This window comes from Ovis aries, chromosome 17, assembly GCF_016772045.2.
Source record: "Ovis aries strain OAR_USU_Benz2616 breed Rambouillet chromosome 17, ARS-UI_Ramb_v3.0, whole genome shotgun sequence".
NCBI lineage: Eukaryota > Metazoa > Chordata > Mammalia > Artiodactyla > Bovidae > Ovis > Ovis aries.
This window is the reverse complement of record NC_056070.1, coordinates 45,319,099-45,463,277: the sequence shown is the minus strand read 5'-3', so window position 1 is coordinate 45,463,277 and position 144,179 is coordinate 45,319,099. Positions and strand designations below refer to the sequence as shown.

The following is a 144,179-nucleotide window of genomic DNA, read 5'->3' as shown; positions in this document are numbered from 1 at the left end:
AACTTTACCTGCCCAGAGTCAGGAACCTGGCTGGGATTCTTGGGCAGCAGTTGGTTTTATTCTTACATGCTTTTCACCTGCCCAGGATTTGGGTGCATGGGCTTTTGAAACATTTTTGGAGATTAAGCAGGAGTACTATACAGGACACTGTACATGTGCAAAGTTCCAAGAACTGAGAGAAACCCATTTACTGTCATGTTTCATGGTGAAACTGAAGTCAGGAAAACATATTAAAGGTGCCTAATGTCCCTGACATGAACAACTTTTGTTGGAGGATCTGGGTAATGAGTGGCGCAAGAAAAAAAGTGGTAGAATACTGCAAAGGAAGAGATGCAATCATTCACATGTGCAGAATAGATCACTGTCTACATGCATGCATGCTAAGACACTTCAGTTATGTCTGACTCTGTGCGACCCTATGGACTGTAGCCTGCCAGGCCTCTCTCTGTCCATGGGATTCTCCAAGCAAGAATACTGGAGTGGATTGTTGTGCCCGCCTCCAGGGGATCTTCCCAACTCGGGGATTAAACCTATGTCTCTTACTTGTCCTAGCATTGGCAGGCATGTTCTTTACCACTAGTGCCAACTGGGAAGCCCAATTGCCTATACAGAAAATCCAATAACGAATATCACAAATCATAAGGACATAAAGAAAAACTCAATATAAAAAAATCAAGATTGTCCTCATTATTAGCAGTAATCAGTTAGAAGATTCAATGCAAAAGTAATCTTCCATTTACAGTAGCAGTGAGATTTTAACATACATGAGTGAGCCTAACTAATGTGCAAGATCTTTACAAAGATGATGGCACATGCCTGCAAGACACCGAAACTCCCTGATAGGAAGGAGAAGCAATTTGCTGCATCCCTAAATAGGAAGCCTCAACATTATGTGGCTGACTTTCTTCCATTTTCATCTACATGTTCAGTATAGTACCAAGCAAAATCTCAACATAGATTTTTAGAGATATTGACAAAATTCATCTTGAAGAGAAATGGCAAGAACAGTAAAGATAAGAAGTGTTAGTCGCTCAGTTGTGTCTGACCCTTTGCGACCCCATGGACTGTAGCTCGCCAGGCTCCTCTATCCATGGAATTCTCCAGACAGGAATACTGGAGTGGGTAGCCACTGCCTTCTCCAGAGGATCTTCTGACCCAGGGATTGAACCCAGGTCCCTGCATTGCAGGGTTTTCCTGGTAGCTCACCTAGTAAAGAATCCACCTGCAGTGCAGGAGACCCCGATTCAATTCCTGAGCTGGGAAGTTCCCCTGGAGAGGGGATAGGCTATGGACTCCAGTATTCTTGGGCTTCCCTGGTAGCTCAGCTGGTAAAGAATCCACGTGCAATGTGGGAGACCCCAGGTTGATTCCCGGGTCAGGAAGATCCCCTGGAGGAGGAACAGTCTACCCACTCCAGTATTCTTGCGTGGAGAATCCCCATGGACAGAGGAGCCTGGCGGAGTACAGTCCATAGGGTTGCAAAGAGTCAGACACGACTGAATGACTAAGCACAGCACAGCACTCCTGCATTACAGGTGGATTCTTTACCATCTGAGCCACCAGACAGAAGCCCCGCAAAGAAAGGAAGAAGAAAAAGAAGAAGGTGGGGGAGAGGGAAAAGGGGGACGATGGGGAGGGAGGGGATGGGGAGGAAGAGGGGCGAAGTGGTGATTCTCTCTCCAGGTTGGGCACGTAACATAAGCACGTAAAAAGGAGTGGCGGACCTGACTGAGTAGAGCAAACAGATCAAGCAGGCATAATGAAAAGTCCAGAAACAGATTCATTAACACACATGATATTAACATACAAAAAAAGATTTGTGTCGAATCCTCAGGGATCAATGGCATTAAATGGTGTTAAGACACTTGTCTACTATTATGAAAGAAAAATAAAATTAATCTTCAGCCTCACACCGTTTCCCAAAGTGATTTCAGGTGAATGGCAGACCTAAATGTAAAACGAAACTATAAAAGCATTGGACAAAGTATAAGAAAGAATAACGTGGAGAGACAAAAGACCTCAAACAAGACACTGAAAATGCAAAGGCTAAAATAAAGAACACATAAGCCTGACTACCTCAAAATTTAAAATCCCTATACAACTCAAGATACAGTTTAGAATTACCCCCAGATTTGGGGAAAACACTCACACAATACAAAACAAAGGGTCACAGATAGAATATGTCATCCCTTCCAAATAGTAATATGAAAAAGATAAGATAAGCAACTGGTAGAAATTCAGGCAAAAGATATAAACACACAATTCATGAGAGAGAAATTACAAATGACCAACAGACATGAAAAATTCTCAGCTCAGTAGGAATGAGGGGAAAACACGTTAAAACAAGATACCATTTCTCACCTATTTGATTGGCAAACCTGTGCAGGACTGACAGTGTGTGAAACAGGATTCCTACATGCTGCTGGTGAGAATGTAATTTGAATGGGTTTTTGTGGAGAGGAATCTGGGCACATCTATTGGCTCAAAGACCTCACATGCCCTGGCTTCTCCACCTCCCAGATCTAACCTGGAGAAATGCCCGTACGTGTGCAAAGAGGGTGAGAGACAGAGCATTCCCCACAATGTTCCCTGAAGGAGTGAGAGCTCGGAGGAAAAATTAAATGTTTTGTGGCAGATTCAATGCAGAGGAATCTGGTGGTTATAGTTCACAGAACCTTGGAAGCCTGGGGGAGGGAGTGCTGTAAAAGGATGTGTGGGGTAGTGTGGTTGTCAGGGAGGGGCGTGCAGCTGCCCACCCCTCAACTATGATGCAGTGAGGCTGGTCAGGGGGTCTGTAAGTCTCACAAGGCAGGCATCACTGCAGGATGGACAGCGAATCTCAGGGAAGTAGTGCCTGTCCTTCCCTGGCTCGGCCAGACCAGCCCAGTGGGCAGCGCCCTGACTTGTCAGTGCTTGCACCATACCGATCCTTGTGGTATTAGGTTTATGGGGCTCTCTCACTTTTCGCGAGGATTAGCTGATGTTGGACTTCAGAGACACAGGATGGAGGCTGTGGAGACATGGCTACAGGTCCATAATGAGAGTGTATCCTGCCCCTGGGGCACTGCAGCCTGGTTCAGTGTAGCCCCCATTCCTCCCTTATCACCAGCACATTGAAACACACCTCCTGACCCAGGAGCTGCAGGGATCCTCTCCCCTTGCTGGTCCTGGGCCTCAAACACATCAACCTCTGAAGTTTGCAACCGAGAGAGATTGTTGAGTATATTTAGATTCCTCTCTCTGAATGCAGGTGAAATTTTAATGAGCAAGATTGGTGATGCATGGGGTATTGTGTGATGCGTACAGAAGAAATTACCCCTCTGCTAAGCCAGCTCTGTGCTTTCATACACACATTGGATCGATGCTGGGAAAACAAACACAGGCACCAGGCATCCTGGGGACCCATTCTGGGGGAGAATCCATGGCAGGAAATGCTGCACTAATTAGCAGAGGAAACCACGATGGTCTGTCCTCAGGAGTCCCTCAGGAGGCTTTGTGGAAAGGACCTGGGACATGATGGGTTACATGACTGAGTGGGAAGCCCCCAGGGTTCTGAGCATGGGCCCCCCTACAGGGGAAGACACAGGGGTTGCTGAGCCCCTAAAGTTTTGCTACTCAGACTGGGGTCTGTGGACCAGCAGCATCTGTATCACCAGCAGCTCATTATAAATGCAGATTCTCAGGCTCTCCCCTCCACATCTGCCCTATGGTTGGGAAAGAACCCTGAGCATGCTCAGGACACATGGCTGCCCAGATTAAAGACCACACTTCCCAGCCTCCGTGGCAGCCTCAGAGGCCATCTGACCGATGGATTTGAGTTCCGACCAATGCACTATGAGCAGAGGTCGCAGGAGCAACTTGTGGGATACCCTGAGAGGATGCAGGGGAGCCCTCCTCTCGCCCATTTAACACATCAGTGACTGAATAAGGCCCGGTCAGCTTGGGTCAGCTTCTTTCCAGGCCCAAGAGGACCCAGGGGAAAAGGAGATTTTGTGAACTTTGGAGAAATGTAACCTGCTTCACGTGGTGATCAATTAGATCCCTGTGGCTGGGCTTCCAAAGCTGTGACATAAGGGTGGTGATAGTGATAATGGTGGTGATGATGGTGATGGTGATGAAGATGGTGCCTTTTGCCAGGGAGATGAGGAGCTGTGATGAGGGAATGGCATGGCTTGGAGCACACTTTGTGCTACTATTTTCATTATTATTTTCTCCCATTCTTGGTGGAGCTTTTCCCCTCCTCTCCTGGGCCCCTCTTTGTAAGGCAGGAAATGAGCTCCCTTTCAGAAACCTCCCTTCCCAGCTTGTCCTCAGCAGGAGACCTCTACAGAAGACATGAATGTCCCCCAGGCAAGAAGACACAGGTGGGTCCGCCAAGGGCATCACTGAGCCTGGGGTCCTGGAAGGCTCACTCACACAGCAAACCCTGTTTCCTGCACAAGCACCAAGATCAGTGGTTCCCGTCATGCTTGGCTGAGGGGAATCAGGAATGGACATCAGCGGCAGGTGCTGGGACACTGTGTTAATGGGGTTGATGTGCCCACCTCCTGGGGAGTTTCCAGGGGAGGCATCAGAGCCGCCCCTGCAAGGAGGTGGGGTGGGGGTCCCCCGGCGGCTGTCTACACTCCAAAGCACATCAGCCTGGACCTGGAGGCAGAAATGTCGCAGACCTGCCTGAGCATCTCTCCTCGTGTTTAGCTGCACTCTCCCGTCCTTCTCTGTGAATGTCTATTCCTAGCGTCTGCCCACTTCTTTGTCAGGTTTTCTCTGCTTATTATTGAGTGGTGGAAGCCCCTGAGATGGTTCTGTGCCACACCTTTGTCTGTTAAACATGACAAACGTCCTTCCGCGTCTGCCCTGTGTCTTTGCCCTTGTGCAGGGGGTGGCGTTCTTCCTCGGGGGTCTACAGTTGATCACGAGCTCTGTGAAATGAGTTTTCTCACCTGCCCCTCCACTCTGCTCTCTCTGGCAACCAGTGGACGTTTCTCAACTAAATTGAATTCAGGGCAAGGCTTTGGAGAACTGGAGAGCCATCAGGAGAAAGAAAGTCTAATAAAACAATTTTCCTGGCAGTTTCTGTTTTGACACATTTCCCCAGGAGACGGATTCAAGCTGGAAGCATTTGTAACCAGGCTGATCTTTGCCTGGAGACTGGGAGGCACTTGTCCCTTCAGGGATCCCTGGAGCCCCTTCCAGGGGAGGTGAAAGGCCGGAGGTGGAGCTTGGGGGAATCTTTGAAGACCCCCAGGCACACAGGCTCTGGAGTCAGAGCTGTGGCATTTAGGGGGAGCCCGCAGACCCCAGCTGTTTTCTGGGCCATGACCTCCCTGCTCCGGGCTGCCCCTCACTGAACATCCTGCTGTTGGGGTCCAGGTCTGGAGAAGCAGCCCCTGGACATGTCTGAATCTTGGGGTGTCTTAGCATTCAGGTTTCTCCTAAGGAACTGGGGGAGCAGCCGTCCTTCCCCTCCTGCCTGGACCCCGTCTCTGTGGGGTGAATAATGCATTTCTCTGAAGCCTGTGATGAATGGTGAGGGCAGAGCGTTTGCCCTGTGCTATGAGCGGATTTACTCCCCTACGTGCTCATGAGGGAACCTGACTGAGAGCTGCGAGCTGGGCCTCCTGTGGGAGCTTGGAAGTGGGGTGGGGCGGGGAAAACCAGGAGCCCCCAGGGGTCCACACAGAGTAGGGGGGCTGGTGGCCATCGGAGCCAATGTGCGTGTCCCCTGAAGGCTGCCCTTGTCCCCTGGGGTCCCTGTGCCCCCGCACCTCCTGATCCCATGCCTGGGGGCCGCTCTCCACCTCATCTGGGCTGGCTCCCTGAAGTCAGCTTCCAGGGGAGCCTCAGATATGACCGTCCTCATTCAGGTGGTTTCCCTTATGATTCAAATGTTCATATTTGCATCTAAACTTTTGTTGGAAATATAAAAACGAGTGGTAAAATTTATGCTAGCAACCTAAAATTTTAATTTTATTAACATATATAAAATAGCAGATGAAAAAGCCCATGGCAAGTCTAGAGCGACCATGGAAGAAAGAAAGAGCTCATCTCAGTCCCAGTAACAGCGATTTTTCCTGATTTTGGAACAACGGGCTCTGCAGTTCATTTTGCTCTTGGCCCACAAATCTTGCCCCTGACTCCCCTCTTGCCCACAAGAACCCCTGGGGGTTGCCGTGTCCCCAGGCTCACCCTCACCCCCTGGCCTGCACCAGGCTCTCTGAGGGGGAGGGGGGCGCCAGTCCATGCCTGAACTGTGTCCCTGGAGACCCCACTTCTCTGAGGTCAGCTCTGCTGGCTCTGGGGCTTGTGGGATTGTCTAGGCTGCTGGGGAAAAGCTCTGCTGTTTGGGGCACGTGTGACCCTCAGAGGGGGCTGGGGGACTGAGGACGAGGGGTGTTGGTGGGTCTTGGAACAGGAAGCCCAGGGGCAACTTGGAGGCCCCTCCAGCCCCCACCCCTTGTGCTGAGGCCTCTGTGGGGCCCCAGGATTGCAGGTCCCTAGAAGACAAGGTGGTCCTGCAGGAAATGTGGGGAGGCCCTTGCAGAGCCCTGACAGGCTGCCCCTCCCCCTGCTGAGGACACCCCCATTCCCAAGGGCTGTTTGAGCCAAGGGCAGCACTTAGCCCAGGTCTATGGACATAGGTGAGCCGAGAAGCTGGGAGTATCCCTCCTGGGGTTTGTGCTGTCCTGTCCCCGGGATGGATGCTCAAGGACAAATTGGAATTATCACCCAGAGTTGTTCTCAGCAGGGAACACCCTCCCAAGCTCTTGCCAATCATACACAGTTTAGAAAGAAATTCATGAATTAAAATGTTCGACAAGCTGTGAGTCATGCGCATGGTGCCCAATGAATTGAAAAGAAAATCTTGAAAAAATGCAAGCCTTACTTCATTCTGAGCCACAAAAACAAATGTGCTGCTCAGGCTCATAAATTTTTGGAAAGGCATTTTTGTCAAAGAATCAGAAACATTCTCTGCTCTCACAGCTATGATATAAGATCACAGCATCCTCCAACCAGGAGAACTCCCCTCAGTCCCTGGAGATGCCCAGGGACCTTCACCCGTGGGACCACATGGGACCCTCAGCATTGAGGGCTTGGATGGTCCCAGAACTAGGATGGATTGAATTTAAGAGGATACCTGGAATGCCAGGGATTGAGAAACCTCTTGAGAAACCTATATGCAGGTCAGGAAGCAATAGTTAGAACTGGACATGGAACAACAGACCGGTTCCAAATAGGAAAAGGAGTACGTCAAGGTTGTATATTGTCACCCTGCTTATTTAACTTATATGCAGAGTACAACATGAGAAACGCTGGGCTGGAAGAAGCACAAGCTGGAATCAAGATTGCCGGGAGAAATATCAATAACCTCAGATATGCAGATGACACCACCCTTATGGCATAAAGTGAAGAGGAACTAAAAAGCCTCTTGAGGAAAGTGAAAGTGGAGAGTAAAAAAGTTGGCTTAAAGCTCAACATTCAGAAAACTAAGATCACGGCATCTGGTCCCATCACTTCATGGGAAATAGATGGGGAAACAGTGGAAACGGTGTCAGACTTTATTTTGGGGGGCTCCAAAATCACTACAGATGGTGACTGCAGCCATGAAATTAAAAGACACTTACTCCTTGGAAGAAAAGTTATGACCAACCTAGATAGTATATTCAAAAGCAGAAACATTACTTTACCAACAAGGGTCCATCTAGTCAAGGCTATGTTTTTTCCAGTGGTCATGTATGGATGTGAGAGTTGGACTGTAAAGAAAGCTGAGCGCCAAAGAATTGCTGCTTTTGAACTGTGGTGTTGGAGAAGACTCTTGAGAGTCCCTTGGACTGCAAGGAGATCCAACCAGTCCATTCTGAAGATCAGCCCTGGTATTTTTTTTGGAAGGAATGATGCTAAAGCTGAAACTCCAGTACTTTGGCCACCTGATGAGAAGAGCTGACTCATTGGGAAAGACTCTGATGCTGGGAGGGATTGAGGGCAGGAGGAGAAGGGGACAGCCGAGGATGAGATGGCTGGATGGCATCACTGACTCGATGGACGAGAGTCTGAGTGAACTCAGGGAGTTGGTGATGGACAGGGAGGCCTGGCGTGCTGCGATTCATGGGGTTGCAAAGAGTTGGACACAACTGAGTGACTGAACTGAACTAAACTGAACTGGAATGCCAGAATTCATAGACAAGCTTATTGATCGTGGAGAAGCCAGAGCTTAAACAGCAGGGAAATGGGGTGCCGACAGGTGACAGAGGGTGTCACACCCTGGAGCATCAGGAAGATGGGTCTTGCCCAGCCTTCCCTCCATGAGTTCTTCCCACCCCCATGTACATGCCAGCTCTCCTGTGTGTCTGTAGAAAGATTTATTGTAAGGAGTTGGAGCAGATACTTGTGGAGATCTGTGCATCCAAAATCTGCAGGATGGGCTGGAGACCCAGGAGAGCTGATGGTGAAGTGCCAGTCCAAAAGCCATCTGCTGCAGAATTCCCCCTTGACCTTGGGGCGGTCACTCTTTTGTTGTATTCAGGCCATCACCTGATTGGATGAGGCCCACCCACACTAGGGAGAGCAATCTGCTTTACTCAGCATCCACTGATTCAAATGTCAATCTCATTTAGAAACACCCTCACAGAACATCGACCAACTACCTGGGCACCGTAGCCCTGCCAGGTTGATACATAAAACCACACCTCACAGCCCCTCTCTCACTTGTGCCCAGGCCATCCGTGTCTGATGTCTCTACTGGGGAAGCTGTCCTGATGTGAACTCAGGAAGGGTAGGAAGGATGCAAGTGTGCAGAGGGTGGAGGGTAGAGTTGTTCCTGGCCTCAAGGTGTGAGCAAAGCAGCATTACAGCAGAGCAGTGTTTTGCTGGGGGTCCACAGGAAGGTCTGTGGTGAACCAGGCCAGTGAAGAGGTCAGGGGCAGACATGGGGCGGAGCTCATGGATGGGGAGTCCTAGTGGGCATTGGCTCCTTCGGACCCAGCCGAGGGGCCCCTTCCCAGGTGCAACTCTCTACCCTCCCCTTGGTTCATGGGGGTGTGATTCTTTGTGTCCACTCAACCCCTGAGTGGTGAGGGCTCATCTTCCTACTATGAGGAAAGCTTGTGGAGCAGGCGGGTGACCCATAGGAGCCTATTAGAGTCAGGCCATATATGAGTTAGAACCTGGGGAACCCAGGGAGCTCTCATCTCACCACCCAGGACCCTAGAAGGTTGTGGCTGGAGCTGCTGCCACCACCTCATCACCTCGGGGATTTTTCAAACTCATTAGCAAGCTTTGGACAAGTAAATTGTATGTTCTTTTATAATGACAACAAACATTAAGGCCCATTATAAAAGTGGAGTAGAGTCAATGTCCCATTGTGGAGGAGAAAAGATGACGGTTTAGACTTTCTGTAATAACCAAGACTGTATAAACAAATATCATAATGATCTGAGAATTGCATTGTGCCGAGAGCATCGCTTATTTCCAGCTGCGGCCATCCCCGCTCCAGAGAGAACACCCCCTGACTGGTAACTGGCTGCTGAGGAGACCTCTGTGGTCCCTGCCTGAGAATTTACAAGGTCACTGTCACAAGCCGCTCGTCCACCTCCTGGTGTAGACAGGGTGAGCATAGAAGTGTTTATGCTGCTCTCAGAGCGACCTGCTAAGTGTCCATTAAATAGCATCAGCTCTCTCTGCATCACTTGCCTTGGAGTAATTTTAATAACGTGCTAAGTAGGTAAAACAAGTGGAGAAATGAGCTACTTCCTGCTCCCCTCCCATCAGCTGCCCCCACAGCAGCACTGAAGTCTTCATTAAATCCATAGCTCTGGAATGCACTGAGAATAAAATCCACACTCCTCCCCGTGACTGAGTCAGGACACACTGCCTTCCCCACTTCCCACATCTTCCTCTTCCCACCCCTTCCCAGCCACACTGGCCTTCTGTCCCTGAACCTCTGGGTCCTCGGCCTCAGGGCCTTTGCACACGCTCTTCCCTCTGCCTGGAGCACTCTTCCTGCCAATGGTCAGCTGGCTCCTCCTCGCAGTGCAGGTCTCCCTCAGAGCAGCCTCAGACCAGCCAGGACAGAGACCCCGCCCTGCCCCTGCCCAGCTCCCTAGAGCATTGTCGTCTTTCATTTTTCAGCCTAGCACTGTGGATTTATCTGATGTCTGCGTGCATGCTCAGCTGCTTCAGTCATATCCAGCTTTTTGTGAACCTATGAACTATAGCCTGACAGGTTCCTCTGTCCATAGGAATTCCCAGGCAAGAATACTGGAATGGATTGCATGCTGTCCTCCAGGGAATCTTCCTGACCCAGATATTGAACCCACGTCTGCTGTGTCTCCTGCATTGCGACAATTCTTTACCCACTAAGCCACCTGGAAACCCTGTCTAATGTCTCCATGTATTCCTTTACACAGTGTCTCTCTACCTGTCCTGGAGTAAAACAGCACCCGGCACGCAGCAGGTGCTACAACCAGTGTTTGCTGAGCAAATGAACTTGGGCCTCGTTCAAGGTGATGGTGGGTTGTGGAGAGTTACCAGGTCCAACTTAGATACCAAGGCAAGCAGAGAAGGAGAGTCTAAGGTCATAGATTCACAGGTGGACCCAGAAAGACTGTTTCCACTGACGTTTACGGCATATCACAGAAAGCAGGATATTAATTATTAAACTGTATCAAACTCATTTTACCGTTAGGCAAAGCCAGAAATCAGGCTTTGCAGTCACCTGTCCTTCTGTAAACCGCATTCTCAAGACAGCTCCCGAGAGCAAGTGAAAGCTCTGTCCCCCATCACGTTCCTGTCGCTCTGACTCCACCCCCAGTTCTGAGCTCGGGATCTGAGCACTGCACACGGGACAACAGGTGGGACCAGGACCTCTCAGACACAGATGTGCGCCCGCGCTCCTGGACTCATGAGAACCATTCCTGCCTCATCGTGATCACCACCCCAGAGCCGTGGTGTGAAAACCCTGCAGGAACCGCACAGCCCAGCTGTGCCCACGTGCACCTGTCCTTCGGGCTCCCCTTTGGGTGGCGCTAGTGATAAAGAATCCACCTGACAGAGCAGGACACAAGAGACGCAGGTTGGAAATGGCAACCTGCTCCAGTATTCTTGCCTGGAAAATTCCATGGACAGAGAAGCCTGACGGGCTACAGTCTGTAGGGTCACAAAGAGTCAGACACGACTGAGTGAGCACACACCTGTCCTTCTTTGACCCTCTTTTCTTGACACAGCCTCCTTGCCTCGAATGAGCCCACGTCTGGCACCGACAGCCCTTCCTTCCAGGCAGGTGAGCTCCACTCCAGCATCAGACCCAACTTCCTGCTGTGCCTCTTGACCGAAAGGGACCCTCCACCCACCAGCTGCCAGAAGAGCCATTATTTCCTCAAATAAATACCCTGCGCCTGGAATCACCCTGCACCCTTACTTTTCTCAGCAGGAATGTTGAAGCCAAGACCCCCTCCCTCCAGAGCAGCTGTGCGGGCTCTGGGATCCTGCACCTCTGAGCCACCTTGCCTCTCCCAGGGGTGCACTCAGGGCCAGGACTGGGTAGCCCCAGGGCAGGTGAGTGCGGCTGGTGCAGGTTTGTCTTTGGAACAAGAAGCACTGCCTTTAGGAGGGGCGGATGCTCTTCTGTTCTCCATAGTCTCCACCCACTCCCATGACTCACCTCCAGGCACCTGCACTCCTCACATTCCTGTCTGTGTCCCAAGGGCATGTGAGTTCATGGCCTTGCCCTCAATCATTGTGGGGAGCTGTGGGTTGGAGCTGGACGTGAGGGGCTGAGCTGCCTGGAAGTGAGGGTCCCACACTTTGTGTCATCCTGGCAAGACCCCCCTCTTTCCAGGGCTCTGAGCCTCCTAGATGGTTATGGGTAAATTAGAAATGGACCCTTCCTCAGACTTGTTACTGCCATCTGCTGGGAAACCATCCCAGTGTGTGTGACTCCTACATGACCGTGGTGCGAGCTGTGCTGCTTGAGTGACGCAGTGCGCAACCTGAACAACAGTGCCTGGCAGCCCCGCCTCCTCTGCCATGCCCCTGCTCCTTCATGCTTCCACAGAGTGCCAATCACCAGCTGACATTGTATATTTTATCTAATAAATGTCTGTTTCACCTTTGGAATATATTCTCCATGAGGGCTGAGAGTTTGGTCTGTTTTATTCAAGATTGTGTTTCCAGAGAATAAAACTGTCTGACATAGAGTAGGGACTCAACAAATATGTGTTGAATAAACGAATGAATGCCGGAATGAGTTCTCCTTCCTTCTTTCCCCTCTGCATCTTCCGGTGTCACCAGCAGAGACAGTAAGCAGAGGTCACTGAGTTATGTGCTGCCCTGACCAGCCTCAGGGATCTCGGGCTTGGTCCAGAGGAGATGCTCAGAGCAAATTTGGGGCAAATTCCTCTGTTTGTAGAAGCTGCATCTGGGCACAGCTGCCAGGGACTCAATTATGCCGTTAAGTGAAGACAGAAAACGAACCGAGTTAGTTTATCAGGTTTGAATGACTGCACAGCTGCCGAGGAGCCGGTAATGAAAAGTCAAGCTTTGACAAAAGTTTTGACTTCTGTAGAATTAAATGTTCACATTTAATATTAAATTCCTGAGCAGTGGAGGTGGGCTGGGAGTGGTGGTGCCTGAGGGAGGAGATCACTTCCTAATTAGATGGTAATTATGATAACCATATTATGATAACATAACCTCCACCCCATGACCTGGCGACTCTGTGAACCTCCAGAGAAAGCAGCAGTTTATCTTCATTGCTTTAAACATGATAAAATGTATAAAGCTCCCCACTTCTGCTCCAATGAAGGGTCAGTGAGCTCAGGAGTCTGTCACCTCTTCCCAGGTTTATCCTGAAGCTTTTGCACACACAGGATAGGGGTGTTAACCCAACAGTTGTCTGCGCTCAGACAGTCGTTGAGGGACAATCACACCCAAACTGACTTTAACCCCAGGAGCTCTGCTCACATGACTGAACTGCGGGGGCAGGTGGGGGCCAGATTCCAGTCGGCAGGTCCTGGGGTTCAAGGGGCATTGTTACCAGGTCTCCCTGAATCAGACACTGTCTCTGTCTCCAGTGAGTCCTCTTCCAGGGAGCCTCTCCCCTCCTGGAGTACACCGTCCACTCCCAGCTTAGGACTCACATGCTCTCTGCTGACCCTCCTTCCCATTGTTCCAGACCCTGGGGTCCCACATCACATGCCCAGGTTCCTCATCCTGAGCCCCTCCCTGCGACCTGGGCCCTGGGGCCACTCTGGAGCCTAGCAGCAGACACAGGGGTAACAGTGCCACCCTAGGTCCACATGCCAGACAGGAGGGGGACTGCCTCCAGGGATGGTGGGACTGTACGGTGCTCACAAACCAGGAGACGCCAGCACCCAGCACCCAGGTGAGCAAACAGGGCTCTTAACAGGTGACTGAGCTGCTGGGCCACACGGCTTGAAGGAAGCAAAACTGGGGTCCCAGGGGCTTCCATCTGTCTGTCTGCCTGCCTGCGGGGCCCTGTCCTCACGGATCCCCCCAGGCTGTGTGTGCAGTGGCCACTCCCACTTGAGCATCTCTCCTGCTCCCTGAGTTGCAGGTAAGATGTCATGTGGATGTTCTGTGTATGTGAAGGGAAATGATGACAGGGACTCAGGAGGAGCCGGGCAGTCTGCTCCTCAGAGATGATGGAACATGTGGCCACAGAGTGAAACAGATACATAGCTCCTGGGTCAGTGCAGGGACCTGCTGACCTGAAGCCCTCTGTCCCAGATGGACTCGCCCCCGTCTCCTGGGTGCAAGTCTCTGATGGGTACATCTTACCAGTAGAGAAATGGCAGCTCCTGATTGACTGCTGTGCAGGCAGAGAGGGAAGTGGAAGGCACAGCAGGGACTTGGAAACAGAAATTCAATAAGCACACTGATTATAAAGGTGAGAGACAGCTGAGAGTGGAGGGGAGGGACACCCTGAGTTTGGCCACAGAGGAAACTATTGCCACAAGGGGGCTGGAGAATGGTTGTTGGGAGGGGTGGGCAGACCAGGGGCTAGGTCTCCATCAAGTCCAGAGGGTCAGGCACAGGCGTCCAGAGTCCTCTCCCTGAGAAGCCACCCAGGAGGTCATGCCAGCAGGTCAGGCCAGCATCTGTGACACGGTGTCACCATGGAAGCTCATCAGAGACTCAGTGCCCAGAGCTGCACTGGGGGCTGGCCGAGTAGCCACCCTCTGCCTGGCATGTCCTCAAATCCCAGACCTGGGAGGGAAGCAGGTGCCCAGCATCAACCATGCTGACTTCACAATTGTTTAGATGGGGGGATGGGCATGGGGGAAGTCCTCTTTAGCACTGAGAAAAAATTCCCATCCATATCAGGAACTCTCCACGGTCCTGCTCCCAGGCCCTCACCCAAGACAACTTTGCCAGCAGCCTTTCTAAGAATCGTGGTTCACATGCCAGGTTAACTCTTTTCTATACATTTTCTCAACAGGGTGTTCAGGGAGCAAGATGGAGGTACAGAGAGTTCACAGGCCATTCCCACAAGGGGACCCTGCTGAGAGTTAGCACATCCAGAGATGAGGACAGGAGGGAGAAAGAGGAAGATCCCATCTGACTCCCCACAGAAAAGTCAGCTTGAAAACAACACACGGTCCACAACCTTTATGAGATGGTTACAACTGGGTGAACAGACACAAACCATATGGAGATGTCATTGTGACATGGGTGAGATAAAGCAGCAAGGGGGTTTGTAAAGAAGTAGGGGTTTTGTAGGTGACTGGAGGCAAGGTGTTATCAGCTTAAAATACACAGTTATGTCTATAAGATGTCTTCTGTAATCCCACTGGTAACCACTCAGAAAATACCTATGGAGGACGTACCCAAAAAATGAGAAAGAAATCAAACATATCACTATATGAAAAACAAAACACAATGGAAAACAGTATGAGAGGAAAGTCACTAAAGACATACAGAAAACAATGTATAATGGCAATAGAAAGCCCTTCCCCATCAGTAATTTACATGTAATTTAATTACATGTAAATGGATTAAAGCCCAACATCCAGACAACAAAGACCATGGCATCTGGTCCCATCACTTCATGGGAAATAGATGAGGAAACAGTGGAAACAGTGTCAGACTTTATGGTGACTGCAGCAATGAAATTAAAAGACACTTACACCTTGGAGGGAAAGTTATGACCAACCTAGAAAGTATATTGAAAAGCAGAGATATTACTTAGCCAACAAAGGTCCATCTAGTCAAGGCTATGGTTTTTCCAGTGGTCATATATGGATGTGAGAGTTGGACTGTGAAGAAAGCTGAGCGCCGAAGAATTGATGCTTTTGAACTGTGGTGTTGGAGAAGAACTCTTGCAAATCCCTTGGACTGAAAGAAGATCCAACCACTCCATTCTAAAGGAGATCATTCCTGGGTGTTCATCGGAAGGACTGATGCTGAAGCTGAAACTCCAATATTTTGGCCACCCTCATGAGAAAAGTTGACTCATTGGAAAAGACCCTGATGCTGGGAGGGATTGGGGGCAGGAGGAAAAGGGGACGACAGAGGATGAGATGGCTGGATGGCATCACCAACTCGACGGACATGAGTTTGAGTGAACTCCGGGAGTTGGTGATGGACAGGGAGGCCTGGCATGCTGCGATTCATGGGGTTGCAAAGAGTTGGACACAAATGAGTGACTGAACTGAACTGAATTGAAATGGGTTAAACTCCCCAGTCAAAACATATTGAGTGGCTGATGAATAAACAAACAAGATCCAAGTATATGCTGCCTACAAGAGTCTCACTTAATACACAAGGATGAGGAATTCCCTAGTGGTCCAGCGGATAAGACTCTGAGCTTCCAGTGCAGGGGACACAGGTTTGATCCCTAGTCAGAAAACTGAGTTCACATGTGTCATGTGATGTAGCCAAAAAAATTAGACTCAGGGAGAGACACAGGCTTAAAGTAAAAAGATGGAAACAGATCCTCCACCAAACAGTGACCAGAAGTGAGCAGGGGGAGCTATACTTATACCTGATCTCAACATTGTAGACTTTAAGTAAATACAGTCACAAGAAACAAAGAACATTGTATGATGATGAAACGGTCAATTCAGGAAGACAGAACAATTGTAAATATATATCCATGCAACACATAGTTCCTAATCACAGGAAGCAGCATTGGTAGAACTGAGGGGAGGCAGTGACATCAGGAGATGCAGCTCACTTCCAGTAAGTGATGGATCAGCTGGACAGAAGTTCAATAGAGAGACATGGGGCTAAAGCAACAGGGCAGGCACACGCAGAACATCACACCCAACGGTGGCAGATACACACCCTCCCCCAGTTCACACGGCACATCCCCCCGCAGAGACCACATGTTAGGGCACAAAACAAGCCTTATCCACTTTAAGAAAATTCAGAGCATACAAGTATCTTTCCTGACCAAAGTGGAATGAAACTAGAAATTGGCAACAAAGAAAAGCCAGGAACTCACAAACACAAGGAAATTAAGACACAATCTTTTCAACAATCCATGGGGAAAGAGGGAATCACAAGGGAAATTAGAAAATATCTTGAGATGAATGAAAATGGAACTCCTCATACCAAAACTTATTTGATCCATCAAAAGCAGTGCTAAGAAGGAAGGTTATAGCAGTAAATGCCTACACTTAAGGAGAAGAAAGCTCTCAAATGAGCAACCTAACATTATACCTCAGGGAACTAGAAAAAGGAGAGAAAATTAAACTAAAAGTTGGCAGATGAAATGTTTAAGATTACTCCAGAAATAAAATAAGAATAGAAAAAAATCAATGAAAGTAAATTTGTTTTTTAAGGATCAGTAAAATTGGCAAATGCTTACCTAAAAGAAAAACAGAGACAAGACATAAAACTCAGAAATGAAACAGAGACATCATAACTTATGCCATGGAAATACACATGATCACGAGACTTCCTTAAACAATCACACTCACAAATTGGACAACTGGGAAGAAATGGATAAGTGACTAGAAACATACAGCCTACCAAGACTGAATCAGGAAGAAATAGAAAATCAGACTTCCAATGAATAAGGAAGTTGAATCATGAATCCAACATCCCCACAGAGAAAAACCCAGGACCAGGTGGCTTCACTGGTGAATTCCACCAAACATCTCAGAATTAACACCAATCTTTCTCAGACCCTTCCAGAGAGTTCAGGGGGAGAGGACACTTCCAAACCCATTCCACGAGGTCCATGTTATGCTGTTAAATCCAAATCAGACAGAGATAGTATAGAAAACTTAACCAATATCCCTGGTAAATATTGATGCAGAAATCCCAGCAGGCCCTAAGATCTTCCAGAACCCTTGGAGAGAGGCTAGAAATGAGATGGCTGGGACCTACCTCCTTCCCATCCACCGCCCTTCCCTGGCCTCATGGGACTCCGAGGGCCCTCTTGTTTGGACAAGAAGCCAGCAGCATCTGAGGCTGGTCAGGCAATCATGCTGCAACGAAGACCAATGGAGCTGATGAGGGGCCAGGTTGGAGGGGCATCTCCCTTCTCATTAGCTGGCCTAAAGGGCCTGCACCCCATGGATCCCATCTCAATGAATTATCAGCTGCTAATCAAAGGGACAATTGCCAAAACCACCCCCACTACATAGTGGGAGGGAGCGAGTGGGAGACTCCACCCCACCCCAGCCTCCAGGGACACCTCAGATGTGATTAAGTAAACATCCTGAGACAGACAGAGGTGAGCGTCCTCTTCCCATTCCGACTCCCAGAGCCGAAAGGCCAGCAGAAGTGCCAAAGTCCATTGGTGCTGGATTTGGTATGAAAAGGTGTGGGCTGGGGGAGAGGTGGATTTAAAGACAAACAGATCATGTAGCTTCCCTGCTCCACACCCTCCAGTGGTTTCTCAACATCCTGAAACAACCCAGTTTCAAGCTTGATCTTCAAGGCCCCTCTGATGCCCTCAGTTTACTTCCCCACTCCCTTCCCTTCTCTCTGTGCAGCTCCCGCTTCAGGACTTTGCACCTGCCATGCCCACTCCCAGGACAGCCCTTCTCCCATTCTTACCTGACTCTCTTCCTATCTTCTCCCAGGCATCTGCCAAGCGCCACCCCTCAGGAGCTCTGTCCTGACCCAGGCCCTGCCCTGCACACCCACCGCCTAGTCACCTTGCTCCCCTTCCCCATGTATTTCTGTTCACTCCCCTATACATGTATTGCTCTGTCTGCTCACGGATCTGGGCAGCTCCATCTCTGAGGCTCCTGGGATTTCTCAGGGTCATCCTTGGAAGTTCCCTTCCTGAGCTCTGACCCAGAAGCCTTCCCTCCATTTCCCTTGCCTCCTGCCCCAGTCCTTTCCCATCCGCCTTTCAGGAACCTGGCCCACCTGCAAGAGCTCCTTAGCCTCCCTTGTTCCTCTGGTCTGAACTGCTAGCTCTCCCTTCACTTGCTGGGCCCTCAGCCCAGGGCAGCAGAGCTAGTGGACATATCCTCTGTCCATTGTCACTTGGAGACAGGCAAGCCCTCACACCTGGCGGGGGCTTTGTTCTTCCATTGCCAGGAGGTCACGCAGTGATGCTAAAAGGTCAACAGCATGGAACTGGCCTGACCATTTAGACTAAGGTACTGAGGCCAGTGGTGGTGTTGATGGAGTTTGATGTCCCTAAATAGCTTTTTTAGCACAAGGGTCTGGGCAGGGCCATGTCCCCTCACAGCCAGGTCCTGGGTGGTCCAGTTGCACTAAGAGCCCAGATGGAGTCTGCCGTCCCAGGAGGGCTGTCACCAGGACCTTAAAGAGCTGGAATCCTGCCCATCCCTCCCCAGGGGCAGCACAGCCACTGCGCCCTGCACACCTGTAGGGGGCGCCATTCATACATGCACCCCTCTCCCCTTCAGATTCTCCCTCTCTGATGGAGAAACTACCAGGTTGCAAGATCCCATTAGCACCTGCCTCTGCTGCTTGTTCTCACACTCACTTTGAAATTAGAACAGGTATTTGTCTTATGACCTGTCCATTCTTGGTTTGCAAATCACTGCAGAAACTCCCCATCTGGTAATTTCCCTGCCCTGCTTTTCCCTGGTAATGATCACCCACAATTAAGGAGCTATGTTGGATTAAAGTTATAAAAAGCAGAGCTCGTGTGAGCAGGTCCTGGAGGAGTCGTTCCGTGAGTGGACGGAGCAGCCTCAGGGAAGGGCCCTCCATGCCTGGGCTCCCTCCATGGGGAGGCTCACCCCCTGGAGGATGTGCCATTTCTGGAACTTAAAATCCCCACGTGGGTACCCAGGGGGCTGCTTCAAAGGTGGTTCTAGATGCTGGGACCTCCCTACCCCCTCTGCCCAGCTGCCCCACCTCCTCTCTGCCTCTGCCCTGTAGACCATGACTCAAGGACCAAGGTCTGTGCCACAGGTGACCCCACAGCTCCTGACACCCAGCCAGCTCATGGGAGCCGAGAGAGCCCATAGGAAGGCTGGGCTCCAAGGCTGCTCCTGGCTGCACTCGCTCCCCGGGCTGACCTCCAGGAGACTCCTCGTACACCCCGTGACCCTCATCCGCTCTCAGGGGCCCAGGCCTGGTCACGTGCACATCTCATACCCTGGCCGCCACCTTCGATTCAGGGCTGGACACAGGCCCTGAGTCAGAGAGGTGAGACGCTGTCCGCGGACATCTGCTGGGACTCTCTGGTCACATGGAGGGCCTGCTTTCTCCGGGGCTGGAAGCTGCCGGGATGCCTGCCCACTCTCAGTGACCGCACCCGCTCAGGTCCGGGGAGACGGCCTGTGTGCAGAGACGGGAGAGGTGGCCTCAGGCTGCTGTCAGAGGACGCTCTGCCCGGGACCTTGTCAGTTACAGGAGACAGCGCTCGCTCTCTGCACTCAGACAGTGTGGGATGCGATCCTGTGACTTGTGACCTCTGAAACCTCTGGACACTTGACCATTGTTATCATTGAACAATAACACAGTTTTATCTGAGCCGGGAAGGAGGAGCTGAGGCCAAAGCAAGGAGGAAAAACCCTCCCTGTCCCCGCACCCCCGCGGGCCCTTCCCCTCTGATGTCACTCTTCCTGCAGAGACAGCGGGGACAAGAGACACCTCTTCCTCTAGATCCTGTTCCTGTCACCCCTCAGCTGGCCCTGGAGTCAGGCCCTCCCCACCCCCTGGACACAGCAAGTCAGCGTTCTCACAGGTTTGCAAGTTCAGAGGAGGGACAGGCTCCCAGGGGGACCAACTGTGGCCCCACCTGAGAGAGAGGCTACAAACAAAGTGCCATTTGGGATGGGGTGGGGGTGTGTTCCCTGCAGGGGCTTCTATAGACTGGTTATTAGTGTTATTGCTCAGACCCGGGTCCTGCATCCTTGGTGAGAAAACCATGTGTGTCCTTAAAAAAGACAACAGAAAGGTCAGGAAATCAGAGGGGACCCCAGGAAAGGGGCATCTGACTCAGGAGGACTTGGTTGAAGCCAGTTCTGGTCCTTCCCGGTCAGAGCTGGTAGCTTTGGGAGAGTCAGGAAAATGAGATGGAATCTGGGGCACAGAATAGGAGGTGGGATGGGGCGGAGGAGAAGAAGGCTTTTCCTGTTTACATCACCTAAGCCAGAGCCGCTTATGTGAGAACAAGATTCACTCACTAGTCTCTCATGAGGTTAATCTGATACCGCTTGGAGGTGTTTGAGTAACAACTTCACTAAGTATTAAAAAAGAGGAATCAAGGACTTTCCTGACGATGCAGTGGTTAAGACTCCACCCTTCCACTGAAGGAGACAAGAGTCTGATCCTGGTTTGGGAACTGAGATCCCACATGCCATGCAAGGTAGCAAAAAAAAAAAATTTTTATAAAGGGGGAAGGGCAAAGGAATTTGTTGGCTTATGTATAAGGACAATTCATGGGATGAAGGCTCTGGGCACAGCTGGACCTTGAGTTTGCTCCTGCTGTCTGTCTTTGTGTCTCTCCTGACATTACCAGGCAGTTGTCTCCCTGTGGTCACACCGGGGGGCACCTAGCACCTTCAGGCTTATCCTTCCCAGATCTCTCTCTCCTGAGGGCAGAGAAGGGGACACCACGGTCCAGCTTCCCTGTGGACCACGGAGTGCCCCCTGTGCCCAAGAAATGGACTGTCCCCAGTCGTCAGACTTGAATGACATGCCTCCTGCTGAGCATATAGCTGGGTCCTGCCCCCTCGAGTGAGGGACTGAGAACACGGCTGTGGTTCCCAAGGAGATGCTGGGCGGGGTGCACGTGTACACAAGCTCATCTGTACTCACAAATGCGTGCACACATATGTACACACACACCTGCGGGTCCTGCCCCCTCGAGTGAGGGACTGAGCACACGGTTGTGGTTCCCGAGGAGATGCCAGGTGGGTGCACGTATACACACATGTACACACGCTCATCTGTACTCACAAATGCCATGCACACATATGTACACACACACCTGCTCCAGAAGGAACAGAGAGAACCCTGGACTGGGAACCGAGAGCTCCCTTTCTGATGGGGAACCTCAGGACGGCACTTTCTAGGGGATGCTCACAGCCCACCTGCTTATCAGGGTGTGGTGAGTGTGGACCAGGTGGGCTCTAACCAGGTGGGACCAAGATCAGGACAGGACAGGTCAGACAGAGGGTGAAGGGCAAGTGGATGGTCCATTCTAGTTAAGCAGGTGGGGAGCAGGGCGCGGGAAAGTGACCACATGGCTTCTAGGTCAGCATCCACCCACCCTTCCCCATCCTCCCCCTAGTGAAGAGCCACACCAGCTTCCTGTCCAGGGAGGACTTGGAGGGAGGGGGCAGAGCCTCAGGGGGACAGAGGGAAGGGCTGTGGACACCGAGTGGACCAGGCTGACCTCAGGCGAGTGAGGCTCAGGAGGACTGGCGGGAAGCCATATGAGGTTTCCTCTGCTCTCTGCTCCCCCAGGGAAGCTCTCTGGGGTACTGGGGGCACACACAGCTTTCCTGTGTGGACAGACAGAGATGGGAGCCCCCCAGGTAGGGTCCATGGAGAGGAGATGAGTGAGACCCTGCAGTGCACACCTGGCTGCATGGCCCTGGGCACAGGTAGAGAAGAGCTCAGGGCCCTGGGTGTCCCCAGGAAGGGACATCAGGGGACAGAGGTGAGGCAGAGGGTCACATTCCTCGGGCATTCTGCACAGCTGACTGATGCTGGGTACTCCCCTCCACAGACACACAGTTGATGTAGGTCTCTGGCGCCTGGGTACCATGGTGATGGTGCCATAGCAACCCCCACCCCTGCAGTCTCCACGCCAGTGCAAGTGGAATTAATGAGTTTAGGTTCATTTAGTAACGTAATTGCCCCAGGGAGTCAGAGTCTAAAGCCACTTTGAATGCAGGGCTCTGGCCATCCAGGACCCGTCATGAGAGGACAGAGAGGAGATGAGGTCACAGGTGGGATCAGGAAGGAGCCGGAGCTCCAGGACTCCTGTCTGCCATCACTGCTGCCTCTGTGGCTGTGGGCAGGGGAAGAGGAAGGAAGGGCCAGGGCTGAAGGTGTGGGCTACGTTTACATGGTCCCTGTGGTTGGCAGCTTGCATGTTGGGTGGTTCACACTTGGGATATCAGCAGAACCATAGCAGCCCCGAGTCCCTCCCAGGCTCCCTCCCCCCTCCTCCCAGGTACCATCTCCTCAATCCTGCCTCCCCCCTTACCTTGTATTTGTTTCTGTTTTAACCCCCTTCATGCATCCTCCATGGACTTCCCTGGTGGCTCAGAGGTTAAAGCGTCTGCCTCCAATGCAGGAGACCCGGATTCGATCCCTGGGTCGGGAAGATCCCCTGGAGAAGGAAATGATAACCCACTCCAGTATTCTTGCCTGGAGAATCCCATGGACGGAGAAGCCTGATAGGCTACAGTCACGGGGTCACAAAGAGTCAGACATGACTGAGCGACTTCACTCACTATACTATGCATCCTTCACACACAGAAGTGACTGTGGTCACTCTGCACATTTATAGGATGTAATCATCCAGCCCCAATCCCCTGTGACTTGCTTATTGCGTTCAACTTGAGTTTCTGAGCATCTCTGTGTTAAAGGGTCTGTTGAACGTGCATTTTCAAAGCTGTATACAATTATTTGTACCACAATTTATTATCCATTCAATGGCTATTCATCCCACATATTTATTGCTTTGTTCTGTGAACAATGCTTCCATGTAGCTTTTTGAGAAGATTAAATTCATTTATCTTATGCATCCATCCATCTTTCAATCTACCTACACTGAGTGCCATGCCTGGCAGACAGAAGGAGCCACAGGTGTGTCATTATTATCCCTCTCTGTAGGATCAGAGACAGTGCCTGAATTGGGCATTGTGAATACACAGGTACACACTCACACTCACCCTCACACAAGCATACACTCCATGGCTGGATGTTATCAAAAGACACCATGGATTGATGTGGAGAGTGTGGCCCCACACCCCATCAGCCTCATCTCTGACCTGTGATGGCTACACAAGGAAATAGACCCCAAGCAAGTCCAGCCAGGCCCTCTGGGCAGACAGAGGTACAAGGCTCTGGCCAAGGGGAAGGGGTGGGAAGGAGAGGCTGGGAGAGGTGTTCTAGGGCTAGAGGGAGGTGAGCTTTCCCCAGACCAGAGAGCTGGGATCCACGGGCATGAGGTGTCAGAGGTTTACCAGCTGTGCCCCACTAGGGGAATCTGAGGGCTCCATGGAGACACACCAGCGCCCCTCATCCCACGGGGAATCAGTAGTGAGATGGCTTGCTGACCTCAGCATGGGGCCACAGACTCATTCCCACAAGTCTGGGGGCCGCAGCCAGGTGGTCCAATGACCTCCGAGAACTTAAAGATCCAAACACACTGCTCCAGAAGCTGATCCGAGGCAGTATCTCCTGACCTCCATCATGCTTCGGTCTCCTCTCCAGGAGCCAGAGCCCCTGCCCAAGTTCCCGAGAAGGTCTGGGGGAGGGGAGGAGTTTGAGGATGAGTGATTTGTCTATGAGTGAGCTCATTGCAGGATATTCTCCACAAAGTGGTCTTTTCCTGTTTTCCCCACGGATGTAATCCCACTGCTCAGGGCACCGTGGACACATGGTATGTAGTCAACATACCAGCAGGATGTGGCAGGACTTACAGGTCTCCCCTGGGAGGTGGGGCCCTGCTGGGATGGGGTCCAAGGGCCTGCCTCTGGGTTGACCAGATGACTCATAGAAGGAAGGTCTTCAGTTCTGTTCTAGAATGAGCAGGCAGGAGAAGCCAGTGCTGAGATGAACCCAGAAAGAGGAGCTCTCACTGTAACCAAAAGTGGGGTCCAGCTGCTCACTGCATGAAAGCTAATCAAGAGGCCAGGTTGGTGGAAAGGAAAATTTGCTTTATTTTGGATGCTAAGGATGAGGGCAGGCTCCTGTCCAAAGGACTTCCACTGACCACCAGCGGCCAAGAGCTTTTCTAGGCTGGGGAGGGGGCTACGCGCAGAAGCAGCATGGTCAGCTCTGCCAGTCGTCTTGAAATTGGTCATCAGTGGTCTGACCAGCATTGATTGTCTTAAGTGGTTAATCTTCAGTTTCAGCGTCAGTTCGTTCCCATTTCTTGGAGGCCAGTTCCCAGAACTGTGGCAGCTTACGTCATGGCTAAGATCTGGTCATCGTGTAATTAACTTCTCCCACCTGGTAGAGGTTTCAGAGTCTATAAGACAGCTCACAGGAGATGGCTCAGAATACTGTCTACAGCCCTTGAGAGGGAACTGAAAGTCCTCTGTGTTGCTTAATAGCTACAGTGCTATTACCTGGTCTCCTTTGACTGTTTTCCTTTGTTTCTGTATTTTCTCACTTCTCCGGCTAAACTTATACTTTAGCTAAAGTTTTCCACAGACAAAAGGCAGGCAGAGGGCATGGAGGGTGTTAGGAGGAGAAGGACCTCAGAGTCCTGCTCTGCTGCACCGGGAGCAGCAGGACTCGAGATGAGAGAGGGAATGAGCACTCCTGCTGAAGGAGGCTGGCGTTGTGTCTGCGCTGCTTTAACGAGGTCATCTGTCTACTCCCCACAACTCAGTCATGCCAACACGATGGCTGTCCCCATTTCACAGATGGGCAAACTGAGAGTCTGGGCAGTGCCGTCATTGTCTCATGTCTCAAGGCTGTGAGGGAGATTCTAGCTCAGGTTTGCCCAGCCTCTCCGCCTGTGCTCTTCACGTCCTTCTGCCCCAGAGGTGAGTGTTCTGCCGGCACCTGCTGGAGTCCTTGGCATGCAGAGACCATGGGGCCTCCTATCCTGAATCCCAGGTTCTTCCCCACCCACTACAGCTGAGGTTCTGGCTTTTCTTTCCTCCCCCTCTCCCACCAGCACAGATGCAGATGTGGGGGCAGCAGTTCACGATGTCGGGAGAAAGCTGCCTTGGATGGCGCCTGGTCAGGACCTTTCTGAGTCAGTCTCCGCAGACTCTACATCACCAGCAGATCAGCTTCGGCGGGAATCCTGGGGCAGTAAACTGCAGTGAGCTCAACATCAGGAAGTAAAGGCACAGCTACAGCTCCAGGGATGTGGTCCTGAGTGACAGAGCAGATGAAGCTTTATCAGGAGCCCAGCATCCCAAGTCATCAGTCCACAATCCAGTTCTCATGGGCTGAAGACTTAATTTTTCACTCAGGTGTGAAATAGGCAGGGCTTTCAGCCCTTTTTCCATGGCGTGGGCATGATGGATGATGTTTGAATGCACATCACTTTCCCCAGGGCTTAACTAAAGTCTGACAAGCCCAGAGAGCTTGTGCAGAGGGTGAGTGGACACAGCAGTTTTTGAACCCCACATGACGACCTTCAGTGAAAGTCATTCTCATAGAAACAAACAATATTGTAAAGCAATTATACTTTAAAAAAAAAACCCTACAAACCACATTTAATGTTTGCTTAATTGAATCGAAATTCTAAAAGTCAAACATTATTACAGAGTTAAACTTTTTGCCTTCAAATTATCCATATATTGTTTTCAAAAGTCAAATAAGTTACTTTTAAAAGGCCTACAAATTTGAAAACATTATTTTCCTTAGTTTGGGGAACTCACAGTACCACTGCTAGTTTTGAAGTTAGTCTGTGTCTGTTTGTGCAATGTATGCGCCAAACACAAGATCCTATGTGTGCTGTGCTCAGGCACTTCAGTCATGTCTGACTCTCTGCGACCCCATGGACTGTAGCCCACCAGGCTCCTCTGTCCATGGGATTCTCCAGGCAAGAATACTGGAGTGGGTTGCCATGCCCTCCTCCAGGGGATCTTCCCAACTGAGGGATCGAACCTGTGTCTCTTGCATCTTGGGCACTGTAGGCAAATTCTTTACCACTGAGCCACTGGGGAAGCCCATGCAAGAGCCTATAAGCAACTCTTGAGTTAAAATCTAGAAGGAAAAAAAAAAAAGGTTACTCTCCACCATTGGCTCTGAGCTTTTCCTCCCACCACTGCTCCTCCTCTTTTGTGAATGGCTTTCCTTTAGGGGTTGACCCCCATATACCCCCCATACTGAACCGTGTGTCAGTGCCTGTGGTCTAGGGAGGGCCTTTATGTTTTCCTACCTGTGAATCGTATGACTTGAGTCCAGGTAATAAATTAACAGCATCCCTCTCACAGCACTATTTGGGGTTTGGGCGTGTGACCCAATCTGGGCCAGAGTCTTATAAGGGCTGTTGCAGGAGCTATTGGAGGAAGTCTTTCTCTGGAGAGCAGGTGAGGTTGGAGGTCCTGCAGCATTGATGAGGTCACAGCCAGAGGGGGTCTAGGGGCCATCAGGGGACACTGGGGGACCTGAGGTTGAAACCCACACAGAGGGCAGATCTCAAAGGATAGACAGGTGCCTTCCAGATGGTATCTTCAGAGACGCCAATGCAGTCACACCCAGGTCCAGGTAAAATACAAAGATTCCTCTATTACATGAGCCAACATGTTCCCTCTAGGTATTGACTAGAGTCAGGGTTTCTGGTGCTTTCCACAGAAAGTGTCCTCTCCACAGCCATGGACAACTAACCTCAGGGTGGTGAGTAGATGTCACACTGGCTGGACCTTAACCTTCCCCCACCCCACAAGACTGCAGATGAGTGTGCGGCTAGTGAGAGCCAAGTGACCAAAAGTCAGTTACTCTAGTAAATCCTTTTAGTTGCTAAACACTAAAAAAATTCCCAATCTTGACCCTTTGCTATATATAAAAAATTGCTTGTAAGACTGCACAAAAAAGATAGTGACACAACGGTGTGTTTTAGAGGTGGGATAAGAACAACTGAACGTGGGACTTGCCTAGTGGTCCGGTGGTTAAAATCCACCTGCCAATGCAGGAGACATGGGTTCAATCACTAGTCCGGGAAGATTGCACATGCCGAGAGGCAACTAAGCCCATGCGCCACAGCTACTGAATCAGCGTTCCAGGGCCCCAGGGGCCACAGCTAATGAGCCCTTGAGCTGCAACTACTAAGGTCTGTGTGCCCTAGAACCTGTGCTCTGCAACAAGAAGCCACCACAGTGAGAAGCCCGTGCACCACACGAGGAGTAGTCCCCTCTCACTGAAACTAGAGGAAGCCTGAGCAAAGCAATAAAGACCCAGTGCAGCCACATAAATAAATAAACAATTTTTGAAAATGAACAGAACCAGTTCTACTAGTAGAGCCTGACGCTGCTGAGAGCTGTGTCCTCCTACTTCAACCATCCTTGTCCCCCACTTCCCTGCGGGAGAACCCTGGCTTGATTACTATGTGTCTCAGTGTGTTCCTACTTGGGTTTATCCTTGGATTTATTTCTGTGCTTTCTGGACTTGGTTGACTCTTTCCTTTCCCATGTTAGGAAAGTTTTCAACTATTATCTCTTCAAATATTTTCTCGGGTCCTTTCTCTCTCTTCTCCTTCTGGGACCCCTATAATGCCTTTAATGCCAATGGTGTGTTTCATATTGTCCCAGAGATCTCTTAGGCTGTCTTCTTTTTTTTTTTTTTCATTCTTTTCTATATTCTGTTCTGAGGCAGTGATTTCTGCTATTCTGTCCTCCAGATCATTGATCCATTCTTCTGCCTCAGTTATTCTGCTATCGGTTCCTTCTAGTGTATTATTCATCTTTGTTTGTTCTTTAGTTCTTGCAGGTCTTTGGTAAACATTTCTTGCATCTTCTCCATTGTTTTCCCGAAATCCTGGATCATCTTCACTATCATTATTCTGATTTCTTTTTCTGGAAGGTTGCCTGTCTCCACTTCATTTATTTGTTTTTCTGGGGTTTTCTCCTGTCCCTTTATCTGGGGCATAACTTTCTACTTTTGCATCCTGATTAACTCTCATCATGATTAATTTAGCCTCCTTCTTAGATGCTAAGAGGCTTGTATAAGCTTCCTGATGGGAGCTACTGGCAATGGGAAACACTGGCTTTTTCTCTGGTGGGCAGGGCCTTGCTCAGTAAAACTTTAATCCAATTATCTGCTGATTGATGGGGTTGTTCAGTTCAGTTCAGTCACTCAGTCCTGTCTGACTCTCTGCGACCCCATGGACTGCAGCAGGCTTCCCAGTCCATCACCAACTCTCAAGAGCTTGCTCAAACTCATGTCCATAGAGTCAGCGATGTCATCCATCTCATCCTCTGTCCTCCCCTTCTCCTCCCCACTTCAATCTTTCCCAGCATCAGGGTCTTTTCCAATGAGTCAGTTCTTTGCATCAAGTGGCCAAAGTATTTGAGCTTTGGCTTCAGCATCAGTCCTTCCAATCAATATTCAGGACTGATTTCCTTTAGGATGGACTGGGTTGATCTCCTTGCAGTCCAAGGGACTCTCAAGAACACCACAGTTCAAAAGCATCAATTCTTCGGCGCTCAGCTTTCTTTATGGTCCAACTCTCACATCTGTACATGACTACTGGAAAAACCATAGATTTGACTATATGGACCCTTGTTGGCAAAGTAATGTCTCTGGCTTTTTAATATGCTGTCTAGGTTAATCATAGCTTTTCTTCCAAGAAGCAAAGCATCTTTTAATTTCATGGCTGCAGTAGCCCACACCCATTTGTGGTGCTTCCCACCAAAGTGTCTAAACCAGCACACCTGGGTTTAATCACGTGGGAGATGAGCCCTGTGGTGCCTTCAGGGGCTTCTTGAGTGGAAAGCAGGAGGGTCGTTGGGTGAGCACATGAAACTGCAGGAACAGCAATTGTTACATCCTCTTGAAACCTTTGGGTTGCGTCTGGGGGGCTCTGAAGAGCTCCAGTACCACAGTCCTTAATGTCTCAGCACAGAAAAGATTTCAGCCAGAGGCAAAGTGACAGATAAGAAGTGATTTACTAGAATAGGACACTTGTGAGGCTTACAAGTGGGCAGGTGAGGAGGTGCCTTGACCCAAGAACTTACTGGGCTACAGTTTTATGATCATAGGAAAAGTGGGGAGGAGGAGAACTTCGTTGTCTTTCTTGTGTAGACATCATCCTTCCAACATCAGCTCCTCCTCCAGGTTGAACAGAGTTTTCTTTTCCCTGCATGGTCATGCTAGGTCTGTGTGCAAACAACATGTCCTAGGGATCATTAACCTACTGTGCAGGATGTGGGTCTCCTGCCACCATTGTTTTACTGTTTGGGGGGCACGTCTCATGCTTCTGTTGCATGGTTTTGTTGCTAGGCAAGCCTGCTTGCTTGGTTTTGTGTTTAAGCAAACATGCTTTTGGAGTAATCATTAACTTACAAGGGTCTCCCATATTTTTTCTACTTACAATCCCTTAATGAGACTAACTATTTAATCATCTACTTTATCCCTTTTTGTCCCTATCATTCTGGCTTAATCAACACCATGAGCTACATCATCTAAGGGTCATTCAGACGGGTGTCTCCTCCCCTCCCCGGACAGGGGAGCATGGAGTTCACTCCCAGTGGGTGCATCCTTGTGCTTGTTTCTGCCCTGTGAACATAGAAGTTATATTCACCTATATTACGCTTTAAATAGAGCTTTAAATGTACCCAATTGAGGAAATATTTACACATGATCAAGGAAATGTGACAGAAAAAAAGGTTCAACGGCAGAAAATGGCCCTGTTCTTGGAAGGAATCCAGATGGGAGTGCAGGCCCTGTGCGATGAGGCCATCGCAGAGACTTCATCCTGCACCTTTCCCTTCCCTGCCTCTGGAGCCGTGTCCTCAGGATGTGCTTCCTTCCTCTGTGTGGAATACCTGCTGAGCCATCAAAGGGAGAAAGGGTTGTGGGAGACATGGCCACAGGTCCTTCCTGAAATGCCCCCCATCCCCCTGAATGCCAAGAAGGTGTGCAGTGACCCTGAGGACTGAACAAAGGCTGGGCAGGTGTCCTCTCAGGTGCCCCACAGGTGAGGGCAAGGGGCGATGATGGGGATGGGCACAGAGGCTGCTCCTCGTCCTGTTCCTTCTCAAGGAAGCAGCTTTCCCCTCTGCCTGTGCCCAGTAATGGAGTCTGCACACACAAACACTCTACATCCTCTCCAAGATATGTCAGGTGTCATGGAACCATAGCTTCCCACTGCACTTTCTCATGACACCAAACACCTAGTTTATGCCCATGGAACTGTCCACTTCTGGTAGTAAGCTGGCCAGCACATCCCCTCTGTGTCTAAAGGACATGGGGCAGCTCTTGTTGGTATTGAAACTGATTGGTGTCATTTCTAGGGGCTCCAAAGAGCTCCGGTACCACAGTCCTTTATGTCTCAGCACAGGAAAGAATTCAGCAAGAGGCAAAATGATAGACAAGAAGTGATTTATTGGAATAGGATGATCGTGAGGCTTACAAGTGGGTGGGCGAGAGAAGTCATGCCCAAGAACTTACTGGGTTATAGTTTTAGAATCAAAGGAAAAGTGAGAAGGGGGGAAATTTTTCTTTGTCTCTCTTGAGATGTCATGCTTCCATCATCAGCTCCTCTTCCAGTCTGGGCATGGGAGTTTTCTTCTCCCTACATAGTCAAGTTAGGTCCACAAACCACTGGTTTTCATGTGTGCAGAGAGCATGTCTTAGGGATGGGATCATCAACTTATTGAGCTTCCTGGGCAGGATGTGGGTTTCATACCACCAGTTTTATTGTTTTGGGGTATAGCTCATGCTTCTACTGGAGAAGACAATGGCACCCCACTCCAGTACTCTTGCCTGGAAAATCCCATGGACAGAGGAGCCAGGTAGGCTGCAGTCCATGAGGTCACTAAGAGTCGGACACAACTGAGCGACTTCACTTCCACTTTTCACTTTCATGCACTGGAGAAGGAAATGGCAACCCACTCCAGTGTTCTTGCCTGGAGAATCCCAGGGACGGGGGAGCCTGGTGGGCTGCCATCTATGGGGTCACACAGAGCCGGACACGACTGAAGCAACTTAGCAGCAGCAGCAGCATGCTTCTACTGCATGATTTTATTGCTAATCAAGCCTGCCTGGTTTTGTGTTTAAGTAAACCTGCTTTCTCAAGTAATTATTAACTTAACAGGGATCTCCCACATTTTTTCTACTTACAATCCCCTAGGGGGTTAACTATTTAATCACCTACTTTGTCCCTTTACTCTGTCCCTATCAGTACACAGTCAGAAGAGATGTAAAGGTGAATGAGACCTGAGATGCCTCCAGTAGGGACGCAGGCAGGACCAAGATTGTGTGCAGATCTCCCAGGACCCCAGGGGCAGCTGCTGTGGATTGACCTGGCTAGAGAGGGTTACCAAGTCTAAGCTCATACTCCTTGCCACACAACAGGCCAATAATTGAGAGACCAGTTATTGGCATAAGGAATAGTGACTTTATCGGGAAAGCCAGCTAACGGACGGAGAAGATGGTGGGCTCATGCCCCAAAGAACCATCTTGCCTGAGTTAGAATTCAGGCTCCTTTTATACTAAAAGTGGAGGAAGTAAGGTCAAACACTTCATGGTTCCCATCAGCCTCCAGACGGGCTGTATTAACTACATCCTCCCTGCAGTCATTCACAGGTGGACCTGATCAGGCTATTTCTTATGAGCCAAACATAAGTATTTTAGCTTAATGTTCATTGCCTGGGAAGTGGGGTGCCCAGAGATGGGCCATTACGTAAAATTTAAGCTTATTGGCAACATCCCTTTAGTGATTATCCTGTAATAGAATACAAAGCATTCTTCCCTATTACAACAGGACAGAAGGAGAGGGAGGTGGTAGTGAGCCTGGACCCCCAGGAGGTGACTGGTAGCAGGGACAAGGAAGTGGAGTCATGGAGGGAACTCCTGGGAGGGTGAGCTCCCCACTCCAAGCTCAGGGGGTGGGGTGAGATCTAATGCACATTTTATTTTCTATCAACTGATTAAATTTCTTTCTTAGCTTCAAGCAGCAAGGGACACTCACTGGTCCAGCGTCCTCTGCGTCCTGCTTCTCCTGCATCATGTGACCTCACATGCCACAAACTGAAGCCCACAGCTCACAGGGGATGGAGCAGGCATGGTTTCAGCCTCTCTGACCCTAAAGTCACTGATGCACCACTTCCCTCCCCAGGTGGGGAAGGAGGGACTGGACATTGTGGGTCCATTGGTCTATGAGGACAAGGGGCCAGGGCTCCTGGAGAGATAGCTAACTCTGGGGCTGGAGCAGGAAACACACAGGTGAGCGGGGAGCCCCTGGTGGTGTCAGAGATGAAGGAAGTGCAAGATACATGCACACACACACAGGCCCATGTACATAATCACAGGACAGCACAAATGGTCCACTGGAAAGAGCTCCCATGGCCAAACTGGCAGAATCTGAACAAGGAACGTAAACTCGTATTGTCTTGTAACTCAAAGTTTGAAATAAACACCCATGAATTTATACTGATATTGAATAAATAAATGGTGAAGGATATTCAAATCTCCAGTGCAGAAAAATCTCCAATAAAGTACATCTCCCTCCTCAAGCAGGTAGACTTTTAAGTGTGAGCTGAGTCAGTGACTTCCTTCCAAGGAGGACAGTGTGGAAAGGGGGGAATGGTAACTGTACAGGAGAAACCCTCAGACACTGCCTGGCCAGGCAATCAAGGTCAACATCAAGTGATGAGTCACGCTGATGGGAGGTGTTCTGGCTGATGGGATGGGAGGGCACTTCACCTCTGTACACCCATCACCCCAGGGTAATCATGAGAAAAACACCAGACAAATCCCAGCATGAGATGTCCCACAAAGCACCTGACCAGCGCTCCTCGAAACTATCCAGGTCATCAAAACTGTCCAGGTAATCAAAACAAGGAAAGGGAGAAACTCTGAGCCAAAACAAACCTAGGAGACACGACATTTAAATGTAGTGTGGTCCCTGGAAGGGATCTGGGAACAGAAAAGGGACAGTTGGGGCAAGTGAGGAAATCTGATGAAGTGTGGAATTCAGTTTAAAATGTATCCATGTGAAGTCAATTATACTCCAATAAAAAACTATTTTAGAAATTAATAACAATATCAGTTGCACCAAAAAATGCATCAATGTTCATTCATTGATAGTGACAAATGTACAGTGCCAGTCATTGCAGAAGCTGGCTTGCAGTAGATGGAAACCATCTGCACCATCTTTGCAATAATTCTGTAAATCCAAAAGTGTTCTAAAATGTAAAGTGTATTAAAATTATATGAATAGATACAGTGGGCACTGGGGTTGTGGAAAAAAGGGTGCAGATCCATGACCCTTGAAGTTCATTTCCAGCGTGAAGTTGGATGTTGCCATGAGAACCCCAGTCCTGAAAGATCTGCTCATCTCCCCAAGGCAACCAAAGTGCTCTCAGCCCTTTATACTTGTTTGTGTGGTTACGCTTTGTTTACTTCCACCCCAAATCAAGTATGTGATGCTTGAAAGCATGGAGTATAAAAAGGGATTCAGTAGGGGGGCTCTCTTCTTTGTTATTTTGGCCACAAAGCCTCCTGATGGCCTCACTGGAGACAGTCAGGATGTAAACAAGTTTATACATATATGTGGATGTACATCTATAGGGCTTTCCTGCTGGCTCAGATGGTAAAGAACCCACTTGCAATGCAGGAGACCCAGGTTCAATCCCCGAGCCATGAAGATCCCCTGGAGAAGAGAATGGCAACTCACTCCAGTATCCTTGCCAGGAGGATCCCAAGGACAGAAAAGCCTGGTGGGCTACATTCCATGGGGTCACAAAGATTCAGACATGATTTGAGCAACTAACACACATACATGTATATCTACACATATGGTCTGTCCACAAATGGTAACACACACATATTTGTATACTATACAACCTTCCTTTCCTCAATGAACGAAAATCTCAAAGATTCTTCTGCATTAGAACTACCTGGCCATCACTGTGGTCCAAGCCTGCAGGGCGTCCATGGTTCAGATGCCCACGATTCACTGAAGTGGTTTCTTCTCTGCAGACATTTATCTCAGTCTTTTGTTACAACAGACAAGCCTGCAGTGAACATCCTGGCACGGACGTCCTTGTGTGCATCACAGCACTATTTTTAACGCCTGCTCGGAGAGCTGCGAGAATATTGCATGATCATTTATATAATGGATCCCTGTTTTTAAACATTTAGATTGTCTCCAATTTTTCCACCATTATAAATAGCATTGCTATGATCATAAATCTTCATACACACGCCAGAATATTTCCCTGGGATGAATTTCTAGAAGGAGGTGCTGAGTAAACAGGTTTTAACCTTAAAGCTGCTTCAAGTTCATTTCACAAGAGCTGAGTCAGGCCTGCCTTGTCTGGTGGTGCAGGCTGCACACTGCTAGGAGGTCTGAGGAGCAGGAAGGAGCCCCTGGTCCACTCCTCAGGTATCCAGGTGTCCCCTGGAAAAGAGCTTTTTCTCATCTGCACAAAGCCACTGCAGATGCTAGCAGGGCTCTAGCTGAATTGTCAGAGGCAGAGTCTGAGGTCAGAGGAGCCCTCTGATTGGAAGCACCCGCCTGGTCGCCAGAGCCCCAGGGAGTGGGGTCGGTGCCAGAAGCTGGTCTCATTCAGGTGGCCCTGCACATCACCTGGGGTGAGGGGCAGTGCGATCTCCCTTCTATCAACAGCCCTGGGCCTGTTACCAGCAGCAGGCACCGAGTCCCCCACCGGTCCCCAGCTGAGTGATGCTTCTCTAGGTGCTGAGGCTTGCCCAGTCCCCATAAATCACCCCACGTGGACTGTCCATGTCCTGTGGACCCCAGAATGGAGGGCAGGACCTGGGCAGCAGAGGGATGGTGCTGGGGGCAATAGGGAAGGCCCTGCCCCCTGACAAGGGGTTTGGATGAATGGGGCTGGGGGTGCCACTGAGCTGTGGGGCCCCTGATCATGCCCAGCACAGGGTGAGGTGTCAGGGTCCGAACAGCAAGCTATAGAAGGGAAATCAGGGTAGTGAGGGAGATGCAGACAGACACTGTCCTTGTGAAAACCCAGTCCCCAGGCTGGGGAGCCACCTCTGTCTCCAGGGGCCTGCCGAGGGTCACCCAGCACCTCTGCCATGAGGGTGAGTGTCTCAGCTAAATTCTCCCAAGGTTGTCACAATTACACTTTCTGGTAAAATCCTGGCAGAGAGGCAGCCTCCATCCACAGCAAATAACAGCAGTCACCTAGAAGCAAGAGAGTGGATCTAAGTGGATGAAAATACACTTAGAGTAACCTCTTCTATGACGATGTTCCAGACAGGTTTGCAGGATCTGAATGGAAGCAGGCCCTTCAGGCGACCCTGTGATAGGAGAGTCAAGACCATCTTCACCGTAGAGGCAGCAGCAAGAGTCTGGGAGCTTCCAGCCACCTTTGATTGCAGTTAATGCACTGACCTTGTTCGATTTCAAACCCCTGCTTGGTGCAAAAGCGGCTCTTCTGAGACGATGGGCTTTTAATGATCACCCTTGACCTTGTCAGCTCTGTGACTAAATGTACGAGAGAGAGAGAAACAGAGACAGGGACAGAGAGAGGGAGAGAGGAGAAATGGCATCAGGACTGTCTTCTGGGAGGTGCAGGGCAGCCCTGCTAGGACCCTAGTCTCCAGTCCTGTGAGGTGGGGTCTGGGCAGGGGGGAAATTTGGCATTCTCCTTTTTCCTTCCTTTGCAAAGAGAGGAGGAACCAGAGCCAGAGGATGGGGGCAGAGAGAGGAAGAGAAGCATCTTATGTCTGCTCCGGGGTTGGGAAGCACTGATCCCAAAGGGCACGTCCACGGGTACCCGTGATGGTGTCAGACCCGATCAGGGAAAGAGCAGGGCAGCAGGGCAGCTGGAAGGGTGGTGCTCGTGACACAGTCAGCTGCCACAACCTCCCAACCCTCCCCGCCCTGTGGCTTTGAGCTCACCCGGCCCCTGACAATTGTTAGTATTGAAATAACATGAATGAGTCTCTAAATGCGGTGAACAGGTACTGCCCCAAGTCCCCTAAGTGCCCAGCCTTCTGCCAGGCTCCCCCATAGATCCCTCAGGACCTGGTGACTAATGGGTTAATGCCTGGCAAGACTGAGTCAGGGAGGGATGGGGGAGGGATATACTGAGTCCCCAGGGAAAGCTACTCCCCAGCCCCAGAACAGTGTTTCCACACCAGAATCACCAGAACATGGCCAAACATTCCAGTTCTTTGAGAGTAGTTTCCAAATATGTAAATATTGCTTCCGATTTTTATATACTTTTTTTTTTTTTGGCCACACTATAAGGCAAGCAGAATCTTAGCTCCCCGACCGGGGTGAAACCCACACCCCACCCCATCTGCTGGCCCCCAGCAGTGGAAGGCAGAGTTGTAACCACTGGACCATCAGGAAATCCCCAGATTTAAAAAGAAAAAAAACAAAACCTCCATGGATCAAACTTGACCCATTCCAGACTGAACACAGACCATAGGCAGCAAGGAGAGGTTTTTGGTCCAAAACCCACATATGTCTTCAGTTCAGTTGCTCAGTCGTGTCTGACTCTTTGTGAGCCCATGAACCGCAGCACACCAGGCCTCCTTATCCATCACCAATTCCCGGAGTCCACCCAAACCCATGTCCATTGAGTTGGTGATGCCATTCAACTGTCTCATCCTCTGTTGTCCCCTTCTCCTCCTGCCCTTAATCTTTCCCAGCATCAGGGTCTTTTCCAATGAGTCAACTCTTCACATCAGGTGGGCAAAGTATTGGAGTTTCAGCTTCAACATTAGTCCTTCCAATGAACACCCAGGACTGACCTCCTTTAGGATGGACTGGTTGGATCTCCTTGCAGTCCAAGGGACTCTCAAGAGTCTTCTCAATACCACAGTTTAAAAGCATCAATTCTTCTGCACTCAGCTTTCTTCACAGTCCAACTCTCACATCCATACATGACCACTGGAAAAACCATAGCCTTGACTAGACGGACCTTTGTTGGCCAAGTAACGTCTCTGCTTTTTCATATGCTGGTTGGTGTAGGTTGGTCATAACTTTCCTTCCAAGGAGTAAGCGTCTTTTAATTTCATGGCTGCAATCACCATCTGCAGTAATTTTTGGAGCCCAAAAAAATAAAGTCAGCCAGTTTCCACTGTTTCCCCATCTATTTCCCATGAAGTGATGGGACCAGATGCCATGATCTAAGTTTTCTGAATGTTGAGCTGTCTGCTGCTGCTCCTCCTAAGTCGCTTCAGTTGTGTCCAACTCTGTGTGACCCCGTAGACAGCAGCCTACCAGGCTCCCCCGTCCCTGGGATTCTCCAGGCAAGAACACTGAGTGGGTTGCATTTCCTTCTCCAATGCATGAAAGTGAAAAGTGAAAGTGAAGTCACTCAGTTGTGTTGGACTCTCAGCGACCCCATGGACTGCAGCCCACCAGGTTCCAGGCAAGGGGTTGAGCCGTCTATACCCCCTAAATTCTGCAAAGCTTCAGGTCCCCTAAACCCACCAATTTTCATTTACATGGGGATTCAGACTTGAAACCCAGTGGAGCCAGGGTTTTGGGGGACATTGCCCAGGGGGTGCTCAGGTGGGTTTTCTCCCTTTGACAATCCCCTCCCCGACTCATTCAGAAGACCCTGGTTGTGTTCCCAGGGCCATGGGCAGGGCTGTGAAAAACCCAGACAGGTTTACTCAGCACCTTGACAGAGTGAATGTGATCCCTGAGATTTAGCTCTGGGAACACAACAGTGCCCCAGATACAGGAAACACTGTTTGTCACCATCATTTCTATGCTACTCACTCACCAGCCATCATTTATATGCTAATCAGCCTCTCCAGTCTGTTGGACACCAGGTATTGCTTGCCTCCACTTCTGTGTCTGGTCCCAGCACTGAAGTCACGCCCCTGGGCTTCTTAAATCAAACTTCTGGGTTTAGCACACACCCCACTGCTCTTTACCACCTCAGAGTCTCAGGCTGGGTGTCCCAGCTGCCAGCCTCTTAGGTAGATGGTTCCCACTGAACCCCCCTGACCCCAGGCCCTGGGAATCAGAAGGCAGAGGCCAGCTCTCTGTGGACTGGGCTCAGATTACGGAGACTGTCTGTGCACATGCTGGCCTCACTGGCCTTTACTGGGTGAATACCTCCCTAACAGATCCTCCTAATGGCAAAACTACACAGCCCTGGTAGTGCGGTGGCAACCAATCCACCTGCCAATGCAGGAGACGCAGGTTTGAATCCTAGGCAGGGAACTAAGATCTCCCTTCAAATCACGCCCACTGCTGTCTCTCTCAGATCAGATGCATCATCCACCAAGGAGGCCCACATGGGAGGACATTTCTCTTCTTGGAGCCCCCAGAGGCAGCCATGGTGGGGGTGAAACAGTCCCACTCCCTGAGGAAGCACATCCTTACCGGGCACATCCAAGGGGACAGTTATGGGGCAGACGCTCGGGCTGTTCCAGGGGTCTGGGAAGCACTGACACCCTCAGGGTCCCCCTGCCAGAGCCCCTTCATTAAAGCATGATTTGGCTGGCTCAAATCACATTTAAAAGCATGTAAATCAGAGATTGCAAAGTGGTGACCTGAAGGAGAGATGTTTTGTTTGGCCAGCTTCTTCTGACTTTAAAAAGCAGCGGAAGAGGTTCCCATAACATCCCAGACTTTTCACCAGCTGCTCAGCAGCCCTGGGCTGAGGTCCTCTTCAGCACTGTGGCATCTTCACTGGCGTCATATGCCTGACACGTTTCATATTCCAGATGCAGAGGCCAAGACTACTTGGAGATTGCTTTTTTAAATAAAAATTTTATTGGAGTATAATTGCTTTCCAACGTTTCTGCTGTATAACAGTGTGAATCAGCTCTATGTATACACCTATCCCCTCCCTCTTGGACCTCCCTCCCACCCTGCCATCCCACACCCCTGGGTCACTGCAGAGCACTGAGCCAAGCTCCCCGTGCTCTACAGCAGCTTCCCCCAGCTGTCTCTCACACATGGCAGTGTATATGTCAATCCTAACCTCCAACTCGTCCCATCCTCCCATTCTTCCCACATCCACGTGTCCATTCTCTGCCTGCTTCTCTATTTCTGTTTTGCAAATAGGCTCATCTGTACCTCTTTTCTAGAGTTCACATATATCTGTTAATATATGATTATTTGTCTTTCTGTTTCTGACTTAATTTCGCTCTGAATCATAGACTGTAGGTCTATCTACATCATTACAAATGACCCAATTTTGTCCCTTGTTATGGCTGAGTAATATTCTGTTGTATATATATATACCTAATCTTCTTTACCACTTCATCTGTCAATGGACACTTGGGGGACTCTTAAAGAACCAGGTTGTTTGGGGGGTTGTAAGAATGTTGAGGCTTAGAAAAGATTTAATATGGGATAGATCAATGAGTGGATAGCTGATTTGCCAAGACCACCTGCTCCTTATGGAAGGAAATCCACTAAGAATTGGTCTCAGTGTCTCAGGGGAAAAAACATTTTCCCACTTTGCTTCCGCCACTGATTTGAAGCAGAGTCCTGAGTGAAAGACAGGGTCATTCTTGAATGACCTGCAAGAGGGCAGTTTGGCGCCACCATTTTCATTCTTTTGGGGCTCATTTGACAGATGGCAAAGAATGCAACTTGACAACAGCATACTGACTGTTCTCACACCTGTTTCACAAATCACCAGTGAACCTGCACACACTTTATACATTATGTCATGCCATGCTCTGCTGTGCTAAGTTGCTTCATGTCTGACTCTGCGACCCTGTGGACTGTAGCCCACCAGGCTCCTCTGTCCATGAGATTCTCCAGGCGAGAATACTGGAGTGAATTGCTATGCCCTCCTCCAGGGGATCTTCCCGACCCAGGGATCAAACCCCATCTCCTGCAGCTCCCACACTGTAGGCGAATACTTTACCAGTGAGCCACAGGGGAAGCCAGGTTGTACATTATTCACGTCCCAAAATTAACCCCACCACCACCACCAATGTGAGAGGCTGAATGCTTCCTGCAGTGGTCCTGGGCTCAGAGTGCCATGGAGCAACTAAGCCCAAGGGCTACAACTACTGAGCCTGTGCTCTAGAGCCCATGCTCCGCAACAAAACAAGCTTCCGCAATAAGAAGCCTGAGCACCACAGCTAGAGAGTAGCCCCCAATCTCTGCAACCAGAGAGAAGCCTGTGCAGCCAGGGAGATCCAGCACAGTCAAAAATAAATACATAAATAAAAATTTTTTTAAAAAAGGAAACATGTCAGTATATGATAATATATGTAAAAGACCATGATTTTTATATGAGGAAAAGATTTTAATAGGCACTTCACCAAAGAATATATCTGAATGGCTAAGTACATGAAAAGACACTTGATATTATTCATCATTAGGGAAAAGCAAACTAAAGCCATAATGAGGTACACACCCCTAGAATGGCTGTGAAATCAAAACAATGGACTATGGAAAATGATGCAGCTATTTGGAAAACAGTTTGGCAGTTCCCCAAAAGTTAAACACAGAGTTACACGTGTCTTCATTTCCCACTGCTGCTGTAACAAATGACCACAAATTCAGTGGCTTGAAACAACACACATGTATCGTCTTACACCTCTGGAGGACAGGAGTCGTAAAGAGGCTGAAGCCCAGGTGCCAGCAGGGCTGGTTCCACCTGAAGTCTCCAGGGGAGACTCTGTTTCTTGCCTTCTTCTCTTCTAGAGGCGCCGGCATCACTTCCAATCTGCTTCCATGTTCAAGGCTGGCGCCCCTGACTCCCAGCTCCCTCTTATGAGGACCCTTGTGACCACACTGAGCCCAAGCGGATGATCCGGGATAATCTCCTATCTCAAGATCCTTAACTTAAGCCCATTTGCAAAGCCTCTCTGGCCATACTAGGCCACATTCACAGTGAATGTGTGGGTACTGACGCTGAGACGCATCTAACAGGAAAGGTGAGATGGGTGTTCCAGATGACGGGGGTGGGGGCTGGGAGGCACAAGACAGCTCAGGGTCAACTGCCAACGGATTTCACACAGGAAACAACTTCCCTTCTTCCTGACTCTCACAGAGCACCTCAAGCTCTGACCCCAAATTTATCCCAATGTCTCGAATCAGATGAAACAGTCCATGAATGATACCAAACAGTGAAACTGGAATACAACTTCAGTGGATGAAATGATGACAGGTAGCAATTTGGTCGAGGGGAAAATGGATATCCTCATTTTCTTTAAGGTTTTTAACCTTAAACATTTCTTTCTTAAAAGCTAATATGTGCATAACAGGAAACCAAAAAACAAAGTCATTCATACCACAGGCAGTTGACCGTCTGATGTATCCTTCTAGGTGTCATTTGTGTATTTTCGAAACTAAGCATCCATTTTTATGCAATTAAGATCACACGGTTATGTATCATGCTGTTCCACACATCATGAATATTTACCATTTCAAAGTCCCAAAGCTATGAATATTCTGATAACCAAGAATATACTATATCAACTCAATCTGGAAGGGAAAAAAAAGTAATCCTGCCTTTCTTGGTGACAAAAATTTCAGAAAACACAAAAATGGCAATAGGCCTCTAGATAAAGATCCTAGCAGAGTAATGACTAAAATCCTACATCCCCTTAACGTTCAATGAAAAATGAGACATAAAGCAACACAGTACAAAAAGAATAATGCCTCCAAGAGGATTCATTATCTGATCTAAATTATTAAAATGTTAGCAAAGAGGTATGTTTCCATTGAATTACTGAACAACAAACTCCATAGCACAGCCAAGAGATGTGCACACATCCATAAAGTGAAGTCACTCAGTCGTGTCCGACTCTTTGCTACCCCGTGGACTGTAGCCTACCAGGTTCCTCCATCCATGGGATTTTCCAGGCAAGAATACTGGAGTGGGTGGCCATTTGGTCATCATCAAAATATAAACATGAACACATCCACACACACCCCTCCCTTATACTTCCTTCTGCCCTCTGCCACTAACCTAATGAACAAGTCCTGACATACATTTCTCAGAGACGGTTTAAGAATTCCCTGTCCAAGATGTTTGTTTGTTTTTTTTTTAATTAATTATAACAGAAATAGTTGGGCTTTCAGGTGGCTCTAGTGGTAAAGAACCTGCCTGCCATAAGAGAGACATGAGATGCAAGTTCAATCCCTGGGCCGGGAAAATCCCCTGGAGGAGGGCATGGCAACAACCCACTCTAATATTCTTGCCTGGAGAATCCCATGGTCAGAGGAGCCTGGTGGGTTATAGTCCATAGGGTCGCAAATGGTCGGACACATCTGAGGCAACGTAGCACTCATGCACAACAAAGACATTTACAAACTGGTTAATTTACTAGCTCAACTTATCATACATTGTCACCTCAGGACTTCTAAAAAGCCAAGATGTTGCAAAATAAAGAATGAGCCTTGTCCACAATAAACTAGGTACTTTACAAAAATGCACGTACAACCTAAAACTGTCTTCTAGACATGGAGATATTAGGCAAGAGCCCTTTCCCTCAGCATTCCTCTTACTCCTTCTCCAGCATTTCAGCGATGTACCAGACTAATCCAGCTCCAAGACACTCCCAGGAGACACAGCCCTTCCTAACAACAAAAGGACATCTCTTAAGGGGTTATTTTACTACCTCTACTTTTAATGCACTTTGGGCATTGAAAAGAAAAGTGGGAAAGGGCTTCTCTGGTGGCTCAGGCGGTAAAGAATCCGCCTGCAATACAGGAGACCAAACTTTGAACCCTAGGTTGGGAAGATCCCCTGGAGAAGGGAATGGAACCCACTCCAGTGTTCTTGCCTGGAGAATTCCACTGACAGAGGAGCCCGGCAGGCTACAGTCCATGGGGTTGCAAAGAATCGGCAACAGGCCTCTAGATAAAGATACTGGCAAGAGTTATGATTAAAATACATTTCCTTAATGTTCAACTTTGGGCATTAGGACTTGCTTATTCTTTAATACACAGAAATATCAACTAAAATGTACAGACAGAACAATGGCTAGACACTCTGAACTTGTCTAAAGGCTGATGGGCACTGAGAGCTTCTCTCTGCACTTCCTTCCCTGCCCCCACTCCCACCCTCACCCCCAGTGAACAGCCGGCTTACTCTTCAAGACTCGCTTAACAAGTCCACTCCCCAAACACAACCATTCCTGTGAATTAACAGAATACATACTTAAAAGATGCTACTTTAACTCTCTACTTTCAAAATAGGCTGTGTACTTTTACACATCTAGAAAGGCTGCTGCTCCTGCTGCTGCTAAGTCACTTCAGTTGTGTCCGACTCTGTGTGACCCCATAGACGGCAGCCCACCGGGCTCCTCCATCCCTGGGATTCTCCAGACAAGAACACTGAAGTGGGTTGCCATTTCCTTCTCCAATGCATGAAAGTGAAAAGTGAAATTAAAGTCTCTCAGTAATGTCTGACTCTTAGCGACCCCATGAACTGCAGCCTACCAGGCTCCTCCGTTCATGGGATTTTCCAGGCAAGAGTACTGGAGTGGGGTGCCATTGCCTTCTCCAACTAGAAAGGCTAGATGTTTCAAATAAAGATTAAAGTTTGGCCAGTATACATACACGTAGCAGCAATGAGTACACTGCACACAAAGGCTATCTACTCCAAAGTGTCATCTAAATAGAACCACTCTAGCCAAGAACCACACCCCTGCTCATCTCTAGCAACCCAGTGGACAAAACTCATCAAAGGTCCATCTAGTCAAGGCAATGGTTTTTCCAGTGGTCATGTATGGATGTGAGAGTTGGACTGTGAAGAAAGCTGAGCACCAAAGAATTGATGCTTTTGAACTGTGGTGTTGGAGAAGACTCTTGAGAGTCCCTTGGACTGCAAGGAGATCCAACCAGTCCATTCTGAAGGAGATCAGCCCTGGGATTTCTTTGGAAGGAATGATGCTAAAGCTGAAACTCCAGTACTTTGGCCACCTCATGTGAAGAGTTGACTCATTGGAAAAGACTCTGATGCTGGGAGGGGTTGGGGGCAGGAGGAGAAGGGGACAACAGAGGATGAGATGGCTGGATGGCATCACCGACTCGATGGACGTGAGTTTGAGTGAACTTCGGGAGTTAGTGATGGACAGGGAAGCCTGGCATGCTGCAATTCATGGGGTCGCAAAGAGTCGGACATGACTGAGCAACTGAACTGAACTGAACTGAACTGAATGCTTAGATGGGATTTTAACAATTTCACTTCCACCAGTTGTTTTCAGAATCTTTCCTATGAATTTTAATATGAAATGTACCCAATGTATTTATTTGTTATTTTTGTCACACACTGGCAACCTCTTTAACATCTAGGAAGACTAGATGTTGTAAACTTGGACATTTATGCCTTATGTACAGCAATGAGATCAAACTAGTCAATCCTAAAGGAAATCAACCCTTGGAAGGACTGATGAGGAAGCTGAAGCTCCAGTACTTTGGCTACCTGATGCAAAAAGCTGACTCACTGGAAAAGACCCTGATGTTAGGAAAGACTGAAGGCAGGAGAAGGGGATGACAGAGGATGAGACAGTTGGACGGCACCGATTCAATGGACATGAGTTTGAGCAAGCTCCAGGAGATGGTGAAGGACAGGGAAGCCTGGTGTGCTACAGTCAATGGGGTTGCAAAGAGTTGGACATGACTGAGTGACTGAACAACAATTCTTATGTATACTATATACACAGGTATGTAAAACAAAATGCAGAGACACATAAGGGACAATGGTTAATCTTGTTTCACTATAAACACACTAGTATAAATGCCCTGGTACTTTCTTTTTCCCTCAGTATATCAGTTCAGTCACTCAGTCATGTCTGACTCTTTGCAACCCCATGAATTGCAGCACGCCAGGCCTCCCTGTCCATCACCAACTCAGACATGAGTTCACTCAGACTCTCGTCCGTCGAGTCAGTGATGCCATCCAGCCATCTCATCCTCTGTTGTCCCCTTCTCCTCCTGCCCCCAATCCCTCCCAGCATCAGAGGCTTTTCCAATGAGTCAACTCTTCACATGAGGTGGCCAAAGTACTGGAGTTTCAGCTTTAGCATCATTCCTTCCAAAGAAATCCCAGGGCTGATCTCCTTCAGAATGGACTGGTTGGATCTCCTTGCAGTCCAAGGGACTCTCAAGAGTCTTCTCCAACACCACAGTTCAAAAGCATCAATTCTTTGGTGCTCAGCTTTCTTCACAGTCCAACTCTCACATCCATACATGACCACTGGAAAAACCATAGCCTTGACTAGTTGGACCTTAGTCGGTAAAGTAATGTCTCTGCCTTTGAATATGCTATCTAGGTTGGTCATAACTTTTCTTCCAAGGAGTAAGTGTCTTTTAATTTCATGGCTGCAGTAACCATCTGCAGTGATTTTGGAGCCCAAAAAAATAAAGTCTGACAGTGTTTCCACTGTTTCTCCATCTATTTCCCATGAAGTGATAGGACCGGATGCCATGATCTTCGTTTTCTGAATGTTGAGCTTTAAGCCAACTTTTTCACTCTCCACTTTCACTTTCCCCTGAATGAGCACAAATAAAATAATGCGTACTGCTCAGAGAGGTGGTTAAATTACTCCTTTTTTTTTTTGGTAAGAAAAATATTTCTTTTTAATTTTTATTTTTATTTTACTTTACAATACTGTATTGGTTTTGCCATACATTGACATGAATCCATCACAGGTGTACATGCGTTCCCAAACATGAACCCCCTCCCACCTCCCCTCCCCATAACATCTCTGTGGGTCATCACCGTGCACCAGCCCCAAGCATGCTGTATCCTGCATCGGACATAGACTGGTGATTCAATTCTTCCATGATAGTATACATGTTACAATGCCATTCTCCCAAATCATCCCACCCTCTCCCTCTCCCTCTGAGTCCAAAAGTCCACTATACACATCTGTGTCTTTTTTGCTGTCTTGCATACAGGGTCGTCATTGCCATCTTTCTAAATTCCATATATGTGTGTTAGTATACTGTATTGGTGTTTTTCTTTCTGGCTTACTTCACTCTGTATAATCGGCTCCAGTTTCATCCATCTCATCAGAACTGATTCAAATGTATTCTTTTTAACGGCTGAGTAATACTCCATTGTGTATATGTACCACTGCTTTCTTATCCATTCATCTGCTGATGGACATCTAGGTTGTTTCCATGTCCTGGCTATTATAAACAGTGCTGCGATGAACATTGGGGTACATGTGTCTCTTTCAATTCTGGTTTCCTCGGTGTGTATGCCCAGAAGTGGGATTGCTGGCTCATAAGGTAGTTCTATTTGCAATTTTTTAAGGAATCTCCACACTGTTCTCCAAAGTGGCTGTACTAGTTTGCATTCCCACCAACAGTGTAGGAGGGTTCCCTTTTCTCCACACCCTCTCCAGCATTTATTGCTTGCAGATTTTTGGATCGCAGACATTCTGACTGGTGTGAAGTGGTACCTCATTGTGGTTTTGATTTGCATTTCTCTAATAATGAGTGATGTTGAGCATCTTTTCATGTGTTTGTTAGCCATCCATATGTCTTCTTTGGAGAAATGTCTATTTAGTTCTTTGGCCCATTTTTTGATTGGGTCGTTTATTTTTCTGGAATTCAGTTGCATAAGTTGCTTGTATATTTTTGAGATTGGTTGTTTGTCAGTTGCTTCATTTGCTATTATTTTCTCCCATTCAGAAGGCTGTCTTTTCACCTTGCTTATATTTTCCTTTGTTGTGCAGAAGCTTTTAACTTTAATTAGATCCCATTTGTTTATTTTTGCTTTTATTTCCAGTATTCTGGGAGTTGGATCATAGAGGATCCTGCTGTGATTTATGTCAGAGAGTGTTTTGCCTATATTCTCCTCTAGGAGTTTTATAGTGTCTGGTCTTACATTTAGATCTTTAATCCATTTTGAGTTTATTTTTGTGTGCGGTGTTAGAAAGTGATCTAGTTTCATTCTTTTACAAGTGGTTGACCAGTTTTCCCAGCACCACTTGTTAAAGAGATTGTCTTTACTCCATTGTATATTCTTGCCTCCTTTGTCAAAGATAAGGTGTCCATATGTGTGTGGATTTATCTCTGGGCTTTCTATTTTGTTCCATTGATCTATATTTCTGTCTTTGTGCCAGTACCATACTGTCTTGATGACTGTGGCTTTGTAGTAGAGCCTGAAGTCAGGCAAGTTGATTCCTCCAGTTCCATTCTTCTTTCTCAAGATTGCTTTGGCTATTCAAGGTTTTTGTATTTCCATACAAATCTTGAAATTATTTGTTCTAGTTCTGTGAAAAATATCGCTGGTAGCTTGATAGGGATTGCATTGAATTTGTAAATTGCTTTGGGTAGTATACTCATTTTCACTATATTGATTCTTCCGATCCATGAACATGGTATATTTCTCCATCTATTAGTGTCCTCTTTGATTTCTTTCATCAGTGTTTTATAGTTTTCTATATATAGGTCTTTAGTTTCTTTAGGTAGATATATTCCTAACTATTTTATTCTTTTCATTGCAATGGTGAATGGAATTGTTTCCTTAATTTCTTTTTCTACTTTGTCATTATTAGTGTATAGGAATGCAAGGGATTTCTGTGTGTTGATTTTATATCCTGCAACTTTAAAAGGACAGTAATTCATATGAATTTTTAAAAAGGATATATCTACAAAATATATTATTTCATGAAATCTATTTTTAACATAACTTGTGCACTTCTAAACATCTAGAAAGACTAGATGTTTGAAATACGGACTTAAGTTTATCCACTATACACACAGTAGTGTTGAATAAACTAGACACAGGTAACAATGGATATATTCAAAAGTGTCCTCTACAAAGGAATATTCTAGTCTAGAATCTTTCATTTCTCCCAGTTCCTCCTTTCCACCATCCAGCCAACAGTGGGCGGTAAGTACAGGCACATATGTCGCTTAGATGTGATTTGCAATTTCACTTCCAAAGGTCATTTTCAGAGGACAGCCTTTCAATGAATTTTAACACAAAGTGTAAAAAATGTGTTAGTTTACTAACACTATTTTTGTTATTCACTGGAAATTTCTTTAATATCTATAAACTAGATATTATAAAATTGGGACCCATTTGTCCAGTTAAACGAAATACATTAACATAAATGTTAAACTGAAATGTTCTAGTACACACCTTTTGCAACCTTCCCTCCCACCTCCCTCAACCCAATGAAAAAGAACAGAGTATACTGTTCAGACATGACGTTTAACAATTCCATTTCCAGTAAGTGGTGGATCTGTGCTGTTCATAAATGAAGGTGACCACAGCCTCAGGTGTGACATGGCCAAGCTACACAGCAAGGATCAAAGACCTATCCGTCCAGAGTGTTGACAGCAGGAATGGAGATCTCCCCTTACACTCTGAGCCAAGCAGCGGCCCAAGTAGGAAAGAAATATGAAGCTGTTTACGAAAGTGCTTCACTGTAACTGTGTAGAGGCTTTCACTCTGAAAATTAGATTTCAAAGAAATTTAGGAGAAAGGCTAAATCAAGAAATATTCTAGGGAGTTCCAGTTCAAGATGGTGGAGTAGAAGCACATGAGCTCATCTCCTGTGAAAGCACCAAATCACAACTAGCTGTTGAACAACCATCAACAGGAAGACACTGGGACCACACACAAAAAAAGAGATACCACACCTTCAAAGACAAAAAAGAAGCTGCAGCGAGACAGCAGGAGGGGAACAATCATGATAAAATCAAATCACATACCTGCCGGGTGGGTGGCCCACAAACTGGAGAATAATAATACCAAAGAAGTTCTCCCACTGTTGTGAAGGTTCTGAACCCCATGTCAGGCCTCCCAGGCCGGGGATCCGACAAAAGGACTGGGCATCCCCAGGGAATCTGACCTTGAAGGCCAGTGGGATTTCATTACAGGACTTTCATAGGACTGGAGGAAACAGATTCCAGCCTTGGAGGGCACAAACAAAATCTTGTGCCCATCAAGACTGAAAAGGAGCAGCCACTCGACAGGAGACTGAACCAAACCTACCTGCTACTATAGGAGGGCTCCCATGGAGGCGTGGGTCAGCAGGGGCTCGCCACAGGGCTGGCGGCACTGGAGCAGCTGTCCTGGAAAGTCCCCATTGGCTTAAGCCCTCTTGGAGGTCACCATTAACCCTATCATAGAGCCCTGAATCAGCAAACTAAAATGGACTGGAAAGGGTGAATTTAACTCAGATGACCATTATATTTACTACTGAGGGCAGGAATCCCTTAGGAGAAATGGAGTAGCCATCATGGTCAACAAAAGAGTCCAAAATGCAGTACTTGGATGCAATCTGAAAATGACAGAATGATCTCTGTTTGTTCCCAAGGCAAAGCATTCAATATCACAGTAATCCAAGTCTATGCCTCAACCAGTAATGCTGAAGAAGTTGAAGTTAAACGGTTCTATGAAGACCTACAAGACCTTTTAGAACTAACACCCAAAAAAGATGTCCTTTACATTATAGGGGACTGGAATGCAAAAGTAGGAAGTCAAGAAACACCTGGAGTTAACAGGCAAATTTGGCCTTGGAGTACAGAATGAAGCAAGGCAAAGGCTAATAGAGTTTTGCCATGAGAACACACTGTGTCATAGCAAACACCCTCTTCCAACAACACAAGAGAAGATTCTACACATGGACAGCACCAGATGGTCAACACCGAAATCAGATTGATTATATTCTTTGCAGCCAAAGATGGAGAAGCTCTATACAGTCAGCAAAAACAAGCCCGGGAGCTGACTGTGGCTCAGAACATGAACTCCTTATTGCCAAACTCAGACTTAAATTGAATAAAGTAGGGAAAACCACTAGACCATTCAGGTATGACCTAAATCAAATTCCTTATGATTATACAGTGGAAGTGAGAAATAGATTTAAGGGCCTAGATCTGGATAGATAGAGTGCCTGATGAACTATGGACTGAGGTTCGTGACATTATACAAGAGACAGGGATCAAGACCATCCCCATGGAAAAGAAATGCAAAAAAGCAAAATGGCTGTCTGGGGAGGCCTTACAAATAGCTGTGAAAAGAAGAGAAGCGAAAAGCAAAGGAGAAAAGGAAAGATATAAGCATCTGAATGCAGAGTTCCAAAGAATAGCAAGGAGAGATAAGAAAGCCTTTTTCAGTGATCAATGCAAAGAAATAGAGGAAAACAACAGAATGGGAAAGACTAGAGATCTCTTCAAGAAAATCAGAGATACCAAGGGAACATTTCATGCAAAGACGGGCCCAATAAAGGACAGAAGTGGTATGGACCTAACAGAAGCAGAAGATATTAAGAAGAGGTGGCAAGAATACACAGAAGAACTGTACATAAAAGATCTTCATGACCAAGATAATCACGATGGTGTGATTACTCACCTAGAGCCAGACACCCTGGAATGTGAAGTCAAGTGGGCCTTAGAAAGCATCACTATGAACAAAGCTAGTGGAGGTGATGGAATTCCAGTTGAGCTGTTTCAAATCCTGGAAGATGATGCTGTGAAAGTGCTGCACTCAATATGCCAGCAAATTTGGAAAATTCAGCAGTGGCCACAGGACTGGAAAAGGTAAGATTTCATTCCAATGCCAAAGAAAGGCAATGCCAAAGAATGCTCAAACTACCGCACAATTGCACTCATCTCACACACTAGTAAAGCAATGCTCAAAATTCTCCAATCTAGGCTTCAGCAATACGTGAACAGTGAACTCCCTGATGTTCAAGCTAGTTTTAGAAAAGGCAGAGGAACCAGAGTTCAAGTTGCCAGCATCCACTGGATCATGGAAAAAGCAAGAGAGTTCCAGAAAACATCTATTTCTGCTTTATTGACTATGCCCAAGCCTTTGACTGTGTGGATCACAATAAACTGGAAAATTCTGAAAGAGATGAGAATCCCAGACCACCTGACCTGCCTCTTGAGAAACCCATATGCAGGTCAGGAAGCAACAGTTAGAATGGACATGGAACAACAGACTGGTTCTAAACAGGAAAAGGAATATGTCAAGGCTGTATATTGTCACCCTGCTTATTTAACTTCTATGCAGAGTACATCATGAGAAACGCTGGGCTGGAAGAAGCACAAGCTGGAATCAAGATTGCTGGGAGAAATATCAATAACCTCAGATATGCAGATGACACCATCCTTATGGCAGAAAGTGAAGAGGAACTAAAAAGCCTCTTGAGGAAAGCGAAAGTGGAGTAAAAAAGTTGGCTTAAAGCTCAACATTCAGAAAACGAAGATCATAGCATCTGGTCCCATCACTTCATGGGATACAGATGGGGAAACAGTGGAAACAGTGTCAGACTATTTTTTGGGGCTCCAAAATCACTGCAGATGGTGACTGCAGCCATGAAATTAAAAGCACTTACTCCTGGAAAGGAAAGTTATGACCAACCTAGATAGCATATTCAAAGACAGAGACATTACTCTGCCAACAAAGGTCCATCTAGTCAAGGCTATGGTTTTTCCAGTGGTCATGTATGGATGTGAGAGTTGGACTGAGAAGAAAGCTGAGTGCCAAAGAATTGATGCTTTTGAACTGTGGTGTTGGAGAAGACTCTTGAGAGTCCCTTGGACTGCAAGGAGATCCAACCAGTCCATTCTGAAGATCAGTCCTTGGTGTTCTTTGGAAGAACTGATTTTGAAGCTGAAACTCCAGTACTTTGGCGACCTCATGCGAAGAGCTGACTTATTGGAAAAGACTCTGATACTGGCAGAGATTGGGGGCAGGAGGAGAAGGGGACGACGACAGAGGATGAGATGGCTGGATGGCATCACCAACTCGATAGACCATGAGTTTGGGTGAACTTTGGGAGTTGGTGACAGAGAGGTCTGGCATGCTGCAGTTCACGGGGTCGCAAAGAGTCAGACATGCCTGAACAACTGAACTGAACTGAGAGCCCTTAAACCCAGGGCTGGGTCACCTCAGGCCAAACAACTACCAGGGAGGGGGCACACAACTACCAGGGAGGGGGCACACCACCACCAATCAGCAGATAATTGGATTAAAGCTTTAGTGAGCAAAATCCAATTTTTCCCATCACCAGTCCCTTCCATCAGAAAGCCTATACCAGCCTCTTAGCCTCCTCTATCAGACAGCAGACAAAAGCAAGAAGGATCATAATCCCACAGTGGCTGAACATTACAGAAAGTTAATCACAAGGAAAAAGTAGAAAGTTATGTCCCAGATAAAGGGACAAGATAAATCCTCAGGGGGGGGGGGGGAACCTAAATGGAGAGAAGCAATCTTTCAGAAAAAGAATTCAGAATAATGATAGTGATGATCCAGGATCTTGGGAAAACAATGGAGAAGATGTAAGAAATGTTTACCAAAGACCTATAAGAACTAAAGAACAAACTAACAGAAATAAATACACTAGAAGGAATCAATAGCATGTATGAACTTCCACTTACAGCATCACTCTGCTTAAGCCCCCAAATTGTATGTAGTTATTTTATATTGTTAGATTAATCATATTCCCATTATGGCTGGCAACTGTAATCATCTTTTTGTCTATTGATTGTGAAATTTGATAACCACCTTTTGCTACTGTGATTATGTTAACTATTACCTAATCATATCATGATTGGTCAACAGAAAAACAATAGAATTCTATATCACCAAACTATCATAGTTTAGTTTGTAATCACTTTTTAAAATCCAGATGCATATCAGAATTATCTTGGAATTTTTTGAAAAATACAAATGCCCAGGTATTGCTTTTTTTCTCCAAAGCTCCAGATATGTTCCTAATGAGCAGCCATGTTTAAAAACAACTGGACTATATGAGAATCTTTTACTTTTACCTAGCTTGTTTAACTTTTTCTACTTCATATTCAGTGCTCCCACTTCATTTAGTTTGTTTTCCAGTGTCTCTCTCTCTTCTATGTTCTTTCTCAAGTTTTTATCAATTGTAGCAGAAAATCTTTTGAATACATATATATAAATAGCATGTATAACATATATATCTTAGAAAACTTTTGAATTTTTGCCTAACTAAAAAATAGAGAACTCTTTACATTAAAAAAAATTTTTAATAGTACTGGTGAAGAGAGATAAAAAAATAAGAGATGTTTGTTTGTAGTCCAAGTTTTTGTTACTATTTTTTGCTAAGAAATGCTTCTCTTCCTGAGATTCCAAAGCTTCTGAAAATAACAAAATGGACGGGACGGGGAAGAAATTCACTTGTGAATGGTTAAATATACGGTACCTTTAGTCTTTAAATAAAAGCAAGATTCTGTCACCAACACACACACTACTGTACTGGCACAACACTATATTTTTTTTTCCATCTTCAAACTAGATTATTAAAATATCCAGTTGAAGGAGACAAGCCCAGTTAACACTGCAGACAAGATGCTTTCATGTTGAGAACTTAATAGCAGAGGTGGGCTGGAAGGGCATTCTGACATTCAGTGCATAGCATGAGAAAGCATCCCCGTAAGAAATACCCACTTACAAAATATTCCAACAGAACAGATTTATCTTCACATGTCTGTCTCCCCACCTTGAACATGACCCTTTCAAAGACAGGGAACATCAACTCTCTTATTTCCAGTGCTGAGCACATTCGGCCTGGCAAGACAGTTGCCTTGATGGGTAGGAGCACAGGCCCTGGGGGCATTCAGCCAGGGATGTGTGACCTTGAACATCTCCAGGTAAGACTGAGATCACAGGACAACTTCGATCAAAGAATAGAATTCAATTGAGCAAACCTTAAAGATCTTACTGGTTTATTCAATGACTCATAAATCAGGTAGCATACAAATTAACATACAGAAAGAAGCACCAAGAAGCTGTACAAAACAACTTTTATAGGGGACTTCCTTGGTGGTCCACTGGTTAAGACTCCACGCTCCCAATGCAGGGGACCCGGATTCAATCCCTTGTCAGGGAACTAGATCCCTGCATGCCACAACTTAAGACCCAGCACAGCCAAATATATATAAAACCTCTCATAGGTAGAAGGGAGCAAGAACAAGAAGTCATACTAGCCCCAAAACAGGTTGGTTATTGCAAGATTACTCTCCTGGAGGAGGTGGCAGGGGTCTAAAAAGCAAGTGACCTAACTAGTGCTAACTAGTGCTTATCAGGTGATTCCTGATTTGCTGATTTAAGATTCCATTTCTAGGAGAGCCAAAACCATAATTAAATCAGGTCTTAGTTTGATGACATGAGGCTTAGTATCATCAACTCCATTTGAGGACTGTTGTCTTATTTCTCATCAGGCCTCATGAGGACCAAATGGGTCCTACACGTGCTCGGGAAGGCATCTATCTGCCCTCATGACCACTGATGCCCTTCTATCCAGTGTCACAAGAGGCTTGGCCTACAGGCTGAGCATACAGGCTTCCTAGCCCACTGGCTTCACCTCCGGACAAATGCTGTTTGGGTGCTGGAGGGCAGAGGCTGGTGTGTTTGTCTACTTCTCTGTTTTGAATGGCATCTCCTGTTTTATCTGTATCTTCTTCTTGATTCTAGGTCTCCACACAGCCCTTCCTTCACAACCAAGGCAGATACCCCACCCCAGCTCTGAGGAAGCAATCAACTCCAGCCTCCACGGTAGTGGGGGTGCTGGCTCGTTGGGCTCAGGGTTACCCCATCTACCTGTTTTCATCTCTTTCTAGACCTTTACTGGAGAAGGAAATGGCAATCCACTCCAGTATTCTTGCCTAGGGAATCCTGTGGACCGAGGAGCGTGGTGGGCTGCTGTCTATGGGGTCGCACAAAGTCGGACTCGACTGAAGCGACTTAGCATGCATGCACACATTGGAGAAAGAAATGGCAACCCACTCCAGTATTCTTGCCTGGAGAATCTCAGGGACAGAGAAGCCTGGTGGGCTGCCATCTATGGGGTTGCACAAAGTCAGACACGACTGAAGCGCCTTAGCAGCAACAGCAGCGGACCTTTATTACCAGCTCAGGGTATTAATTTCCCTCTGTAGAACCACCTTTATTTTCTTAACTGAACCCGGATTCTTAACCACTGGACCACCAGGGTGCTCCATTTTAGCCTAATTTTGACTGAATTTTAGGACTGGAATCACAAAGGTACAATTTGCACTTTTCTGTCTTGCTTCCTTTGCTCAAAACTGTTTCCAATTCATCCAGTCTCTTGCTTATAACTGCAGCTCATTCAGCTTCACTGTATATTCCACTGTGTATATAACTACACTACAGTTGATTTGAGCACTCTGTTGTTGATGGTCACTTGGGCTGCTTCCAGTCTGGGGCCATTCAAGAAGGATGCTATAAACACTTGGGTCCAGACCTCCTACAGCATTCCGGGTATCACATGAGGGTACCCATTAGGGTATCCACGGACAAATGGAACTGCGGGGTACAGGTAAATACGTTGAACTTCATCGGAGTGACAGTCTCCAAAAGTAGTTGAACCAGTAAACTAAACAAATAAGAGTAAGAGACGAAACAAACCAAAGCAAAACCACCCCGCAGTCAATTGACAGGTCTCCACAAACGGAGTTCCCACCACTCTCCTCCCACTCGGGTCCCCAGGACCACAAAATCCGTCAAGGCAAGAGGCTTCGCATCTTACTACGATCTCTGACAATCGCTGAGGAAACCTTATGAGGTAGGCGAGACCAGGGTCATGATCCCCAGGACCTAGAAAAAACCAGGGCTTCAGAAAAGCCATGCGACCGGCTCCCGAGGCACACCCCTGTCAACCTCCCGGGCCCCAGAATCCGCGGCCCAAAGCACTCGATGCAACGACCCACGGGCCCCCTGCCTCACGACCCCACGGCCCCCAAGCACTCGACTCCACAGTCCCCGAGCCCAGAGCACCCGACCCACGGCCCCCAAACACCCGACTCCACAACCCACGCCCCCGAGTAACCGACTCCACGGTGCCTCGGTCCCAGAGCTCCCGACCCCAGAACCCCACGACCTCATGGCCCCATGGCCCCCAAGCACCCGACCCGACGGTCCCTGGCCGCAGAGTGCATGGTCCAGGGCCCGGCTGACAGAAAAGCCTCTCCCAGGAACCAAGAGCACCCGCCCCAAGCCGCGTACGCAGCCCACGAAGCACCCGCCCTCCTTCCGCCCAGGGCCGGGACGCGCCCGGGTGTAGGTAACGCACGATCCGAAGCCGCGCTTTCGCCACTTCTCTGGACTGCCGCTGCAGAAAATCCACACCAAAAACGCGCTTTCCTCTGATAACGGAAGTTCCTAACGTGGAGGCACCTCCGAATGCGAAAAGCTGGAGTCAAATATTTTCTAGAGGCTCAAACGACGCGAGTGGATTAACTAATCAGTGGAATCTGCTCGCCGGAAGTAGGGCTGCACCTCGCCGGAAGTTGCGCTCCTCCATTTTATTGCCCGCAATGGCGGCAGTGTCTAGTTTGGGGCCGGGATGCGGAGCTCTTGACTGAGCGGGTAGGCCAAGCGGAGGCTTCAGGGACATCGGCCGCGGCGCAGAAGAAAACCAGCCTGGACGCTGAGGACGCTGTCATGTACGGCGCGAGCGGAGGCCGCACCAAAACCGAGAGGAAAAGCGGCGCGAAGGAGGAGACCGGGCCCGGCGGTGCCGGCGGTGGGGGGAACCGAGTGGAGCTGCTGGTCTTCGGCTATGCCTGCAAGCTGTTCCGAGACGATGAGAGGGCCCTGGCCCAGGAACAGGGACAACACCTCATCCCCTGGATGGGGGACCACAAGATCCTCATCGACAGGTCGGTTCCTCCCCCCACCCGCCGGTCCTCCCCTTCCCTCGCCCGCTTGATTTCGTCTGATGTTGACTTGATGGCCGGGACTGAAAGGGGTTTTCTGGAGTCATCGGGGATCTGGGGGACACCCCTCCCCTGTCCTCACATCCCCCTGGTTTTGGGGGGGAGGGGATGGTGAAACCTGCCCTAAGGCACTGGCTGGAGCTGCGTGCCGCGTCTGTCGCCGGAGGGATCGTCTCTGCTCCCGCAGCCCCTCACGACCCCTCACTCTTGTCGCTGGGTTGCAGTTGCCACTCCGGGCAGTGGAAGCTGCCCGGGCCCTGGGCCTCTCCTGACCGGCGCTCTGGGGCCCTCGGCGCTCCCACAGCTCCGTGTGGTGGGAGGGCAACCCGAAACGCCGCAAGCTGATGTCGCGATTAGAGACCTCTTGGACCCCAAGAGTTGGCTTTGAATCTCTCTTATCCCCAAGGCTCTCTGTGGAGCGCCCGTATTTTGCCGTCATGACATTTGATTACCCCCCCCCCCATTCCTCCCCCTTCCTGTGTTAATCCGATGAGTTTCACAGATTGAGGCTGAAGTTGCCAATCACTGAAGGCCAGTTGACTTTTTGCAGACACTGGCCTTGCTCTTAGAGGTACTGTTCTTAGGGCCGGTTTCACTGTCTCTTAAAACTGAAGGGTAGAGCTGAGACAGAGGTGTGTTCTTTTCAAATCAAACATGCTTTTAGGTAGTCACTCTCGAGGGTGTTTGGCCACTTTGGACAGAGAGGTCATGGGACTGGAATTTCTGAAGATGTTTGATTTGAAAAGGATGACCTTACATGATGTAGGTTTTTGCTCCCCTCCCCTCCCATGTTTTCAGTCCCTGTTTCTCCTTGGAATTTTTGTTTGTGGGTTTGGTTTTTGCCAATTTGGCAACTCTGCTTCTGGGGCCCAGACTGAAAAGTAACCGTGACCAACCATTAAACTGTGGAATAGTCTCTCCGAGTGAAGGAAGCCCATCGTTTGAGACAATTAAAACTGGATTCTACAAAGGCCTGGAACCTGACTATAGGGATGACCTCTGAGCTGGCCAAAATGGACACATTAGTGACCAAACGCCTTTTCCATCCCCGACGTTTCCACTTGGAGTTAGATCTAGACAAGAAGAACTCGTGGAGGGAGGGTCGCCAGCTCAGGTCTGGACCTGAGGGCCCCGGCACTCTGCTCAAGCATGCTGTACCTTTAAACCATGGTTTCTATTGAATGATGCTGCCTGAGTTGTCAGGCGGCTTCCTTTTGAAAAGTGTTACTTGTGGTATTGTTAAAATTTGATAAGCGAGGAACTCTGAGCTTTTTATGCAGTTTTCCATATCATTCTGTACATGATGTGAGTTAGGTCTTCCAAAACCAGTGGGGAGCAAATGCTACACATGTAGATGTGTAATATTTTAAGATAATGATCTACATTTGTAAGTTAAGGAGGTTTACAGCATAGTACAAATGATTTTTAAATTTAATAATATGCAATAACTTGGCTACCCTGAAATATTTGGCCTTTTTTCCTGTAAATGTCTTTTTTCCCCCTATATTTTCTAGTCCTCATTACAAAAGTCAGCATTAAAAAATTAAGCAGACTTTTGTCTCTCTAACGTCTGTTTCTGCAACCCTAAATCTGAGTGTTTTAAGTGAAATTCCCTAATTCACTCATTATCTGAGAGTTGCACTTTGACAGCATCTTCATTGAACTTTTTGTATTTTAAGCATAGCAGAAAGTGCTTCCTTACCAACATACCTATGGGTCCGCGCAAGTGCACATGGATGTGTGTTCATTATGTTATATCCTGGGGGCATAAAGTTTAGAAGCACATATTTTATACTGCATCTTCTAATAGTTTTGCTCTGTTTCTAGTGAACCTCCTTAAACTGCACGTATATGTCACTGTTCCTATGTATGTGTGTCTCTCTATCACATAACCCAGCACTTATTTCCTCAGCCAAGTGGCTAGGGGGCGAGCCTAGCCAAGATTTTACCTCCAATGGACGCAAGTTTCTTTGGTGAAGATCTCTCCTGAGAGTTCGGGACTAGCAGAAAGAAGCGAGGAAATTTCGACCGTTTGGTTCTTACGGATAGGTATTTATGTATTCGGTTTGTGTGAATGTAAGCTATGATATTTGACTTTTCAGAAAAAAAAGTTTTTTCTTTTCTTTTTTTTTTTTTCCTTACAAATGGCATTGAATGGTTAACCAAACCATAAAGGGTAAGAACTGCCACTGAAGTGGATACCATTTAAGCTATTAAAGGATTGTTTACCTTTAATTATAAGTTTTATCATATGTTAGAAAGGAATTTAGACTTTGTTAAGATAACTTGAGTTTAAAAGTAGGTGAGATATGACTAGCGAAATTAAATATAATGAGAAGCATTTTTATGTTTGCTTTAATATTTTTATTTCTTTATTTTAATTGGTAAGTATACATAGAAAACGTCACACACGAACCAACCCAAACGTTAATTTCTTCCCCTTGACCAGCATGTTCATATTACAGATATGATGGGCGCGGTCACCTGCATGACCTTTCTGAGTACGATGCTGAGTATTCCACATGGAACAGAGATTACCAGCTCTCCGAAGAGGAGGCACGAATAGAGGCCCTGTGTGATGAAGAGAGGTATTTAGCCTTGCATACGGACTTGCTTGAGGAGGAGGCAAGGCAAGGTACTGCTCAAGAAAAACTTACTTAAGCAACAAACTTTTTAAAAAATTTTTAAGTATTTAAAAGTTTACTCCCATTCATTTTTTTATACTCACTCTTTCTGATATTATCTTGACAGTACCCAGTGGATTGGAAAAACAGCAGTCTTTGCGTTCTGAGAGGACCTCAGGATAGTTTATATATAGAGCCACAGAGAATTTTCCCAGCTTTTGAGGGCAGACTGGGATTTGAAAAAACAAAAACCAAACTCTTTAACTGTTCTTCTTTAACAGTATCGTATAAATTAAAATTGATGTTCTTGTCTTTGCCGTAACAATCTTTCATACAGTTCTTAATCCCCAAGTTTCTCAGCAGGAAGAAATTTTCCACAAAAGACGTGTAATCCGCTGTCTGTGGTAAACATGTACTGGCAAAAGTACATATTGATAGATGTGAAGTGTGAAATTTTAAAAAACATTATTGCCTTGAAAAGAGGTTGGAAAAAGTGTGTTGTGTGCTTTACTGATAGCCACAACTTTAGAAATATATAAAATGTTTCTCAGTAAATTTCTGCTTCTGTTAACATAATTCTCATTTTTGTTCAAGAGGAAGAATACAAGCGGTTGAGTGAAGCACTGGCGGAGGACGGGAGCTATAATGCAGTGGGATTCACGTACGGCAGTGATTACTATGACCCATCTGAACCCACGGAGGAAGAGGAACCTTCCAAACAGAGAGGTGAGGTGAGGGGGTTGCCCGGGTGATGATGTCAGGCAGGCGCCGCGTGTAACCATAGAGTCTTCAAAGCACGATTACGGGCACTAAACAGCCGCAGTGTCACCATGGGACAGAGAAGAAACGTGATTGGTGTTAGGGTAAAACAAAGCTAAGAAGTAGGAAAGGAATTGTTGTTGGAAGTGGGGAATGAATTCAGAGTTCAGTTATCTTCCAAGGATCTGGTTGCCTTTTCCTTTCTTGCTTTTGGATTCATGGAGCAGGAAGTTACTCTGAATTCTGTGTATGGAATGTATGGACAGTGTATGTGTTGGAATCCACAGTTCTCAGGTCTTGAAGGGACAGGCATTAACCACTCTCCTGCTAACCTGCTTCCTCATAGCCACTCCTTGAGTGAAATAATGACAAGTGTCCAGTGGAAGGACACCTGTGGAGTCAGTTATTATCAAACAGAAGACAGCACAGGGTGTCCTGGTGAGCCTCGATAGGCCCTAGGACATAGACTTACCACAGTATTTTAAAGTAAGTAATATTTACCTAGAAATAAAGCTTCTAAATGTATGCCTTTTTGGATTAACTCTGAATGTTTTTTTTAAATAAACGATGGTGCTACTAAAAAAAACTGGAGCTGTGCAATTCAAAAATAAACTCCATATTCACTTTGGTAAGCCCTGAGAGCACCTGTATAACAGCCCTGCATCCTGATCAGTCATGAATTGTCAATGATGGTAACACACACTGGAAACATTAAGAGTGGATCACTTTATTCAGGATATTCTGTTTAAAGAGAAGAAGAGCTTCAGAAACCTATTCAAATGTTCGGAGTAATGAACTGGAATCACATCATAGAGAGATGGAATTCTGGAGCTAGCTGAACCTGTGATATGGACTTACTTATTGTTTTCTCCTCAAGTAAGAAATCTTCTGGCAAGTATGAAGTAACTGTGGCAGTTAATATTAAAATGCCATCTGCCCTGCACATTAAAATGCCTGTGCCCTGCAGCCACATTAGGGTTCTCCCAGCTTCTTCACCTCGGGGCCTGACAGCAAGGTGTGGGGGCCAGCTTATACAGACACTTGCCTCATTGCCCTTGCTTTCTTTCTGCTCATTACTTTATGGCCATAAGAATCACTGTTGCACAGCTCTGTTCTGCAAGCTTCTCAAGAGTTTTCCCAGATGTAATTTTAATTATATTGAGTTAAAGCCTAGTTAAGGTATTAAACACCTTCTAGCATTGACTTTTGAATCTGAGCAGACCTCAGAAGCTAGGGTGCAGTGGACGTGTTCTTGCAGGTTTGAGAAGCATACACTCATTCCTTAATCTGGAATAAGTCATCCATCTTAGGATTCTGGACAGTTCCAACTTTGTTGTTGTCTCTGAGCCCTGTACATTCTGTGTGCTTTAAATATGCAATGTTCGATCAGAAGGAAGGAATGCACACTATCTCCATTTCACAATGGAAGAACTGAGATTCATAGAACCCAGATGTCTTTTGCAAGGTCAGTCGACTATTTTGGGAAAATCTACAGTGATGTTTTCTTAACATTTTAGATTGGGGATCAGCAAACTATGACTGAAGACCCAGTTGGCGCATTTCTGTGAAGTTATATTGGAACAGCCATGGTCATTTGTCCCTGTTTTGTCTGTGTGGCTTCTGCACTTCACTGACAAAGTGGAGTTGTTGAGACAGAGGCCATCTGGCCAAAAAGCCAGGAATATTTACTGTCTGGCTTTTTGCAGAAAGATGTCGCAAACGCCTGTTCTAGGTGTTGGGTACCTGTCTCAGTGTAATTGTTGGGCTACCTGATGTCAAATATGGTTAGATTATTGAAAACACTTCAGTATTCTTGCCTGGGAAATCCCATGGGCAGAGGAGCCTGGTGGGCTACAGTCCATGGGGTTGCAAAAGATTTGGACACAGCTTAACAAGTAAATAACAACAGCATTGAATTTTAAGAACTTCAGTGTGGCTTAGTTTCTCTTCCAAGTTTTAGTGTGTTTTCTCTTTAATGTAAATTCTCCATATTTAAAATCTTATTTCTGTAACCACATTCTCAGAACTTTGCTTTGTGTGCTGATTAATTTTTTTAATGGAAGTTGGGCCCCTGTAAAACTTACAGCTCAACTCTAAATTTACACTGGTATAAATAAAATGCCACATATACAAATAACATGTACGCATGCACACACACGCATACATACTTGTATGTGACCTATGCATGCACACACTTTTCAAATAGAATACAGTTTGGTACCCAGTACCACTGACAACCAGATTGTACTTTACTGCTGCATTATCTTACAGTCTAAAATTTTAATTTTTGTTTGTTTTTCTGAGTCACCAACATGTCTCAATATTCTTTGATTTACAAAAATGCCATACAGTTGACCATTGAGCAACAGAGGTGTGAACTGGGGAGGTCTGCTTATCCTCAGATTTTTTTCTGCTTTCAATAAAAAGCAGCATTGTGCTGTTGGCCAAATCCACAGAAGTGGAGCCACAGATACAGAGGACCGGCTCTGGGACTTGAGCGTCCCCAGATTTTGGTGTCCCTGCAGACACTGAGGGGCGACTGCACTGTCCTGGTGTTCGACTGCTGTGAATCCTTGTGATATTAACCAGAAGCCTTTGACGGCGCCTTTAGTTCTGTGTAACTTCTCTCTTCCCTTTCGGCAGCTTACTGTTTCCATCCTTTATTTTCACAGGTTTTCATCATCATCTATCCCTTTTTTTAACAAGAAAAGATTTAAATTTATTTGAATCTTAGTTAGCATTACAAAAGTTGCTTTTTATCTTGTGCTACTAAAACCATTTTTCTGTGAAGAAAAGTATGTGTAAGAACAGAGCAAATCTGTAAGCTACCTATTCCAAATAGCTCTTTTGCTCTGAGTTCCTTTATTTTTGAGAACAGCTTAGCACTAAGGAAAGGCTATTCGAACAAAGTTTATACCACTTGGTCATTTTAGGGAGATACGGTAAAGTTATACTTTTATATATTCACACCTTTGGCCTCATTCCCAAAGAAATTTGGGGATTTTAAGCTGTTACTTGGCATGTTGCAAACCAGTGTTTCTAATACTTACCAGTTCTGCTGTGTCATTTGGTTACTGGAGCTGAAGAGATGGGTTGCTGATTACAGGGAGCTTTCAGGCCATAGTAAGTCTTCAGTTCTTGGGAGAGAACAAGGGTATGTGAGCTTGTGAACAGTGGTGAATACTCTTACAAATCAATCTGTGTCTCATCAGACTGCAGTCAGCAGGTCTTTTGTACTGTGAAGCCTGTATAAAATTCCTTCTTGGCTTTGCAGAGAATTAAGTTTGAAATGGTTGTCTCTTCAAGAGAATCCATTATGTACAATGGAGATATTTGTTTTGATGAAGACCTAATGTTTATTTCACATCTTTTTTGAAGAAATAAGTAGATGTGAAATTCTTAAAAATGTTAGCTTGGTTTTCTAGTAGTATGTTTTCATATATTTCACTATATCTTCTTAAATTGTTCATTAAATTGAGATGTATATAGGTACCTTAGAATTCAGAAAGTTGCAGTGTGTGGTGTCTTGTCTGGCTTCCAGTAGACAGATGTTTGTTAAGTGAACCGTTAAACAAGAAATGAAAATAGACATACATCTGATTATTTGTGAAGAGAGAGGTGGTTTGCTTGGGTGGAGAGGTCTTGGCAGTTACATGCAGGGATTTTATGGTTCAGTGATGAAAACAGCCGTCTTGCAGTTGAGCACCCTGTGCTGTGCTTGGCCCTCTGGGGAACCCACCCAGATAGTGTGGGGGTGGGCTCAGCAGATCAGAGGGGCTGGGAAGGAGGAGAGCTGAAAGTGTGTCTGCCTGCTGCGTGCAGAGCCTTGGGGTGGAAGCGCTCCCGTGCGTTGTCTCACTGCGCCTGCACCATGGCCCTGGAGTCCGCGCTGCCACTCTGTCAGTACTAGGAGGAAGCAGACAAGGACGAGGGAGGCACGGCCCCATGCTGCACCAGCCCAGCCCCCCTGGGACCTGGTGAGGTGCTTTTGCCGACAGGTAGTACAGTGAACACAGAATAGAGAGTGGAAGTGTTCCTGGGAGCTGATGTATAACAAGACCAAGAGGGGCCAGGTGATGCTCCTGCCACTCTCCCCTCCACTGTTGCTTACTGATGGTGGTGCCCTCTTTTCAGGTTGTGGTTCTGAAGTTTTACGTTTTCTTTTTATACAGAAAAAAATGAGGCTGAAAATTTGGAGGAAAACGAGGAGCCTTTCATTGCCCCATTAGGACTGAACGTGCCGCCTGATGTGGAGCTGGTAGGTGTCTTTGTCCTTCACGTTGCTATTCACTGCTGTTAGCACTTACCGGGAAGTACTCATGTGAGAGCCTCACCGCAGTCACAGCTGCCTTACAGTTTGTGTGATGCTTTACAATTATTTTTGAGTTAATGGAGGAAAACTCATCACACACCGCCTACTTTTCTCTAAAGAAAAAGAGAAACACTACAGTAGAATCACTAGACCAGAGCATCGGGGGCTCGGGAACTGGCTCACTCTCAGAGACCATGTGGTTGAATCCCCAGGTTTTACCAGCGCAGAAAAACCTAGTCAGAATTCCTGGTGAGGAGACTGTTAGCCACGTTTAGGTGTAAAAACCCTCTTGCTCAAAGCAGCTTGGCTTCAGTAAAGTTGCTCTGGCCTATCTTTCTCTAATGTGGTTTTTGTGGGCACTTAAGATAAGTGTCTGGAGAAGGCGATGGCACCCCACTCCAGTCCTTTTGCCTGGAAAATCCCATGGACGGAGGAGCCTGGTGGGCTGCAGTTCATGGGGTCGCAGAGAGTCGGACACGACTAAGCGACTTCACTTTCACTTTTCACTTTCATGCATTGGAGAAGGAAATGGCAACCCCCTCCAGTGTTCTTGCCTGGAGAATCCCAGGGACAGGGGAGCCTGGTGGGCTGCCATCTGTGGAGTCACACAGAGTCGGACACGACTGAAGCGACTTAGCAGCAGCAGTATCAAGATAAGTGTCTTCACCTTGACATTCCCTTGGCACACTTCCGCCTGGTTTTCCTCTCTAGTATGTCAAGACCCTGTGGTATCTCCAGGCAGCCCCTGCACTCAGGAGGAACACCTGGGTGGCCTCCTCTCCACCTTAGTGCCCTGCGGCTGGTTACTGGCGGAGTTGGATTAATCTCACCTCGCCTGGCTATTTCAGCTACATTTGGTTAAGGTTACATTGTAACAGGCCTCATCAATGGTTCTCCACCTGTTACCTCATTTAATGCTAGTGATCCTATGAAGTAGCTTCCTGTTACCATCTCTCTGTCACAGATGGAGAGAAGTGAAGAAGTTGGGTCACACACAGCAGGCAGGAACTCTGACTCACAGTCTTTTGACTGTCGGGCTGTCGTGAATTGCTATGCTTTGTAGGGTCCCTACATGTTTATTAGGGATGTTTAAAACATTTTTGTTGCATGTACACACCCAGAAAAGGGCTATTTGTGCTCACTGTAAAGTTTTTTCTTTGGCATCTTCCTACCATGGATGTGGGTATTCCAGGTCATTCTGTGTGTCCCGCTGTAGTATCACTGATAATCAGTGGACACTGAAAACTCACAAAAGTCTTTTGCATTCTCCTCACGTGTGCATGACACCTCCTATATTTAGTGCAGCATGGATTTGATGGTTCTTCCTCTTTGGTTTTGGTAATATACAGTTTTATTATTTTTCTGTTGACCAGTCATGATACAGTGGTATTAAGTGAGTAATAGTTCCATAATCACAATAGAGAAAGATGTTTATCAATCAATGACCAGACAAAAAGTAAAAGATGATTACAGTCACAAGCCATAATGGGAACATGATTAACCTCACAGTATAAAAAAATTATGTACAGTTTGGGGGGTGAAGCAGAGTGATGTGGTAAATGGAGGTGCATACATGCACATGATTTCATCTGCCCAGTCAGTCTCTGTCTTCTGGTTGGTGCATTTAATCCATTTACATTTAAGGTAATTATAGATACTACGATCCTGTTATCATAGTCTTAATTATTTGGGGTTTATCTTCTGTAGATCTTTTGCTTCTCTTGTGTTTCCTGCCTGAAGAAGTTCCTTTAGTATTTGTTGTAAAGCTGGTTTGGTGTTGCTGAATTCTTTTAACTTTTGCTTGCCTGGAAAGCTTTTGATTTTTGCATCAGATCTGTATGAGAGTCTTGCTGGGTAGGGAAATCTTGGTTGTAGGTTTCTGTTGAGAAATCAGCTGATAAACCTGATTGGAGTTTCCTTGTTTGTTATTTGTTGTTTTTCCCTTGCTGCTTTTAATATTTTATCTTTCTTTTTAATTTTGGTCAGTTTGATTACTGTGTGTCTCAGTGTGTTCCTCCTCGGGTATATCCTATCTGGGACTCTCTGCTTCCTGGACTTAGTTGATTGTTTCTTTTCCCTTGTTATAGGAAAGTTTTCAGCTGTTTTCTCTTCAAATATTTTCTCAGGTCTTTTCTCTCTCTCTTCTGCTTCTGGGACCCCTAAAATGTGAATGTTGGTGTATTTAATATTGTCCCAGAGATCTCTTAGGCTGTCTTTTTTTTTTTTCCATTCTTTTTTCGTGTATTCTCTTCTGAGGCAGTGATTTCCACCATTCTGTCCTCCAGGTCATTTATCTGTTCTTCTGCCTCAGGTGCCTCAGCTATTCTGCTGTTGATTCCTTCCAGTATATTATTCATCTGTTAGTTTATTCTTGCAGGTCTTTGGTAAACATTTCTTGTATCTTCTCCATTGTTTTCCCAAGATCCTGGATCATCTTCACTGTCATTATTCTGAATTCTTTTTCTGGCAGGTTCCTTTTCCACTTCATTTAGTTGTTTTTCTGGGGTTTTATGATGTCCCTTCATCTGGGATATAACTTTCTGCTTTTTCATTTTTATTAACTTTCTGTAATATGGTTTTTGTTTTAGCCACTTTGGGACTGTGCCTCTTGCTTATTCTGTCTGCCTTCTGATGGGGGAGGCTGAGGCTTGTGTAAGCTTCCTGATGGGAGGGACTGGCATGGGAAAAACTGGGTCTTGGTCTGGTGGCCAGGCCCTTGCTTGCTGCTGCTGCTAAGTCACGTCAGTCATGTCCAACTCTGTGCGACCCCATAGACGGCAGCCCACCAGGCTCTGCCGTCCCTGGATTCTCCAGGCAAGAACACCAGAGTGGGTTGCCAGTTCCTCCTCTAATACATGAAAGTGAAAAGTGAAAGGGCCTTGCTTAGTAAAGCTTTAATCCAATTATCTGCTGGAGGGTGGGGTTGCACTCCCTCCCTGCTAGTTGTTTGGCCTGAGGCAGCTCAGCCCTGGCGTCTGCTAGCTCTGTGGTGGGGGTAGTGGTGACCTCCAAGAGGGCTTACACCAACGGGGACCCTCCCAACCTGATGCTGCCAGTGCCCCGGGCCCCACAGTGAGCCCCTGCCAGACCACACCTCCACGGAGGCCCCCAACTCTAGCAGGGAGTTTTGGTTCAGTCTCCTGTGGGGTCACTGCTCCTTTCCTCTGGGTCTTGGTGTGCACAAGATTTTGTGCCCTCCAAGACTGAAGTCTCTGTTTCCCCCGGTTCTGTGGAAGTCCTATAATCAAATCCCACTGGCCTTCAAGGTCAGATTCCCCAGGGGTGCCCAGTCCTTTTGTTGGATCCCCAGTCTGGGAAGCCTGACGTGGGGTTCAGAACCTCCCCAACAGTGGGAGAACTTCTTTGGTATTATTGTTCTCCAGTTTGTGGGCTACCCACTCGGTGGGCATAGGATTTGCTTCTATCGTGATTGTGCCTCTCCTGCAGTCTTGCTGCAGCTTCTTCTTTATCTTTAGCTGTGGGGTATCTTCTTTGGGGGTTTCCAGTGTCCTCCTGTCAGTGGTGGTTTAACAGCTAGTTGTGATTGTGGTGCTCTCGCAGGGGATGAACACGTGTCCTTCTGCTCCACCATCTTGAGCTGAAAGTCTGCTCTCTTCTGATGTTGTTATAAAATGGTCTCTTGAGTGGGAAATTGCTCTGTGTAGGAGCCAGTTGTGAGTGCTCACTGGGTCTCCAGTGGACAGCTTGCTTTTCCTTTGTGGTGATGTCAGTAGTGGATTTTTCATAATTACTGTGAATTGGAGCAGTGATCTGCTGTGTGCATTATACACACGCTGTCGTCTCCACGTTAGTGGAAGAGCTCTAGCAGACAGCTGTCTGTGTCATATAGTCCATCTCGGTTACTAATGTTGAAACTGCTGGCATGTGTTTATGTGGACACATGCTGCCTGGGTGGGTAGGGGCTTCTCTAGCTCCTGGCCATGTGCGGCTGAGGATGGTAAAGAGAGCAGGTGCTTTAGGGGTTCTTGGTTTCTAAATTAAGTTTTTGGTTTAGAACCCAGTGGCTACAGGGGCTCTGGGGTTTCGTGTGAAGCATTGGGAGCAGTTAAGAGGTCACGGCACCCTGGGGACGCGTGCTGGTGCAGGCTCGAGGCTGGCCACTTGTTTCAGGTCCAGCCCCTAGACTAGATGCAAGCCCCTCAGGTGGCCTCACAGCTCTATTTTAGCTTTTTATACTGACTCTGTGTGGCTACTTGTATGTTTCTTGGGAAATAAGGACCTAGTTTTTGCCAGAATATGTAGCCCAATGGTTGTCCTAACAGTGTTTTCAGTTACCTGTTCCTTTCCCAGGCTTTGCCACCTCCTGAGTTCTGCACACGCCCAGGCCCGTTTGTGGTTGTCTTGTCTTGCACTGCAGGGAAGGTAGAGGGCATGTCTCAGCCTGGTCTCTCACCCACCTGAGATGCCATGGACCTTCTGGACCTGTCTGTTCTGTACCTTCTTTTGTTTCCCTCAAGCCGTGGGGACCAGAAGTGCTACTGCTCAGCACACCCATTTGAGTGTATTTACATGGGAAATGCGCTTTGTTGTTCAGTCACTCAGTCATGTCTGACTCTGCGACGCCATGGACTACAGCATGCCAGGCTTCCTTGTCCTTCACAATCTCCCAGAGTTTGCTCAGACTCATGTCCATTGAATCGGTGATGCCATCCAACCATCTCATCTTCTGTCATCCCCTTCTCCTCTTGCCTTCAATCCTTCCCAGTATCAGGGTCTTTTCCAGTGAGTCGGCTCTTTGCATCAGGTGACCAAAGTATTGGAGCTTCAGCTTCAGTATCAGTCCTTCCAATGAAATGTGCTTGTTTAACTTACTTTATGGACAGAAGGAAAAGGGGGAAGGATTCAATGCACAGTCCCCATCATGGGCTGGGTTTCCGTCTAGTAGGTTAATAGCAACAGCAGCCAAGGAGTGTTCATTAAGCAGGTGCTGTGAGCCAGGCACTGTGCTGCTCGGCTCCTCAGTCCCCCTGACACCAGTATTTCTGTGACGGGGACACAGGCTAGACGTGTCAAGAGTAGCGGCCCCAGGGCAGCCCAGAGCCATTGCAGAACTTGGGGCCACATGGTTACGCTTCGTTGAAGGTTGTTCTGATTAGAGCGTTAATTCTGACCATGTGTTCAGCTGGTGTGTTGCCATGGGATGGAGGCGGGGACAAATTTTATTTACCCATGTCCCTGTGGAGTTCGTGTGTTTTCTCAGGAGACTGTGAGGACTGTTCGTGTATGATGAGCGCTAACTAACCCCTGGCCCAGCACGTGGTGTGCATGTTTGTTCTTCTGGTGCTTTGTCTCTTAACTGTTTGTCCCTCTTTCCATGCAGAACTTAAATGTGTTTTTAAAAACACGTATGTCACCATGTTCCTTTCTGGCTTCAGGATTTTGAATCTGGTTTCAGTAGACCTTTCCACCCCTGACAGCCCTATATTCCATGCTGTTACATCCATAGTTTTGTTTTTACAGTGCAGTTCATGACTCAGTCTGATGTTTGTTTGGGGCTGTGATCACAGGGCTTCCCTGATAGTTCAGTTGGTAAAGAATCCACCGGCAATGCAGGAGACCCCAGTTCGATTCCTGGGTCAGGAAGATCTGCTGGAGAAGAGATAGACTACCCACTCCAGTATTCTTGGGCTTCCCTTTTGGCTCAGCTGGTAAAGAATTCACCTACAGTGTGGGAGACCTGGGTTCAATCCCTGGGTTGGGAAGATCCCCTGGAGAAGGAAATGGCTACCTACTCCAGTATTCCGGCCTGGAGAATTTGATGGACTGTATAGTCCACAGGGTCGCAAACAGTTGGACACAACTGAACGACTTTCACTTTCATGATCACAGAGGAGGAAAGGGCCAGCCCAGCTGCTCCTGGGGTTCCTCACTTATTCACCCCATGTGCCACCCAGTCTGGCCCCCTCATTTTCTCCCGGCTCCTGGATCTGAGCTCCAGTCTTTTCAGACCTTTTCAGAAATCTCATACTTGTGCAGGTTTTCTGAACTCACATACTGTTGTCCCATTTTCGATTCCTACTCTGGAGTTCTTAGAGCCATATTAATTTTGGGGGATCTGGGAGGTGTTAGCCCCCCTTCTTGGGGCTCAGTCATTTTCTTAAAGCACTTTCTTGAATTAGAAAATCATTTTCCCCCGTATCAGTCTTTGTAACATATGTGTGTTGAACATTGGGCATATCCTTAAAATCTCATCTTTGGGTGGGAATGATTATATTTTTAAATAGAAAAGGATTTTTCTAAAACTTACATGATAGAGCAAACAGTGTTCTTTCTCCAGACCAGGCATTTGTCTTATATACACTTGCTTTAGTAGCAGATCTTGAAAGGACGTTCATAAAGTACTTTGCTTCTCTATACTCATCATCACTTTGTGAAATGACCTGTCTGTTTCTCTGCAACCACTGTAGCCATAATACTGCCCAACACGTGGCTAGGTCATGAGAGAATATCTCTGCATATAGGGGCAGATGGGGTTATATTTTCCCATAAGGGTCGTTATTCTGAAGTAATCATAAGTGATTATCATATATGCACTGACTCAAAAATTAATCTTCCTGTTGAGGCAAAGCCACTGAAAACATGCGTCAGCATCCAGACTTAAGTATTCAGTGAGCCTTCAACATGGTCTCTGGTTTATTTCAAGATCAGTGAATAGGTTTAATTGTAGACATTTACGCTGTTCAAGAGTGAAGGACGTCATTAGTTCAGGAATCATATTTGAGAATTAAGGCATTGGTATTTCGTGAAGGATTCAGGCCTCAAGTGACAATAAGCATCTTGACTGTGTGTCATTAATGAGAGGCCATTTCCCACTTTATTTGCATGTAATTTTCTAGTATTAATCTTTTCATTGATACTAATAAAAGTATTTCAGATGTGTGGCTTCCAGCCTCTGGTCTGAGGGGCTCCATGTGTGAGTAGGAATTGCTCAGCTCAGGATGTGGTAGAGGTAACTTAGCAGCAGGTGCAGGAGAGAGGTGGGGTCTGATTCCTAGTAGTAAACTCACTCTAAGGCAACAAGATGATTCACCCAGTAAAGGTGGGTGAAACCCTCCCTGTTCTGGCCAGACCATACCTTGCTGTTCAGTTGCTAAGTTGTGTCCAATTCTTTGCAACCCCATGACCTGCAGCATGCCAGGCTTCCATGTCCTTCACTATCTCCCTGAGTTTGCTCAAACCCTTTTCCATTGAGTCAGTGATACCATCCAACCATCTCATCCTCTGTGTTTTCCATTGGGAAGTTGACTCTTCCCATTGCGTGACCAACGTATTGGAGCTTCAGCTTCAATATTCGTCCTTCAGTGAATATTCAGGGTTGATTTCCTTTAGGATTGATTAGTTTCATCTCCTTGCTGTCCAAGGGACTCTCAGGAATCTTCTCTAGTACCGCAGTTCGAAGGCATCAGTTCTTCAGTGCTCAGCCTTCTTGATGGTCCAGCTCTCACGTCTGTACATGACTGCTGGAAAAACTGTAGTTTTGACTATATGAACCTTTGTTGGCAAAGTGATGTCTCTGCTTTTTAATACACTGTCTAGGTTTGTCATAGCTTTTCTTCCAAGGAGCAGGTGTCTTGTAATTTCATGGCTGCAGTCACCATCTGCAGTGATTCTAAAGCCCAAAGAGAAGTGATTCTTAGATCCTTGAAAAGCTTGTTGAAACATGCACCCTCTCCTAGAAATATGCATGTGTATGTGCTGAGTTTACATACAGCTTCCCAGAAGATTCATAACCCCCTGAAGCCTGTCTTGGAACCATGTTTAAGGGTGCCCAGTATACGGAAACCTGTTGATTTTCTTACAGAAGTCTTCCCCCGTCAATTCAGTACAAAGCTAGCATGTCCTGCCTCAGCACGGGAGTTTTCTCCTCACAAAATTCAGAAACTAGTTGTCTTGTGACAGGGGCCAGTGTCACTCAGTTCAAACTGGGCTCTTCCCCTTGAAATGTCTGTAGTTTCTTATAGTTGGCAGTAAAAACCAGGGTCACTTCTATGTTTTGAGTCACAAAGTCAGTGGACAAGAGAACAAACTGGTGACATGAATGTGTGTGTGTTTTCTCATAGCCACCAACAGCCAAAATGCATGCCATCATTGAGCGCACGGCCAACTTCGTGTGCAAACAAGGTGCACAGTTCGAGATAATGCTGAAAGCCAAGCAGGCCCGAAACTCTCAGTTTGACTTTCTACGCTTCGATCACTACCTCAACCCCTACTACAAATTCATCCAGAAAGCGATGAAAGAAGGACGGTATACGGTACTGGCAGAAAACAAAAGTGAAGAGAAGAAGAGTATGTGAGACTGTTTCTGTCCTGCGTTGGTTGGGGTGGAGTGGGGCAGGGGTAAGGGGGGCCCTGGAGAAGTGTAGGGAGAGTCATCCTCATAGATAGAAGCTTGAAGTCTACACTGCAGAACTTCCAGAGCGTTTATGAAGTCCTGCTGCCAGGGCCCGGGGATTAAACCCGCTGGTGCTCCGTAGTCTAGTATGACACTCTTCCTAATAAGTCTGAAAATATGTTAGATTCTTTATTAATATTTTTATAGAATGGTGATGTAGAATTAAATATTGATGCCATCAGAACATATCCAGGTAGGTTGGAAATAATTCCTTCCTTTGGGCTGTTGAACGTGTCACAGAGAAAGCAGCAGGCTCATGCTTCGTGGATGGTTCTAGGGTACACGCCCGGTTAGGGCGTAAGGTTGAGTGTCTAAATTTGAAGTTCTTACGGCAAAGGCTAATTAAGTATTTCGAATAACATCCTGAGACAGCAGTATATCTGTCTGCCATTGAATTTTTTTTCAGCTGAAACATGATTTTCAAAATCAGTTGTATCAGTCTTACTGCAGACCTTACCTTCTCCATGTTAGTCTCCTGTAGGTTTCTAAAATACCTGTTGCTGTTATTTTACCTTCATAAATCAGTAAGATTTTTGCCTCTTTATATAAAAAATGTGAATATTCAGTGGCCCCTGACCGATAAACGCCAGAGGGGAGGTGCCACTGGGCCACGCCTTTCTCACCACCTGCCTTGCTGTTGAGTGACTTCTGGGGCAGTGAGATGGGGAGTCTTTCCCAGAGGGATTATTTGGACAGATAATCGAGGAATGGCAGCACATAGTTCTGCCTTTGTTCCTACATTCCCACACAGTATATTTGTACCGTAAAATCTTGAAATGTGCTTTGCTTTCAGAGTCAGGCGTCAGCTCTGACAATGAAGATGACGACGATGAGGAAGATGGCAGTTACCTGCATCCGTCCCTCTTCGCCTCGAAGAAGTGCAACCGCCTGGAGGAGCTCATGAAGGTGCTGGTCTCCTTATAGAACAAAACTGCTAATTTAACCTTGGAAGTTGTTAAGCATGTTTTTGTGTAATAGCTCTATTTCGTTTTACGATCATTGAGGTATATTTCGCCGTTTTGTTTGACTTGGCAGCAAAGGATTTGGTCCCTTTATTTCTTATATGCCCTGTTTTATATAATCACAAGCATATTGTTTTCATTTTATTATATTTGGGATTTTTTCACTATTTGGGATATTTAGAATGAGTAAAATGTTGGTTAAGACTTAGAAAATGGGTTTTTCATACAGATTTTATTATGAGAGGATTTCATAGGTGCATAGAGTATGTGCTGCTTGAAACCATCTGTCACAGGAAACATAATGTTACCTAAAAACCTATTTATTTTTTTTCATCCCTATCATTAGGAGTTAATCTACACCCCTCATGCTGCCATTTGTGATGTGAGAAAACGGGTCCCTCAGACCTAAGCTTATCTTTTCAGCAGTCACACAGTGCGGCTGATCGATTGGACCTTAAAAGCTGTTGGTGATTAAAAATGAGAAATTGTTTTGAGGAGGGGCACAGTTTGAGATTTTGAGTGAATTTGGAGGCTGACACTTTTCGAGCAGCAGTCTAGTCCTGTCTCCCATCCTTTCTTTCCCTCATGTCATTAGGAAGAGTGAAGTGATTCATTTATTCACTTCCTCTGGATCTCATGACCAGCTAGAGATCTCAGCCACAATTACTCAGGACCTCCTTGTGTGCACACACGCTTACATGCGTGTGCTGAGGTTTTTCTGAAGCGTAGATACTGTTCTAAAGTTGAGATGAACCTTGCCACAGAAGGGTTTTGTGTCTCAGAATGCAGGAAATGGTGTGACCTGGCATCTTCTCTCTCTGCAGCCTTTGAAGGTGGTAGACCCTGATCACCCCCTTGCAGCACTGGTCCGTAAAGCCCAGGCCGACAGTCCTGCCCCCACCCCACCCACGGCGGATGGTGCAGCCGTGCAGCCCTCCCAGGTGGAGTACACCACTGACTGTGAGTATTTTGTTGTGCGCTTCCCGGCAGGGTGTCAAAAAATATGAAAGCTGGCGGGCAGGTCTGGTAGAGGTGCCATGAGGAACCTTTACGTTGAGCATCCTTAGCGTGTGGCCTCATCCTCTTGCTTGTTGCTTCATATTGGCAAGTGGCTGCCCTATCACCAGCATCAGGCCTGCATTCCAGGACAGATGAAGAGGAAGGGCAAGAGCAGAAAGCAGTGTCACATGGTCTTCTCATCCTACAGCATAGGCTGGGGGATGGACTTTCATTTGGACACATTGCTGCCCTGAATAAAATCAGTTCTGTTAAGAAGAGCAGGGAGAACAGACATTGGTGGACGTGTAGTGGTGTCTGCCGTGGTCACTTCGCTGAAAAAGACGACAGGGCTTAAAACAGTGTCTAATATGCACCTTGGAATTGTTTTCGGTTCCCACTTATTCTCTCTGATTGCTACTCTTCTTAATCTTAAGATTACTAATAGAATGCAAATCTTGAAGTTTTATTCAAGAAATTATTTGAAAGTATTTAACCTTGGTCTTACTACCAGGTCTTTTAAAAATTATTTTATTCAGAGGTTAAATATTGAATGAGAGAAGAACCTTTACCAAAGCCACAGGAATTCTGTTCATCCTACATCTGGTATCTGATTCAGTGAATCCATCTATAAAGTTTGTCACTCTCAGCGATTAGAGGGTCAGCCTGAGGTTAATTCCGTTTTAAAATGTATAAAATGCTTGCTTTGAGGGAATGAAGCTTTTGTTAAAAATGATAACTGTGTCCTTATATACTTCCTGTCTGGCACTGGCATGCAATAATGTGTAATTTTGATGTGCTAAATTAACATTTTTAGACCTCAGAAATAAGTTGCTTTAGTGAACTTAATGTATATGTCCTTATAAGAAAACCTCTTAGAGAACTCAGGTAACATCTTTAATGCTTAAATCAAGTCAAATGAAATTTCTTTAAATGTTCAAATCAAAGAGGAGATCTGGCCCTGTTTCATCTCACCTGCTGGTTAGGGTTTGGGCTTGGGGTGTGGTGGACCATAATAAGCGGAAATGCCTGCAGCATTTTGTAAATCACTCCCCAGGGGCTTTCTGTGTAGACAGCCCGCACAGGTACTGCTGCCTCAGCCCAAGGTGCAAGCTGCTGAGCGAGACGTCTCCAGTTTCCGTCTTCCTTGCTGTGTCTTTTCAGACCCATCCTTGAATTTCCACAAGTTCAGTGCGCTGTCCCTGCACCTCCACTAAATTCCTAGAGCTATCAAACTTTCTTAAATTGGGAAGGAATAGAAATTCAGGATTGAGTGGCGGTTACCTGGTTATTCTCGCTGCTTATCACTAGTGTACATGCAGTTAACTGTGATATTGGTAATGGCTCAGCGTTGTCTAGAGACCCTGTAGGACTGGGCAGGGGAATAGCCGAGTGAGAGAAGCTGCTCAGTGACTTGGGATTTCACTGCAAGGTCCTGTGGTCTGGGCCAAGTAGTGACAGGATGAAAGTTGTGGGCAGGTCCCAGGGAGCCCATGACTTCAGTCCCTTCTGCCACCAACCAGGGGCCCCAGAGGCCAGAGTGACTCATGGCAGCCTCTTCCCCCACCCCAGTATAATCTCACCCTTGCTCTTTGCAACTGCTGTGAACCAGTTCATAGGTGAGAAGTCTTGGTTCCCTACGTGACCCATGACCCCAGATGGAGATACTCCAGTCAGGGGGCACCATTAGTAACTGGCTCTTCCCCTCAACAAAATAGTTGTTTTGATGGTCATCATTCTCTGGTGGCCCAGCTGATAAAGAATCCACCTACAATGCAGGAGACCTGGGTTTGGAAGATCCCCTGGAGAAGGGAGAGGCTACCATTCCAGTATTCTGGCCTGGAGAATTCCATGGACTGTATAGTCCATTAGGTCGCAAAGAGTCAGACATGACTAAGCGACTTTGACTTCACTTCATCACCTTCACACGTGCAAGAGTGACAGACATGAGTAGGAGAGGGCCTCTGAGGGGTCTTGCCTGGACACACCCTGCATCGAGGGCAGCCTCACATCTGCCTAAGTCCGCAGAGATGAAGGAGGTGGTGCTGACAGAACGTGTGGCTGATTAGACATGGCAAGGGCAGGGACCAACTTCTAGGTATTCCAGAGAAGCAAGGAATCTAGCATGTTTGGGTGAAACATCTCAACTCACAGATGTTGGCAGTGAATTCGTACTTTGTAAAAATATAAGGCAGTCCAGCAAAACACGCAGCAAGCCAGATGCTGCTCACAGGTGCCTGCATCAGACCTCTGCTGTGGGTGCAGGAGGAATCACAGGCTATGGGTCAGAGGGAGCTCACAGAGCTCCTCTGTGGAGACTGTGCTCAGCGGTAATCAGCTCTGCCTAGAGGCTGGGGAGCAGGCTCTGAAACATCCTTCAGATTTCAAACAGATTTAAATGCAATGTTCCAGGAGCGAGACCAGTTTTATTGAAATGAGGAGGACAAAAATCAGATTCCTTCCTGGTAGGAAGTGAATGGGTGGTGTGCACGACCCCTTGGCCCCTTCCTGGAACTTGCTTGTGAAGAGGAATGCGGGGACAGCACGTAGTGAAGGAGACGTTCCCTGAGAGCCCTCCCTCGAGGATCAGCCCCTTGGTTTGCCATGACAACAACCCATCTAGCATCCAAGAGTCTTAGGGTGGGAGAGGTGGCCAGGGTATTCCCAGGAAGAGCCCGGGGCTAGAATTTGGCTCTGGATCAGAAAAATGCTTAGAGATAGCTGTACTTGGGTTCTCGAAGTTTGTTTTTATTTGTGGTTAGATTCTTAAAAATTAGCGAGCAAGAATATGAAAAATTTGAAAGAGAGGCACAATAAAGGGCCACATCTGATGTGGCCCATAACTTAATCAAGTGATGTGTTATAATAGAAGTCCTTGGGAGGTCTGAATTATTTGGTGATTTAAGGAAAGCGTGTGATTAAAACAGGTCTGAAAATGCTCCGTCCATACGTACCTGAACATGTGCCCCTGTTGACTCACTTTTGGCCTGGGCCACACCCTTTCCTCTGATGGGCGTACTCACCACAGCCAGCCTGGGTTCGGTGAGGTGAGGTGTACATCAAGAGCAGAACCCCAGGCTTGTGGTATCTTCCTTCTGCACTTTCACAGTTCTTTCTCCCTCCTTGGGTTCCACAGCAGTTTATTGTTTTTGTATTTTAAGCAATTGGTGTTTTAACCCATCTTTTAAAGGATTCAGTTTCATTTTCACAGAAGCAGCCATTCTCTTTCCCACCCAGATTTCATCTGTGTGCATACATTTTAATTAAATACCTACATTCCAGTACATTTAACTAGAAAATGTTTAAAAGTTAAAAACTCTGCTGGTAAAAGCAGAAGGCTCAGCCGTATAAGGAGGAATATCCTGGCCTGGTGTGTTAGTGCCTCCTGGGGCCTCCCCAGGACAAATCCCAGGAGACTCTTCAGAGGGAGAGAATGAATGAGCCCCCCAGAGACAGGTTCAGATGAGGAAGGGCTGGCTTATGAAAAGCATGGTGTCAGAAAAAAGCTATTCAGAAAAGATCCCATTAAAACCTCGCCTTTTATCTAACAGCAGAGTCACTTCCAGGTTTAAGTGCCAGATGTGAGAGTCTCAGGAAAGTAAGTATACTTTAACAGATAAAGAATCATCTATTTAAACCAACAGACATGATATTTAACTAAAGAAAAAAAATAAAGCTATCAAGAAAGCAGAAAAAACTAATAATACACAAACAGTTTTTATAGTCAAGTAGGAAAAAAAACTTACAGTCCAGTAGAAAAAATGAACTATAGTATGAATAATTCACAAAGGTAAAAATGACCATACAATTTTTTTTTTAAAGGTTTACCCTTGCTGCTCACTCAAATGGCATTGTATCTGCTGACTTTAGAACCTAATCTCCACAGAAAATAAAATCCAACATTTCTTTTAAATCAGGCTGCAGCAAATATATGAAGAATCTGAGACTTCATTACGATAAAAAAATATCCATTCTCAGGAACATGAGAGTACTTTGAAATTATATATCTTAAGATAAAATAGAAGTTTCTGGGCTATGGAAAATGTTCTTTTGTGTATACCTTTTTAGATTTCTTAGTAATCACAGATTAAATAAAAAGATGCAAATGACCCTACAGTGACATGCCATTTTTCAGCTGTCACATAAGCAAAGGACAAGGTTGACAGCACTCACTTGTTGCTGGTGAGAGTGTAGACTTGTATCCAGCAGAGTGGGGGGCAAGTGGACAGTGTAGACCAGAACTAAAATGCACCTGCCTTTGACCCAGAATTTCTTATTTCCCCAATATTTCTACAAATATATGTGTAAAGACTGAGCTAGAAGAATGTTCACTGTGGGACTTCCCTTATAGCTCAGTTGGTGAAGAGTCTGCCTGCAATTCTGGAGATCTGGGTTTGATTCCTGTGTCAGGAAGATCCCCTGGAGAAGGAAATGGCAACCCACTCCAGTACTCTTGCCTGGAGAATCCCATGGACAGAGGCGCCTGGCAGGCTGTTGTCCATGGGGTCACAAGAGTCGGACATGACTGAGCAGCTAAACCGTCACCACCACCTGGTGGTCCAGTGGCTAGGACTCAGTGCTCCCAGTGCAGGGGGCCTGGGTTTGATCCCTGGTCAGGGAGCTAGATCCCACATGCTGCAGCTAAGACCCAGAGCAACCAAATAAATAGTTAAAAAGAAAAAAAAATAATGTTCATTGTAAAAAAGATATTTATTAGTAGCACAAGGCTAAGCTGCCCTCTGTGTCCTTCAGGGAAGACTAATGGAATAAGCATCAGGGCATGCATGTGTGTGGCGGGCTGCTGGAGTTAAGAGAGGAGCTGGAGGCCCTGCCTGGGGCGCCTGGTGTGGGTGAAGGCAGAAGGCCCAGGAATAGGTTTTGGTGTGAGACCATCAGCATTCAGTTCAGAAGTGGAAAGACAGGTTAGAAACTGGTACTCACGGTGCCCTCGGAAAAGGACCTGGAAGAAGAAAGTACAGGACAAGGAGAGGGACTCCTTCCTTGGCCATTTGCACTCCTTTAAACCTTCTCAGAAAAAATACAGATTTGGGTGATACTTATTTTGAAACACTGGTATCCTGAGTTAATTCTTTGCAGTTCTGTGATTTAATGACATGACTGTTTTGTCAGCTCTCCGTGTATTCTGTTGAGGCTTAAGCAGTCCCTGTGGCAGCTTTTATCCCAAAAAACAAAGGCTGTGGTGCCCACCTGCTGGGGCCCGTCTAGGTAGCTGGAGTCTCTAAGTTTTTCTGTCTTTTTATATGACTTGGTTAATAATGACATTAGAATGTACTCAGTTGTCCTTTGTTATTTACTTTCTGCTTATCAGAGATTTTCCTAGATTTGGCAGTCTAGGAGGAAAAACATCTGTTTTTATTTTAAAAGAATTTTTTCTCCAAATTCCTTAAATATAGATATATGAAACTTAATCTCTTTCACTTATTAGTCTGACAGTGAACTGTCATTCATGCTGCTAGCTGTTCTTATTTGGCTGTCTTACGCTATTTAGCTATAAATCCTTACCAAAGAGCATAATAAATAAAATTAATTATGCAGGAAGCAGTAATGCTGAAATACTACCCACTATTATCGGATGTGGTTTTTTTAAAATGCCAACTCAGTTTTTTTAATGTTCTATAAATAGCTTAAGTGAAATTAAACCACATCACGTGGCTGCAGTAGATATTTTCTTGCTTCTTCCCAGTTTTTAAAATGTGGTTTTGCTGTTGGTTTTAGCATTTTTTTCCCTGCAAAGTCATGACCTTGAAATGGTTTACTTACTTTCCAAACTCTCCTTTAGAAATAGCTTTATTGTAATTCAAGAGAAGTAGAAGGGGAAAAGTAAAAATATTACCCAAGATGCTACCATCCAGAAATAGCCATTTTTAACATTAGGTGAACATCATTGACAGTGGAAAAGACAGGTAATCGTGGGGACAAAGGGGAAAAAAAGAAGCTAATATCTTTAGGATACAAAGATAATTTTGATGAAAAAATGTTTTTAAAAATTGATGTGTAAATAGAAATATTTGTGTTAAAGTGGAAATAAGCTTTATAATTTTACTTGAATTTGGCTGAAGAACCTATAATCAAAATCAAAGTGAAGTAATTCCTGAACTTCAGGTAAAAGTTTCTTCCAAGAATTCAGTTCTAAAGGTTAGGAGAACATTAGAGAGGTTGGAATTGTAGGGTGTGGTTTTTTTTACTTAAGCTTTTTATTTTTTATCTTAGACATTATTAATCAACTAAGAAACTAGAGAAAATTAAGTCCTCATTAAAATACCTTCCCTTCACCCCTTCCCTAACTTGTTTTTTGTTTTTGTTTTTTTAAAGAAATACGCTTAGATTGTGAGAGTTACACATAGTATTTATGTTCAGTTCTGTAACCATAATTCCGTGGTTGATTATTCTGAGTTCTTTGGGTTAAGTTTTTTGTCAGAGCATCTCTGTTTGGGTTCTTTATCTGATTCATTTCTTGGTCATTAGAATTTCATAAACAAGTAGGTTTTTTGCAAGGTTTCTATTTCATATGTACTTTAAAAGGGCCTGCCTTTGACCCTGGTGTAGAAAGGAAAAATTGTCTGGGTATAAAATTCTTGGGTTGCTTATTCTTTGATATCTTTGTAAACTGGAATTTCACATGGTCCTTCCTCTCAGAGAAACCTAGGTTGGCTAACTTTTGCCACTGACTAGTTGTGTGGGTTAGTCATTTGGTTTTCATTAGTTGCTCCTGGGTGCTGTTCTCTGAGATCTCATATTCAAAAATGTCTGTGTTGCCCTTTGACATAAATAGCAACTTGACTGAGAATAGTGCACTTACTCACACTTGCTTGGAACTTGGGAGCATTGCTTAGTGTTGCTGTGAAAAGGGAGAGAGTGGCCAGCTCCATCTCCCCTCTTAAGAGCCTACTCTTTCTGATTGGATGCCTTAAGAATTCTTTCTTTGTTCTTAAATTTTAATAACTTACAATGAAGTCCTCAGTTTTCCTGGAATTTATTGCATACCCTTTTCAGTCAAATATTCTGTTCTCATTTCAGAGAATTATTTTGTACCTCTGAATGTCTTTTAAAAGATGCCAGCTTCCTTATTTTGGATCATCTTTTTCTTCCATGTCTGTCATTTTCTCTTTTTTGTTTTAATCTCGGTTTCTCTTTGGCATTCAGCATGATCACATCCACCTCCTGTCCCATCTTCTCCTTACTTTGATTTTTTTCATCTATGACTGTTCTGTTCCTTACAGTTTAAAATGTACCAGCTTGGTAGGAGTGGTGTTTGGGTCCTCAGTTTGTTTTCTAAGCTCTTCAGCAAGGTTTGCAGACCTCTCCTGTAAAGGTCCAGATGTAAGCACTTCTAGTGTGGTGACTGAGTGCTCTCTGCGGCTGCTGCTGGTGGAGTGTGAAAGCTGCGCTGACGATTGGGAACAGAGGCGTGTAACGGGGCCTCATAGAGCTTGATTTATGGACACCGGAATTTGAATTTCATAGAATATTTGCATCATGAAATTGTTGTATTGGGTGGGTTTTGGTTTTATTTTTGAACCATTTGAAACTGCGAAGCCATCCTGAGCTGTCTTAGGCTGTGCTGAAGCAGACACACAGGCCTGGTTCCTGACCCTGCTCAGCATGATCCCTTCCATCTCATTGCTTGCTTTACTTCCTTTCTTTGTGCTCGATTGAATTCCTGTCTCTCCAGATTCGTCTGTGGCCCAGAAACTCAAAAGGTTGCTTGGGTTCTGTTTCCTTCCAGACTCAGTTCCTTGCTATCTACATGGCATGTTCCTTGCTGGATTCCTTTTGCTGGGCCTCTTCCTTTTCACCTTCCCCTTCACCCCTCACCCTGCTTACTTTGGCAGCTCTGTCCAGACCTCTAGTCCCAGCATCGGGTGCCCCTCCTGTACACCATTCACAACTGCTCTGAGATGCTTTGTCTGCCCTCCCAAGTGCAGCTCCTCTGGAGACTCCGTTGTCCGCTCTCATGGGATCCTAACAATGCCCTGGAGCAGATATCCTTCCCCAGGTCACCCCCCACCCCCTCAGTCTCGCCTCACCCTGGGCTCCTGGAGCAGATATCCTTCCCCAGGTCACCCCCCCTACCCCCGCAGTCTCGCCTCACCCTGGGCTCATGGAGCAGATATCCTTCCCCAGGTCACCCCCCCCCCACCCCCGCAGTCTCGCCTCACCCTGGGCTCCTGGAGCAGATATCCTTCCCCAGGTCACCCCCCCGCCCACCCCCGCAGTCTCGCCTCACCCTGGGCTCCTGGAGCAGATATCCTTCCCCAGGTCACCCCCCCACCCCCGCAGTCTCGCCTCCCCCTGGGCTCCTGGTCACACACTTGAGCCTCCTGCCTTCTCCACCCAGACTCTCCAGAATCCATTCTTATGTAACTTGTCTCCAGAACCGAAGCACAGTATAAAATATTCAGATCATTTTGCTTGAGGGTCACTGATGAAGACTTTAAGTAATGGTTGGAGACAAGGCATCCTGAGAAATAACTTGTATTTGCAAAAAATAGAGTGATTACTTTTCAACACTGGCCTTAAAGTTCCAGAGTCACGTGTTCACATGTCTAAAACTGATTCCCTTGAGTGGTTTTTTTTTTTCCCTTGAACACTGGGCTGGGAAATTTCCTGGTGGTCCAGTGGTTAAAACTCCATGCTTCCACTGCAGGGGCTGAGGGTTCCATCCCTGGTCAGGGAAGTAAGATCTGCGGTTGACTTTTTTAAAACAAAAATTCCACTTGTAGAGGGGAAAGTGTTTTAGCTTCAGAGTAAATAGAAAATGCTAGGTGTATGACACTCTCCCAGGTGACATACCACAGCCTGCAGATAGAATCCAGCCCGCCACCTGTGTGTGCGACCATGAGCTGAGAACAGGCTTTACAGTCATCTTGGTGATGGGGACACTATGAACCCCAATTCAATGGAAGTTTTACTGTGTAAAAGGAATTGTATTCTTCCCACTAATGGACCTGTGCCCCTCCCCCCCCCCCACCAAAAAAAACCCTGCACTCAATTATTTTTACTGTATTTTGAATTTCAGCAATTTAAAAATATGTGGGAATTTGTTTTTACTCACTATTAAGTGCCTGTATAATATCCTCAGTGTTGCTGCTTGATCCATGACCCTAACATAATTACTACCTGGGTTTCTATAGGAAAAATTTACCAACCCTTGGTCTATCCCAAAATTACTTCAGAGACTTACTGAATATGAGTATTCTTATTTTATTTACTCCTTTTTTATTAGTATGTTAGCCCTACAAACTTTAACATTATAGCAAAGACCTGTTTCATTAAGACTCCAACATTTACAGTGTATTGTTGTGGTAGGAAGTGTCTGTGTGTTTCCAGCCCCAGCCGCACCTGCCTTCTCACCATCACCCCCTAACTTGAGTGCATCCAGAGCAGGCCTCTCGTCTTGCCCCCCCCCCCCCCCCCCCCGCCCCATCCCTGTTTGAGGGCACAGCACCAGCCTTCACTTTGTCATTCAGGCTAGAGCATCAGGCGTCACCTCAGTTTTCTCTTCCCTGTTCCCACATCTTGCTGTGCCTCCTTGGGGATCACGTTCAGGGCCTCCTTCAAATCTGACACTCCTCACCGCATAACGCTACTTGGCCCTGTCATCTGTTGCAGCCCCTGTCAGTCTTGGTGAGCCTTCCCGTAGCCTGCCCTTCCTCTGGCCGTGAGTGGAAGCTGCCCTGCCACCTCCCTACTCAACTGTTCTCTTGATTTCCCATGCCATATAGATTCCAGAAACTTGCCTCCACCCTCCACCTTGCCCTGCACTGTCACACTGTTCTTCCTGTGCTAAGTGGGTTCTGACCCCAGGGCTCCTGCGCTGGCTCCTCATCGGCCAGAAATGCTCCTCCTCGGAGCTGTCGCTGCTCAGGTCAGGTCTTCCCTGGCCTTGCACAGTGTCCTTTCCTCTAGTTCATCCTCTTCTCACACACCCTGTTCTGTGTTTCCATAACCCTTGTCAGAACTGGAGCTTACTTTGTTTGTTCCTTGGTTTACTTTCGTACTCTGACTTGCCATACAGCAGTTCCCAGAGGGTGGGGTTTGTCTGTTGTGGAAGTGTCCCAAAGTAATACATATATTTTCAAGTCAAATAATAAATGCTTTAACTGTTGTGAGTTTTTGAGGATTCCTTCATATCTCTGAATAATGCGTTTATAGCACTGTTTCTGGATTTATCAGCTCTAGATTTTCTCTGACGTCTTTCTTGCTATGACAAATGATGATTCGGCTCCCTTGTGCCCCTATGAAGTCTGTGCTAATACCCTAAATTTTGCTCATCTTGTTTAGTTTTGGTTTTGGCTACTTTGTAACTTTAATATATTTCAACCTCTGTTTCCTAATCAAAATTCAAAAGGGAACAATACAGAAATAGTTGATTCACGAATCCTGTGCACCAATTGGATTCCTCTGCAAAGTTTTGGACCTGTCTCTCTGTCCTGATCTCTGTCAGAGGAGCCCCAGCTATCAGGTGCCAGGTCACTGCTTTGACTTCCTCGCCTCCAGTTTGCAGAGACATTGAGTGATGTGGGCTCTTGCTAATGGTGCCATCTTTTTAAGCGAGTCTTGATGCTGGATGCTTCATGTTTGCTGCTGCAGCAGCTTCTCTGTGACATTGTTGGTTGCATTCATGGTCCGCATTGTGGTGACTGACAGCTGTGTTTCTGAGCTGTATGCCTTGGTACCAGTCTAGACGGGCCCTGTTCCCAACCTGCAGCCCAGGGTGTTCCAGTGACTTTCAGGCATTGCTTTGCTGTGTTAGAGCTGTTTTCTCCTGGTTGGTTTGTTTACTCCTGTATTTTACTATAGCACGTCCTCCAGTAGTTTGCCAAGAAAGAAAGAGTACACAGGAAGACCGATTTTTTTATTTTTTTAATCCTTGAATGTCTGAAAATGTCTGGATACTGACTCAAACATGATAGGTCATTTGGATGGATCCAGAATTGTGGGTTGAATATTGCCCCTCAGAGTTCAGAAGGTTCCAGACTTCTGTCTCCTAGAAGCCTTTGCCCCGTGTCATTCCAGTTCCAGTGATTTATACGGCCATTGAACAAGCTGGCATCGTGGGCAAACGATGCTGAGGATAGCCATAACATCGTTTCCTCCATCACGGAGCATCGCAGAATCAACAAGAGCCCTGGGGGAGTGAGTGCACCGCGCTGGTGGATAGAGCCAGGGAGGCCCTTGAGCCAAAGCTTTCAGGGCCCCAAGGCCTGAAGGCAGGTGCCTCACAGAAGGGGAGCGTGGCTGGGGACCTGAGGGGGAAGGTTCCCAGCAGAGGAGTGACGTGGCTGGGTGGGCGGGGCGGGCTCTGTCTAGTCGAAGAAGGGAACCCTGGAGCTTCCGGGGCAGCAGTCAGGAGAGATCTGATTCTGGGGAGTCGGATGTGGGTCTGAGAGACCACGGAAGCCAGGCTGACCCTGTGGGAGGAGGCTTGACGCAGCTGCAGGAAGCAGGAGGTGCCCGTGCATGGGGACGGCGCTGTTCTGGACACAGTCCATCTGTGAGGTTTATGAGATGCCCCAGTGCAAGTGTCAAGTGGGCACTTAATGTACTAGTTGAGCTCAGGGCTGGAGATGGCCGTTCTGGAATCAGCAAGTATAAACAGGATTTAAAGTCATTGAACTTAGTAGAAAAGTCCTGGGATGTAGGCTGGGGGGGCCAGGCACTGACCTCGACGGGGTGCAGCTGCTGCTGCCCAGGCCTGCTCAGGTGGTAACACAGTGCTGCTTCTTCACATTCTCGTGTGAATAGAGTAGATTGATTTTTTAAGAATATGCTCATTTCTCCACAGAACTCGGGAAAGCTATTTTCATTTTTAATACAAACACATGTTTATCTTCCAGAATTGACAGCAAGTATTGCTCACCAGGTCTCTAAGCTCCAAGAACCCTTCCAGTGCTGACATTCTCTCCTGAGAATTAGATTTATTTATATGAGATTTAAGATTGCATACAAATATCAGTAAATTAGCTCTGATTTTTGCAAGAAGCCAACTGAATAGAAGGGCTTCGAAGGAATTAGGCAGGTCTGTGTGACCCTGGGTTCCACAGCTGTCTAAGCACACACAGTATTGAGGAGTGCTTAAGGATATGCCTGGTGCTTTTAAGCAACTTGATTTTTTCCATACAACTATATCTGCCTTTGGAAAGTGTAGACCCCCACTGAAATATCTCTCTTGGGTTTATTTGAAGTAGGTGTTTGTGGTACTCAGTGATTTTTATTAAAATCACATCGACATTTAACTTGGGGTGAAACCCAATCCCCTCTTGGAAAATTCACAGAAAGTCCTGAGATCAGTAGCAGACCTAGTAAGGAACAGTCTGTCACAGAAGCTCAGGGGGAAACGGAACCACAGGGGCCCTTTGGAACCCTGCACCTTCCCTCTCCCCCCACCCCAGTTCAGTCTGGGACACAGTGGTGAGTTTCCAGAAACCAGACCTCTGACTGTCCTTTCCTCCGTCTAGTCCAGGCATTGTCAAAACTCAGAAGAATTTCTGACTTGGGAACTATACACAAAAACACATGTGCTCTAGTTGGTGGTCATTTTAAACGGTTTCAAGGACTTAAAGAGCTGTGAGGCCCCACTGGGCAAGTGCACGTCTTCAGCAAGTGTTGTGGGATGGTGTCGGGTACCCAGCTTCTCGCTCTTGCAGAATGTCTCGGCCCAAGGGTTATTAGGAGGCGCATGCACCCTGCAGTCAGCAGGCTTCACTCTAAACACATCTCTGGTGCTTGCTCTGTCCTGGGAGCTGTGCAGGTTTTCTGGCACTGCCCTCTGTGCCAACAGCCCAGGTTGCAGAGAACAGCCCCAGCAATGTGTGTTCAGGAAGGCAGAGCAGAGCCTCCTGGGGCAGAGGTGGTAAGTCGCAGGTGTTCGACATAGTGATTCACAATTTTTAAAGGCTATATTCCATTAATAGTTATTATAAAATATTAGCTGTGTTCCCTGTGCTGTGCAGTATGTCCTGGTAGCTTATTTTTTAGTAAGTTTTTAAAATAATTTTTTAAATTTGTATTTGTTTATTTATGGCTGCGCTGGGTCTTTGTTGCTGCATGTGGACTTTCTCAAGTTGCAGTGAGCAGAGACTCCTCTCTAGTTGTGGTGCTCAGGCTTCTCATTGTAGTGGCTGCTCTTGTTATAGAGTACAGGCTCTCTGGCGTGGGCTTAGTTGCCCCACAATTTGTGCAATCTTCCCAGACCAGGGATCAAACCCGTGTCCCCTGCATTGGCAGGTGGATTCTTAACCACAGGACCACCAGGGAAGTCGCACTTATTTGTTTTGTACATTATAGTTTGTACCTCTTATTAATCTCCTATCCTTGTCTTGCCCCTCCCCCCTTCCCTCTCCCCACTGGTAACCACTAGTTTGTTCTCTCTGTGAGTCTACTTCTTTATTGTTATATTCACTAATCTGTTGTAGTTTTTAAAATTCCACATGTAAGTGATGTCAAATAGTATTTGTCTTTCTCTGTCTGCCTTATTTCACTTATAACATAATGCCCTCCAGTTCCAGCCATGTTGCTGCAGGTGGCAGGACTTCATTCATTTTTATGACTGAGTCGTAGTCCGCTGTGTATATGTACTACATTTTCTTTATCGTTCATCTGCTGATGGACACTTAGGTTCCTTCCATATCTTGGCTATTGTAAACAATGCTGTGAAAATTAGGGTGCATGTATCTTTTCAGGTTAGTATTTTCTTTTTTCCCAAAATATGTTTATTTGATTTTTAGATTTTTGAGACACCTCCATGCTGTTTGCTACAGTGGCTGCACTAATTTACATTCCTACCAACAGTGTATAAGGGGTCCCTTTTCTTTACATCCTCACCAGGGTTTGTTCTTTGTTGGATGTAATAAAAAAAACCTAGGAAGGACTTCATAGCAGGCAGAAGACACAGTTTAGAGGTGCCAGGATCAGAAGTGAGGGGCACAGTGCTGTTCACCATAAACTGGGGGGCAAGACAGGGCAGGCGTGGGTCTTTGCTGAAATTGGCCATCATATCCGTCCAGACCTCAGTGTCTGTGGTGAAAAGAACAGAAACAACTTTTACATTCCATGCACAGAGAATCTTGGAGAAACGGCCTCATAATTGGCCACAGTGTTGAGTCTTCAGCTGTGGCATTGCCCCAGCAGGCACCTTGCAGCAAGTCTGCATTCTCAGCTCACCACGCCTCAGATGTTTCATTGCCATCAAGGTTATTTTTGGATGTACAGAGATTTTCAAATTCCTATTCACCTTTGCAAGGTATAATTAGAATTTATTGGAAGGGACTCACAGAGTTCTTGTGTAAGAAGTGAGAGAGTGTCCTGAACATGTTGTCCCTAGGTTTCTGATTCCAGTCTGTCCTGTGCAAGACTCCCCAGAGTGGATCCTGGGGTGGCCCTAGGGTTTGCAGCCTGAGCCCCATTTCCAGCGTGGGAATCCCCACATCCTGAGTAAGCCCAAGGCTTAAGAGAGGCCTTCGGGTTTGGAAGCTTTGTTTGATTTTCACACCAGGAGGTGGATTCTTTTCTTCTTAGTGAGCTCAGCTATGCATTTTAAATTTCTCCTTTATTTTAGCACACGTTTTTAGATGTTTGTAATGGATGAGTTCTTGGGTTCATCTGCCATTTCTCTGGCAGGCCTATTTTTAGTCTTTGTTTTAATTTAATATGATGGGTAGCTCAGGTATAGACTGATGGTTAATCTGCATATTCATATCAAAACTTTCAAAGGGCTGTTACTCAGTTTTAAAAATAATTTATTCACTTGTATTACATAAAGGATGCATTAAGTTATAATTGCATAATATATAGTCGAAACTCAGTTACGGACTTTTTTAATTTCATATTTGTTTCATTGGTTTATGGCTACATTTTTTAAATGTATTTTGACTTGTTTTCAGGCAAGAGGCTAACTGTCTGGAACAGGACGTGGAGTGTCCTTTCCTTGAGGTGTGACATTTTGGACAGCACTTGCTGTCCCCTCTCCCCAGTATACACAGAGGTGTGCTCTGTCGGGGGGTGGAGGGCAGGGCACTCTCTGATCTTGCTGATGCTGCCTCCTCTTCTGTGGTGGTGGCTCTGCCCAAGGGGTGAGAAGGACCTTGTAGCTTGATTATCTGAAGGGGATAAAGGGAAACGTAATTCCATTTTTTCAAGGTTATGGTTTATCTCCCAGAGGCTTCTCTTCACATTCAGACACCTCCTTTGGTTAGGAAAAGCCTGTATATGAATGTCCTATCAGTCTGTCCACCCATCAAACTCTGTGGGCTGAGTGCTGGGCTTAGAGAGCTAACCTCCCTTTCCTCCCTCAACGCCCAGCCCTTTGTGATCTCATCTCTGCCCACGCCTGCCTTCAGAGGTGCGGTCTAAATGTCTCCTTGCTGAAGATCACATAGAGAGGATGTCGAGGCCACACATATTACTCTGAAAATGTGGAATATTGTCGTGAATGTGAACGGTGGTTGGTGCACAGCATCAAGCCAGAGAGTCACAACCTAGGAACTGAGACTTGTGTGATTAACAGAGAGTAAGTCATTAGCATCTGCGGATACACCTGCAGCACATGTGAACTGTGCAGTCGTTCCCGCCGAGGGCGGCAGGGCTCTGGTCCAGCTGTTAGGAGACCTAGGGAGCTGCTGCACCTCCCGCATCTTCCCTGCATGGCCTACCTTGCTGGAGACCACGGGCAGTGAATAGCTCTCGCTATTTGTAAGTGTTTTTGTCTTAAAGTAAGTTAATTGAAAATCAAAATTCCTTACTTAGGAAAATCTTTCACCATCCTCTAATGAATAGTAAATTAAATCTCTGTAGTCAGAACCAGTTGCTTATCTACAACAGGATTAGAAATTTAAATGCTTAATTAGATCATTGGGTCTTCTGTGGGTTTGCTGGTTTTGAAATTTTTTTCCCTCACCAAAAAAAAAAGAATAAACTTACAGGAATTGTCATTGTTTTTGTTTTTTGTTTTTAAATAGGCTCTGTCTTACAGATACTAGCCTGTGTGGGCAAAATATGTAAGAAGTTTTTGTACGTCACTGTTTATAATAGTAAAGCCGCAAAGTGATCTCAGTGTCCATTAGGACTTCTTAAGTAAATCGCAGTGCATCTCTGCGCTGAGGTGGGGACATGCAGTGGTTACAGAGCAGCACAGCTTTGTAGACAAGATGACTTTACTTCAAGACGAATGTATGTTTATTTTTGAAGTGTAGTTAATTTACAGTGTTGTGTTAGTTTCTGCTGTACATCAAAGTGATTCAGTTATTTATATCTACACACACACACACACACACACACACAACACACACACACACACACACAGATGTATATGGGTGGCTCAGATAGCAAAGACTCTTCCTGTAATGTGGGAGACTTAGGTTTGATCCCTGGGTTGGGAAGATCTCCTGGAGGAGGGCATTGCAACCCACTCCAGTATTCTTGCCTGGAGAATCCCCCTGGACAGAGGAGCCTGTGGGCTACAGTCCATGGGATTGCAAAGAGTTATACACAACTGAACAACTAAACATACATACATGTATATACATGTATGTATATGAGATTTGTATCAGATTCATTTATTATATCTATTACATATTTGTTCTTTTTCAGATTCAGTTCTGTTATAGTTTATTAAAAGATACTGGATAGTTCTCTGTGCTATAGAGTAGGACCTTGTTGTTTTATCTATTTTATATATAGCAGTATGTATCTGATAATCCCAAACGCTTAATTTATGTCTCTCCTTCCCTCTTTGGTATTGTTTTATTTGACTGTGAGACTGTTTCTCTATTGTAAATAAGTTCATTTGTATCATATTTTGGATTCCATATGTGAAAGTCGCTCAGTCATGTCCTACTCTTTGTGACCCCATTGACTGTATCCATGGAATTCTCCAGGCCAGAATACTGGAGTGGGTAGCCTTTCCCTTCTCCAAGGGATCTTCCCAACCCAGCAATCGAGCCGGGGTCTCCTGCTTTGCAGGTGGATTCTTTAACAACTGAGCTATGAAGGAAGCCCATTTACATTCTGCATGTAAATGATATCAAATATATTTGTCTCTCTTTCTGACTTAGTTCACTAAGTAATAATCTCAGTTCCGTTCATGTTGCTACAGATGGCATTATTTCATTCTTTTTTGTGGATGAGTAATATTCTGTTGGGTTTTAAGAATCCACCCACAATGCAGGAGACACAGGTTTGATCCCTGAGTCAGAAAGATCCCCTGGAGCAGAAAATGGCAGCCACTCCAGTATTCTTGCCTGGGAAAGCTCATGGAGAGAGGAGTCTTGGCAGGCTGCAGTCCATGGGGTCACAAAGAGTCAGGCACGACTTAACAACAATAGTATTCCATTGTACGTATGTATCACATCTTTATCCATTCATCTATTGATGGACATTTAGGCTGCTTCCATATCTTGGCTATTGTAAATAGTGCTGCTTTGAACAATTAGGGTTTTCTCTAGATGTAGGCCCGGGAGGGTGGCTCTAGTTTTTTAAGGAATAAGAAATCTCCATACTATTCTCCATAGTGGCAGGACCAATTTACAGTCCCACCAACAGTGTAGGATTCCCTGTTCTCATACCCTCTTCCTCATGTATTATTTGTAGACTTTTTCATGATGGCCATTCTGACTAGTGAGAGGTGATACCTTGTATTTCTAATGCATTGCCCTAATAATTAGCAGTGTTGACCATCTTTTTTGTGTGCTTATTGGCCATTGTGTGTTTCTTGGAGAAATGTCTGTTTGGGTCTTCTACCCATTTTTTGATTGGGTTGTTTGTTTTCTTGTTATTGAGGTATATGAACTGTTTGTATATTGTGGAAATTAAGCCCTTGTTGGTCACATCGTCATACTTTCTCCTGTTCTGTGAGTTGTGTTTTCATTTCATTTATAGTTTCCTTTGCTGTGTAAAAGCTTATGAAGTTTTATTGGGTCGCATTTGTTTGGTTTTGCTTTTGTGTCTGTTGCCTTGGAGACCTAAGAAAACGATTTATGCCAAGACGAATTTTTAAAAGAGGAAAGTAATGAGTGTAAAGAGTGGAGAGTTGGTGTCAAACAGGGAAGCCAGTGGAGGGGTTTAGTCCTCAGACGGTCATCTCACAAGACACACGGGGAGGGGAGCTGGGGTGCTGGGTGGGGGAGTCCGTCCTAATCTGCCGTTCTGCAGTTTGTGTAGGCAGTGGCCTTCTCTGAATGTCCCTGTGCATGCTCAGATTCCATTGTTCCTGGGTGTGTGTCTGGACATTGTCCAGTTCTTCCAAATTGTGTTGCCCCTCGGCACCCTTTCTTATATCAGAAAAATAAAGAAAATACATGGTTGACATTGGACAGAAGGGACACTGCACTTGAGCAAGTGTCCCTTTCTCCCTGCATTGTGTATTCTAGCCAACTGGCCCATCATTTACCACTCTCATGCCCTCAAAATGTGTCTCTTCACAGCAACGGTGGCAGCCATGTACTACAGCTACTACATGCTGCCAGACGGCACCTACTGCCTGGCACCTCCCCCTCCAGGGGTTGATGTTGCCACTTACTACAGCACCCTGCCTGCCGGGGTGGCCGTATCGAGCTCCACCGGAGTGACTGCCACCGCCCCACCCCCGCCAGGGACCACGCCCCCTCCCCCACCAGCCACGGCGGAGACAAGCAGTGGGGCGACCTCTACCACCATCACCACAAGGTATGCCCTCCTGCTGGCTGGCTGAGGCACGCGTGCTCTTGGTTTGGGCTTCTTTATAGTATGGGTCACACAGAGGGTCTCTGTTATCTGAGTATTTATTATCCAAGTCCCCGCATTACAGGGGTGATTGTGACATAGGCACTTAGAGCAGTGAGATCTAACCAACTGAGAAAATCCCCTCCCTGTTAGCATCCCACACCCTCCCCTGAGCCCCAGCATCTGTTCCTTCCTGTATGTCACCATCTCAGGCGGACAGTCCCGGGCACAGTCAGTATCGAGTCCAGTTATTTGCCAAAAACCTGGATTTCATAGAGTTGGTGCAAGTGAATCTCTCCCAAACTGCTGGGAAACGGGGACCTGGCCATCAGCCCAGCAAACCACTGAGTCCAGAGCTAGCACGGCAGGGACTAAACCCCCAGCCCTTGTCGGGTGGAATGGAAGGGACTCTGAGCGTCTCAGCTGAGCAGGCACTTTGTAAGAGGCACTAGAACGTGCTGAAAATGTGCTTAGGAAACTTGGCAGAACACTTGGGTGTTTTTGTAGAAATGACCCACTTTCTGAACGTGCTAAGAAAGTCAAAGATGAAACTATGGGTGATGAATTATGCTAGCCAGCATTTTTAAGATAAAAAAATCCACACTTGGTTTATTCGTGGTTACTTCTGAGAATTAGCAATTTGAGGGAAACGGGAGGAGATGATCCTGTTTTCATGACCTTAAGTGTCACTTTGAGTAAAACCCCTATTTTCACAATCAGCAATGATATTTCGGTCCCTGTTTCAAGTGGATTGACTTTGATTTGTTTTCTGGAGTCCCAGTCATCTCAGATAAGAGCGTCCCTGTCTCTGTGTGACTTACCTATTGGTGGGAACTGAGACAGTGCAGGTCCTCCTCCAGCTGCTGTGCCGGCTGCCCCGACCAGTGGTCTGGGGGAGGGCCTAGTGCTGTGGGTGTGACTCTGTTCTCCCTTGCAGTGCGCTTGCTCCCGTGGCCACCATCATCCCCCCGCCCCCCGACATCCAGCCTGTGATTGACAAATTGGCAGAGTACGTGGCCAGGAACGGCCTTAAGTTTGAGACCAGCGTTCGGGCCAAGAATGATCAGCGGTGAGTAAAAGAGTTTATATGGGGTAGGTAGATGGTATTTGAGGTTTAGTTTAGCTTCTTTTTTTACCTAGCTACATAATTCTTTATATATATACACATATATATTTAATCCTATGTTTAGATAAATACATCTTGTTCAGTCACTTTGAATTGGGGTGGTGGTCTGTTTTATTGTTACAGTTTTTATTCATTCAGTTTGTTTTGCTTCATTTTTAAAAAATATTGGACCTGCCTAAAATAAAAGGCTGGAATTCATGCTTTTCAAGAATCTGCTGTGGAAGTTTAGACCCACACTTCACCTTGTGTTTTTAATCAAATAATGTTCCATGCTCAGATTGTAACATAAAAACAGGAGGCTGTTGTTGCCGCACAATCTTTGTGACTGTGGATGAGCGCTCTGCCCCAGTCTCTCGGGTCTGTAAAGTGTGGGGGCGGGTGTTGTGGCTCCCCTAGGGGTCGTTGAGATCCTGGGAGTCAGTCACTGTGAAGTCAGAGCAGGTGTGGTTGGTCGGAGCTGAGGTGTTGCAGTGAGCGTGTCTTATTGAATGGCTCAACCCTTCTCTGTTCCTAGGTTTGAGTTCCTGCAGCCGTGGCACCAGTATAACGCCTATTACGAGTTTAAGAAGCAGTTCTTCCTCCAGAAAGAAGGGGGTGAGAACGCACAGGTATGTGTGGGAAGAACGGTCTGATTCTCAAGATGTGTACTAATAGGGCTTGTACATTTCACACTTGCTTTTAGGTGTAATGGATGTCTTGCTTTTACTGACTTACCTTTCTCCCCTCTCTCTGTTTTACACCTGTTGAAACCTTTGACCACATTCACAGTTCATTGATGATCATTTGTCCAGTCAAGGGTGCTGCCCACCTTTGTCCTTGAGGGCCGCCTGCTAGCAGCTCCCTTCACAGCGTCCCTCCCTGCAATCGGCCCCACACTTGATTCTTAGGTACCTGTTGGAAGCATTTCTTCCTGTCCTTATAATCCTTTCTTCTGCCTCTCCTCTCCTCCTGATATTTTTTAAAACCTGTATTGGTAGAAAACATATCAGTGGATTTCCTCAGGTTTTTATCTCTGACTGCTCAAACTGAAGAAAATGGACTTATCTGCAGGTGCTGGGCATAATTTGGTGTTCTAAATGTGTTCTCAGTGATCCATTTCCACAGAAGTTGTGGGCATTTGTTCCCAAAACGGTGTTAGAGGGGAAATACCTCCTTCTCTTTTTAGTCTGTTCTATCAGAAAATAGAAGTCTGAGTTAGAAAGTATGCTCCTTAGTGTTACTTAGGCAGTAACATAGCAGTGCTGTTGTCCCATGAGATGTACATACACTGTTTCCTGACAAATCCTGCATCATTTCCGGTGAGCAGTTCATAGTCATGTTTTTAACCTCTGCAGGCTGTGTCAGCGCCGGAAGAGACTCCTGCAGAGCCTGCTCCTGAAAAGCCGAGTGATGTTGGGGAAGATAGTGCGTCTGAAGACGCAGCTGACGCAGGGGGAAGAGGTGTCTCCTCGGGGAAGAAGGAGGCGTCATCCAGCAGAGCTGTCCCAGATGGGAAGCTTGTGAAAGGTACGCTGCCTTTGGTACTGAGAGTTCCATTTTTGATCTTGTACCTCATAGGTGTCACTTTAAATTAGCAAGGAAGAGCGCTAGACCACTTACGGTCAGCTGCCTTCAACCATAGGACAGGAGGGAATGGCTGCCCCTTCTAAGTTGCTGTAATGAAACTTGCTTACTTCATAGCATATGGGTTAGCCAACAAGTTTGTTCAAGTTTTTCAGTACTATCTTATGGAAAAACCTGAACAAGCTTTTTGGCCAACCCAGTACTTTCTTGATTTTGAATTTGGGGTCATTTGGATACAAACTCATCTTAGGTATACATTTGTTTTAACAGATTATTCTCGTGTTAGGGTTAATGGAAGCGTTTAGAATTTTTCAAATAATGTTTTGTACCCCCTTGGACTTCTGAAACTACATTCAGACTATTGTGCCAATGAAATTAGTTTTCTTTATTTGTTAAGGTAGTTCCCTTGAGGGTCTCTACCAGGCGGTATTCCATTCACTCCATTCCCGTTTCCCTTTATGTTCTTGGGAGGAGTTTTTCATCTACCAGGACAGACATACAGAAAGAAAAAGGCTGACACAGGCACATTAGCAGAACCCTGTGTGGTAGAGCATGCGAAGAAGCAGTGAATTCCACCAAGTGGGAACAAGAAAGGGCGTGCGGAGGGAAAGGGACTCCCAGAAATAGAGGCTCACACCCAGGCAGAGGCAGTCCCACCTGAAATGCATGGCTGGTTCAGAGATGGGAAGCGGTCCCAGCGACTCAGGTGTCAAGTGAGGCATACCCACCAAGGTAGCCTCAGCCAGCTCGTGGGGCTCTGCCCTCCCGGTGGGTCCTGGGGCTCCCGACAGGGGCAAAACACCTTACCGCTTAGATCAGAGGAGTCTCTTTGCCCTGTGTGGTGAGTATGTGAAGCAGAGAGACCACGTGGGAGGTTTGGAGTGGAGCTGATGGCCCCAGGTTGGGGAGGGGCGCTGGAGCTAGTGCTGGGGCGAGAGGAGAGGCAGGAGGTCCCGAATGGGCCAGGACCACAGGAGGGGCTTTCCCAGCAACCAAAGACAAGGTTCTCAAGAGTGACCAAAAGGACCCAAATGAAGAACTAGGGAACCAGTGATTTAGGAGAGCAGGGAAGCATCTGTAAGCCTCTCAGTATAGCAGGTTCCCTGGGCATGTGTGTTTCATCTCTCACCCCTCCCAGCTGTCTTCAGACTCTCGTTGAAATAACCAAAGGAATGTAGTAAGTAGAGAGTAAAAACTGTTACTAGTAAAGCAATTATTCTTCAATTAAAAATTATAAAAGGAGGGTGGGGTTGGTTACTGCTTCAAAAGCTGGGGGAACATGCTTAAGAAAGACAAGCCAGCCCATCTGGACTTTAGTTCATAGGAACAAGCCGGACATTCGGGGAGCCAGTGGCAGTGACCCCCAGAAGAACCCACTGTCAACCAAAGAAGGGAGCAGGCCAAAGACCAGAACAGCCAGGAGCATCTGAGGGCAGCTAGGCCCTATCAGTGTGATCCAGTGCAGTGGGTCAGCCCCTCAGCCAAGGTTACTGCCCGCCATGGGGCACCCTCCCCTTTCCTGTGAGTGCCTGGTAATTCAGCAGATGAAACCATGCTCGCCTCCTTGCACTCTCTGAGCCTGAGACGCCTGAGAGCTGCAGGTGTCCAACAGAACCCGCCCTGCCTGAGACAGGCCGCTGCACCTGCAGAGGGGCAAGAGTTCAGAAGGACACGCATCTGAGCCCTTGGAAGCAGTACTAAGTTATAGGAAAATTCTTTTACTCTCTGATTTCTATTCTCATAGAATTAAAAGGTACTGTAAAATCAGTGTAACCGATAATCCAGCATCTGGGAAAGATTTAGAGAAAGATTGCCAATTTTAAAAATATAATAAAGCGCTCAAAATCAGATTGGATGAGAAAACAAGTTCAGAATTTTCCTCAGATTTCCAAGGAAAAGGATAAAGATGGAAGAAAAGCTGTCTAGAAAGAAAAATAGGTTGTCCTCCACAGGGGGAAAAAAGCAGGCTGGCACATTAGACATGTATCTATAGCATTAAATGCCAGGGAAGTAAGGGCAGTAAGAGCAAGTGTGGGCAGGTGGGGTTCCTTGCAGAAGTCCCAGTGTGGCACCCCACCAGAAAATCTCCCAGTACAGCCAGTCTTACCACCAGACAGGTGCCAGAACAACATCCGCAGTTCCCGAGATGCTTATGAGACAGCTTCCCTAATATGACAATAATTGATGTTGGAAAAACAGGCTCTCCATTTGAAAAAAATTAGACTGTTACACCCCACCTGACAATAAATAATGATTCCAGACAAAGTGTTTAAATGCAGAAACTATAAAACCATGAAAGGAGAGGAAAACTAGATAGTTCTTTCCTAGTCTTTAGAGTTGGAAAGTACTGCCTAAGAATTTAAGCCATAAATGATAAAGAAAGATTAATAGGTCTGGCGGGAGCTGGGCCCGTATAGAGTTGAAAGACAAATGTCAGGACAGCGGTGATTGCTAATAATAACAGAAGATAAAGGTCAAAATCCTTGCTATAGGAAGAGCTCTTGTGAATCAATAAGAAAAGTCACTGCAGTAGAAAAACAAAGGGCATGAAAAGCTAGTTCACAAAAGAAAAAGAGGTGGTACGTGAGCAGATTTCTAAAATGTGTCTCCACTGACAAGATACTGTTCTTTGCCTCCATTTTGCTAAGTTAGAAAGTAAAAGAGAGGTTGTGGGCGGCTGGGCCCTCACACACTGGCCGTGGAGTGTTGTTGGTAAGGCCTCTCTAGAGGAGGGAGCCTGATGGTGGAGACCCACTTCTGAACACAGACGCCCTCCTGCTCCTGGAAACGGCTGGTTCCCCAGGCTGTCTCAGCCAGGTGTTCATCACAAGGCTTGTGAGCTTTCAAAAATAAGAAATTGGGAACAGCTGTGGGAGATTGAAATAAACTGGTATGTCCATACTAAAAATATGACTGCCATTTATTAAAATGATGTATGTTGACATGGAAAGATGTCTACACTTGTGAAGTGGAAATAATAAGCGGGTTAAAAACAGTAAAGCATGGTCCCATTTTCCTGTATCTGTGCACATGTTGCTGCCTCAGAACCATCCTCTGATAATATTCAGATCCTTTTTTTCCCATATCCAAATTGCAGTTGGTCTTTCATTTTCTTCACCTGTATTTTCATAATTTCCCACCGAGAATATATCTTACCATAGAAGTTAAAAGCTATTAATGACCTTAAGAAAGGGAGCGTATCTGATGTGGAAGGCAGAGGGCCAGACACTGTGGGTTCACTCACAAGTGTTTTCTGAGAGTCGGTGCGGACCTGAGCCACCTTAGTGCTGCAGTCCTTGCCTGTCCCAGGCTCCAGGTGAGCAGACCACACACGCAGGACAAACTGAAGAGCGGCTGAAGGAGGAGAGGCCAGCAGGCCCTGTCCAGGGAGAGCCTTCATTTGAGAAGAGCTGAGGAAGAAAGCCAGGCGTGGGAGAGGGCGACAGCTCCAGGCGGAGGACAGGGCTGGCCCGGAACATAGTGGGAGAGGTGGCCAGGAGCCTGGGCTGCATCCTAACACAACAGGAAACTGAAGGCTGTAAGAAGCGCTCTTCACATGTTGTGTGATGTGACTTGCAAATAAGCTTCCATGTAGAAGCAATAGTTGTATAATTGAATAATTCTACAAAGGAAGTAATTCCTAATCACCTGCTTTCAGGCTGAGCTACATTGGGAAAGTTACTTCACCTTTTTAACCTCAGTTTCCTTGTCTGTAAATGGGGAGGCCTGATCATTTCTTTCTCTTCCTGGGGTCGCAAATGTGAAGTGAGGTGAGGTGTGTAGACTGTGTATTAGTCAGTTTTATTTTAAGTCACTTTAAAGTATATGCATGGTGTTGGCATGCATTAAGCTGTGTTCCAGAAGTGTTCCTTTTAATGTATTTTTTGGTTGAATTTATTTTAGTTTGGAGGCCTGAAGATGGGGAGTAATTGTTTTAAAATTGTTTTATGATACAGTACTTTAGCCCCAAGTTAACTTGAGTAATTTTGATTAACAGTTAACTGAGGTTTTCTTTTATAGTGACATGTTTATTTGACTCTGATTTATTAAAGAGACCTAGAGGCAATACAAGGTTAATGTTATGATACTTTTTTCTTAAGAAAAATTTCAAACAAGTACAAAAACAGAGCCTGGCAAAATAGTCACCACACACACATGCAGCACTGAGTGTCCAGCTCCCGTGGCCAGCACTGACTAATTTTATCTATAGACTCAGTCCAGCCCATCCCCTAGGATATTCTGAAGCAGATCCCAACATCTTGGCATTTTATCCATCAGTGTGAGTGCATGTATCTCCAAAAGATAAGGGCTGTTCTTAACATAACCACAGTAAAATGATTAATGTTGGCTCTCCCAACAAAGTGTATTTTTCCTCCCGTGTTCTTTGTCTGGGGTTTATTAGGAACGTGCACCACCCTGCACAGTCCAGGTGCGTAGCGTTGCATGATCAGCACAGAGACTGACTTTGCCCCCTTTGGCTCTGACTTACAAAACTGCGCTTTGTGCGCATTAGTCGCTCAGTCGTGTCTCTTTGCGACCCCGTGGACTAGCCCACCAGGCTCCTCTGTCCATGGGATTCTCCAGGCAAGGATACTGGAGTGGGGTGCCAGTCCCTTCTCCAGGGGATCTTCCTGACCCAGGGATCAAACCCGGGTGTCCTGCATTGCAGGCAGATTCTTTGCCATCTGAGCCATCAGGGAAGCCCAGTTTACCAACATTGAACATCTTAGGGTGTGCTTTGTAGCTTGAGGTGATTATTGACAAGAGATGATTATTTTTCGGTGATCGGGTTATTTGCCAGCTTCTAATCACACATGGATTTGGAACCATAAAATGCTGAAAGTGGGGATGCCTCTGGGGTCAGCTGAGTGAGCTCACCCTCACAACCCCAGCCACTTCAGAACCTGCCTTGGTTAACCCAGATCCACTTCCTTCTCAGAGTTAGCTCATTTGTGCTGCACTTAAAATCACCCTTCATTGAGGTTTACTTGAATAGCTTTCATCAGTAATAACACATGGTTTTAAAAATAAAGTGTCTTATTACAACCAATTAGGTGTTGTTAGGAGCCGTTTACCATAGTGTCTGAGGAAGAAGGGACCCAGTGAGTGAGTGTTGAGTGGATGGGGGGGAAGGGGAAGAAGATTGTTTCCTTTTGGGCCTTTGTATTTCTCTTAAATTAAAAATTCCAAATATTCTAGTAGAGAAAAAATTGAACCACCTAAATTTTTGTTACCTTAGGTTTAAAATTGTCTTACAGGTTCAGAAAATAGTTTAACATAATGCCTGGCACAAAGTAGGCACCCAGTCAAATGTTTGCTGAATAAAGGAATAGATTATCTTGCTTTTGTTTAAAAAAAAAAGTTTATTTTATACAGTTGGGACTTTTTTTTTAGAAGTAACTTTTAATAGTGGAGTCGCATCATATGCTTACTTACGGAAACTCAGCTATGTGCTGAGCCCAGAAAAAAGAAGGAAAACGTCAACAAAAATTGACCATTTGGCCCTGCAGTGACCCCAGCTGGCACTCGGTGTGTGCGTCCTGACGTGGCCCGAGTTGGAGCCAGTGCTTTGCAGTGCCCTGCATCTAGCCTGGGGTGTGTGACATCCTTCTAAAGGCTCTCTGACATCATGGGCACTACCTACTGCCCCTAAACCCTCCCTTTGCGTAAGATGTGGCTCCACTCTAGACGTTGCTCCCACCAACTGATGCTCATGTGAATGGTGGGGCCGAGATTTTTGCTCTGTGCTTCCAGTTACTTAAAAATGTATTACCATTTTCACCTTTTCTCAATAGCTTCATTTGCTCCAATAAGCTTTGCAATCAAGGCCAAAGAAAATGATCTACTTCCCCTGGAAAAAAATCGTGTTAAGCTAGATGATGACAGTGATGATGATGAAGAAAGCAAAGAAGGCCAAGAAAGTTCTAGTAGTGCTACAAACACTAACCCGGCAGTTGCCCCACCCTGTGTAGTTGTTGAGGAGAAGCGGCCTCAACTTACCCAGGAGGAGCTAGAAGCAAAGCAAGGTTTGTCAAATGTTTTAAACTTCTTAAAAGAAAAGTATGTACATACAAGATTAACCTACTAAGCCAAAAATACAGGACTGCAGACTAGAGTCTCCAGCCTTTGGAGTCAGACCGCTGGGGAGCTGTGTGATGTTTCTGTTCAGCTGAGAAGCTCTCAGTCAGATGAGGAGCGCTGCTGCTCATTAAGCTCAGACGCAGTGCCCTCGGCGATTTGTTTTCCGAGGAGGAGCTGAGAGTGGCCAAGAGTGCTTTAATGGCAGCCCTGGGGCAAATGCTCAGCCCGCGTTCTCAGCTCGGGTTAATGTTCTGAGCCAGCAGGTTCCCTTCTGTGAGGCCTCTCCCTACAGAACCATCGGACCCTTGAAGGGGCCGGGGCCCCTGCTGGTTTTCAGACTGTGGCTCGTCTTCATGGGTCACAGTGTGGCCACCGCTTGCCTCTGACACATGACCAGCAGTGTTCTACCCTTCTTTCAAAATGAGCACTATTCTTCTCTAACTAAAGTCATTAACAATCCTTAACTGGTTTTGTGAATTGCTTTTTCTGTGTATGCACAGACAGATCACACAGCATTGGTAAAAGGTAACTCTTTAACCACAGGAGGTCCTGGAACTTGTGATATGCTGTAGTTCTCTCCCCAGCACACATGTGTTCATGCCTGTGTCGCTAAATCTGCATTTACTACATGTGAACTCAACTGTGTGTCGGTTCATTTGGCATAAAACACTTCACAGAGTGTTCATTGCCCGGTATGGCTGTTTGGGCACTTGTATATGAGAACCATTCCAAGAGTCTCATCATTCCAGGTTTCACTGCTATGGAACCCCATCAGCTTTCTGACTTTCAGTTTGAAAGTAAATTTATGAAAAGTACTAATAATAAGCATCATAAACTAATTCTTTCAGAAATCTGTTTGCCTGATTTGTTGACCTTTCCTGAAATCGGTATCACGTTCATGTTTTAAACTGCATTGTATCTCATGACCGTGCTACTGCCCATGAAAATTAAGACAGCAAGGTATTTATAAAATACTGCTTGCTCTAAACATCTTTTTTCTTTGTTTATTCCTTAAGCAAAGCAAAAGTTGGAGGATCGACTGGCAGCTGCTGCCAGGGAAAAGCTGGCCCAAGCGTCTAAGGAATCAAAGGAGAAACAGCTCCAAGCAGAACGTAAAAGAAAAGCCGCTTTATTTTTACAGACCTTAAAAAATCCTCTGCCAGAAGCAGAAGTCGGGAAAGTTGAAGAGAGTCCTTTCAGCGTAGAGGTGAGTTTAAAAAGGGTCCGCCATCAGTGCTCTGAACCAAGCACCATTGGTAGAAGTACCTGTGTGTGAATCCTGTAGCCTCTCAGCTCTTGAGCTGTGTGAAGGCTATGGGCAGCCCCTGCATCTCTCCCCTATGGGATGGAGCGCCTGTCCAGGCAGACTATGGAGGCACCATGGAGTTCAGTTCCAGACTTGGCAGCAAAGTGAGGCATGCACGTTTCTTGGTTTCCCCATGTGTGTAACAGTTACGTTATACTATACCGTAGTCTCTGAAGTGTGCAAGCACATATGCCTGAAAGATAAATACATACCTTAATTTAAAAATCCTTTGATGCCCAAAAATGCCAGCCATCATCTGAGCCTTTAGCAAGTCATAACCATTTTGCAGTAGTAACTTCACTGATCACAGATCAAATAATGAAAAAGGTTTGAAATAATGCAAGAATTACCAGACTGTGACACAGATGTGAAGTAAGCATATGCTGTTGGGAGGATGGCCTTAACAGACTTGCTCGACACAGAGCTGCCACAAACCTGCAATTTGTAAAAAAAAAAACACAGTATCTGTGAATTCCAACAATTTGGGAAAAAACAAACCATAGTATCTGTGAAGATGAGGTCTGCCTGTACTGTATAGCTGGGGTCAGCAAGAGTCTGATGGAGATTCCCAGAATGTACATGCACACACCACATTCTGGGTGCAGTGTCACAGTCCAGGCCTCTGGGCCCAGGCTGGGAGCCTGTGCTTTGTGGCGACCTCCCAGGAGCAACAGAACTTCGCCTCTGAGGCACTCATCTCAGGCCTGGACAGACCCGCCGGAACACTCATGTTCCTGCCATCGTAGCAGCCCTTGAGCTCATGCTTAGGGTTATAGTCTTATTCAGGGATCTAGGTTACTGTCAGCGCTTCAATTAAAAGAAAAGTGAGATAAGATGCGGTCACTGTCATCTTCTCTTAAGACAAGTTTCCTAAGCTGTAGGACCAGAACTTAGCCCCCTGGCCCATTTCTTCCCTTCAGAAGGCTGTGGAGGGGGGCTTGGACTGCTCAGAGCAGGGTTCACGCCACTTCGCCAAGTGTCCCCGAAATGTCTTTTGCAGCTCTTTCCCCTGTAATGTAGACGGGCCCTGTGCGTCTTTTACTTTAATTACATTGACATTTCTAAGAGTCTAGAGCCATTATTCACAACTGATTTTTGCTGCATGTAGCCACAGGTTTATTTGTTTCTCCTTGGAAAGCAGCATTTTTCAGCATTGTGTTGAAGGTCAAATCAGTTTTCTCACCCCAGGAATCAGTCTGCAATTCAGATCTGGCAGGAGGCCTCAAAAATAGTAGCTGGATCAGACTGGGGAGCAGCGAGCGCCAGCTTACATGGCGCCTTCAGATGCGTCCGTCCCCCTTTGGGGAGGGCCTCACTGCCACCAGCTGGGCCAAAAATAAGCATGCCCAGGAAGGCGCCCTCGGCCATCACCTAGCTTTGGGAGGACCTCTGGACCAGTGCAGAGGTGAAACCAGCAGCCACTAAGACTGCGTTAGATGTAAAAGGAAGAAGAGGCAGGATATGGAGCAGCTCCACTTTTATGGTTGCAGCTGTAAAAATTATGCATATAGCACCAGGGCAGGTTGTTAGGAAGACAGGGAACTGCCTCCATGGGAGGGGTGTGAGTGGCTATTTTCGTTTTCCTTATTGTTTGGATGTCACTTAGGCAGTGAATAAAGGACTTAATTAAAAGTTATCCACGTACATAGATACTTTCACCAACTGTTCTACATGGGTGCATCTATATTTTCTAATAAAATTGTGTCTAAATGCAAACTCAATCACAGCCAGAGTCCTTCATCGTTAATCCAGTTTTTCTGTCTGCTGTACTGCCGGTATTGTCACAGGTACCAGAATCGCTTCTTTATAAACACAAAATAGCCTGAGACTTAGGTTCTTATCTTGTTTGTCTTTTTTGTGGCATCTCCCCACTGTGTTCTTCTCAAGCATGTATTTTAAATCTGTAATACCTTAGAAATGAGTGCTTATGCTTCATGTTTAAATCATTGGGTTGATCTTCCTGGACGTCTAGTGGGAAAGATTACAGCTACTGAACTATTTCAACAAAGATGTTAACGGTACTTGCAGGTGGTGATAGATATCTTTAATGACTTTGAAACAAAATACCTGAATTAAATTGGCAGCTATCATAAATGAGATTCACACTTGAAAATATTTTCAGTCTAAAGCAGCTTCTGGAGACAGGTGACCCTGATTCTGTTGACCATTTCCTGTGCACTGGCCTCATATGCTGACGTGTCCGACCCCACTGCTCAGGTGTATCATTTTAGTGTCCAGGGGACTTGGAGTGCAGTGGTGTCAGCCCAGTGGGAATAGACGGCACCCCAGCTCCATTCTGAGCAGACACACATAGGGCTGAATAGGGTCATTCAAAACCTGGCACCTTGTAGCTTATCTGCCTGAGAGGCACTTTCTGTTTTTACTTTGCTTTGTACAAAAGCAGTACATACATATGGTTTATAAGTTCAAATGCTCAAGAGAAGTGTAAAGTAAAGAGTAAAAGTCTTTTACTATTTTAACCCTTTTTAAGGATACAGTTCAGTGGCACCAAGTACATTTATGTTGTTAGGCAACCATCACCACCATCCCTCTTGAAAACTTTTTCATCTCCCCAAACGGAAACTGTCCCCGTTAAACACCAACTCCCCACTCCCCTTCCCCAGCCTCTGGCACCCACCATCATACTTATCTACATATAGATTTTTTTAAATATTAGTTACTTATTTGACTGTAGCAGGTCTTAGCTACAGCATTCAGGATTTTCAGTCTTAGTTGCGACCCATAGGATCTTTAGTTGTGGCATGCAAACTCTTAGTTGTGGCACGTGGGATCTAGTTCCCCAACCAGGGATCGAGCCCAGGTCCCCTGCATTGGGAGCATGGAGCCTTAGCCACTGGGCCACCAGGGAAGTAAGTTCTGTATGTATAGAATATTACCATAGGACTGTGCCCTATCCATTTTTCTGGTGTCTTGATTTTTTTCACTGGCTCCAGAGATCTTGCCATACCAGTGTCAGAGTGATGCTTGGTGTGTAATAAACACTTGGTAACTGTTCTCTGGATGCATGACCATCAGTCCTTTCACGCATCAGCCCTTGTGTCAAGCTACTCTGCATGTGCTGTGCGCTGTTCACCCCTCCCTGCTAAAGAAGCACAGGCCCTACTCGGGGTTTTACTGTACAGCGGCTCCTGTGACTTGTGCACTCACTGAGGTGAGTGTACGCACAGAGTAAATTCCTGACCGTGGAATTGTTTATTACATTTCCGATTTTTAAATTTAGTTTACCTTTAAATTAGGCCCTACAACGGTTATTGCAGTTCTGGGGTGGGGTGGGGATGTTTTTGTTTTGTGTGTCTCCCTTGTGTATGAATATAGCTTTGTTGCCTCCCTGTCAGCATTGGTTATCATCCACCTTAATTCTCAGTCTGATAGGTGGGAAAATATGTTATCTCTTTGGTGTGACTACTTACTTTAATTATAGGGGACACTGAGTAACTTTGCACAGGCTTCACGGCCTTTCCGTTCTCCTCCTGAGAACACCCTCTGTGGCCTTTGCTTTTCTCCTGGCTGATTGTCTTGTCTCTGCTGTTTTTGTGTTAGCTCTGTGTCATCAGCATTACCAGCAGTTTGTTTTTTGTCTCTTAATCTGCCCCACTGGGAGTTTATTTCACTTTGAGGAGCATATAGCTAGGCACAACACAAACGACTAAACCACATACCTTTTCCCACTGGTGTAAAGGACTCCCTTTATTGTATACTAAATTCCCACTTGTGTTTGCTCTGTGTTTACATTCTTGTCTGTTCAATTCCTTTGGTCTGTTTGTTAGGAGAGGTGATTTTATGCTTAGGTATAACTTTTAAGGATATCTTGAAGTGTATTTATTGACGTGGACAGATACTAGTATGTTAAATGTTTAAGCAGTATATAAAATATATAAAAACCTATTCATAAGTAGTATTTAGGAATCTTTGTATATATCATCCCATTTTGTGTGTGTGTGTCCATGCACACGTGCACTGTTAATTCAAAATGAAGAGAAATCAGAAGTTTTGAATCAAGTCTCTGTTGAATCATGGCATCATTTATGTGGTAACGACAGACTTCAGTACTTTTGTTTAGATGCAGTGACTTTTTTCAGGCTAATGATCCTGCCAGGTTTAAGGTACAGCAAGACTTCCCTGGTGGCTCAGACGGTAAAGCATCTGCCTATAGTACTGGAGACCCAGGTTCAATCCCTGGGTCGGGAGGATCTCCTGGAAAAGGCAATGGCAACCCACTCCAGTACTCTTGCCTGGAAAATCCCATGGACGGAGGAGCCTACAGTCCATGGGGTCGAAAAGAGTCAGACACGACTGAGCAACTTCACTTTCACTTTCACTTTTCAAGAGTTTGAAAAGAAAAGGGGAACAACAATCAACCCATGTTCGCTGAGCCTCTGTGATAATTCAGGGAGCTCCGGGGTATGAGTTAGAAACTGTTTCTCATGATCAGTTGCTTTTGAGTGGCTGGCATCTACACATGAACATTTCTACCACGCCAGCCCTGTAAGGGGCAGAGCAGCTCTGAGTGTGTGGATGAGGGCCCCGGGCCCCCAGGTCAGCAGAGGCGGCAGTGGGACTGTGAGGAACCTGGGTCATTTGGAGAGGTGACAGTAGCGAGGAGGCCCTGAGGCTCGCCTGTGGGGGAGGCCAGTGAAGCCTGTGCAGGCAGTGATAATGCCTGCAACCCTGCATCAGAGAGTCTGTGGAGAAGGCGCAGAGCAAGTCAGTGACACAGGCAGGTGTGGGAGAGGCTGAACCACTGGCTGCAGTATGAGTGGGACACTGACGAGCTAAAGCAGTGTTTCCACGGGAAGAATATGTATGGAGCAGCATTGGCAAGGCTGGCAGCAGCACGCCCAAGCAAACACAGCTGATGAGGGGAGGAGAGGGTGCCAACAGAGTGGAAAACGCAGGGTCATCTGGACAGAGGCCTCAGCGATCAGACCTGGGCCATTGCCCTGCCTGGGAGGGTTGTAGGGGTGTGCCCAGCACGGGTAGAAATTTGCAAATACAGTTCTAGAGGATGCATTTCAAAGTCTGATTTCAAACGTTATCTTGAGTCTTTGGCATAATTATCCCATTTCCTAGGTAATGTAGTGTTACTTCAGAAATAAGATTTTATTTTAAAATGTCTGTTAGTCTGCTTTTGAGCAATTTGTTTTCCCACAGCAGGAAATAGTAGTTGCTAGTTTGTGTGCTAACTTGTTGGCAAATACTTCGTTGTGATCAAAGACAGATTAATATTTTTCAGTGTTACCAACAAAAGGGATGTCAGTTTTTAAATACCCGTATGAGTAACTGATCTTTATAAAGTTCCTTTTGGTTTTGCCCTCCCACGATTCAGACCAGCCTGTGCTCTCCCCCCGCCCATGATGATTTGTGCCTTGGTCATCCTTGCTGGAATGTTAACATTCTGTCCGTGTGAGGCTGCTTTGCTTGTTTGGCACTGGTTGCCATGTGGTTCTGTTGCTGTGTCTCCTGTGGGCATCGCAGGCAGCTTCTCACAGGTCACTGTGTGCCAGGCCTTAGCCAGACACCTTCAGAAACCAGACACAGAACATGTGGGGCTAAAAAAAAAAAAGAACATGTGGGGCTGCAAGGAAGGTCTTGACTCAGCAGTGGCTTAGTCTCTCAGGTTATTCATATAATTTAGAGTATAAATTAACAGGTCATTTGACTCCTTCAGGATATACACTATACAGTATGGTAGCTGCTAACCACATGTGGCAATCTCAGTTTTGTTTCTGTTAAAGTTTTTTTTTTTTTAATGTAGACCATTTTTAAAGTCTTTATTGAATTTCTTACAATATTGCTTCTGCTTAATGTTTTGATTTTTTTTGGCCAGGTGGCATGTGGGAGAGACCAGGGATCAAGCCTGCACCCCCTGCATTGGAAGGCAAAATCTTAACCACTGGACCACCAGGGGACTCCCTGGCAGTTTCAGTTAAACTTAATTAAATTTGGACTTCAGGTCCTTGACCACACTAGCCGTATTTCAGGTACTCCATAGCCGCACATGGCTGGTAGCTAAATGCAGCAGAAACAGAACATTTCCACTACCACAGCACGGCCTACATTACAGAGCTAGCTGGGTATTCATTCTTTTTTGCCAGCAGTTTAAAAATCCAGATTGCTGCATCAGTCAGGGCTCTATATTACACATGCTAGAAACCTACCCTACTGCCCCCAAACGACTTAAGCAAAACCACTAAGTAGTCGGGTTTGCTTTCTGAGTTGTGAGGGTAGCACGGCTCACGGGACGTCACAAGAAATCTCAAGGGTGCATCCGCAGGCCCAGCCTCCCCTGGCTGGCCACGCTCTCCAGCTCTGCATTGTGACAGCTGTCATATCAATGTGTATTTTAAAAAAAAATTTAATTTCTGTGTAGCCATTTTAATACTGAAGATGGAAGAAAAACATTTTTGGCATATTATTATTTTATTATTTCAAGAAAGATAAAAAATACAACTGAAATGCCAAAAAAAAAAACAATAATGTGTGCAGTGTCTAGAGAAGGTGCTGCAGCAGATCAGATGTGTTAGAAGTGGTTTTTGAAGTTTAGTGCTGGAGATTTCTCGCTAGACAAGGCTCCATAGTTGGGTAGACCAGTTGATAGCTTTCAAATCAAGACATTAATTAAGAACAGTCAGTGTTATACCACCTGGGAGATAGCCGACACACTCAAAATATTCAAATCAGGAACTGAGGATCATTTGCACCAGCTTGGTTGGGTTAATCACTTTGATGTCTGGGCTCCATGTAAGTTAAGCAAGAAAACCTTCCTGACCATACTTCCGCATGCAATTCTTTACTGAAATGTAATGAAACAGTCCATTTTTAAAACAAATTGTGACAGGCGATGAAAGTAGATACAATAATGTGGAACAGAAAAGATCATGAGGCAGGCCAAATGCACCAAAGGCCAGTCTTCAGTATATGGTAGTATTGGAAGGGAGTCCTCTATTATGAGCTCCTTCCGGAAAACCAGATGGATTAATTCCAACAAGTACTGCTTCAAAATAGACCAAACTTAAAGCAGCACTCCACAAAAAGCGTCTGGAGATAGTCGACAGAACACAAATAATCTTCCATTGGGGTAACACAAGGCCGCGCATTTCTTTAACGATCAGACAAAAGCCACCTGGCTAAGGAGGCAGCTGTTTGCCTGGCTGGGAGTTCTGATCCATCTGCTGTATTCACCAGACATTGCACCTTCAGATGTCCATATATTTCAGTCTTTACAAAGTTCTCTTAGTGGAAGAAATTTCAGTTTCCTGAAAGACTGTAAAAGACACCTGGCTCAAAAAGATAAAAAGTGTTGGAAAGATGGAATTACAAAAGTGAGAGAAGTCGCTTAGTCATGTCTGACTCTGCAACACTATGGACTGTAGCCCACCAGGCTCCTCCTCCGTCCATGGGATTTTCCAGGCAAGAATACTGGAGTGGGTTGCCATTTTTTTCTCCAGGAGATCGTCCTGACCCAGGGATCGAACTCAGGCCTCCCACATTGCAGGCAGACTCTTTACCCTCTGAGCCACCAGGGAATCCCTGGAATTACAAAACTGCCTGGAAAACAGCAGAAGGTAGTAGAACAGAATGAGTATGTTGTTCAGTGCAGTTCTTGGGGAAAATGAAAAATGTATCTTTTGTTTTTACTTAAAAACCAAAGGAGCTTTTTGGTCAACCCAGTAGTTCCATGGCTTGTGTCTAAATATCCATGAACTACTTCTTCTGTGTTGCTGGAGTGTGTACCCCACCCCCAGCTGTGCACACAGGAACGCCTTTGGTGTAGTTGGAGAGGCCAGAACGCACCCCTGTCCTGTCGTGTGCCATGTGCTGGGATGCTCCCTGACACTGGAGGCCAAGAAGCCCACCTCCCGAGCGGTCGTGGGGGCCCTGGGAGACCAGGTCCTCCTGCTTATGTTTGGGTAGAGCACCTGCGTCTCTGCAAGTCTCTTAAACTCTGCATTTTTACTTGCATTCTGGGCATAGGTACCACTGTGGGCTCAACTGGGCTCCTCCCTTGACTGCTGGTGACCCTGCATGAGAGGCGTGACCTGAGTCTGTTTCTTGAGGTGCGGTCACAAGAGCCGCTGCCCTGGGCTGTAGGATGCGTCATGAAGTTTCTGGGTTTCAGAAGCACTGGCATGTTGCGGAGAACGTACATCTCCAGACTGCTGAGACATGCTGGCGCACACAGCCTGCCCCTAGAGCCACCACTGTGGGGGCTACCACTGGGCGTGTAGGATTGGTTAGCCTGTTTTGTTATTATTCTCAAGTCTAACTGCTGGGTTTTTAATGTCCTCTTTGTATTTTTAAGTTGAAAAAACGGTGAGGTCGTCACAATGCATCATCTTAATTCTGCCCAGCCAAGCGCCGGCCCCACCCCCAAGTTGCTGATTTTTACTTTAATGGTGAAGGGTAATCGATCATTTTATTAGAATAAATAGATCCTATGACTTAATTGCAAGTTATACTTTTAATATATTGATTTACTTATTCCCTCGCCTCAAAATGAAATAAACTATAACCACAGCAGTAAAATAAGTGTTACTAACAATGGGCTTAGGACAAAGGCAACAGAAGCACTAATGAAGTTCAGAGACACAAATCATCAGGCTGGCAGCAACGTATAAACGGGAATTCATCTAATGAGCTGCCACGCCCCCCTCCTGCTGGCCTGGTGTGGCTGCCCGCAGTGCCTCGTCCCCCTGGTTCCTGTCCTTTGCAGACATCCTTGGGGGGACGTACTTTCCCCTTCTCCCCCTCTTAGTGCAGCGCACATTATCACTCATCAGTGCCATCTTCTGTCCCCTGTGCAGGAGAAGGAGAAAGCCATCCCGTGTTCTCTTCATTCAACCATCCACTTAGATAAAAGATGGAGTCTCAGTTCTAAAACGGGCTCTCTGGTTCCCAAGGGAATTCCCCGCAGCTGCCCTGACTGCCCTGTGGTTCCTGGGCCCTGACCTTCAGCGTTCCTAGAGGCCTCGCGTGTGCTGGCCTGGAAATTCTTAGTGGTGACTTTTACCCCCAATTCCAACTCACTTTTTCATGCAGGGTGTGTGTGTGTGCGCTCAGTCGTGTCTGACTCTCTGTGGTCCCATCAACTGTAGCCCACCAGGCTCCTCTGCCCATGGGAGTCTCCAGGCAAGAATACTGGAGTGGGTTGCCATCTCCTCCTCCAGGTATCTTCCCGACCCAGGGATCCAACCTGCATCTCTTGCATCTGCTGCATTGGCAGGTGAATTCTTCATCACTAGTGCCGCCTGAGAAGACCTACATATATTCCTAATTTAGAGTCCATGGTTATTGGGGTGTTTTAATGCACTAAAAGCTGGTTTTCCACCCTGGCAACAGCAGAGTTCTCTACAGGCCAGTGGATGCCGGGGTGAAGGGGGCAGCATTTCCCTTCCTCCAGCCTCTAAAGTTAGAAAACTCACTACATTTTATTAGTCTTAATTTATTGTATCATTTTGTATGTGTATTTAGAGAGTGCCAGAATGGGAATTAGGTGTTCTTAGATGTAAAGTTGTGTATCTACATGTTAGAATTGTTTAACAACCAATTATTTTAAAATTTAACCTGAAAAAATATTATTGCAGGACTTCCCTGGCGGTCCAGTGGTTAAGAATCCTCGATTCCACTGCAGGGGGCACAGGTTCGATCCCCAATTGAGGAACTAAGATCCTTCAAGCCATGCCAAGTGACACCAAAAAAAAAAAAAAAAAGGAAGAAAAAGATTACTGCACTAAAATAATTTGAAGTAAGAAAGACATTTTTGATAAGAAGAACTGTCTCATAATGAAATGGTTTCCCTGGAGACAGTTTAAGCAAAACCTTAAAAATGCCCTGGGCAGCATTGCCACGATGGAGAAGAGTGAAGGCCCGACAGGAACACCAGGCGGCCGTGTGCCCTTCCACAGGGGGCCTGGTTACTAAGAGTATTTCGGTGGGAATAAACTGCTTTGCGAGCAGGGCATATTGTTCTTGAGCAGTTCTCAGCCCCACTGCCTCTCAGCTCACAGTAAATGAAAGATGTGAAGACTGTGTTGTGAGTGTAAGCAACAGGAGGCTGACAGGAAGGCAGAGCCCTGTTCTCTGGGCGTACCCCTCATGGAGGGGCGACATCTTTGTCTGGTGGCTGCCCCACAAGACCACCATCACAGTTCCTTTCAAATGAGGGGAAGAAGCATAACTTCAGAAGAATCATTTGCACAAAGTGTTGTTTTGTCTCATCCAGTTGGCCTTATCCAAATGGACCCGAGGAGAAGGGAAGCCAGGCCTGCTGGAGCCCACCACCCGCCAACAGCCAGCACCCACTCAGGGCTGCAGCCCCTGCCTGGGATTTTTTTATTTTCATGAACCTTAACAGCTTGAAAGTTCTGAGGCACAAAATGATAAATTCCAGATCTTTCGGTATATCTCTGTGTTTGGTGTTTATTGGCTGTAGTTAAAATTCACATAAACTAATTCAAGGAAATGACCTTTCTCAGAAGGGGAAGGGGCTGAAGGTGGGTGGCTGCAATTGCAAATATAAAATGTGGTTTGGGGGGTGTTTTTTGTGGTTTTCTTGTGTGTGGCTTTTTTGGTTTTGTTTTTTGTAAATTCATTTTTTTTTTATCTTAACTGTGTGACATGGACAATGTTAATGTCAATAAAGTAGGACTGCCACATCATTTTTAAAGTTGAGTAGTAATTCCCTTCCTGGTTGGACTATAGTGAACAAGTCCTAGAAGCGGGACTGCTCTGAATGCACACTGCTGAGAGTGGTGGCTCCTTGATGTATGTGCTGGTGTCTTGACATGAGGGTTCAGTAGGCAGCAGCCCTAAGATCCTGCACTCTCTGTGTATCTGCCATACTTGGACAAAGCAGTCTGAAGACTGATAACCCATTAAGTGAAATTCTTTGCTGTATTGATACACGTGGAGTAAGGCTGGCTTGTGTTGATGGGATTGTCTTGTCTGTGGTTCCCATTAGTGGCTTTATTTTTTTACTTTCAGTTTGACTGAGGTATAATTGTGTCACCTGAAAAAAGGTGCACATCAAGTTTTATTTGGGACAAAAATGAGGATGATAGCCGGGGGAGACAGCCTCTCAGACCTCTGAGGAACTGCTCCTGAGAGGTGGGGGGCGGGTCCGTATATACGTGAGTTTGGGAAAAGCGGAATGTGCAGTGAAGCACACGTTTTGGCGGAAGATGGCTGCTTATCATGAGGAGCAGATGTCTCCATTAGTAATGTTAGTGCTTTTCCAGACATGAGGAGATGCAAGAATGGCTCTTAGAATCTTCTCCTGTAAAGGTCTAACTATCTGAAGGCACATTCTGCCAGTTTTTCCCACAGCGCGGGAAGGCAGAGCCCTGTTCTCTGGGCATACTTAAAGGGCCTCTTTCCTGATCTCTGCACTGAACTTCTTTCAGGGTGTGTCAAAGGTCAGCAACTCCAGTGACCAGTGACTTCATCCTTGTAGCACCAGATGGTGAGGGACCATTTTCTAGTTAGCAGTTGACATGTAGCACTGTGTTCAAGGCTCATGGCATGATACGACTTACATAAAATACGCAGTAATCGACACAGTAAGTTAATATCCACTACCTCATACAAAGAAATGAGTGTTCCTAGTGACAAATAATTTGTTATTTTTTTAATCAAAGAGGAACCTCTTTTGGTTCAGGCAGAGCAGAGATCCATAAAAACCTGGTGCTAGCAATTTGAAGAATCTCCTTTTTAGTGGAAAGTCACAATTATTTAGGAAAGAGCTGGCGGGGCTCTTCCTAACACAGCCCTCCATGTGCCGCGTTTCTTTTCTCAGATCCAGCCTCCAGAGCCTGGCAGGCTGGGGACGGGACCCTGCACAGGAAGGCTCGGCCGTGAGAGGTAGGCATTCGTGCTCTTGGCCTCTGAGGAGCCATCATTCTCCCAGAGATGCCGGGGGTATATTTAGAGCCACAGACGGAGGCATGGGCTGCTCTAACAAATGAGAGTGCGCCAAAGTTGGAATCTTATAAACATACATTTTAAAACAGCATATCTTCCTTGCTGAAATCCGGACGTGTGCTTCTGTTTTCAGGAGGCTGGTACCGTGCCCTGTCCTCTACTGGCTGGAGGCAGACCTCTGCCAACTTTAGACGTGAAGCCTCCAGAAGGGCGCTCGAGCCGAAGCAAAGACCCGCCGAGAGAAGAAGAAAGAGAGAGGAAAAAGAAAAAGCACAAAAAACGGTCTCGAACAAGATCACGGTCTCCCAAGTATCATTCGTCATCCAAGTCCAGGTCTAGGTCTCACTCAAAAGCAAAGCATTGTCTTCCCAGTGCCTATCGGACAGCGCGGCGCTCGAGGTGAGTGTGCAGGGTGCCCCCGCGGCCGGGCGTCCGGTGCGGGGCGGATCCCGCTGCTCCTGCTCGCCAGCAGGGGGCGCGGGGCTCCCCTCCCCCGGCTTGCCGCAAGCACAGACCCACACACCTGCGTGTCTTTACGCAGAGATGCGCCCTGCAGTTTCATCTTTTCAAAATATTTTTTAACCTGACTTTCCAAAATGCATCAACTACTGTCAGGTTTTTCTTAAAGGAGAGGTATTTGAATTTTTAACAGGTCTTGGGAGCGAGCCTGGCGTATTTGCTGAAAATGTGTGGAAAATTCACAGGGTTGGGGGCGTTTTGTTTGGTGAATGAGTCGACTTTCCCAGGCTAATTCCTTTTGAATGTGTATCTGCCGAAACGAGAGACATGTGCACTGTGTCTGTGTTCAGCTTCACTGGCACAGCACCTGCAAGCGCCCGTAAAGGAGGAAACACAGCGGCACAGATCTGTTTTCTCAATTAATCTGCTTCCCCAGCCTCCCACTAACAGTCACTGTTCAACCAAAAGCCACCTTCTGAGGAACCAGCTTTTGAGGAAGCAGCTTAAGGTTTTATGCAACAGAAATAATAAACACGAAAACCTGTAAGGATCACAGAATTTAGTGCTTAGTGAAGCAGGTACTTTTCTGATTTTTAAAGCATCTGACTTGCAAGAGGTTCAGAAAAGCAAGTTTCTAGTTTTAAAACTTACCTCACGCCTTCTGATTTCTTACTGAGTGTCAATTGGACTTAAGTTTCTCTAGCACAGCACTTGTACTAATCTACTTCTACAACTGATGTTCTTTCCTTTCCATGGGAAAAATGCATATGGGCCTATACTTTTTATTTTTTATGTTTTAAAAAACTGTACTTGTATACACATTAGCCTTTCTTGAATATACCCTAAAACAACATGCTCCCTAATTTTTACCTAGACCAGACCTTCAAGGCTTGACAAGTATTTACCCTTCTCTACAATGAAATTAGGTTTACCCCCACGATAAATAAATTTGATCTTTGGCTCTGCATTTTTGTTAGTTCTTTAGAAGTTCTATCCCTTGCTGTCCTTCTCTCTCCCTTTCTCTCTCTCTCTCACACACACACATACACACACACACACACACACACATACACACACCTTGTTGTTTAATTAAATGAACAACTTTGCTGACATATTTCCAATATTTGAAAGTCCCCAGGAACTTGTATGTATATATCAAAACTAGGGTTTCTTACTTGAAAAAATTTCTTATGATATAGTGGAAGTAAATAAACAGGCCTGTACAAGCCCAATGAATAATAACCATACCCAGTAAAATCCTTCCTAGATTTCATTTATTTCAGCGCTCAAAGAGAAGAAAGTATAATCTACTCCTAAATCCCCTTCTAGGGGTCTGATAATGCTCAGGGCTCCTTCGATCGCTTCTTATGTAAGAAATGAGTTGGTTTTCATGGTGCATGCTTAGCACAAATAGTAGGTGCAGGTGTCTAGTTCTTATGTGAACCCATTTGGTCAGACTTAATGGCCACAGACTTTTCCCCAGGTTGGTCTCTTCAGAACTAGAAGTGTTTATGAAACACTTGGAATTTCAACTCTCTAGGATTTCTATGGTTTTTATTGACTATCTCTAGTAGAGTAAGTCATTATGTATATTATGTTAGTATTTTTTAAATAGCTTTTATTTTAGAATAGACTTACATATTTTCTATGCAAGTGTATTTTATATTGTTTTCATGTATTCAGTACTGACAAGTACAAGAAGCAAAATCCTAATCCTTAGTGTATAATTTTCAGTTAAAGAAAAAATTAAGATTAAAAAATTGTTAATATAAGTTCTGTGATGGCAGGCTGACAATTTTACCTTAATTTAACCAACAAAGTATTTTATGTGTAAAGAGAGCTGAGTATTTTCATAATTCTCAAACTTTAAGAAAAATATCAATAGTATCTATGGAAAAGGAAATGGTGAACCACTCCAGTATTCTTGCCTGGAGAATTCCATTGACAAAAGAGCCTGGCAGGCTACAGTCCATGGGGTCCCAAAGAGTTGGACGTAACTAAGCAACTTAGACACACAGGCACACACAGTAGTATCTATGTGATACTTTTAGTTAATTTTAGTTAAATCAGCTGACTTAAGTTCACTAAATAAGTCAGATCTTTGGTGTTTGATTTTACAGCTTAGATAAAGTATCAAGGCAAAGTGCAACTTTATTATAAATTGTTTTTTAAAAATAATATTATAAAACAAAACCTTCAAAGTATTTGTCCAGGAAGTTTTGCCTTGAAAGCTTGTATGTGACAGTGATGCTGCTTGAAATCAGACCACCTCTGAGCTCAGGGTGCTGAAGTGGGTTATAGGTCTGGTTGGATGTATGGAGGAGCCTAGCTGTCCTGTGGTTGGTCTCTGGGTCCCAGGGACATAAGGCAGGAAGTTACCTTCACCAGATAGGATCCTGCCTCAGCTCTTATTTCTGAGAAGAGTGAGTTTTATTTGATAAAACTATATCTTTTTTAAGCTGATTATAGACCTGCTTTCTTAATCCAAGCTCACATTAATAATTTCTAGGGACCCAACTGAATTTTGAATGCAGCAGTTATGAAATGAGAGGGGTTGGTGTTCTTGGTAATATGAATTGTTTGAAATGTAAAAGAAAAGAAATTAAATTTTAACCAAAATATTGAAGTTGCTAATGATAACTATCATAATCATTTCTTTAACTGTCTTTTCAGATAGAATAACCCATTACAGACATAATGTCTACATAGGATATATCAAACTTGTTTCTTGGGCCTGACACAATTTAATCGATTGTTTTTAAAAGACTACTGCCAGCTTCAAGTAAAATGACTTTTGTTAATATTTCTGCTTGGGGTAGGATGCTACAGTTGAAATATGTATTTTTTTTGTATATTAAATTACTAAAGTCCTGTGTAAAATGTAGAAAGTTAAGATGAAAAGCTTTACTATCATAAGTAATTTTTATGTTAATATATTAATGCTTGTGTGGTTGAAGTCCCATTTATCAAATATGTCTAAATTATTGATGACTCTGGCTCTCCAAAGGTGAATTAGTCATAGAAAAATCTTTAGTTTTGGAAATCAGTCTGTTGCTTCTCAGAAAGCACAGTGATTACCGCAAGGCAGGATTTAGTGTCTTTTAAATCAACATTGATTAAAATATAAGACTTCCTTCTCTTTTGTTTTCTGCTTTTATATCACATTAGGTTTTATATCTTAATGGGATAAAGATGTACTCATGCAATCTACTGCCTAAAATTAAAATCCAGTTTTAACAGTTTAGGTATTTTAAAACTAAACTCAATGCGACTAAAGCTTGAAATTCAGTTTATTTGTAAAGCTTTTAATAAGATCACCTGTGGTGTCATTTCATTGGTTAGTTTGTGTCTAAGGGGAGGTTTCTAGGTAGAACTCTGCACCCCCACATTTTGGGGTGTTCTCTGTGAAGGATAATGAGCCCTGTGTCACTTCCTGAAGTAAAGTTCCCTCAGGGCTTTCACTCAAGGAGAGGCCGGAGGTTAACGTGGCTTTTTAACAGTTACACTTAATGTTCAAAAAGAACTCAGGTGGGCAAAATCGGGGTCATATTTTAGTTTGAAATTTAGTTCCTCACTTCTCCCCCCTGATAAGCTGCATATCTAGTCAGTGAGTGAGTGGTTCATCTCCCAATCCTGATCTTTGAAGGAGCGTGGGGCCCTGATGCTCCCACGAGGAGACAGTTCCCATGCTGGTTTCCAGGAAGTGAATCGTATCCCCAGACAGGGCCACAGCCACTGATAACAGTGCTGGGGTGGAAAGCTGTGGGAGACACTGGCCCCTCAGGAGAGGAGGGAGGGTCTGTGAGAGAAGCTGGGTCCACAGCTCAGAAGTGAAATACATCTCAGTAGAACCTGGGATCCTCTTGGTTATTCACGCCAGTTGGTGCCAAATCCTTGCTGCCAGGGCACCAGCAACACCCGTTCGGTTCCATGAGGACCTGTGAGCAGGAAAGTAACAGGAGTGAAGAAGTGGGTCGCAGACATGGTTAAACACTGGTAGAAGGAGCTATTTATAAATATCTCATCATTCAGACAAAAGGTTCCCTTATGCTTTTATTTGACAGCAAACCGTTATGATTATTTAAGAAAAAAATATCCAAGTTGCATTATGCTTGAAGTATTTTGAATTCAGACTATTGCATCTCTATAAGAAGGCCTCTGGTCACGTTATACAGATGATTTACGTAAAGAATGGAATTCCTGATTCCTGCACTGTGTCGTGGTAGCAATATTAAGAGCCTACTTAATAGAATAAAAACATTAGAGCTTCTTTAATCAAAATAAAACCCAAGTGTTATCTGGCATAGCTCACGGCCCTTAATTCTGAGATGGGCTTTTTTCCCAGATAACTTGAAATCTACTGGTAACAGCCACTTTACTTTAAAGAAATCTAATACTCATAGCCACCGCTAAATGGTATTGTATTTCAAAGTTACGAATTTGCAAACATTAAAAACTAATCCATTTTCCTGATTACTGAGTTTATTGTAGAATTCTGCGTCTGAGCGTTCCATAGGTACTATAGTTTTGATTAAGCAGAGCCCTTTTTTCAGGGTTCTAGCGCTGCCCAGCTCAGCACATTTTATTCTGAATGTGAAGTGTGTACCTCCATATCACAGACCCACAGCCTCCCCAGGGACGCTGAGCACGGAGCCTTGTCAGAGCAGCTCGGCAGTGGCAGCAGCAGCAGAGCGGGACAGTTATCAGGCAGCTTCGACCACGAGCAGATTTGCCTCCTGGAGCTCTTTTGAGGGGAAACCTGGTAAAATGTCAAGGTGTCTGACTGACCTCACCTTTGTAATCTGTTACTTAAATCTTAGGAAAGGTCTGGAAAACCAAAACCGCTGTATAAGCTGAGAAGCAGTTGTGTGGGAGGAGCCCCAGAGTCGAGGGGAGTTGATCCCGGAGCAGGTTCATTCTGTGGTTGTGTTTTTTCAGGAATGACTCAGGGTTTTCTCCATGACACAGAGGGTGGAATGTGATTACAGGCTGATCTTTGCAACAACCATGTGTGTTGTTTGGGAGGTTTGGTTGTAACTGGAATGGTTCAGTGTAGAATTTTTTTAGATGACAAAAATCAAAACATCTCTTCTTTACATTGGTTTTGAGTGTGTTGTCATAGAAACAGAACAGAAATAAATTGTTTTGGTTTGGGGGTTGTTGGGTTTTTTTTTTTTTCTTTTTTAGCTCAGATATCTGCTTATTTCAGATTTCCCCAAAATAGTATTTTCACTGAATGGACAAAAAACTTAAATAAGAGTCCTAAACCCATTATTAAAGGTCTCTTCTTAAGGACCTGACCGCACAGGTGAGGGTCTGGAGTTAGAGCTCTGTGTGCTGGTGTCTGTGGGACACTGCATGAATAGAACAGTCCCTTTCCAGGCTCAGGAAAGGGAAGAGTAAAACACTAGAAATCTCAGAAACAAATGATTTAGCCGAAACTTTCATGGGAATGGCAGGGTCTGCGTTGGACTGAAGGTTTAGGCTCCTGCCAGTGGGCCTGCAGATGAATGCATACAGGGGAAATTTCCAAGTCACCTTCTGACCTTACTCTGTTTCGTTCCTTCCTCTTGCCAGTGTTCAGAACAAGTAGAAAAACTCACTAGAGCCTCAGTGCCTTTCCGTCCCTAATTTTGATAGAAATACCAGTGAGCTGAACATTTTTAGGGCAAAGGCAAGAGGGAGGAAGAGCAGCAGCAGGCCCACGTCCACCAAGACCCGCAGGGAGATGCCCAGTCGGGGAGCTGGCCGCTGCCGGCCCAGAGCACATGGCTCCAGCCTCAGCATGAGTTGTGCCCCAGTTAGAAGCTTAGCATTGGCGTGACAAGTGCTCTACCCCTGAGCCTGGATCCCGTTCTGAGTCGGCAGAGTAGGGAGGCTGGGGGCGGGCCTCAGAGGACAGGCCAGGGCTGGCCGCCACCTCAGTGGTGGAGGTGCTCCCCTGCCCCCACACACAGAGGACTGAAAAGCCTGCCTTCCTTTGCCCAGGTCCCGGTCCCGGTCCCCTCGGAGACGAGCGCACTCCCCCGAGAGACGACGGGAGGATAGGAGCGTCCCCACCGCCTACCGGATGAGTAACAGCCCTGGAGTCAGCAGGAAGCGGACCCGGTCCAGGTAGGCAGCCGAGCTTTCGCGGACATGGGACCTGAACTGGGAAGGTGGGGCTTCTGCGTCCGCAGCACAGAGCTGTTGGGAACCAGGGGAGCAGCTGCTTTGACAGATCCTGAGTAGTCCTGGCAGCGTTTCCGCTGCTCTGGAACTCTCAAAGGCAGAGGGGAACTTGCCATGCTAGAGCCAGGGACCGTCTGTCTTTGCAATGGGTCGTGGGGCCTCCATTTTCCCCATGTCTAGCTGCTCCTCTGGACCCCCACACACAGCACCTTATCCTCTACCTGTTGAGAAGGAAAAGGACGGTAGGGATGAGTGACAAGGAAAATCAGAAGTCTCAAGTAGGTCCCTGCTGCTCAGGTGGCCAGGCCCCAGCTTTGGCTCCCAGGAGTGGGCCAGAGAGAAGGGACATGGTCCGTCATCTGACCCCTTGACCACTGGAAGAGACCTGTCTGTTGAGGAGGGTGAGGGAGCCAGGTTCCCACATCACCACCACCCTGGTCTGGGCCTCTGACACTCAGCAAGCCAGGGCCCCGCTCTCGCTCCCAGGGAGAGAGCTCTAGGGCTGACCTCTGCCACCAGAGGCCCCAGTACCACCACTGACTTGAGAAGACACAGAATCCAAGCCAGGAGCAGAGCTGGTGGCTGGTGAACCAGTGGGCATTTCCCTCTCAGCTAAGCATTGCCATCTGGAGACCATCCCGTCCAGTGTGGGTGATGCCACCTGAATACTTTAAAGTCATTTGGCTTCTGTATTTCCATTTGCCCCAGAAGTGAGGCTGGTTGCTTTTTGTGCCCTGGCTCTGGGGTTAAGCAGGCCCCAGCTGTTCTGGGTAGACAGGAATATTGCTGTCCCGGCAACTGAGGCGTCCAGAAACAGGCAGGATGCCATTGTTGCCCATCATAGTCTCAGATTGCATGAGGCTATGCTGCTGTGTGTGTGTGTGTGTGTGTGCGCGCGCATGCGTGTGTGTGTGTGTGTGTGTGTGTGTGTATCAGGACATCCGGAATTCCAGAACCTTCTGGAGCCTTCCAGAGGACAGATCTGAATTCTTGGGCAAATGAACCCAACCATCACCCAAACCTGCCTCAGAGACCCGCCTCCATCAGCACTGCCTTTAACAGGGAGAGTTCTAAAAGGCATTGCTAGCCAGATAATGTTCCTGCAGTCTGGCTAGTTATGTGATTGTTCCATTAAATGATAAAATGTCAACTCATTTATTTAAAACAGAAAAATCAGAAAGGAGCTGTGAAGCTAATATATTTCAGCAAAGGCTTCATGTACAGACTCATTCCATCTGTTTATAAATTTCATTTTGTGCCTTAGAAATCCCTCACTAAGCATACGTGACTGTTCCAGGATAACATGATGAAAAGTGAAGTCCATTTTAAATTTTATTCTTTATGCAAGTAATTGACATTTGAAATTTATCATCACCCTTGGTATATGTAAAGGGCATGGTCTAAAATTAATTCCTTGTAGCCGAAAATCTCTAACAGAAGAGTTCTTGCTTTACCCTCAAATTAGCCTTTGCATTAAAAGAGCTATCACTTGAGACTATGGTAATTATATTAGGATTCATCAGAGCTTGTGTTATCATCGGAACTTTAAGTCAGACAAAAGAAGTCAAGATTGATCCCACTGCAGGGCCCAGCTGCCCTGCCCTGGTGGATGGGATTAATCCTGTGGCCTAACTCTGAGGGGCTGTGGGCGGTGGTGGATTCAGGGGGAGCCTGAAGAGCTGAACATGTGCATGGTTACTGGTTGATTTCATGGCAGTGATTATAAAGTCACAGAGTTATCTCTCAGTTCAGTCACTTGGTCATGTCTGACTCTTTGCAACCCCATGAACTGTAGCACACCAGGCTTCCTTGTCCATCACCCACTCCTGGACCTTGCTAAAACTCACGTCCATCGAGTCGGTGATGCTATCCAACCATCTCCATTCTCTGTTGTCCGCGTCTCCTCCTGTCTTCAATCTTTCCCAGCATCAGGGTCTTTTCCAATGAGTCAGTTCTTCGCATCAGGTGGCCAAAGTATTGGAGCTTCAGCTTCAGCATCAGTCCTTCCAATGAACACCCAGGACTGATCTCCTTTAGGATGGACTGGTTGGATCTCCTTGCAGTCCAAGGGACTCTCAAGAGTCTTCTCCAACAGCACAGTTCAAAAGCATCAATTCTTCGGCACTTAGCCCTCTTCACAGTCCAACTCTCACATCCATACATGGCCAGTGGAAAAACCATAGCCTTGACTAGACAGACCTTTGTCAGCAAAGTAATGTCTCTGCTTTCTAATATGCTGTCTAGGTTTGTCATCACCTCATGGCAGATAGATGGGGAAACAATGGAAACAGTGACAGACTTTCTTTTCTTGGGCTCCAGAATCACTGCAGATCGTGACTGCAGCCATGAAATTAAAAGATGCTTGCTCCTTAGAAGAAAAGCTATGACAAACGTAGAGTTGTCTCTAGGTCCAGAATATGTTTTTTTGGAGGGCAGGTTATATAAACCCAACAGTCAGGCTGTTCCCTCTGTCCTTCTACTCAGAGCAGCTGCTGGGGCGGGGAAGGGGGGTTCTCTGCTTCAGCACAGCAGCAGGTAGCTAATGATGCACCAAGTCAGGGTGACTGATCCCATCAGGTCCCCCAACTGAGGGGAAGGTGCCTCCTCCCAGATTTGAAGGATTATTCCTGCAAGCTGATCATTGAATGCTGCTTTTGCTGACTTTTTTTTTTTTTTAATTTTAACTTACTAGAAAGTTTTGGATTTACATAGAAATAGTACAGTGAACAGCCATCTGCATGAAGCTTGTAGCTCAATTCACTGTTAATGCTTTTCACACGTTTGCTTTCCTCTCTCTTCCTCTCCCTCCCTCCCGCCTTTCTATGTGTGTATTTCATGACTTATACAAGTCCAGGCCAGTCCAGGTCATTGAAGACTCCACACTCTGGGTTGGTCTTACTTTGTCCTCTTGGCTGTGTTGCTGTTAAGTATCTGGGGCAAGAGCACTGTATACTGTATAAATGATGCTGGGTAACTGCCCATGGTATCGCACAGATGCACAAGTGCCGTTTTGTCCCGTAACCAGGGGCTCTGAGTTTGATGACTCGGTTGAGGTTGCACTTGCTCTGCGCCTCTTTCTCTTCGAACTGGCAGGTGACCTGTGGGCGGCGCTGCACAGTGTAGATGTCTGTTGCTATCAGCTTTCTCCTCATTTTTTCTCTAAAGACACCCCACCCTTTGTGTAGTATCACTGTGGATTTGGGGTTTGGGGAATTTATTTTATATTGGTTGTATAGTAATCCATTGCCACTATATTCCATTTGATGGTGACATTGTCTCACATTTGACCCCATTGTTCCTTGAGCACTTTGTCACTTCTGACCCAAGATACTGTAGGTTTAGCTGGTGCTTCCCCTACCTTGGACCTGGGGTCAGTCATTTCTCCTAGGAATCATGGTTCCTTTTAGTGAGTGTTTAGAAATCTAAATCTGGGCAGAGTGAATATTTTTTAAAGTAAAATTCACGAAAATGTTTAGCCAAATCATATTGCCATATACTCCAGCAGGAAGTCCCCATTACTTTATAACAGTAAATAGTTAGTGATTGATTGGGGAAGGGGTGGTTAGCATTGAATTCCTACAGCTCAGCACTGCACTGAGCACATCAGTAAATGTTTATTGAGTGAGTGGGAATATACTGCTGTTCTACGGTTCTTACATCATACATGAAGTGTTATTAATTCATTGTAGACTATGACTGTCAAAGGTTGCATATCATAATTCCCTAGAGCAACCAATTAAGAAAGGCTAAAATCTAATAGAGACTGTTAAAGAGAACATTAAAAATGCTTTATTAATGCAAAAGAAAGTGGAAAAGTGCAGAGGGAAAGGAAAAAGAACAAATAGACAACTGGAAGGCAAAAGGGATTGTTAACACCATCTATACAAATAATTACATTAAATGTAAGTAGACCAAAAGCGCTAGTTAAAAGGCAGAAATTTAGACTACATTAAAGCGCGAAACCTAATACTAAGCTGCTTAAAAGAGACACTTGAAATACACAAATACTTTGAGATCTAAAAGACTGAAAAAAGATACACCATGCAGGGCTAATAAGAAGAAAGGCAATACGGCTGTAATAGGAGACCACATAGACTTGAAGCAGTGGTGCTAGAAATTAAGAAGGCCTTTTCATAATGATGAAGGGATCAGTTCTTCATGAGCACATAATGTTTTAAATGTGAGCGTTGAATAAAAGCTTTAAAATACTTGAAACAGAAACTGAAAGAATTAAAGGGAAAAAGGCAGGCAGTATAACAGTACAGAAGCAGCAGATGTGAACAGCACCAACACTACACCCTGCAGTGAAGCGTGTACGCTCTCATGACGTGCGCGTCATGACGTGCGCGGGTCAGTCACCAAGCTAGACCATTCTCTGTACTGCTGAACTAGTGCCAGTATGTTCAGATAACACAGAACGTGTCTTCCGTGTCTTCCTACCACATGACTAAGTGTGTGTGCATGCTAAGTTGCTCAGTCGTGTCCGACTCTGTGCAACCCCATGGACTTCAGCCTGCCAGGCTCCTCTGTCCATGGGATTCTCCAGCCAAGAATACTGGATTGGGTTTCCATGCCCTCCTTCAGGGGATCTTCCCAACCCAGGGATTGAACCTGAGTCTCTTATGTCCCTGCATTGGCAGGCGGGTTCTTTACTACTAGCACCACCTAGGAAGGCCGACTTTAAGTATGAAAATCAGTAAAAGGATATCTGGAAAGATCCCAAATATTTGAAAATAAACATATTTGAAAATTACCCATAGGTCAAAGAAGAAATCACAAGAGAAAGTAGAAAATAGTTTGAAATGAATAATAATGAAAATGTAACACTCAAGTCTATGGAGTGCAGTTGTGCTCAGAAAGAAGTTACTAGCTTTAAATGTTTATATGAAAAAAAGAGCAAAGTCAAAAAACTGTGATCTAATCTGTCTTAAGCAAGAAAAAAGAACAAATGAAACCAAAAGTAAGTAGAAGCAAGGAAATAATAAAAGATCAGAAATCAACAAAACAGAAAACAGACTCACAGAGGAAAATAGTAAAACCAAATGATTGTTCTTTAAAAATGATTTTTTAATTGATTAATCTGTTTTTAGATTGATCAAGAATGAAAGACCCAAGAGATATTAAAAGAATAATAAGGAAATAAATACCATGCCAGTAAACTTAACAATTTAGGTGAAGTGGACAAATTTCCTTGAAAGAAACAAAGTGCAAATGGACAACAGAAGAAATGGAAAGTCCAAACATCTCCACGTCTGCTAAAGGGACCTAACTTATGGTCCAAACCTCCCACAAAACGCAGGCCCAGATGACGTTCATCAGCAGAGCCTAACAAACGCTCAAGAAAAAGCAGAACACACTTCAAAGGAAACCGAAGAGGGAACACTTCATGAGGCCACCTGAAGCAGATGGGCAGGCGTGTGCACATCCGTGTGGTGGGGAGTGTGTTTTGTCAGGGGGTGTAGATGTAGTCATGAACTAATATTCTCAGGAAAATAAGTGCAATAATTCTTAACAAAGTGTTAGCTGATTTGAGTGTAGCAGTTTACTAAAAGGATCACAGTAACACATCAGGACCAAATGGGATTTGTCTCAGAAGTGCAGAGTTCTTTAACATTCAAAAACCAGTCCTTGTAATTCAGTGCTGACAAAATAAATGAAGAAAATCATATGACATCTCAATGGATGCAGAAAAAAGTATTTGATACAGTTGAGCACCCATTCATTAAAAAGAAAAATGGGGCGGGGGATATTTTTGGCAAAAGCAGAAATAGAAGGAAATCTTTTCCATCCGATTTTATTTTTTGCTGCACCCAGCAGCTTTCAGGAATTTAGTTCCCTAACCAGGGATTGAACCCTGGCCCTTGGCAGTGAAAAGGTGGTGTCCTAACCACTGGACCACCAGGAAATTCCTGAAGGGCATCTTTGAAAAACCTGCAATTAACATCACACTTCCTAGTGCCTTCCTCTGAGATTAGAGAAAAGGCCAGGGTGTCTGCCGTGTAATAGAAATAGCCAGGACGGTAAGGCAAGAGAGAGAAGTAGAGGGCATAAAGGTTGCAAAGGGAAATGTGAAACTGTGTCTTTTTACATAATTTTGTAAAATCGTGAGGAACCTCTTATTTCTGTCTTCAGTTCAGTTCAGTCGCTCAGTCATGTCCGACTCTTTGCGACCCCATGAATCGCAGCACGCCAGCCCTCCCTGTCCATCACCAACCCCCGGAGTTCACTCAGACTCACGTCCATCGAGTCCCTGATGCCATCCAGCCATCTCATCCTCGGTCGTCCCCTTCTCCTCCTGCCCCCAATCCCTCCCAGCATCAGAGTCTTTTCCAGTGAGTCAACTCTTCTCATGAGGCTTTTAACTTCATTTTTTGTTTTATGCCAGTATTTCTGTATACTGGCATAAAACAAAAAATGAAGTTAAAAGCAGTACCATCCATAACAATATCAGAAAAGCAAACTACATATCAATTAATGTAAGGAAACATGTAAGATCTCTCTACAATGAAAACCATAAAACATTTCAGATAAAATGTTTAGGAAACTTAAAGAAATGGAGATAAAGTCCGTATTCAGGGATCGGAAGGCTCAGTATTAGTCAGATGCTCTTCTCCACAAATTGATCTGTAGATCCAATACAGTCCCCATCAGAACTCTCATGGGCTTCTTGTAGGTACTGGCAAACTGACTAGCAGTCAGAACAACCTTGAGGACCTCCCTGGTAGTCCAGTGGCTGAGAGTCCTACTGCCATTGCCAGAGTCACGGGTTCAATCCCTGGTCCAGAAGATCCCACATGCCACAGGGCCACTAACCCCACGAGCCACACCTGCCGAAGCTCACGCTCTAGAGCCCGTGCTCTGCAACAAGAGAAGCCACAAGCTCGCTCCATAACTAGAGAGTAGCCCCTGCTCGCCACAAATAGAGAAAAGCCCGCATGCAGCAACGAAGACCCGGCGCAGCCAAAAACAAAACGAAAATTTAAAAAGAAAAGACACTTGAAAGCTAAATTGGAAGACTTTTACTACTAATCCAAGACTTACTAGAAAGCTTCATCAAGCAGACAGTATGTACTATACACCTTTAAGAGGTAAAGAGCCAAACAGTGCAGTGAGGAAAACCTTTTCAACAATTTGCTTGAGTAACTGGATATCAAAATGGAAGAACAGTGACCTGTACCCCATATACCAAGTTTAAGATGTATCACAGACCTAAATGTGAAAACTGAAACCATTCTGTTGTGTGTGTTGTGGTTTTTTTTTTTTTTTAAGAAAATAAGGAGAATACATTTAATGAAGTGACAGAGAATCTTGAGGATATAGAAAATTCCACCATAAGAGGAAAAGATTATAAATTTGACTTCATTGAAATTAAAAATTTCATTCAAAAGGCACAGTTAAGAAACCGCATTGACAGGCCCCAGACGGGGAGAAATATTTACAGTGTGTATCTTTGACAAAGGCCTGTGTCAATGCCAAAAAGACAACCCCATAGAAAAGGGGCAGACTGCTTGAAAAGACGTTTCATGACAGAATGTATTTAAGGTCCTCGTCTGCATCAGCCTGGAAGGACGTTGTTGTTGAGCTGTCAAGGAGAAAAATTACCATGGCTTCCAGTTCTCTGATGAGCGCTTGGATGCACAGCCTTCTGGTCAAGCATCTGCAACTTCATATTGCTGGAGCATTTACTGTGTGCCTGGGAGTTGAGTTTTTCTCTCTAAGTTTGCTGTGGGTGAATCAGGAAAGAAGGCATACGCAGTTTCCTACACAAATTGTGATTCCGTAAAAGATCTGGAGGAGATGAGGAAGGCTGGTGTCTTTCAGAGTGCAGAGTGATTTTGGAATGCACAGGATTTCTTTGGGTTGAGTTCCGTGGTAGTTTGTCACTTAACCTGTGTTCCTAAAGTATGAACTATGAATATCTGGGCTATGGAATAGTTTCTCTTGATAAATAAACAACTAATAAATACTGTGCATGAAAAAAAGAATATATTTAAATAGCCAGTGAAGATAGGGTATGAAAAGATGCTTAGCTTCATTAGTCATCTGTTAGGGAAATGCAGATTAAAACCACAACGAGGTGCTCTTTACACTGACAGGAATAGCCAGAAATAAGCAAGCCCGGTATTACGTAATGAGTGTCGACAAGCGTGTGAGCAGCCGTAATCCTGAGATGTAGCTGCAGGGCGGGGGCGGGGTGGTACAGCACTTGGGAAGCAGTTAGGCAGTTTCTCACAGAGTCCCACGTACACTGCTGCACGGCCCAACCCCGCTAGTCCCAGGTGTCCACTCCCCGTAAACATTTGCCCGCAAATGCCCACTTGATTCGTAATTGCCAAAATTGGAAACAACTCAGGTATCAGTTAACAGGAGAGAGCCTAAACTGTATGAAGGTAGATTCATACAGTATATAATCAAAATAGGAACCATTACAATCAACACATTTTTTTGCCAATGAGAAATAAGTTTGTCTCTCCCTATAGCATAAAAATCTGTGCTTCAGGATTCGACCAACTCTTGGAAAGCATTTTCTGCATCCTGCTGGTTGCAGAAGCATTTTCCCTGCAAAAAGTTGTTGAGATGCTTGAAGAAGTGATAATCACTTGGCAAGAGGTCAGGTGAATATGGCGGATGAGGCAAAGTCTCGTAGCCCAGTTCAACTTTTGAAGCGCTGGTTACGCAGTGTGCGGTCGGGTGTAGTGCAGATGAACTGGGCCCGTTCTGTTGACCAATGCCGGTTGCAGGAGTTGCGGTTTTCAGTGCACCTCATCCATTTGCTGAGCATACTTCTCAGATGTAATGGTTTTCACCAGGATTCGAAAAGCTGTAGTGGATCAGACTAGCAGCAGACCACCAAACAGTGACTATGACCTTTTTTGGGTGCAAGTTTGGCTTTGAGAAGTGCTTTGGAGCTGCTTCTTGGTCCAGCCACTGAGCTGGTTGTCGCCACTTGTATAAAATCCACTTTTTGTGGCATGTCACAATCCGATCGAGAAACGGTTCGTTGTTGTTGTGTACAATAAGGGAAGATGACACTTCATAAGGACAGTTTTTTTGACTTGCAGTCAGCTCATGAGACACCGATTTAACAAGCTTTTTCACCTTTCCGATCTGCTTCAAATGCCAGAAGACCGTAGAATGGTCGACACTGAATTCTTTGGCAGCTTCTCGGGTAGTTGTAAGAGGATCAGCTTCAGTGATCCTCTCAGTTGGTCGTTGTCAGCGTCCAGCGGCCGCCCACTGCACTCCTCATCTTCAAGGCTCTCATCTCCTTTGCGAAACTTCTTGAACTACCACTGCACTGTGCTTTGGTTAGCAGTTCCTGGGCTAAATGCATTGTTGATGTTGTGAGTTGTCTCTGATGCTTTATGACCCATTTTGAACTCTAATAAGAAAATCGCTCGAATTTGCTCTTTATCTCACATCATTCCTAAAATAAATATAAACAGCAAGTAATAAGTCATTAGCAAAAAAAACCATAAAGCAAGAAATGTGTGTTAAAATGTATATAACAAAACCGCATTTTTTTAAGAATGTATTCCAGTGTCAAACAGCAAAGTTCAGCAGTGCGAAACTGCAGTTACTTTTGCACCAACCTAATCTGTACTAGAAATCAGAGCAGTGGGTCCATTAATAATTAGATTACTTAATTCCTTAAGCAAACACTTAGAAAGTTTTGTTATGAGATCAAGTTGTAGTGATTTACAGGTAAGGATTGCTAACCTACCTTTATTTCATATCGGCAGCCACAGGAGCTTAGCTAGATTTGGGCTTAAGTCACTTTTTTTTTAACCCTGCTTCCTTTGAAATCCTAGGCATGTGTTTATAGACAAAAATTCACAAAACCTCTGCAGTATAGGAAGTAGGCCTGTGGTGTTACGCACTCCACCTCTGTGTGTCCAGCCCCCAGGAACAGCCTCTCCTTTCTCGACCGCTTCTCTTCATCCAGGCCCGCACGGAGGCCACCTGCCCACAGCCCGGCTCACTGGGGGCACTTCCCGCAGCTGGAGTTCTCAGGCTGTCACCACCTGCGGCCAGGCTCTGGTGCTGTGGTTGAGGCAGGGCCAGAAAGCTATGCCCTGCCAGACAGGAGGATCAGCTTGCTTCTCTGGCTCAGCAGTCTGTTACGCCAGGGGCCCACGGGAGCTGAACCGTGGGACTCAAGCATGAGCCCCCTCAGGTGCCCGGAGTGGCCCTGCCTGAACCCCACACTCTGCTACCAAGGTGGATCGAGGCACCAGGGAAATGCCCTGGTGAATGGCAGGTCAGGTGGCAGGTGAAATGGTGAGAGGACGTGAGGACAGACCCTGGGGTATCTGCAGATTAGGGAGGGCCTGCAAGCTGCCTGAGTCCTGAGGAGCCGAGAGGAGTCTGAGCTATGCAGGCGGTGACCTGGGGTGTCCATATTTAGAGCAATAAATACTTGCAGGGGTCACGATAGCACTGGGAGCCTGTCATCCACCCACCAGCTGGCACCCTGCACAGTTTGGGCGTCAGGCTCATGAAATTCACAGTGACCTGTGTCTTCAAAGAATCTCCCAGAAATGCTCGGTCACAGCAAGAGGGCAGGCTGCAGAGGCCCCTGTGCTGTGTGCTGGGGTGGGCTTCTCAAGGACTGGCAACAGGTAGTCTTTCAGAAGAAGCCCAGAGGAGGGGCTCAGTGCCCATCTGCACTTCCACGCTTTCACCATCTACACACGTTCCCTCTTTCTTAAGGTGGTTTAGGGGCATGGGAAGGAGGGTCACAGGGCAGGACGTAGCATGAGACCTCAGGGATCATCTTCTCTGGGCAGGGGAAGGGTCTGGAAAGGGGAGACGGAGCTGGGGGCACATTTCTGACGTGGAATTGCAGGCCTTGGTGACTCGGAGCATGTGGGCTACAGTCAGCGAGACATGGCTGTGGGGACCAGCGGGAGGGCAGGCAGCCCCTGGGAATGTCCGCCTCAGGCCAGAAGGACACACTGAGCTTTTGTGTTCGCAGTGCTTGGTTTTAATAATTTTCCATTTCTGGCTGGAAATTCCCGTTAAGTCAGCATAAATGAACAGGAAGCATAAACAGCACTCAGTTGCTTATCTTGGGTGTTTAAATGCAGATAAAGTGCTGAGCATGTTGTAAACCCACAGGCATCTGACTTCAGAACTTCTGTCTTCTGTCTCAAAAGTGGTCTACATTTCACTTCTTGCATGGCTTTTATATTGTTAGACCCATCCCCGTTTCAAGTTAAACGTACATAGTTCTTAAAAAGAGTTCATGTATATAGAAGGGGGAAGTTGCTGAATTCTCCTGGAACACACCCAGCACTCCTTCAGAGCCAGCGCGGTGCCTTTGTCTAACACTGCTTTCCTTCCAGGAGCCCCCACGAGAAGAAGAAGAAGAGACGCTCACGGTCACGGACCAAGTCCAAGGCTGGATCTCAGCCAGCCTCCCCGAGCAAGCAGCCCACGCGCCGCCACTCGGCCAGCATCTCTCCTGTGGAGAGCCGGGGCTCCAGCCAGGAGCGCTCCAGGTAGCTCCTCCCTGACCCACCCCCACCTCTGGGCCACGCAGGGGAGCTGAGAGGGGGCGGGCGCGCTGGCAAACGCCCAGACCCCTGCTCCTGCACCCTTCTCTGTGTGTCACTCAGGCTCAGAGTGAGCTGAAGGCGGACACAGAGGTCAGAGAACCTAGGCTGCCTCCTGCACCCACGCCCTGGGCTGCCCCCACCCCCTGCTGTGAGGCAGAGGGAACCTGGGAGCAGGTGGGGGGCCTCCCTTCCCAGACCTGGGGAAGCGCCTGCCTCAGTTGTAATGTGGCAGCAGCCGTTCCCTCATGATGGTACCTCTGTCTTCACACGGGCCGTGTGGGGTGGGAGTCGCCCCCTCTGCGGAGCCCCGTGTGACCACGGGAAGGGAGCAGGCACAGGAGTGCACGGTGACTGAGCCCCAGAACCCCTGTCAACCCACTGCTTACTCTAAGCCAGAGCAGACAGGGGCGAAACTTCCCGAGCACACGGGCTGCAGGGCCGTGGGAGTCCACGCTGACCATCACAGTCTCCCCATGCCCACGAGGTGGCTCCCCAAGGACTGGCTGCCCTGGTTGTTGGGAGGTATCTGCCAGACAGTACCATTTCATAAAGCCGCCCCCACCCATCCACCCAGAGGGGCGCTGGGATCATGTCCCCTCCTGCTCGTACACCCACTGTTTTCATGAGTGTGAGTTTTGGCCCATCTCCCCCAAACCTGGCAGGTGAGTGGCGGAGACCATAGAGACCATAGCTCACTTGGGGTGAATCAAAAACTAGGCTGTGGCTTCTTCAAAGGTGAACCTGAGTACAGGCTCCATCATCACTTGTGTGTCACATCCATGCCCCCAAAAGTCCAAAACGTGGGCTTGAGGCGCCCACTCAGGTCATGGTCAGGTTCTGAGTGCATGCCAGCTCTCTCTGCTGCCCTCCTATTCTTCATCGTTTTGTAAATGTGCCTTAGATGTTTATATGAAAATATCTTTTGAGTTAGATTACATTTTATGAAATATTTCAAATTTCTGTTACATAAAATAGACAAAATATGTGCATTTATAAGGTTGCTTTATTTTTTAAAGATACTAGAAACAAAATGGCTTGAAGTATTTTTAAGCCCCCGATTTCTCTTTCTCTTTGCATTAGGGGAGTTTCTCAGGAAAAGGACGGTCAGATCTCCTCAGCCATCGTTTCTTCCGTGCAGAGCAAAATCACTCAGGTAAGGTGGGAGCGGGTCTGTCTTCCCTCTTGTCTTTTTGTGACGGGGCTAGCCTTCACTTCCTTCTTCCCTCATGGGTGCTGACGGGGGTCCTGGGCTGCTTGCCTGGAGGTCCCGGGTTGGCTGAGCCCTGAGCTTCCCTCTCCGGGCAGCCGTGTCCTCCTTCCCCGGTGACCTGTGTGGTCGACTCCTGGGCCGTGAGCCCGTGAGCCCCACCTCGCATCCCAGCAGCAGGTCTGGGATGGAACCCTGCCCTGAGCACACCCATGGCCCCCAGCACGTTGCCCCCAGTCTCCTCTGTCCTCACCTCACCTCGTCTCTCCTCACACAGGACCTCATGGCCAAAGTAAGAGCGATGCTAGCAGCTTCCAAAAACATGCAGACCAGCGCCTCCTGAGACACGGGCCTCGGGCGACCGGGCGACCGGGCTCCCAAAGCCAGCAGAGCAGAGCCCCGACCTGCACAGACCATCCCCCCCGGGGCTCCTGGACAGTTGGCGGGTTTTGTAAATTACTTTTTGATGACATTTTCAGTTTAAGATTTTTGACCAGCAGTCTCTTACCTGTATATTTGTAAATAATATCATGTTTCTGTGAAAATGTATTATCAAATAAAATGGGAGGAAAACACCTTTTTTAGCTAGTAACTGTGGGCAGTTTCTTCCTTGTCTGGCTTGTGAGTTTTTTCACTGTTTGTCGTCTATCATTGGCCTCTAACACTTGTTATGTGGGCATCAGGGGACGTGGGGATGGCTGTTGGTTTTGCCAATCTGACACCACCACCCCGACCCAGGCATACAACCACCACCCCCCACCCCTGGCTCCTGTGCCCCCAACTGTGGTCAGAGCTCAGCACTCCCTGCACCAGGGTGCAGGGCCACTGCCGTCTCTGCTCCCCGCAGAGCAGGAGAGGCAAGCGGCCTGGAGCCCCCTCCACCGGGCAGGGCATCGCTGCATGGGTGGGTTCCTACCTTTAGCACCTGTCCCCCCCCCCCCCACCCCGTTCACTCAGATGGATGGTGCTGAACACAGCTGTCCTTTCCCTGAACCCTGCTCGCTTGGCCCCCATACCTCATATTTCCACCCATTTTCACCCTACTGTAGGCTTCGGCCACAGCCATGAGAGGGCAGCTTGCTTGTGTCTTGGGGCCTTTGCAGAGTACCCGAGGCCCCCAGCAGTGCGCAGACGCCTGTGCCTTATTTAAAGCACCAGCAGTGAGGGCCTGCTGTCTCTTGTCCATGGTTTGAAGTTCATCCTCCCAGTAAGAAGGTTCTGCACTGCTCACTCACACACCCTCCGTGCCAAAGTCGGAATTCATCCTGGTTCTGCCAATTTTCCAGAACCAGAAAATGGATCCTTGAGATGTTCCTTTTCAGAAAGCAGACGCCTTCCCAGGGCTCTTGCTGAGGACAGTCAGGAAGAAAACGACACACCCCTGGGAACCGACTGTCCGAGGCTGGGCTGGAGGAGGACGGGGCCGGGGCGTGCGCAGAGCTGAGGGCACGGAGCCACTTCCCGCTGCGGCTGTGGTCCTGCTGCCCGGTGGGTGCGTATGCACGCCACTGTCTCACACACCTGTCCCTTCACACGGCGGTGGCTGCTATGCTTTGTGGAGTTCTGTACTTTATCCTGCGGGCTTGCCTTGAGACGGTGCCCTGTCAGCAGCAGTTAAGGCCCCACCCTGGCCACCACCATCCAACAGACAAGCCTGGCGCACAGACCCAGAGCTTGCATGTCAGGGGCATCCTCTTTTTTTCGTGCTGTCCCCGCATGACAGCCACACCAGACATCCTGGAACAGACGTCACCTAAGCACACAGGTACCACAGAGTCTGCAGTGGAAGTCCCAGGGTACGTATCCTTTTGATTTTGATGCGATTAATTGTCCTCCAGAAAGGGCTCTTTGGCAGTCAAACATGAGTGTCTTTTCAGCATCCTCATCAAAGCACTGTGACTCACACGTCACCTTGGCTGAATCAGAGAGATGAAAAGTTCTCACATTTTCATTTCGTTTCTTTAATTATGAGCAAGATTGAGCAACTTCTCTTGTATTTATAAATCCCTTTGTATTTCTCCTCTGCAAACCAGCCCTGTGCTTCGGCTCTTTATTACTATTGAGTTGCTTATTGCACAGTAAGCAGCCCGTTCTGTATTATTTACTTTGTAAGTAATTTTCTCCCAATGTGTCACCTCTCTTTTAACTTTATAGGTTTTTTTGAGCCTGCAAAAAAAAATCTTTTTAACATGGTCCTTCATTTTCCTCACGAGGTCTGGGTTCTGTGTCCTTAGACCTGTGGGCACCGACCGTGACTTCCATTCTCTGCTATTTGTACGTCTCTGTTGCTTGGTGCAGGGCCACTGTTGAGCTGTTCCACTGTGAAGTAACTGGGAGCATGAGCCAGGCAAAGGTTCTTGGCAGGAAAAGGATGACTTGGACCAACGCCAGCAGGACACCCGCTGACCGAGCACTGTGGGGTGGGGTGTCCATCATGGGCCCGCACCCTCTGATGTCCAGAGTCATCCGTGAGGACGGCTGCAGGAAAGCACTGGCAGAGGATGTCGGGGCTGGGGCTGGGGGCTTCGTCCAGGCATCTGTCAGGCCCCATGTAACACAGACATTTCTGTTTGCAACCAAGTGCTCCTGGGTGATGGCACGCAGCCTTGTCTGGAGGCTCCAGGAACATGGCGGGTGACATCGAGCTGTCAGGGAAGCATCGTGGTATGGTGAGGAAATACGGTCTTTACACAGACGTCCCCCAGACAACACCTGTCGTGGACTCTGTGTCTAGGGTCCACGAGACTGGCAACCACCATCACCACAGCGGGAACGGGAGGAGAGGCCCCCGGTCCAGCACAGGTCTGGGCGGGAACCCTGGCTTTGGTCTCCCTCACCGGCTCAGCTGCCCCCCCTGGGCGGAAGACCAGGCAGCCACCGTAGCCCCCCAGCCCATCCCCTTGGTGAACAGCACGCTCTCGCATCCTACAACTGAAAATGCCAGGGTACCAAGCCAAAAAAGCCTTTCTCTCCTCATCATGCGTGTGCAGCGTGGATCCGGATCATCTCCAAGGCTCTTCACATGCATTAACATTGCTCAAAACACACTCCCACCTGTTGTCAGGAATGCTTTGTCTCAACATCCCTACAGCCCAGAGGCGGGTGTGGCTCAGGTCCGAAAGCCCTGCCCTCCACCCCCCACCCCCAGCCAGACCATTCCACTCCCCTGACCCAGCGAGAGCTCAGGGCCCAGCCGCTCCGCCACATTCCCAGAAAGAGACAAAGCTGCTGGGGAAGGCGCTTCATCCAGGACAAGACTGCAATGGCAGAGAGCATGAAGGCGGTGGGGGGTAGGGGAGAGGAGGCCAAGGGGGAAGCGGGGGCGGGGGGTGGGGCAGGGAGGCCAGGCTGCTGCCGAGAAGAGGTGGAAACTCAACCCAACGGCCAAACATCTCAGTCCAGCAGGTGGTTTTCAGCAGAGTTTGCGGTTTCATTTGTGTTGAATTAAGTGATCATTCATATGGTTAAATAGGCTTCCCTGGTGGCTCAGCTATAAAGAATCTGCCTGCAATGCGGGAGATCCGGGTTGGATCCCTGGGTCGGGAAGATCCCTTGGAGAAGGCAATGGCACCCCACTCCAGTACTCTTGCCTGGAGAATCCCATGGACGGAGGAGCCTGGTGGGCTGCAGTCCATGGGGTCGCAAAGAGTCGGACACAACTGAGCTACTTCACTTTCACTTTTCACTTTCATACATTGGAAAAGGAAATGGCAACCCGCTCCAGTGTTCTTGCCTGGAGAATCCCAGGGACGGGGGAGCCTGGTGGGCTGCCGTCCATGGGGTCGCACAGAGTCGGACACGACTGAAGCGACTTAGCAGCAGCAGATGGTGACAAGACACCACAGCACATGCGGTGTTACTAACAGAGGGAAGTAGGTACAGGGGTCATCGGCACTTCTATATGCTCGTCACAGTTTTTCTATACGTGTAAACTGTTCCAAATTTTAAAGTATTGTTTGGGTGTTTTGTTTGTCTGTTTGTTTTGAGCATGAAACATCTTAGTTCCCCAACCAGGGATCGAACCCAGGCCCCCTGCAATGAAGCACAGAATCCTAACCACTGAACCACCAGGGAATCCCCAAGGTTTATTTAAAAGACAAGAAGAAAAGAGAAACTCAAACACAAAAACTCTGCCTTCTAAAGCTGGGAGTAGGAATGCCTGCGTTTGGAAAGCGTGTCAGCTTGAAGGATGAGTGCACATGAGCTGTGGAACCTACTCACGGGGCTCATTGGCAACCCTGGGCCCTGAAGTCCAGCAGGGAGAAGACAGGGCATCACTCAGGAGGAGTGGCCTCAGTCACGGGCGGCACCGTCTCCCACTGCCGAGGCTGCCACCAAACACAGGTGCCCCACGACTGGGCTCCAGAGCTAATCTTCCACAACGTCATGGAAACTGATAGATTATTCCCTCCACCACCGAGCACTGGAACCAGGGGACTGAACACTAACAAAGGAATATTTGTTGACTTCAATAAAGTCAAGGCTTAGAGACGCATCGCCTGTTCTCATTATCTGTCACAGACTTGTTCAGAATAAGCACGCGTGCGTGTGCTAAGTCAATTCAGTCGTGTCTGACTCTGCAACCCTATGGACTGTAGCCCACCAGGCTCCTCTGTCCATGGGATTCTCCAGGCAAGAATACTGGAGTGGGTTGCCATGCCCGCCTCCAGGGGATCTTCCCAACCCAGGGATCAAACCCATGTCTCCTGCAGCTCCTGCATTGCAGGCAGATTCTTTACTGCTGAGCCACTGGGGAAGCCCTCAGAATGGGCACTTCTGGTTAAAGACAAAGTGAGGACTTCCCTGGTGGTACAGTAGGAAGAATCAACTTGCCAATACAGAGGACGTGGGTTTGATCCCTGGGCTGGGAAGATTTCACAGGCCACAGAGCAACAAAGCCCACAAGCCACAGGTACTGAGCCTTCGTGCTGCAGCCACTGAGCCAGTCTTGAAGCCCAAACGCCTAGAGCCCATGATCCTTGACAGAGAACCCCTGCTCACTGCAACTAGAGAAAGCCTGAGCAGCAACAAAGACCCAGCACAGCCAAAGTGAATACATAAATAAAGAGACTGTAAGCTAGTCTACAGAAATAAAAACCATGCCCAGGTTCATGGCTGCACCCTCCACAGAGTCGGGGGTGTAGGGTGGGGGAAGGTGAGGCGCCGAGTTTGGGGGCACACCAACACAACTTGTGGGGAAGCCTGCCATGGCTCACCCACAGGAATGTCCAAGGAGGCTGTCAAACAGGAGCCACAGGAGTCAAGCAGGCCACACCCTCGTGCACACAGGGCATGGCTGGTCACGGAAGTCTCCAGGGTCAGCTGAACAGGAGAGAGGGACCCAGGATCAGTCACTGGGGACCCCACACTGAGGGACCAGGAGACGCTGGATATCTGGAACCCTGACAGTGGTTGGTCCCCTCAGCCTCCCGATGGTGGGCTGGGGCAGCCCCCCTCCAAGCGGAGGACCCTTTCTGAGACCATCGTGGTGCTGCTGGGAGACCGTGAGGGCAGGATGGCAGTGCCTGGCCTTGGGGGGAGCCCAGAGTAAACAGATGAGAACGGGCCAGAGGGCAGGTGGTAAAAACTGCATGGAGGAAAAACCAAACAGGGAGCAGGGGCAAGGGCAAGGGCTGCTTCGCAGAGGCTGCAGCACAGAGGCACCTCTAAGGAGGTGACACAGAACAGAGACCCACAGGAAGTAATGAGGTTCGGGAGGGACACGGGGGCTGGGGGTGTTGCGAAGAGCGGGTGCAAAGGTCCTGTGGCAGAAATGCGCCTGGAGGGACAGGCGATGGGTCGACTGAATTAGGAGAGTGTGAGGGGAGAGGGGACTGGGCAGGGCGGAGGGGACAGGACCGGCAGGCCAGGGTGGGACATGGAAGCCCCTGACGGTGAGACAGGCAGCACCAGCCCTTCCCGAGCGGGAAGCTGGCCCTGGCTCCAGTTTAGGGAACAGCAGGCAGGCAGGGTGGGCACAGAGGACAGTCAGCAGCCGTGTCAGGGTCCTGGGCGGCTGCCCAAACCACCATTTTGCTGTTGGTGGTGTTTAGTGACTCAGGCGTGTCCAACTCGCTGAGACCCCAGGGACTGTAGCCTACCAGACTCCTCTGTCCATGGGATTCTTCAGGCAAGATTACTGCAGTGGGTTGCCATTCCCTTCTTCAGGGGATCTTCCCAACCCAGGGACTGAACCCACACCTCCTCCTTGGCAGGCGGATTCTTTACCCCTGAGCCACCACTAGCAAGGGGCTGCTTCTCGGCTCTGGAGGCCAGAAGTCTGAGTGCCGGGTGTTTCGGGGCTGGTTCCTCCAGGGGCTCCTCGCGCTCCCAGTGCTGCCAGCATCCTCGAGGCCTTGGCTTCTGGCTGCATCATCACTCCCTTCTCTGCCTCCTCCCCGTCATGCGTTTGCCCCCTTCTCACCTCCTCTGAGGATTCCCATCACTGGATTTGGGCACCAGGTAGCTCAGTGGTAAAGAATCTGCCTGCCAACGCAGGAGACACAGGAGACACGAATTTGATCTATGGTTCAGGAAAATCCTCTGGAGAAGGGAATGGCAATCCACTTCAGTACTCTTGCCTGGAGAATCCCATGGACAGAGGGGCCTGGCGGGCTACAGTCCACAGGGTCACAAAGAGTCAGGCATGACTGAGTGCGCACGCACGCAGCACGCTGGATAATCCAGGATGGTCATCTCCAGAGCCTTAACTTTGATTCCATCTGTAACAACCACTTTTCAAATAAGCTCACATTCTCAGGTTCTGGGTGGATATGGATCTGGGGGGACACCACTCACCCAGACACACAGCCTTGGAAGGAAACCCCAAATGCTGTGGAAGAGCAGGCTTTAGCTCTGAGGAACGCAGGGCTGAGTCAAGAGCAGTGGAAGCATCAGACCTTCCCCCTCTCAGCTGCATTCCAAGAAGGCTAGGCTCCTCTGCGGACTATTTCAGAAGGCACATCCTGTCTCCCCCTTCCCCTCCCCCAAAAAGGACAAAGCCCACCAGACAGAGCACAGCCTGCTTTACTTATGTTGTTCCGTTTTTAAAAAAAAAAAATTTCTGGCTGTGCCACGCAGGATCTTAGTTTCCCATCCAGGGATCAAACCCGCACCCCCTGCAGTGTGGAAGGGCAGAGGCTTAACCACAAGACCACCAGGGAGGTTCCTACCTTATTCCTTTAACGCACGTTTAATAGAGATGCATGGTGAAGAGCTGTGTTTTGCTAAGTCTAGAAAGCTCATCCAATAAGTCGGAAATCTATTGCACGTGACAAAGCAGTCCGTCGTCGTGTGCTTGGCGGCAGTTTCCCTTCTGAGCGCTCTCTGAAATCATGGCACAACTCAGATTCAGTGATGCACAGTAACTTGGCTTTTTGTCAGCTTTACAAAGTGCCGGCTGCTTTGATCAGCTATTCACTGTGTGGGGCTGGGGGCAAGAAGAGTGGCGGCCACACAGCACAGATGGGGAGGGCGGGTCAAACCTGCCAGCCCTTCACTTGGGGGCCTGGAGCAGAGCCCCTGACCCTTCATCCCCGCATTTCCTTCTCTTCTTTTAAGTGGTGACTCACACCACACCATTTACTCCTTTAAAGCTGAGTGACTTTTAAGTACATCCGTAGTGCTATGCAACCATCAACCACCATCCAATTCCAGAAAATCCCCATCAACCCAAAATAAACCACCTACTCATTACCAACTGCACCCTTCCCTTCCCCCAGCCCTGGCTGTCTCTGGTTCCTGCCTCTCTAGATTTCATGGTCTGGACATTTCCTATAATCATATACTCCGCAGCCTTTTCTTTCTGTTTTTCCTGCTTACATAGTGTTTTCCAGGCTCCTTCATGCTGCAGCACACATCGCAACTTCATAGCTTTTGGGGGGTGGGGGTGGTGAATAATATTCCATTGTGCGGAACCGCCACATTTGTTTATCCGTCCATCATCATTTGATGGATATTTAGGCAGCTTCCACTTCTGGGCCATTATGAATAATGCTGGAATGGACACTCTTGTGCACGTTTTTGTGTGGACACTGGTTTTCCACTTAGGTTCTTTTTACATTGGGAGTAGCTATGGCACCCCTGGGTAGGGAGACCAGAAGAATTCACTGAGTTGGATCTGTACACCCTTAAATTAGCGCCAGGAGCACAGTGACTGGATGGCAAGCCTGGCAGGGGTGCAGGAACTTGTATCGTCTGGCCTGTTTCCTGCCAACACTTGCTTCTCCACCGGGCCCACGTGGTGGGGGTGGGGGTGGGGCTGATAGGTTGACCCTCCGCCCAAGACCCAGGCCAGCCAATCAGCACTCACCTCTGCTTGGCCCGGCTCCCAAAGGAGATGACAAGACCCAGGTGAGACAATCCAGGACCTTCCCTGAAACCTTAGGAAAGGCCTCCTCTTCTGGGCAAGGGTGAGGAAGCATGAGAGGTCAGCCTTGTGAGAGTCTGTGTCCAGAGCCACTGGAACCAGCCATGCCTGAAACCAGCTCTCTAATTTTCCCTGGGCTTCAGCTAGGCTTCTCTGAGGAGCCTGAAACTGTTCCTCTCTCACACAGACCAACAGGGCCAAGGAGCTAAACTTGCTCTGATGAAAGAGGAGGGGGAGACGAGGCTCAGCCTGAGTGCCTCCAAGCACGTCCGACAGACAATCCCAGCAGCCAGAATGTCTTCTCTTCAAATACCAAGAGGTGAACACAAGTCTTCTGAACCAGAACTGATCTCTCTTGTAATTCCTTCTCTGGAGACTGTGGTTCAGGGACGTCGGCTCCTCTAGGGCAAGGGAGGGGCTGGGGTGCTCCTGGGGGCACAGCCTGGACAGGCTGGGCAGAGGGTCCAGCTCTAGGTCCAAGAGTTGCCCTTGGGAGGTTGATCAGGGTGGGGCCCAGGGACTCCAGCAGCCCTGCACCCTGACCCCCACAGCCACTCTGCCTGCCCAACACCCTGCATGCTTGGTCCCTGCCCCGATGACCTCTCACCTTTGACTGTTGTCCCCTCACCCTCCACCTGGAGCCAGCTGCAGGCAGAATTGTGTTCCTCCAACATGCAGACACTGCGGTCCTAACCCCAGCACCTCAATATGTGACTGT

The 144,179-nt window shown here is 46.7% G+C and overlaps 1 protein-coding gene across 9 annotated transcripts; it reads left to right on the top strand.

Annotated features, from left to right (window-relative positions):
- Positions 1 to 56,476: 56,476 nt before the first annotated feature.
- On the top strand, positions 56,477 to 135,685 carry SFSWAP (splicing factor SWAP). 9 transcript variants are annotated; one of them, XM_004017303.6, is made up of 19 exons: positions 56,477 to 56,836; positions 59,359 to 59,528; positions 60,112 to 60,243; positions 64,449 to 64,534; positions 72,670 to 72,895; positions 73,795 to 73,907; positions 74,788 to 74,923; positions 93,403 to 93,643; positions 94,617 to 94,748; positions 95,320 to 95,413; positions 96,140 to 96,311; positions 102,164 to 102,394; positions 103,466 to 103,656; positions 115,829 to 116,094; positions 120,774 to 120,929; positions 122,143 to 122,268; positions 133,674 to 133,829; positions 134,967 to 135,039; positions 135,371 to 135,685. In XM_004017303.6, the coding sequence occupies exons 1-19, from the start codon at positions 56,619 to 56,621 to the stop codon at positions 135,434 to 135,436; spliced, it is 2,985 nt and encodes a 994-aa protein (XP_004017352.2). In that variant the 5' UTR covers positions 56,477 to 56,618; the 3' UTR covers positions 135,437 to 135,685. The 9 variants fall into 9 exon arrangements, with proteins under 9 accessions (XP_004017352.2, XP_027812189.1, XP_042090420.1 ...); XM_027956388.3 differs by having other exon boundaries at positions 120,708 to 120,929; XM_042234486.2 differs by having other exon boundaries at positions 56,477 to 58,942; positions 59,359 to 59,481; positions 120,708 to 120,929.
- Positions 135,686 to 144,179: the final 8,494 nt, after the last annotated feature.

Bases quoted from the DNA above. Each gene is read 5' to 3' on its own strand.
- SFSWAP (XM_027956388.3), top strand. From the start codon at position 56,619: ATGTACGGCGCGAGCGGAGGCCGCACCAAAACCGAGAGGAAAAGCGGC. The intron at 72,896-73,794 runs GTATGTGAGACT...CTTTGCTTTCAG, and splicing joins CAAAAGTGAAGAGAAGAAGA to AGTCAGGCGTCAGCTCTGAC. The intron at 93,644-94,616 runs GTATGCCCTCCT...TCTCCCTTGCAG, and splicing joins TCTACCACCATCACCACAAG to TGCGCTTGCTCCCGTGGCCA.